This window comes from Melospiza melodia, chromosome 6, assembly GCF_035770615.1.
Source record: "Melospiza melodia melodia isolate bMelMel2 chromosome 6, bMelMel2.pri, whole genome shotgun sequence".
Classification (NCBI taxonomy): domain Eukaryota; kingdom Metazoa; phylum Chordata; class Aves; order Passeriformes; family Passerellidae; genus Melospiza; species Melospiza melodia.
This window is the reverse complement of record NC_086199.1, coordinates 49259706-49402681: the sequence shown is the minus strand read 5'-3', so window position 1 is coordinate 49402681 and position 142976 is coordinate 49259706. Positions and strand designations below refer to the sequence as shown.

Genomic DNA, 142976 nt, shown 5'->3' with positions numbered 1-142976 from the left:
TGGTTTGAGTCCTTTCTGTAGCTGGTATTTATTACTAATACACATGGTTTCTGTGGGTATCCTCTGGCTGCACATCTTCCTTGAGACAGATTTTCTATATGCTAAACTTCAGGGCTGGGGACCTGTGTTCTGTAGATGAGAAATGAGCTCTCTTTTTCTTCCATTTGCTGTGAAATTTCATTGCATAGTTATCATATCTAATTTTACATTCAATTACTTATCCAGAAATGTCTGGCAGTAAATTTTGAAGATAGAGAAAATTGGGATCATGGGAATCGAGCAGAATTTTTTATATTGCAGTTCATAGAAAGATGCTACAGTGCAAAATAGTGAGGGCCATCTAAATTGAATGCTACCAAATTAAATATCTGGAGTTTTCACTGTCCTGTTTGTAGCAGTAGTTAGAATGTTGATGTTTATTCATGTTTGGGAGATTGCAAATGGACTAACATACAAATACAAGTTTTTCCTTTTCGAACCCTGCAGCCAAATCCATTAGTACATGAGTACCCTGAAATTTTTGCTACAGGTTCTAGTTTTTAGAATCTAATCTTATTTCATCATTTCATTAAACTGCCTGATTTCTGCACTTTTTTAAAACCTTTGCCTTTCTCATGCCTCAAATTTAAGGGTTGAGTAAGGCCATTTCAGAAAGCCAGTACCACACTGTGCATCCTTCGGCAGAAAGTCCTGTTGTCAGTGTAAAGCTCCTTGTCTTAAACCACGTTCAGAGATGAACTGACAGACATCACCTCCCCTAATTTATAATTAAAACTATTTAGAAACCTTAACAGTGGCAAACTTGGAACAGTCTAGGGCAGAGTTTTTTACCTGTTCCATCAAGGAGAGCAGATCAGCAGCTCAGCAGTTAGGGGTACCAGGGAACACAAGGTAACTCTGAGAGGGAAAGAATTCTCATAACCGTCACTAGTTCTTGTGTGTGTGCTTATTAATACACTTCAAATATTAGAGAAATGGCATGTAGAGTTCTGTAGTTCAAAACAAAAATAGCAACTGTGGATTTCTGGTAGAGGCTACAGCTGAAGAGGGTTGTATTTGAAAGAAATGTAAGAAGGTAGTTTTCAAAAATTTATCTTTTATCTTAACAGCCAAATTTTTAAAATCCCAGTTATGACTTAATTTTCAACTTTCCTGTTTACAGTGACATGTTCCAACTGACAGTGGCCAATTTCCAAACAAAGCAATATGCTTTTCTCTGGTTTTTTAAAGCATATGTGAGCATACATAGCTGTAAGTTGAAATAACTTATTTCCAAATTCCTCTCTAAAAACAGATATGCTCACACAATTGGGCACCATTGTCAGTGTTGTTTTCAGTTGCATATCATTTGTGCAGTCCATCTGGGTGAATTCAAATCAAAATGCTTTATCAAATGTTCTTTAAACCCAGTGGTTAAATTAAAGACTTCAGTTAATTTTTGAAGGCTGAGTGGAGGAATTCTGTTCAGGCTTCTTTTTATTGCAGCCTTAAGTTGTGCAAGGAATATGAGGAAAGTATTTTCAAAAGCTCTTTTCCTTGGCAATTTTAGTAGTCTCCTCCTGCTAGAAAACTTTTCTTGGGCTGTTTAGAAGTATATAACTTTCTAGCCATGACTTAGTAAAATAAACCCATGGTAGATCTCCAGCACTGCTTTCAATTTACTTTTGCTGCCTCATTATTGAAATCTGAAACTTGTAAAATCTTCAGTCATCTGTTACCTGCATTTCCTCTGATGTCAAAAAAGGATTTTACTCTTTAACATGAAAACGTTTTCTCTTTGCATCCCAGAAAGACAGAAAGGGGGAGGGAAGTGGGGGTTCTTTTCTGCCAGGTTGTCTTTCACTAGAGAATTTTGCCTTCTGCAAGACATAAATCAGAGCTGAAAAATGTTCCTTAGTTGTGATGTATTGCAAGATGAGCCAGGGTGAGGGTTATGAAAAGGGCCTTACAAAAAAGAAATTAGCCCTTAAACAGCTGTACTCTCAAAGTTGTTAGAAGGCTTTAAATTCCCCTTTGTCTGACTTAACAAATGTGTTCTCTTTAGTCACTTCCAGTCTTCAGTAGGAATTGTTGATAAACTATCTGCACAAAAAGTGCACGTGCCAGTTCTTTCTGTAATGTATAACTTGTAAGTGCAGACCTTGCTGCTGTGATTGCCTCTGGGTTTTATGGCTGTGTTTGTTCAGCTTGCTGACTGTTGTGCTTTCTGTGTGTGACTGTGTTCCCTGGTGGAATATAGTGGGGAGCAGTGCTCAGCACTCAGTGTTCATCCAGCTCACCACACCTGGTGCACAGAGCATGCTCAAGTAACCAAATACTTCACATTGAGCATTTTGTGTGCCAAGCACTGGTTTAGATGCTCTGCTCTCTGCATTGTGACTGGTTAGGTAGGCAGTAGAACATGGAGATTAGTTAGGAAGAGCATGCTTTGACAGTTTGTTAATGGGAATTACACTATTAAAGTTGAAATTGTTGAAACAAGTTTGGATTCTTGCACTGGTTCTTATTTCTTCTGACCTTCAAAGAAGAATTGCAGGACTTAGAAATGATATAAGTGGATGAAACAACTCCCAGTTCACAGCTGGTTTTGGGTCATAATATTTGAACATCTAAGTAGAGTTTTGGATTTGATAAGTGTTTAAACAAGCAAAATAGTTAACTTTATAAACTGCATCTCTTAAAATTTAGGAAGTGGAACAGTAGTGCTATTCTTCCCAAACTCTTATTTTCTCTAGCTACTTAAAGCACACTTTTCTTCTGATAACCTTTCTCATAAAAGCCTCCTCTCAGAAACTTGACTCTGTTGAATGGCAGTTGTATAAAGGAGTGCCTAAGTGTCAGCCCCACTGTGCCGTAACATTAAATCCATAGATCACACGCTCTGGACTCTAGCCTGCTCTGCTGATGTGCTGTGTCTCCCTGGGTAAGTTATTTAACCTGTTCTTTAACAGATACCTACCTACCTCACAGGGTTGTTGTGAGGCTGCTCTAGTGATTAAAGTGCTTTTGGCACCTGCCTAAAAGGTGCTACAGAAATGTGCAAATAAATCCAGTTTAATACCCTGTGATCCCATAGGCCCACCTGTCTGTTGCTGTTTCCTTTGTCACTTTGATTGAACCATCTTTTAGATACAGAAAGACCTGATAATGCTTTTCATGCTCGTGAAAGAACATTTACTTTACCAGTCTCCTAAATACTTCAGTAGTTCTGAAGCTTTTGAAGTTGCCTTTTTTTCCTCTGCTAGTTTCCTTTGAGAAATCACCAGGTTGAAAATCTTCTTAGGCACATTTATTAAACTGTATTCACATACTATCAACATTTTTTTTTTATGATTAAGGAATTTTTAGTTCTAGTTACTCTGAATGGAAACTTTCCTCTGTAATTGTCCTGAATGCTTCAGGCCAGTTCACACCACAGCCTTTACCTTTATATCCTGGTCACTTTGAACATTGTTAATAGGGGTCGAAAGGTTGCCATAATTAAAGACATAAAAATCAGATCCAGAAAACAGTTGTGACAAGTAGCCCAAGTCTAGAAACAATAAATACAAAGCTGGTAACATACATGTAAAAGGTTTGGCTGTTAATATGTATTTTTTTGTCTTGAGAATTTTGCAAGACTCCTGTGTTATTGCTTGTCCTAAAGAAATGCAACCAGATACATTTGTTTAGATAACTTCTATTTCATATGGACATTTTGAATTTTAAATGTCTTGGTAACAAACAGATGCTGTTTGAGGCATCTCACATGCAGGGGGTGGGACCACAGCTTAGGGTTGATTGTTTTGCATTTCATCATATGCAATACATCAGTAGCTTTAATCCATGTAATTAATTCACACTGGTGTGGATACTAGTCAGAATGTATCATTTAACATACCTGTATATGAAAAATGTAAATAAAACCATTTAGAAAAATGATTGTTTTTGTTTAAAATGTCTGTGTTTTTTCAAAGCATTTTCTTCCCCTGTTTTACTTTAGTCTGGTTATGAAAGGAGAATGTTGTACCTATCACCAAAATTACTCTGCTTGGGGAAAAATGGGAACTGCCTTCTGTCAGGATGAAGTTGGAGTGATCAGAAGTCAAAGTAGAATAGGTTTCTTGCCTGAGATTCTGTTTAGTGGTACTTTCAACTGAATATATTGTGTGTATCACCTGCTGATCTTAGTGAATTTCTTAATGGAAGGCATCCCCATGATAATCCAAGCCCACCCCACTAGCCAGCCACATTTCTCATGGTAATCTCCTGCTTTGAGAAACTGCTGTACAGGTGCTCTGTACAAATACCCACACTGCACAGTCTTGACTGCCTCAGTCTGAGATTTTCAATCTTTTTTACAACTGTATTATTTATGATCTTTTCTTATTCATGTGTGGACTTGTTCCATTCCTGTTAATAAATGTTGTTCTGTCTGTGTGATTATTGTAGACTTGCGCTAGAAGGTGAATGCACTTTTTTCCTGTCTCTTCTGCTCCAAGTGTCAATACAGGTGTGTCTACATCTTGCATAGTTCCCCTGCTCCTACAAGCTGTGTAATATCAGAAAATTGCCCACATACTGACATTTGTAGTTGGGGAAGATGCATGCAGTACAACACTAGTGGGTTTTTTCATAATTCTATTTGCTGTATTTGATCATTAAAAATACTATGGGGAAGCTTTAGGACATTTTTGAAGTGGAAGTGCTGCCTAATGAAGAGATTACTCTGAACCCTCTTCTGTAGTGTGTTGCTATTTACACGTGAATAAACACAAACTACTTCCTGTTCTGTTGTATTCTTTCCATGTGGGGCAACAGAAATATCTCCCTGTTAGCTGTGCTAGCTGTGTGCTCTTGTTCACAACACTTCTGAAGTCTCACTTCAGGTGTGTGTTTTCTTCTGTTGAAGTCGTTTGTTGATTCTTTGATATTTTGAGGGGGGAATCTGAGTGTCAGGTCAGGCATGAACTTGGGCTTCTTATGTCAGAACCTGAAAGAACCAGAAGTAAAACCAGGTTTCTTGTGTATGCTGTATTTGCTATGGATTGGTTCTCCATCTGCCTGGGAGAGGGAAACTGGAATTGTAATCTTTTGATTCTTTTCTACATCTCTTCCAGCTGCCAGCTGGTTGAGTTTCCTGATCTTTATTCAGATTTTGAGAAACATGATGATTAAGAGAACACTTTCTGTTAAACCTTCTCTGCTAGTGCTACTACATAAAATATTGTGTGCTGCAGAATGTCTTTACAGACTGTGGGAAGGCTTTGAGTCATAGCTGGGATGAAATCCAGTGGCTTTTCTTAGCTGGAAGCTCTGTGGAAGCAAGTCCTTCCTCATGGCATTCTTGTGTCCTCCTTGCACCAGTGATCTTCATTTACAAGAGTGCATTGGGTTTCCTCCTTGTTTTATTCTTGATTTTTCTCACCAGTGGCCTCAGAATGATAGGTGCTCCATATCCAGTGACAGTTTTGGATTTCTGCAATGGCATGTGTACCTAACATCCTGTGATATTTTTTTTCTTGTTTCTTACATAAAGCAGTTCAAAAGTGAGAAGAAATATCCGCTGGTCCATAACTGTGTAACATTGCACAGGTAGCATTTGCTTTGTGCACATTATGTACATGTAGTTAACTACACATGAGGAAATTTTAATTTGTAATTAAATAATTATTAGAAATTATTCTATTATTTCTATAGAATTTTTCTTATTCTGTTATTTCTAATAAGCTGAGTAATTTCAATCTGATCTCTAGTGGTTTGGTAATGACAAATATAGTACAAAAGCATGGGAGCATTTCTGGGTTCATTGGAACATCATAAATGTAACATTTTGAGGATAGACAGATAAGTAGAAAGATGTTCTTTTTTAGTTGAGTTTGTGCACAGTTTTCAGTAATAACTTCTTTAGAGTGGGGTCCTGTTGCATCTTGAGACAAGACCTCACTGTTAATCTGAAGTGTGAACAGCTGGGCTGTCCCTGTTCCCTTAAAAGCAGATTGGACAAGCCCCGTGCCAGGGGCTGTGCATTAATCTTAAATTGCCCCATTTCATTGAGCACACAGGGCTGATCTGTTGGCAGGTGCTGCACCCAGTGCTCTTGTAGATTGCTGGGCTCAAGGCTTTCAGAGCTGTAACATCTCTGACATCCTCCAAAAGGAGAAGAGTTAGTGTGCTGAGGATGTGTGCTAATTTTACTTGTGCTTTCACCCTGGCTCTGAGTATCAGCAAAGCAGCTTGTACATATGTTTAAATTACCTAGTTTTTTATCCTTAATTCAAACTATTCCTCTCAATCAGCTAATTTGGGAAGTTTAATATTGTGATGGAGGATCAAGTGTGTTACCTCCTTCGATTCCTATAATATATCTGGATGAAACTTTGAGATTCTAATGAGGACAAGATACTCAGTCCAGTTCTTTATGCTTTGCATTAGTGCTTGAAATAGAGTCAGAAATAACCAGTGTGTGAAACTAGAACAAGAGATGACTGTACATTCTTGCTATAAACAACTGATGTTTCTGTACTGGTTTTTGTGAGAATGAATACATTGCTTAAAATACATTTCAGGTCTTACATTTGGACTAAAATAATGCCTAGTTCAATTTATATTATTTTCTATGTCCAGACTGCAACAAAGTTAATTTCCTTTAGCTGTTGTTCACCCTTGATGTTCACCCTCGAAGTATGGGTTTTCAAACACAGGTTTTACTGTTTAAACAAAATAAAAATGAACTCTCATTTTGAAATTTAGATTTGCAGAAATGGGGTGGCAGATGTGTAGTTGTATATTTGCTGTTCTGCAGATAAAACAGATATGAAGTTCGCCTGTTAGCTAACTTCATTGTGTTCAGTGGAGCTGCATTTAAACATCAAACTCTTAATTTAGGATTTTGATTATTTAAATTTTTATGGTTAAATGCAGACTTACTGTAGGTTCTATGCCTGTGGATTCCTGAGGAATCTGGATTCCTGAGGAATCTCTCAGACTATGCATATGCATCCTTGTTTGTGTGTGTTTGTGTATGTTTAGATTATAAGGTCACACAGCATAATGTTCTTTTTAAATCATAGAGTAGGATAGGAGTGGGTGAGCTTATCAGTGCAAATTGTCTACAGGTAATTTACTCACGCTACCTAAAAGTGTATAGGTACTTAGAAAAATAATGTATGTAGAATATATTTCGCATTTCAGTGAAAAGGATTTTATTATCTGCAGCTTCAGCCCGGGTGCAAACACATGCCTTGGTGCTGTGTGTGGAGGAGTGGGAAGATAGAGCTGGATTTCCTCTTCATTTTTGTTGTCTTCATCCCAGTATTGGCCTGCCTTTTCTCCATTCTTACCTACCCCTCACAGTCCTGTGCTTGTGTGTTTTTATGGGCAGATGCAGGAGTGTAAGAATTGTCACTCAGTGTAAGAATTGTCAATCTCAGCTCTTGCTGGATGCTGGATCTTGCAATGTGGGCTTGCAGTTCATCTTTCAGATGCTGAGGAGGCCCAGGAGGCCTTGGCAAGAAGCTGTCACTGCACAGCTCAGACGTGTTCTTGCAGTGCCACAATTGTGCTGACCATTTCAGATGGGGCAGCAAGGGCACTGGGGGGGGAGATTCCCTAGTATTGAAATGGAACTGATTTGATCAAAAAGATCTCAAATTAATCCCCTACACACTATTTAACATTGCAGTTACTGCAGAAAAAAATCTGGTATTCTTGCTATCTCTAAATTATGCTTATGCAGTTGCGTAGCTGCTGGTTAGTAATGGTATTGCATTTGTAAAGTGTGCAAGTACATTTAACAGCCTGTGATGAGCACAGTATTGTAGGAACAGTTCTGAATTAATTTCTTTTAAACTCCCTGAGACATGGTTTAGTTAGTCTCTGTAGGTTACTCTTTCATGTTGGATCACAGAAAATTGTATTACAGCATGCAGGAGCTTGAGGTCCAAGCAGCCTTGCTATTGATGTTAATGCAGCAGGGGCTAGAATGATGGGAATTTAATATATATATAGGCTTGCTGCTACTTAGAGGTGTTAAGCATTTCTAATATACAATTCATACAAGCTGAAGATGAGTGACAGTGAATAAGTTCACAAAAAATTGCTTTTGTAATACATTTGCTTTTGGAAGCTTAGCTTGCAGTTTTCCTTCCACCGGCTTTGTCAACTGAGCCCTTCTCAAGATTTTCCCATGGCACTGCAGTAATGAACAGTTTTAGTTCCCAGCAGTGGGCTTTGGAAGTGTCCCTGCACAGCCTGCCAGTGCAGCCAGGTTCCTCCATGAGGAAACATTTCCTTCCTACCACATCAGAGCAGCAGGCCCTACACTGAGAGCCTTAGTCTGGCAGGGTTCATTTCACTGGGGGAATTTTGTCATTCTGGTCCTGACTGACTGTGCCTTGGGGGTTTGAGGTTCTGTCTAGTTGAAGGATTGTGCTCAATATTCTTACTCCTTGTGATGATGGCCAATGGTTAGATAAAAAGTGACTAGGAGAAAGTGCAGTCCATTTATAATGAAAAACATAAAGTTCAAATGGACTGGTTCTAAATAGACAGGGATAAATGTTTAAAAGCACACATAGATGCCCTGGAAAACCCTACTAGCTATTTAAGGATTTATTTTTTGTAAAAATGCACTCTTAAAATAGTCTCAAATGCATGACTTGTTGGTCCAAGTCACCCAAAGAAGTGCAGTGGGTGCAAGCTAAATGCAGAGCAGGGTCCCCATCCCTACTGCACCCACTAAGAAAGAAATTGCTGCCCTGGTGCCTTACTTGCCCATGATTGTATCCACCAGTTACCATTCCCCAGGGCAATATTATCAATAATTGCAGCTCAAGTGAAATTCTGCACAGAAATCCTTGAGCAGGGTGGGCAGGCACCCCAGTATCTCCTACTGATAAAATATCAGTGCTTGTAAGCCTGAGCAGGAAACAGACTGTATGATTTTTTGTTACAGCATAAAAATTTAAGTTCTCCCACACAAGGTGTGACTAAATTCAGGCCTCACTTTTTTTTTTGGGTGGGGGGGAGGGAGGGGGGAATTCAATTTCAGATTGATACACAAAAGCACATGCTTTTTTGTATGTGTACAGGATGGGTGTTAGAAATACTGTAGAACTTTAAAATTAGCTGGCTTGAATTCAGGAATATTTTTTCTGGCACTAAGTAAATGGAGGTAAGTTTCGTGCTAGTGGGTCTTAGCTGTTAAAAAAATCACTGTTGCATTATCAGCTATTTACAAAAGAAAAAAGGCACAAAGTTAGAGATGACATACTTATTTGTCATTGGACTGATGCTCCCAAGGTTTGGGTTTACCCCTAGAAAAGTTGTGAATAAGGTCAGCTGTGGTTTTTTTTTTTTGTAATTTGTCAGTGAGAAAAGCACTGGTGTTTTCAAATAATTAAGTTTGATAATTCTGGTTGATCTTCTCTCTGACTCAATTGAAGACCCAGCACTGAGGAGGTGTCCTTAGACTTCCAGCAGTCTGGCATTTCTGCACAAGCTTCACAGTCAAACATTTTTCACTGCTCCTGGAGTGTGCCTTTGTGCCTGCAGTGCCCCCAAATGTTGAGCACCTGCTGAGTTGCTGCAGCTGCTTGAACCCTGTGCTGGTGGCTGTGTTTGCCTCCCAGGCTGGCAGAGTTGCTGTAACTGTCTAGAAAATGCTGGTTTTCACCTGTGAGCAGAGATTTCTGCTGCAGTCAGTACTGGAAGTCAGTTCTCAGGTGCTGCCTGACTCAGTCCATCCCAGAGCTTTTGTGTTGCTGAGCCTTCAGAATGGATTTTTAAGGCTGCTGCATCACCATGATGACACGTGCCCAGAGTGCTGTGGTATTGACGTGTGCTTGGTGTTTTTATATCCAACCTGCTCTTGGCATCCTAGCTTAAAGCAGCAAAATAGAAGAAAAAAGAGCTGTCTTGGGATTTCTGAGATCCCTTATGTGCTTCCATGCAAATTAAATTAGCTAGGAGCTTACATACCATTTTTAACACTAGGCTTTAATTTTCTCTTTACAGGCATTTGCAGCATTCTATAATGCAAGTGCTCTCTGAAAGTATTCTGTATTTACATAAAAATGCACCTAACCTAGGAGTCAAAGTCAAGTCCTGAATCAAATAATTGCCTGCTGTTCATCTACCAAAGAGGCTCTTCTCTGTAGAAGGTTTTAGAACACTTTACCATGGGCTTCTGAATGATCAGCAGAAAAGCCCCAGTAATGCTTGGTTAGAGGGGTAGGGGAGAGAAGTATCATACTGAACAGATGTTCTGCTCTCTCAAAACAGCAGTTCCCTGCTATGTGCCTCATTCTGAATGGCCAGCACTTGGTGCTGATGGGGTGCAGAAGTAAATACACTTTTCTCTGTGAAAAGCAACAAAAAAAGAGATTATTAGTACCAAACAGGGCTTCACTGCAAAGAAGCTGTAATTGTTCTGAGTGTTCTTTCGTGGGGAAGCAGAACCGCCAGCAGTATTTGTTTGTTGTGCACTGGTGTCTGTAAAAGTGGCACATTCTGGTCAGGAAGCTGGTGTTCTTTCTAGCATGTGGGTAAAGGCTGACCTTTGGCAAGGCTGGGGATTTACCTATGCCAGTTTCTCTTCATGACCCCAAAATCAGAAGCTGTAGCTTAAATACATGACCCTAACTCCTGGTATTTCTTCTCCGTATAATGACAGGGGGATAGGTGGGAGGAAGGTGGGAGGTCAGTGGTGTTCCACCTCTCTTGTTTAGGCTACAAGTGAGTTTCTGTACTGCTTTTTTGATGGGTTTCTGCATTTCATCTTCCTCCTAAGAGGTGAAATAAGCTGCAAATGCACCTACCTAGGCTGCATGGGAAATGAGTGTTAGCACCACTGTGATACTGAAATCTGCCATCAGAGCAGCTCTTCTCTCTGCTAACCCAACACCAGTGAGTTTCAGATAGCAGCAACATAATGAATTGTCTTTGCAAGTCTTTTGTCTTCTAATGCAGCTGGCTTAAATGGGTTTGAATCCTATAATTCTGATAGCACAGAGTGTATAGGAAAAGGCCCATAAGCAGACAGGAACCTCACATAAAGTGTCAGTCATTTGGAGTTGACCTGTAAAATTAAAAGACTTTCAGTGTAGAGCTATCCCCTCTCACATTTCAGTGGCAATGTCACCTAAGCATGGGCATGTGTGATCTGTGGTTTTATTTTCCAACTTCAGTGCATCTCTGCATAGCCAGTTATTCAAGTGTGAAGTCACTTACTAAGTTATCTAAGCACTAACATAAATTCATAGATTTAAAATAGCTATACAAATATTTTTGTCTTGATCCTGGTTCTTGAATAAGTTCCCATGAAGGAAGTTGAGCAGGCTTAGCTTTAACCTTTGAGGGCATGAAGCTGAAATTTAGGGAAGGAGAAGGGAAACCCACTTCAAAACTCAACTTGTACAGTGTTTAAGGGGAAAAGCAGTATAGCATTTAAATATTTTAGAAACTTGAGGGGTTTGTAATGCAGTCTCATCAGCTAGGACAGTAATTACACTCAAATTCAACTATTCTGGAAAGAGGATCCAGAATAGTTGTGCAGAGCCTATCCATGGAAAGTTTTGGATCAAGTTTTTACCAAAAAGATTTGCATTGTTCATGTAATTATGGATGAGGTTGTTGGTGATCAGTCCAGATTTGGTTGCTCGATATTGAGACCCTGCAGTAAAACTCCTGTCTTGGAGGAAACTGTTTTACCACTGAATGCTGTTTTTATAGTGAAGTCTGTTTTCTCTTCATGGCCAAAAGACAGAAAGCTGGATGTTTATTCTGTGATTGACTCTTCAGATAGAGTCTTTCCTTTTCCAGTATAAATCGTAGATGAGATTTCCCAGTAATTATGATTAGGAATATGCATTTTCAAAAAAGACATGGGGGAATTTCCTTGATTTCTGACAGACATGGGAAAGATTTTTGATGAGGGCAGCTGCCTATATTAGAAAAATAACTTCCCTGAACTTCAGCAGGAAGAAATTCATTAATGGAATACTTCATTCATGTAAACCAAAGCAGCTCAGTCATCATCTGAGGCAGGTTATTATCCTGCTTTAGTAAACGATTGACCTAATCCTGTTAATGATTTCATAGGAAATCCATGGCAAAGCCAGGACCACATCCCTTCCTTTAGAGATTCATTTCATGGCACTGCAGTTGAGTGTGCTTGCTTTGGGATTGGTGGGTTACCTTTGCTGGGGTTTATTTTGTAATGCAATGTACAACATACAACATCTTGTCAGCTGCAAATGGATGCTGGGATGCAGTTGCAGAGAATTGCTTGTGCCTGAGCATTATTCTGCACTATTAACTTGAACATTTCTGATTGATGGTTTCCTGTGATGAGACAGTGGCTCCTGTGGTCAGACATGAGAGCCCTTAGGCACTTTTGGAGGCTGAGGGTCAGTCTAATGGTTTTGAGAACCATTCTCTGGGCCATTTCTGCTACAAATTATTGGAAAATTGCTCTTTATGTTCTAAGAACAGAGGCAAAACATTAAGAACAATTTGTTCTCTGCTAACAGGCCAAGCTGGTCTTGTGCTAATATTATAAGAGTAAGATTATGCTGCATGACATAATTACATCATCTGTTTTTTAACCTATTTTTAACTCCTTGAATAACCTGTATTCCTTTTCCTCAGGAGAATTGCTTGTTTGGCTGGATTTACTGGGGAGAGCCTTTCTGAGACCAGTTCCATGCTAGAAAATGTGAGCCATGAATGCATGGCCACTGAATGAATTTGACCACTCCAAAGAGCAGCAGTTCTTTCTGGTCTTAAGATATCTTCATTTGGGTTAGCAGCCATGTTTGCTAAGTCCCTGTGGAGGCTGCCTTACAGATGAGTAGCTGTTATAAAATTTTATATTCTAAGATCTCTTAAAGAAGTAAGATCTCTTTGAAATTGTAAATTGCTCAGGTGTACTTTTAACATATGATTGGTGAATGAACAGAGATTTCTTCCATTAAAATTATTATTTGATAGCCATATTTTACTAAAAAAATTGTCTGAAATACTATAATTGACAGTTTGCTTATCAGACTTACTCTTTTCTGCCCTTTTATGCAAACCCTTTTCATCTGAAAAGAATGTGTCAAAACTGTAGGCACGTGATGAGTATAGGGAGAAATTATAAAACTATAAACCTAATGGGGAACTCTGTGCCCCCTAAAACACCTCATTTTCTCCAGCTATAACCTCAAATGACATAGTAAACTGCCACTTTCTTAAAGAATTTGAGGATAGCAAAATGAAAGCAGGAATGATTTTTTAAAATAGCTGTACATTACTGTAATGGACACTGATTTCTGATAGACATGAGAAAACACAATGATTTCAAATTAAGAGTCTTAATAAATTACATTTTAGGTCACAGCCTTGTAAGGTGTGAGAGGAACAACTGGCCTTTTTCCCCTAGGTAGTGATGCCTCACATACCCTTTATTCCATGTAATCTGTTGCAGTGCTCTGATCCCTGCCTTGATTTTAGGTCTGAGTGTAGCAAGGAATTTCCAGCTTGGATTATTATCCAGCTTGGATTATATTATTATGAAAATTGACTTTTTGTTAAAATGAGATTGAGGATCTGGGTATGAAGTAGAATCTGACTAGAATGTAGTGGGTGCTTATCATTATTATTATTCTATCTCTGTTGGGGTAGGGCCTGTGGTGGCACTGGCAGACTCAGTGGGTCTGTGCTCCTCAGATAATAGGCACTGGTGCCTATAATCTTATTAAATCAGCTGGAAAAAGCATTAGAGGAGTGCCTGTGTTCAATTGCAATGGGCCCTGCTGAGGGACTGTTCTCTTTTGAGAAGCAATTGAAGTAGACAAATGGTGTAATTTTCTGATTTTACAAATTAGGGATCTCTAGCCCAATGAGATGGGCCAAATACCTTGGCTTTAGTCTTCCCTCTTAATGAAACTTTAAAACTTCAGTGATCTGGCCAACAGCTAAGACTGCAAATCTTTAATTTATCTCATTGCATTTTGTCATGTTAGATAGAGATTATCATGCAATCCATGGGTGCTAGATGTGCTTTTGATCCTATAATTTGAGAGTTAAATGATAAAAAGTAAATTCTAGGAGGAAAATCACTGCTGCTTTGCATACTTCCTAAGAACTGCAAAGGATCCCAGTAGATCTGGGGGTATTAGCTATCCAAAAACACATCCTAGAACATCCCACTGCTTCTGTAAGGTACAAGGGACATTGAGAAAGGGATGAGCAGCAGAAGTGAACTAAAGCACACAGGAAAAACCGAAATGCCTAAGTTGGGAAGGAAGCAAGTTTGCAGGGCTGTGAATGTGGGATGGTGTTTTCTGCTGTGCCTTAAAGGGAGTGTGAAATTGAAGAGGAAATTACAAGCCAGGGGGCATGTCGAAAATTGACTTTTCATTAAAATGAGATTGAGAATCTGGATATGAAGTAGAATCTGGCTAGAACGTAGTGGGTGCTTAGCATTTGTGAATTACTTCATACAGCTAATATTACATTCCATTTCATAATGGGCAGATTGCCCAAATAAAAAAAGATAATGGTTTTCCTAAGTTGGAGAATATATTAAAGAGTGGGTAAAAACAGAGCAAGGGAAAAAAGCTGGCAGTGCTGATGTGATCTGTGTATCTGGGAGCTTCATCAAAGAACAGCCAGTGCAGTAGACTCACAGGAAAAGAAAACTTAGATAGACATGGAGCAGTTCTCTTCTTCACCCCCAGTTTCTGGGCAGAAATGCCAGAGCTGTCAGGTGCTAAAGTAAAAGAGAAGTGACACTGTGTTTGTTTTGAAGAACATAGAGTGTGCTTTTCATCATGATTTAACAGGGCTGGTTTTGCAGCTTCACTTCACTCCTAATGTGTGAGAGATGTTTGCAGTACTGGGGCCCAATTAGTCAGGAAGAACATCAATGCAAGTAATAACGGATGGGTTTGGTGTTTAACATAACTCCCAATTGTGGTGGGGGGTGTGTTGGGTTTTTTTAAATGAAAGTGTGTTCTGGAAACAAAGTAAAACTCCAAAATGAGAAGAGAGAACAGTAGGATGCTGTAGATAGGAAGAAAGAGAAATGACACATGAGAAATTGCTTATTTTTTATAATCAGATGAAAAACAAAATAGATGTATTTGATGTCTGAAATAAATGAAGTAGGGAGTGAATCAGTGATTGCAATTCAGAATCATTCTCCAACCAGAAAAAATCACTGAAGAATTTTGTCACTGCAGGTTTGGTTTTTTTAAGGCAGCCTGGAAATAAATATTTCTCTGTACACCTTTTATCTAGTCTCTTGAGAGTGGTGCCTGAAAATTGTGCATTCTTTTCAAAATACTAACATGAAGGAAGGCCTTCTCTGCAGGACCAAGAGCCAGCAGTTTTTGTAAGGGGGTAGGGGCAGATGCTGCTCCTGCAGATTTCTCTATTTCATAGAAGTAGACAAATTTCTATTTCTAATGTTCTGTTTAATAGGAAATTAATCAAATTGCACTAAGGTGTAAACCAAAGCACAATTGCTGGTTTTAGTAGCTCTGTCTCTGAGCTCTTACTTGTTAGCAAAGTATTTGCCCTTGACACTAGAGTAGGTATTTAGGAATTAGATAGATAGGTAGTTCTTTTATATTCCAAACTATTTAATTAGTAGCAAAGTTTATTTACTGTGGTGCATTAATCCTTCATCACTTCTAGATCAATGTTTGCTGTAAGTAACAAACAGGCTGTCAACATCCTCAGGCCTTGTATTCCTGCACTTCTGCAATGCAGTTTGCTCATCCCTCAGCACTTTCTATTCAAGTATTTGTATGGATTGATTCCTTTCCTGATACCTCTGAAAATGAAAGGTACTGGGTCTTTCAGTCTAATAGATTAAACTAAAAGACATCTTCCACTTGCAGTTTTTTCAATTGGTAATTATTTGCTTTCATAGGTTTTCTAATTAAGAATGACTCTTAACACTTTAACTGGGGAATGTTACTCTGTCTGCAGAGGGGCATTTCACAAGTTCTTCTTTTGCACCCTTTTCCAAAGCCTTCTGCTCTGAGCTGCTCCCTCCTCACCCTCAGGCCCCCTGTGTTCCTTTCTTTCCCAGACTTCCAGATAAATCTAGATTTATGTTTGCAGTTTCAGAAATAGCCTTTTCAAGTCCTCAGTGTAATTTCTGTAGTTAGTCAGTGAGGGAGATGCTCAGGCAGAGATTCTCCAGGCTGCTGCCCCTCAGAGGAGAGATGTTGGTAGAGTGTGTTACCTTGATATGCTGTGGTTAATTGTTTCTCAAGGCTGTTGCAGGTTTTATTAAAGGCTTGGGGTGATGAAGCTGTAATGAGAATTTTCAAGAAGTTAAGAGAACGAGGAGCAGTTTTGCATATTGCTGCCCATTCATGCAGTGGCTCTGTCTTTGCCACTGCCTTGTCCCCATTTCCTGCTGCCACTTAGCTCCCCATGAAAATTACTGCCCTTCATTTCCTAATTATCATTTTTCCTGTAGACATGACCACTTTTTTTTCTGTTGAAAATGGTAATGTGGCTCAGAATTTTGCTATTAAAAGTCAGCTTTCTCACTATCTGTTCAGTAAGTGCCTGTTCAACTATTTTTGGGTGCAGGATATGAACTGGTAATTGGATTTACAGAACTGCAGCTTTGCTTCATTAACAGAGCAAATATTCTCAGTTAGTGTAAAGCTTTTTATTCTTAAATACTGTGAGCAAATAGAAAGTGTACCTAGCTATAAATACAGTGTATACACCTCAAGGATGATGGGGATCAGGAAGCGGGTGGAACACGGGGACAGGCTTCCCAGAGAGGTGGCCCAGAGCCTACTGGGCTTTAAGTGTCATTTGGACATGTAAATTACATTTAAGTGTCATTTAGCCCTTAAGAACATCCTTGAGCCTCTTGTCAGCCCTGTAGTTGGACTGGGTGACCAGCCTAGGTTCCTTCCCACTGAAATATTCTGTTCTTAGGTTTTTCAGAAGCAGATTGCAAAATAGTGGGGATTTTCCCCTCTGCATTACAGATGGGGTTGTTTGGCAGCTGTGTGTGAATCCTTTTTTTCATGTGATATATCTAGTGGAAACAACATGGCTTTTAAATTTTGATGCCATGGTTCTGGAAGCTCTAGAAATAGTCCTTCTAAATAGTAGTTGGAGGCATTTAATTTGGAATAATTTTAAGGAACTTTTATGGCAGTCTTTGAAATTGAAACATATAAGCAGGTGAATGTGAAAAATTACAGTTCTGAATGAAAATATGTAGAATCTCATCTTGCTGTCTTTTGAGAAAATGAGTTTTCCCATGGTCAGTGTACTCTATCTCTTCCTTGCAGGCTTTACTAATAGCAAGATAAAAGCTGTATTTTCACAGGGAATATTAAAACTCTGAATGAAGACAGCAGAAATACCTGATAATTCAAGCTTTATCTGGTACAAATTTTAGCAAAACAATACATTACAGAAATTGTATCTGCAATCACATACTAATGCTTTTGAAGAAAGGATTCGGAATATCTGGCCCAAATGAAATATATGCTTTGTTCAGCATACATAAAAGAAGTTTTGCATCCAGTTCTTTAGACAGTGATAGTCCAGCCTCCTTGGGTTAATGAGCACAGGGAAGTGCAGTGCTAGCCCTGCCTTTTTGCTGCATTTCATGTGTCTGGGCAGAGCTTGGGCTGCTGTTTGCAAAGGCCATTGCTGCTCCCTGAGCTGGAGCCAAAGGAGTTTGCCACATTTCATTGTCTGGGAGCCTCAGCAAGCAGCAAAAGGCTGAATGTGCTGAAGATAGAACAGAGAATTGGCATCTCCATCCTTTCCAATGCCACTCCTATGAGGTGCTCTGAGCTGCTCTGGTCCCTAGCCTGTACTTTGGAAACAGAGAAATGTGAATGGATTTTGTTACCCACAGTTCTGGAGACCCAAACTGCACTGTGCTTGACAGTGGGGAGTTGATTATTCCACCCTAACAATCAAGATGTAAAAAAAAAAAAAAAAAAAAAAAGGCAAATGGTCAACACAAATGGATTCAGTGGTGATAAATTTTGTGTAGTCGGATATTATTTTTTAAATGTTAATATTATTTATTTATTTAACACCCAGTCGTGTAACTGAATTAATTCAGTCAGTGAATATAGGTCTTTCACAATGAGTTCCCTTCAGTTAACAAACAAAAGCAATATTTATACTTATATTTAGACTCTAGTTGTAATTTTGCATATTATGAAACAGATTTTGTGTCCTTTTTTTATAAAAACCCCAAACAATAAGGATGGTGTGCGCCTTTTAGTGTTTGTAACAAAACCAGATTTTAGGAAAATCCTCAAAAACGTAACACCTGTGTAGCTGTGGTGTTTCTTCTCTCCCAATTTGTCTCTCATCAGCTGCTGCAGTCTCAGGGGTGCAGAGTCCAAAAAGAACTCTAAAAAACCTTGGAGAGTAGTGCAGGGGCAGTGGGAGCAATAAAGAAAGCAAGAGGACCTGCCTGACCAAGGAGGAGCTGCAGGGAGTGAATAAGGGAGCATCAAATTTTCTGCTGGAGAAAATATTTTTTCCCCTGGAAAGTAACAATTGCTAGAAAGAAAATGGAGTTGGGATATAGAAATAAATGAAACCATGCTGGTCCTTAATTATCATATACTAACTGTGCTTCCTTGGGAGCTTGATGGAAAGCTGAAGAGGTTAAAATAAAACAGGGATGCTTTTTAGGCTGGTGATGCATGTTGCCAGACAACTAGAACTAGTATTAAGTCTCTAGATTAGTAAAATCACTTGCCTTGCATAATCAGAAATGATTCATGTGGCTTGTAAAAGTCTGTTTAAAAGGATGAAGTGCTGTGTAATTTATGGATTAAGATTTGCCCTTCAATGCTTGTGAAGCTCATTATAGGGAATTACATTGTGTATTCTGGGAAGAAATTTCACTTATATTGCAAATTAATCTTGTACAAACGTGATACAGTAGTGACTTAAATTTCTTATTGGAGCATCAAATCTAAAGTTACTCTTCTAGCAAAGCAGGTGGAATTTCTCCTTGTCATGGGCACAGGAGGGCAGGTTCAGGTGTGTTTTGCTACAGGAATGTCCAAGCAGAGCTAGTCAGACTGGGTGGTGTTGTGTAGTCCTCAAGGATGGAGGGGAGACATTCATTACATGGATTTTACCTTGGAATGAGGATATCCTCATCTCATTGAGACAGGAGATGGATTTGTGGTGGAGCCACTCCTTGGTGTCAGCTTGTGAGGGTTAGACCTGCCCCTTGAATTAAAGCAGTCAGAATAGGACTCCTGGCAGCCTTAGAAACTGGAGGATAAGCTGCTGTAAGTATCTTTACAGTTGACTTTATGTTTGTCTTTTAAGGACAAAATTACAGTATTAATGTCAGTTCTTTAATGCTTTCCCACATCTCATCAGTGCCTGTTGCAGTGTCTGTCGTAGGAAAACCAAGAAATGTGTGCTGGGACCCTGCTGGGGGTGGTGCTGGGCTTTCCCTGAGCCAGGGCTGCAGGGCTGTTGGCATGGGAGTGGTGAGCCAAGAAATGCAGATTCCTGCAGGAGAGATGCTTTTCTCTCGTAGTTGAGACAGTCATAGTACAAAGCAACCCACTCCATTTTCAGAAGGCTTCAAACCTGGTTTTATTGTAGCATGAATGCTTTTTACACATTCTTACAGAACCCCTGAGTTTACACTTTACTCATAGGTCAGGAAAGACAAACAAAATGCTCGTTGGAATAGGCAGTTGTAGATTTCTCTTCTTTATCCTTCTTTTTTTCTTGGTTTCTATGTCAATGACCTTGGTAGGAAGTTCTTTCAGGGGTAGACATGGATCCTCTTATCAAACTTCTCTCTGGCTCACAGCAGTCACTGTAAAACCTCCTCCACACTTTTCCATTGAGAAATCCAGTAAGCTTTGGCCAATATTGCTTTGCTTTTCTTCTTAAATCCTGCTTGCCAGCCTCCTAACTTCACTGGTACCATGGTTTCTGAATTTTTAGATACCAAACCACTTGTGTGCGTTTAACAAATATAGAACACTGACTTGAAGTCCAGATGTGGTCAGCAGCTTTTCATATATATGATAATCACATAGCAGATATTTTGCTTTGAGTCATAACCCATGCAAATGAAGAATATACCTCCTTTTCTTAGCAAAGTAGTTTTCTTTTCGTGCAAGCAGTCTAATTGATGTGTATTCCTTGTGCTCCATCCTTTGATGCTGCCTGGTGACAGTGCTGCCAGGAGCTACTAAACTTGCTGACACTGTTTTCCTGGCTGCACCTGGCAGGCAAACTCATTTTTTTGCCCTGTCTGCCTACAGCTTTTCCTTCTGAGCTCTTAAAAATTATTTTTCATCTTGTTACTGAATAATCGGAGGGTGATGGCATTTGTCAGTGGCAGAGCCATGAATTAATTATTTGATTTTCACAAAAGAATTCGTACTATCTCCTATCTCACTCTCTTTAAAAAAAGGTAATTTATCCTGCATATCTTGTTGAATGTTTAACTTAATACAAGGGAAAGAAGGTGCAGGCAGCTGTCCTGTGTGCTAAGGCATAGAACCCAGGATTCATTTGTTCTTTTTCACTCAGGAGATTTTAGGGAGTGGGAGAAGAAGGATGAAGTAAAAATGTCTTTTTTTAAAATTTTTTTGGGACTTTTTGCAATACACAATGAGGTTTACCTTTCTGCCATCCTGGATTGTGTGGAATTCTTTCAGCCTGGGTGGGATACTGCTCCAGTTCAAGTATGGTACACACACAAGGGTCCAGTCTGCCTTGTGTGTGCCAATAAAGTTTTTTTTCAATATTTTTTCAGTTCCCTCATTTTTTATTGATCTTTTTTTGAGAGTGAGAGAGATGGGGATGGCTCTTTGAAGCCTCTCAGTGCTGGGGTGTTGCAGCAGTAGAGACGCTCAGGGGAGAGGAGGCGTGGTGTTCTTATTTTAGGTGCATCCATTAGAAATGCTGCTGTGCTCTGGAGTGGGAATGCTCTAAACTGAAATCCTGAATAATCCCTGGTGCAGAGGGTGCTGCTGTTTGCTACACTGTGCTCCTCAGGGAGATGGAGAGGTGCTTGTGCTTCACACCACAATAAAGCTGGGAATCCTCCAAGTGAACAAAGAGCAGTGAGATCTTAAAGGGGAGTTTGATGCTTTACAAAAATGCAACACAGCATAAAAAATCTTCTTTCTTTTTTTTTTTTTTTTTATTTTTTTTTTTTTTTTTTTTTATTTCAAGGCCTCTTTTAAGGGTGTTGTTGATTTTCCATATGTCACCAGGGTGTGTCTGTAGAGGTTGCCTAGCCTGCTACCATGGCTGGAGCTAACAAATCCATGCAGGATGCCAGAAAATCTCGTGCTTTCCTTTGTCCTGTCTGAAAGGCAAACTGTGAGCTGGAGTCTGAACTTCACCCCTGCCCTTGTGGCGTGTGTGTGTGGATGAATGAAAGTGCTGCTGCCATGTGAGAGTGTTTGCTCCCTCCTCCCAGGGAGCACCGGGGCTGGGACAAACAGGTTCTCCGTGGGTGTTATTCCCTTATTCAGCATCAGCAGATTGGAGCAAAGTGCACTTTGAGACATGAATATTCAAGGAGAATACATTTATTAGCCTAGTAGTTTTGTAAATAAGAGTTTTACCCTTTACTAAATCTTGGTCTAGAAGCTCTACATCTGTATCTGCTCTGAATGCATCAGGTTCCTTGAAATAAAAGGCTAAGTCTGGGGGTTCAAACCAGAAAGCAAATTTGCCTACTGGTACCTACATTTTGGAATTGAAGAATTAAAAATAAAAATAAAAAATCTGCTAATTTTACATGGCTTCTGTATGTTTAATTATATTTTTGCAACGTTATGGGGTGTTTTGGTGTAATTGGTTTAGGCAGACAAAGTACAAACTGGAATGCTATAGTATTGTATGAAGAATATATTCCTACTATTCTAAAATAGTTTCTTAAGTGATTTGTTTTTTTTCTGCTTCCCTGTAGATTAAAGCAAAAAATTATGACAAGGTGGAAAAGGTGAGTCATATTAATATATGTAATGTATCTCTATAGCAAGAGCAAGTACCTTGTGATTGGGCTAAATCAGATTGAAAAAACTCTGTAGCTGTCATTGAATGTGAAACACAGATAAAAAGTGGCACTAAAGTTGACTTGTTGCTGCCAAGCTCTAATCAGTGAAATGTGCAGGGGGATTTCTCTGCTTAATTCTCTCCAGTTCCCTTGCACAGGAACAAAAGAATGAGTAGTTTAACTTCTTCTTCCTCATAAATCTGAATCATAATTAGAAGGGCTATTTAAATTCATTTTGTATAGCTTTAAAAGTAGAAACCTAATTTCTGTGTCTGGAATCCTGATCAATCTTCTTGCTGTATTGCACAGTTATTTCAGCGCTGCCTTATGAAGGTTTTACACATTGATTTATGGAAATGTTACCTTTCCTATGTACGAGAAACCAAGGGGAAGCTACCTAGTTACAAGTAAGTTCCCAGAGTTGCTCTGAATTATTCTAGTTTTATGGTGGATCTCTTCTTGATTTTTTGACCAGGGGATGGGGAAGAACCTGGGTGACAAATCTGTCTGGGGATTTTCTGGTGGGGGGGTTAATATATAATCTGCATTTAGAAAACATTCAAGTCTCTCTAGTTGGGCTTGCTGGGTAAAACTGGTTCCTGAGTCTGGATTCCTCTAACAGGATGGGGTAAGAGGAATCCTTAGCAGGGGCTGGTGTATCAATGCCAGTTCCCTGCAGATGGGATTGGTGCTTAAGCCAAAAGCCTGAAACTCCTGAAACACATTTCTTCTTCTTTGTCCTTGCCCTCCATGTCCTGTTTAGTCTCCACAAAAGTTAGCACTGGTTCCAGCTGAGACCAGTTGTAGTAAAGAGTTCAGGAATTGGAGGAAGTTTTGCATAAAAAAAGTCATAAAATTCAGAATTTTGGGGTATGCTAATCTTCATCCCTTTTCAGTTATTACATTTTGCTTGTTTATATTCCTGTGGGTTGAGTTTCAAAAATTACCAGTGACTTCCAGCATCTATAAACTGTTTCTTCCCCAGCCCACCATGATTTCTTTGCTCTATAATTAGCAAAATGAGTAATGCATTAACAAAGAAAGTAAGCAAGGGGTTTTAATTTATTTTTACATGACTGTTTTGAAACAGTTTTAGGAGATTCAGTTTGCCTTTCCTCTGTTTCTCCTGTAAATGTGATCAAGGAGACAATCAGGTACTGAAGTATGTTTGAGTAAAGGAAGCTAGGACAAAAGTTAGGGAGAGAAAAAAAAAGAGCTTTCACTGAAACTTAACCAAGGAAATTCTGTAAACATTTTAAATTTGAGGAAAAATACTTGGAATTTGGGGGAAATAAATAGTGTGAAGTATTCTGGGCAGTTTCCACACAAGGGAGCTACTCCTAATTGTCCCAGCCTTTTGGGGCTCCTGGAGAATTACAAAAAGGTTTGGGGAGCTCTGAGGGGGAAAAAATAAGAAACCATGGGTGCTTCTGTCAGCTGAGAAGATGTGGAGAGCAGTTGGTTTCTTCTCAGCTTCATGGCATATTTGTGGATTTCCACTGACTTGGGGTGGGCCAGGAACTATTAAAATGCTGGATTGCCACCAATGAATTTATAATTCTTGAATAAAACAAACAACCAAAACCCCGACAGAATCTGAATAAGGAATTTAAAGCTATCTCAATACCAATTTTTTCTCTCACCTGTTGAATATTTCTGATTCCTTGATGTTTGGTTAGAACTTGCTGCACAAAAGAATACACTAAAAAATAAAGAATTTTTTAAATACTAAACACTTGCTTTATGGTCTTTGTGGTTCTTTCCCTCAGAGAAAAAATGGCTCAGGCATATGATTTTGCTCTGGATAAGATTGGCATGGAAATCATGTCATACCAGGTATGTTTTCTTAATCAAAACCCATTTTATTTCTAACTTTGTGACAACTACAGCTAACCATTGGTTTCACCATATGTAATATTTTTTCTCACCTAGATCTGGGTGGATTACATCAATTTTTTGAAAGGCGTGTAAGTACCTGAAAATTCACTTTTTTTAAGCTCAGTTGATGCAATGCTGATGTTGCTGCCAGTTGTGACCTGTCATAGCTGACCTTGCTCTCTCTCCCCACTGTTTAGAGAAGCAGTAGGATCTTATGCAGAAAACCAGAGGATCACAGCTGTCCGTAGGGTTTACCAGCGTGGTTGTGTCAACCCCATGATAAACATAGAGCAGCTCTGGAGAGATTATAACAAATATGAAGAGGTAACCAATAACTGATTCTTTGTGACATTCAGAAAGAAGTAATTATCCTGTAATCAAACATGGTGCCCAAGCCATATCCTCTAAACACATATGTATAAAAAAGATGACCAGCAGTATAAACACATTTTTGTGTGCAGTATGTACCAACTCCTGTGGCAAAAAATCACTCCTGAGTGATTTTAAAATTTCTTTCAAAGACCCTCCATGAGATTCATTTGACTGTCCCATTTCTCAGCTGGTAAATGCTAGTGAGTGAGTGAGTGAGTGAGTGAGTGAGTGAGTGAGTGAGTGAGTGAGTGAGTGAGTGAGTGAGTGAGTGAGTGAGTGAGTGAGTGAGTGAGTGAGTGAGTGAGTGAGTGAGTGAGTGAGTGAGTGAGTGAGTGAGTGAGTGAGGCATCAGTGGAGCAGCTGAGCTGGCAGTGAGGACTTGTGTCCCCAAGGAGGCACTCCCCTCCTTCCACTCAGACTCAAATGGCATTCAGCTGGGATGGTTTGGGCTTCCTGCACAGCATCAAGTTACATGCTCTCAGCGCTTAAAAATGCTCCTCACCATCCTCCACCTGAAGCCGTCCCAGCACCCCTTCAGGTGAGTCTGCTCCCACACTGCCTCCAGCTCAGCTCTCTGCCCTTTCAGGCCAGTTTGGAGCTGCACCCTCAGAGTGTGTTTTTAAACACACCTGCTGGCCAAGCAGCCCCAGCCAGCAGCAGCGTGAGTGCAGAGCTGATGTGGGTGCCCTGGTGCTCAGCCCTGCCCTGCAGGGATGCTCATACAGCTCCTGCTGGCTGTGCACAGGCATGCTTGCTGTGGCTCCCTGTGCCCTGAGCAGCAGAGAAGGGCCAGTTCCTCTTTCCTTTAGCCAATTTGTTGCTAATTAGGCCAGTTGTGAGCTTGGTGCCCTCTCGTGTTAATAAGGCCGTGGTGCTTAGCTGCTGGGAGAGCCTCTGGGTGGGAGAACCCCTCTGGGTGGGAGAGCTCCAGGCATCCCCAGCCACGAGTGTGTACCATGACAGCTCATTGCCCCACAGGTGTTTGGGGACACCACTGCTGTCCCCAGAGAGGATGCCCAGGACACACCTTCTCCAGTGTAGGAAAATCCCCACCACAACTTCCCCACAAAGCACCCCTTCCCCTCCCACACAGCCAGCAAAGGCTCTCGCTGCTGGTTGCTCCTGCTCTCATTGTACATGGGGAGGCTGCAGAGCCATGGCTCAGAGCTGTCCCACCTGAGGCAGCTCCAGCAGCCCCTCAGACTGTTTGAGCAGCTGGGAGCTGAGGGCCAGAGCTCTGCTGGGCCACAGGGATCTGTCTGTCCTGTTGTGGCTACTCTGACCTCAGGGGCAGGGCTGCTGCTCACCGGTGTCCTGGCACAGGGAAAGCAATGCTCCTCACCAGAAGGGCTCTTTGAGGGGGAGGTGATTGCCCAGCTACCCAACAGCACAGAGACTTCATGCAGGTCTCAGCATGGAAAGGTGATGGCCATTTGCTGTAATCTGAGCTTTCCTTCAGCTCAGCTGTAGCCACCAGGTAACAATACCAGCCTGTCAGTCACCAGTCTTTAATTAACTAAATGGTAAAACTTTTAGGGAGACGTGGCTCAGCGACAAAGTGACAATCTGGCTCACAAACCTGCATGGCTGCTGAGCTGGGGGTGCATCCTGGGAGAGTGCTGCTGTACCCTCAGCCTGGTCCTGTGGGTTTGTGTGCCACATGGCCCAGTTTGCCATCCCAGACAGTGCCTTGGCTTCTGCAGTGAGGGCAAAGCTCCCTTTGCTTCCCAGCTCAGGGGCCTCTTTGCACTTGGGCTGAAAGCTGTGCACATCTTCTGCAGAGTCTTGGCAAACACAGCAGCAAAATCCACCCAGACACAGGCATAGCCAAGGGGGGGCTGCTTTTCCTGCCCAAGGTTTTGTTCTTGCCAGGACCCTGTGCCCAGGGCCTGGCTGCCCCCAGCCCCTGCTGCTCTTGCAGAGCAGCACAGCAGAGCCCTCTGCACGAGTGTGACATGTGAGCAGGCCTGGAGGGTGTCAGGCAGTGCTGACACATCTCAGCTCCAGCTGACAAAGGCAGGTGCTCTGCAGGGAGCCACGTTCCATGTGCTGCATGGAACCTCTTCTAAGAGCTGTCAGTTCCTTCAGGAACAGAGGAGAAGGCAGAGCTCTGAGCCTGGAGGTCAATCCCTACTCCTTGTACCAGAAAATCAAATTGCTCATGTGCTCTCAGTCACTGACCATCATTTTAGAGCAAAATTGTAAATCACAAATTTTCCCCCTTTCACCCACAACAGTTTATGTGGAGCTCATTTTATGTTTGAAAGGGATTAAACATAAGCTGAGGTGCTTCAGGGCACTTGAATTTTAGTACTGAGTTCATCCTCCGGTATAAGTTCTTGCCCATATATTTATTAGGCGAAATAAATATTTTGAGATTGGTATCTTTAAATAACTTTGTCTTTGGTCACTTTTGCATCCCCTTTCAAGCTCTTTCCTGCATAAATTAGGATTCAGTATGTCCGAAGGGAAATTGTACATTGCCAGTGCCTTTTTTCACCCTTCTCCAGGGCATCAATATTCACTTAGCCAAGAAGATGATCGAGGACAGGAGTAGAGATTACATGAATGCACGACGTGTGGCAAAGGTACAACCTTCTGTTGAATTTTCTTTGTCCTATTTAACACCACAAGCCAGCATTAAGCTTGGTTCTTACACCAAATAGAAGTGTGCACAGACTAGTAAGGCTGGCATGCTAAAATATTTCCATTTCTTTTAGGAAGCATAACCTGAAGGAAGTGTTCAATGTGTTTAAATTCAAAGCCTTGCTTGTGTTTCAGGAATATGAGACGGTGATGAAGGGCCTGGACCGCAACGCTCCCTCCGTGCCCCCACAAAACACCCCCCAGGAGGCTCAGCAGGTGGACATGTGGAAGAAGTACATCCAGTGGGAAAAGAGCAACCCTCTACGAACAGAAGATCAAACTCTGATAACAAAAAGAGGTAATGAGATGTCTCTAGGGCATGGAGAATTGTTTTTCTCAGCTCCAGCAGAAGCCACGATGTGATTCGGTGTTCAGGGATCGTGCTGGAGTAGGTGTTGGTGGAGTTTCTTGAATTGTGTGGGTGGTTTTTTTATAAAAAACAATCTAGATTTTGCTAAAGGCAAGCTGGAAGTAAGAAATGCATTTTGGCAGACAGTTTTGTGCCACTGAACCTCTGGTGCAGGTCAGGGAACAGTAGATTGCAGCCTGATTTTATGGCTGATTTTGAGTGATCTGTGCTTGTTCCTCTGTGGACAAGGCAGGTTTTAGCTGCTGGTTGTGGTTTGTGACGTTCCTGGCAGTATAAAAGAACTGCAGCAGTGACCATTGTATTCAAAGCCAATTAGTGTTGATGTTGTCTGATTTATTTGATGAATTTTGCATTCCACACTTGGGTTGTACCATGGTGGCACCATTTCCAAGGAGTGTTCCTCTCATGTTTTGCCCACAGTGATGTTTGCTTATGAGCAGTGTCTCCTGGTGCTGGGCCATCACCCAGACATCTGGTATGAAGCAGCTCAGTACCTTGAGCAGTCCAGCAAGCTGCTGGCTGAGAAAGGGGTAAGCAGCTTGCCACTGGCTTTCTCCTATTTCCTTGCTCTGACATGCTGTACTCTCACTTTTTCCTCAGAATCAGGGAGGGGGGGTGTGAAAACACAGTTGCGACATGTTCAGAATTTTCAAATGGGGAAACTAAGAATTTTAAGAAATAAAAATGTCTGCATTTTAGACAAGAATTGTGAAAAATTGTTTCAATCTTGGCCAGCTTTAGGCTTGGGGGATTTTTTGTGCCTGATTCTGTGATTCCTTAAGTACTGGGGAGATGATTTTCTCTTTGTTGGAGCACTGAATGGAAATTCACTGGGGCTTGTCACACGCAGAAGATATTCCATAAATTGGCCTTCATTGTCACAGATGCTGAACAATTGTATTATTATACTTATTTTATAACAGGACATGAACAATGCTAAACTTTTCAGTGATGAGGCTGCTAATATTTATGAAAGAGCGATCAGCACTTTATTAAAGAAGAATATGCTTCTTTATTTTGCATATGCAGATTATGAAGAGGTGAGCAAAAATAGTGATGTACTGATGTAAAATCCAAATAACATCTCCCATTAATTCTGTAATTTATTTGAAACATCCTGAGTGCACAAAATTCTGTAGAATTAATTTACTGATTCTTCTAGCCTTATTCTCGTTCAGTGTTTCTGAGAGGAAGCTGACAAAATGGAGAGGAAAATCTATGAAAATCCACTCTCTTTCCATTCCAATATTGACTATATTTCTGAAATTATCATAAGGGTGAAATGCTTAAAAATTTCCATTTCCCAGAGCATCAGCTTCTTCACTTTTAAAGTGGGCATCAAGGGCAGCTTTCCTGTCTGATTCTTGGGAAAGTGATGTTTTTGTTGGCACAGCTGTGACAGAAGATGGAGCCACCTTTGCTGCAGCTCTCTGGAGAAATCTCTTTCCCCAGACCACAGCGAGCCTCCACAAGGAGCAGTGCCCCAGTGGTGTTTATTCCACCAGGAATAAATGCTGTTTCCCACTGGGCACATGAGGACTGTGGAGTCTTCTGTGGGGCATAATTTGCCCACTTATTTTATTGTGAAAGAATCTTTCCAGGGAGAACTTCAGGACAACAGAGCGGGGAAAAAAAGCCTTTGCCTTTAAAAGAAAAATCCTTCCTTGGTTTTCAGTGCTGTGTCCTGGTTTTTCAAGGCTGCACAATACAGCCTGGAGGGCTGCAGCTGGCAGGGAACAGAATGGGCTATTGGAAATGTGTAGGTTGGAAAGTTAAAGAGATGGTGTTCCCACCTATCTGCACATTGCTTTTAGACAGAGGTAAAGGATAGTCTTTGTGTGCCAAACACCTCCAATGGCAGTTCTGCTGCAGCATTACTGCATTAGAAAAAGACTTCAAGGGCTCCTGAAAAGCATGTAGTGGGAAATGAGTGTGGGAAGTAAAAAATGTCTGCACAAGACAGAATATGCATCTGGGTAAAGGGGCTGACATATACAGTGTTCAGCCAGGGAAAAACGGGACCAGGAGAATTCTAGTTTTGTCTTCAGCTTGAGTTTTGCCTTCTGGGAGGTGATCTGAAGGGGGTGAATGAGCAGTGTGTGCTTGCCTTCCCCCAGAGCCGGATGAAGTACGAGAAGGTGCACAGCATCTACAACCGGCTCCTGGCCATCGAGGACATCGACCCCACGCTGGTAAGATCATCCTCAGTGCCTCCACATCCCCATGGATTGGCACCCAGTGCATGCACAGAGTGGGGAAGCTCTTCCAGGACTCCTTGGGTCACAGGCATGGAGTACTGAGGTGGCAGAATTACAATCTTTAATCCATTGAAATACCCTAAGACGTGTGCACTTTCCTCCTGTGTCTCTTTTACAACGAGTAATGAAGATAAAAGATGTAAAATATTTCACAAGCATCCTGTGGCCGTGTAGTTTGCAAATAAATCTGCAATGCATCATGTAGGTAGCAGAGTGTTGTTGTACCTGTGCTGCAGTGACACAGTGAACACTGTCCGTGTGCCAGCTGTGGTGGTGCTGAACAAGTGGTGTCAGCAGGAACCTGCCCTCATTATAACCTGCCCTTATTATAACACAACAACCTGAAATGGTTGTTCAGTTTATTATAACACAACAACCTCAAAAGGTTGTTTAGTTTATTATAACACAACAACCTGAAATGGTTGTTCAGTTTATTATAACACAACAACCTCAAAAGGTTGTTTAGTTTATTATAACACAACAACCTCAAAAAGTTGTTTAGTTTATTATAAACAGACACAACAAAGCATGAGGGGGCAAAAGAAGGTGTGAAGCCTAACACTAAACATCACGTCAGTGTCAGAGGAGAGGTATCCATTCACTGACACTTGCCATCCTTTTGAGACACATCCTAATGCTTCCCAAAGGCACATTGTATGGGAAACCATGTGCCAGTTCCTCCTGCTAAGGAATGCTGCTATTCATGATCTAATTCAGAGTGAAGGAGAGTTGAACCCCAAAGAAATGCAAATCACAAATTGGCTGCTGAATTAAGTAGCACATTCATTATTTCCTTGATCAGGTATAAATACTTGCAGGCAGGAGGATTTGTATCTTGGATTGTATCATGTACAGTAAAATGCTTCATCAGGCCTTTTGGCTGTTCCTTGGCTTTATGGATATTTTAACTTTACTGGAAAGTTATCATTTTTACAACAAGCCTTGAGTTCTCTGAAGGCACCGGCTAATGTCAATGACATTCATCTCCTTACCTCCCCTTCCTTGAAAAATCTCTGTATTCACTACTGTCTTTTCATGAGATCAGTCTTAGGTGTATCCCATTTTTTATTTTTAAAAAAATCTATAAAAAGGTTTTCCTCAGTATTATAAAGCAAAACAACACAGAGGCACAAGACAGCCTTGTTTCTATTAGGATTCATCTGCTGTATATTGTGAGTCATGATTACTTTAGAGAGAGTAAAAACCTTAATGATAGCCTGGTGTTCTTTGTTAGCACTGATGCTATTTAAATATTAATGTGCACCTTAGGTTTATATCCAGTACATGAAATTTGCAAGGCGAGCAGAAGGCATTAAATCCGGAAGGACGATATTTAAGAAAGCGAGAGAGGATGCCCGGACCCGCCACCATGTCTATGTTACTGCAGCTTTAATGGAGTATTATTGTAGTAAGGTAACCACAGGTGCTCACCCTGAACCTAAACAAGTGCCAGGAGCCTGCACAGCTCACTGAAGCTAATAACTTTTTTTTTTCCCCCCTAATGTTTGCAGGATAAGTCTGTGGCCTTTAAGATTTTTGAGCTAGGGCTGAAAAAATATGGGGACATTCCAGAATATGTACTGGCATATATCGACTACCTTTCCCACCTTAATGGTAAGCTTTGAGCTTTGAGAGGTCTAATGAAGCATTACTCAGACCAGGTTCTTGGTGTTTAAATTCTTCATGAAGCTCAGCAGTTAATCTGAACACAAAACCTGCTGCTGGTTTGTCTGAACCGAAGCTCCAGAAGTCTGGTGACATTAAATCTGGATTCTGCTGAAGAGAGTGAACTTTCCAAATTGTAACTCACTGGCAGTGCAGGAGTTTTACAGCATCTGCTGTGAACAGTGGGAAGTGCACTGAGGAATTTAAATCCTGAAGAAAAAGATTTAAAGGAGTTTACAGTCAGCATGAGAGGAGTGAGGGATTAGCTGGTCCTGATCAGGATGAATTTAAACTCATTCTCCCCAAGCAGATGAGATGAGCAAGATGTAAAATCAATACTGAGCATGTCAGTCATGCTTGGAAGGTGCTGGGGAGCTGCAATGGAAAGAGCAGGGACAGGGGCTGGAGGTAGAGGTGGTGGTGGAAGGGCTCTGGGTGGGATTTCCTGGGGCTGAATGGCCTCCTTAAAAAGGAAACCCAAGCTGATGTGTGGGTTCTGCAGCACCAGGCACCATTCGTTCATCTGTCAGGCTGCAGTTCCTGGGGTTTTCAGGCACTGGGAGTTTAAAGATTTTTGAGGGTTTTTTTCTCCTGTGAGCTGTAAAATGAGAGATTTTATCTAAGATAAAGTATATTTAATTTTGCTCTAAGTTATTGAGAGTCTACATAAATACTGACAATACTTTTCTGTAAGATGCCATGAGAAAAAATTCTCCTGGAACTCCCTAGTTTATTGGTCTATTTTAATAACCCAGCAGAACTCCTGAAAGCCAGGAGAACTGATCTCTGAGCTGTAAGTGCAGGAGGTGGTGCAGTGCACAGGGCAGGAGTTGGCAGCTTTAGGAACAAACCCACCAACCTCTCCATCCCCCCAGCTGGCAATGTGCAAAGACTGACTGCTTGCTGGGAGCCAGCTCTAATAATTTTGGGAGGATTCTGATAATACAAGCATATTAATATTGCCCTGATTTAAAAGGGAAATAATGAATCGAAAGGCCAAATTTACATTTGCCAACATATGCTAGTGAGATAATTCAAGAAAATTGATAAAACCCCCAGAAATCCTGAAGAGATGCTAAGTAATAGCTGTGGTCTTGTAAAAGAACCTGTAGTAGGATAAGTTTGTCACTATCAATAAAACAGACTCCCAAAGAACAAATTCACATGAGAATTTAACATCAGGGAAGTTTTATGTGGGCACTCAGATCTCTTTATACTTACTGAAATTCAAATCCATGAAAGTCAGCCTTATGCTTAATTCAATGTACACATCTCTTTGAATGGACATATTTTAACTTGTCTTTAATATGTTATACTCAGTGTGATTTTTTTTCTTTCTATTTTTAAAGAGGACAACAATACAAGAGTTTTGTTTGAACGTGTTTTAACTTCAGGGAGCCTTCCACCTGAGAAATCTGGGTATGTTGCAAAAGCAGTTTCACTGCTCTGGAAAAGACACATAACCCCTTTCAACCGTAAATATCCCAAAGAAATTAGAAACATGAACAGCAGGACAAAAGTAGGTACAGATGTTCCTTCCCCTCTTCATGCTGTCCAAAATAGCAACAGCTATGACAGATCTGGGAAAGTCCCTATCCCACCTCTAGTGAAATTCATTAATTTATTGACTTTAATAATAAATTAAAGTCTCACTGATGCAGGATTGTTGAGGATAGAGTGCAAAATCCTCCTGTACAGTAAGGATTCAGTGGTCTGAGCTGAGAAGGTGAGTCAGGAATTTGTTGAGGAGGGTGCTGAGCATCTCCCAGCCATGAAAATAAAATAGGAAAAGAACCAGAAAGGACTTGGATTAACCACTCACTGCCATATTTGCATTACTGCTTTTTAAGTTTCCTTCTCAAAAAAAATGCTCACCAAAGCCTTGCAGTCTGAGGGTTCACTTCACCATTATTACAAAAGCATCAAAAGTAAGGAATCAAATATGGCACTGCTGTGCATATTTGTTCTGTACTTCAGTTCTGATCTTTCGTGAGAAATATTTTTATACCCAATTTAAAAGTGACAAAACACAAGAGCTTAAAAGCTGAACCTTCTTCAAAGGTGAACTCCAAAGCTAAAATATAAGTTGAATCAAGTCCAGAAATATGGTCAGATGTTGCTTAAGTTATATATGAGATTTTCCATGGAGAAATCAGCAGTAACTCTATATATTTTGGACTGTATACAATTCTGAAGTGCTGCCTGTTGTGGTCTTGCCAGTTAGAATGTGCTGCTCTGTGATCACAATGCATGGTAAAAATACCTTCCCATGTCAGCATCAGAGTGAAGCTGTGTGTACAGGATGAGCAGAGTGTTTGATGAAAGCTCACCTCAAATGCTGCAGTCCTTGACACCAGAATTCCTTTCCCTTCTGTAACAAATTCCTTTGCAGTCCACCAGGCTGAGGGCTCTTACAGAAATACAGCAGGCACTGGGAGGGCAGTGCCTGTTTTAGATGCACCTAAAGCAAAAAACAGAAATGGCCATGCCCTCCTAGATGGGCTCCTCTGGCTCTGTCCTCCTGTGGGTTTGTAACTGGGTTGTGCTCAGTGTTCCTTCCTCCTTCAGTAACTCTCAGTGTCCTGCTCTGTTCCAGGGAGATCTGGGCTCGGTTTTTAGCCTTTGAAAGTAACATTGGGGATCTGGCCAGCATCCTGAAGGTGGAGAAACGCAGGTTTACAGCCTTCAAGGAAGAGTATGAGGGCAAAGAAACAGCTCTGCTGGTGGACAGGTACAAGTTCATGGATCTGTACCCTTGCTCTGCCAGCGAGCTGAAGGCCCTTGGTTATAAGGTGAGTGGCTAAGAACACTTCAGTTCTCTGGTGTTCTTCTCAATCCTAGCAATCTTGGGCAATTCCTTGTTTAGGACTAGCCTTGTAGTCCTTCCCCTTGCTAGAAAAGCAGGTAAAATAGGCCTGTTCCTCCTCCTCCTCCTGGTCTCCTTGGGCAGTAAAGGAGCTGGGACCATCAGTACCAGCTGCAGTTTTGGGTGTTCCTGGTTACCTCCCATCTTCCCATGGAGAGGTCAGTGTGTTAATGCCATCCCCTTGCAGCTACAGGCCTCCACTCCACATCTGGGCTCCTTCAAAAACCAGAGTTCTGTGGGAAATTTGTAGGATCAGGTCACCTGTATGAAATATGGCTGGCTGTCGTTCTGCTCTGGGGTGGCAGAGCTCCCCTGACTTCAGTGGGAACTGCCTCAAAGCCCACATGCTACAGTGCCAATGTTTGTTGGGAATGGCTGAGGAAAGCTCTTGGCAGGGAGCACTGGTGCCTCTTTTTTCAGTTTTTGCTGCCATGTGGAGTTCAAAGTCTAGGCCAGACCCCTGTATCTGGTGGTCTCCTTGGTTTCTAACCACATGCATTTTTACTATTTCTGTCATTTAACACTTTGGGGAATCATTAGAACAGAACAGGATGTTGGTTTACAATTTTTAAAGGCTGCCAGAGAACAGAAACAGCTGATTGCCATTTGCATGGACAGGAAGAAACGCTCAATCCATGGTTCTAAAGCAATGCCTCAGCTTCCACTTACTTCTTACACAGAAAAATAATGTATGAAAAATACAGATGCCATCAAAGTTAACAAAGCAGCTGCATAAAATAATCTGATAGGTGGAAATCAGAGTCACATTGAGCCATTGAATACTTTTCTTTGAATGCAGTGGGGGCAAAGTTATTTTGAGGTTAGATGTGAGCTTACCAACAAGTACATTTTGCTAAGTGCATGCAGGGCAGTGTGTACCTAAGATGGTGCAGTCCTGCTGCTTGGAACATGCCAAAACATAATCCTGTTTGAACTGATGCTTTGCATGCCTGCTGACTGCCTTATGCTCTACTTCTTTTCCAGCTAAAGCAATCTAGGAATGAAATGAGGGAGAAATGATAGTTGTGAAGGCCTAGTGGTCTGCACCTGTTCACCTAAATCCTGTTAACCTAAAAAAGGAGGCACTCCAAAATGACAAACGCACGTTCAGGAACAGAAACAAGTGTTTCCATTCCATCCCATTGGGTCGCTGTAGGATTCAAATCTTTAACGAAACCATGCAAGTTTTGCCCAGATGGCCTTGTGAGAGGCCATCTGAAATGATAATGAAGACAAAGTGAGAAAAAGCAACTGGTGCAGAGCAAGGTTTTGTTCTGTAATTGAAGCTAGCAGTGTGATCCTGCCAAGTTCACACTCTCTAATTGGCTTTCACAGGATGTCTCCCGTGCCAAGCTAGCAGCAATAATTCCAGACCCTGTGGTTGCACCTTCCATCGTGCCTGTTCTCAAGGATGAAGTAGACAGGAAACCTGAATATCCCAAACCAGACACCCAGCAGATGATTCCATTCCAGCCAAGACACTTAGCACGTAAGTCAGGCTTTGGGGAGTGGTTGTGTTTCACCTGTGGTGAGTTGGGAACCTGGCTGTTCAGCCTCATCAGAGGCTTTCCTGCTCCTCAGCCATCTAAACCTGTACTTAACTCTCAGGCTGTCATTTCACTGGCTTGCTAAAGGCACATGTGTTTTAATTAATGCCAAGGTCACATGGAAATAAGTACAAGGAGTTTGGGGTCTGGTAAATGGTAATAAGCTGTTACACACATCACAGAGCAGATGGCTGAGTGGACAGTGTGGAATTAGTAGAGGCAAAAGGGACAAGGTACTAATTATTTGTATCAAATAACAATGCAGTGCAAAAGCAGCTCTGGCCCAGCTGTCCTGCACTGGCTTCACCCAGCTTTTCTCCCCACAGCTCCAGGTTTACATCCTGTCCCCGGCGGGGTATTTCCTGTTCCACCAGCAGCTGTAGTTCTCATGAAGCTCCTGCCACCTCCTATTTGTTTTCAGGTTTGTTTTAAAGAGCTCTGAACATTTCAGAAAGCTGTGGAAGACATTCTGTCATGACAGAACCACAGTGTGTATCACTCTATTGAAAATAACCTTCTAAACTCTTTTTTTCCCTTTGGTAACAAATCAGGGTCCCTTTGTTCAAGTGGATGAGCTCATGGAGATATTCAGAAGATGCAAACTGCCAGACAGTAAGTTACTTGTCCTCTCTGGAGGCTGTGCTAGTGCTGCATGAGACTTGCTTTTACATATGGATATTTGTGTCTAAAACCCAGACCTCATTTACGAATTGTAATTAGTGTTTGAGAGCAGAGGAGATTGCACTGGAATCTGCATAGAGGTGTTTGCACTTTTACCTGCAGGGAGGCAACAAAAAGTCAAAAATCTGCACATCACCAGCTGCTCTTTAATATGTTGGTGGTATCAAGTGAAAGAAAGAAATTAAGACTTTGAGAATACCCTTTAAAGGCAGCGTTTCCAGCAGCATTGCAGCTGCAACATGAAATTCCAAATCTGCAGCATGGTGAGGGATAACTCTGAGTGCATGTTGTTGAGCCCCTGCAAAGAGGGGAAGGAGGGTTCTGGAACAGAGAAAAAGCACAGATCCTACAGCAGATGATAATATTCCACTCCTCATGCTCCTTGTTTGAGGAAAAAAAATTATCATAGAGAAAGAAATGTAGGATTTAATTTCTTCGAGTGAAACTAAAATATCTATTTAAATTATACAGGGTATTTTTGAGGCTTCCTCTGTTGAGAAGCAGAAACTGACTTGCTGTGCAGCCTCTCTGGTGAATCATGAACTAGTTACCCTGATTCCCAAAAGGCCTTCCTGTTTTATTGCAGCTCTCAAATGACCTCAATTCCTGTGTAAAGGGAGGGGAGGGCTCCAGCTGGAGAAGCAGCATTTCCTCTCTAACTGGTGCTCAGAGTTTCAGACAGCCAAGGCTTAATATTTGTACAAGAGGGCAGGAGAAGTGTCTGATGCTGCAGAAGTGTCCCCAGGGTGTGTGGGGGTGTCCCTGCTGGGTGCTGGGCAGGCTCTGAGCTCCCCCTGAGTGGCTCTGTGTGTGTCTCTCCCTGAAGCTGTTGACGAAGCCGTACGGATAATCACGGGCGGCCTGCCTGAGATAGCTGTGGAAGGCAATGGACCTGTGGAAAACAACACCATTCTCAACAAGGCTGTGAAGAGATCACATGAGGATTCTGATGATGATGAGGAGAAAGGATCTGTAGTTCCCCCCGTACATGACATTTACAGAGCACGACAGCAAAAGAGAATCCGGTGAAACAAGTTTGGAGTTCTGCTGTGACAGACAAAGACTTGCATTGAATCAGTCTCTTAAAAGTCAAGCATTTAAAAGGGACAGCTGCAAACAAAAAAATCCTTGAACATGGTTTTGTTACTGTGGTGCCTCTTCCCCCATATGGTTCTTGATCTGAAAACAGCCCGAACAACCTTAGAATGTGCTCTGAACAAAACTCGGTTTTCAAAACCAAAAGTGCAAAATGTCAAAACTGTATTTTGTTCTTCGAGGGTGTACACATCTACCACTTGAACTCTTGTGGGTTTTCAACAGTTTTATTTTAAAAACTGGATGGCTTATACTTGTGAAGCATTTTTAACTCACATTTTCTGGAAAACAGTTGTTCTCAGTTTGTTCATGTAGTGTCCTGCCTTATTGTTCGTTTTTATTTATGGCAGAATGTAAGGAATCTGTTTTGTAGTTGAAAATTTAAAAACAAAATGACAACAAAAGACCATTCCTTTAAAATAAAAGGATATCCATAACATCATGCCTCATTCTGGTTTTATTCAAACACAACAAGGTACTTCTTAAATATTACTCAGCCACTTCAAAAGCAATGCTAATTATACCGTCACAGGAAATTGATCAGAGCATACATATTAGAATGGAGCTTGCTTTCCATTTTCTAGAGGATACAGCACACTTTGGCTTGTAATTCCAGGACTGTTTGAAGAAGACAGCATTGTAAGACTAACTCAGTTGAGTGTGGGTAATCCAGGAGCACTGGCTCACACAGCCTGGTCCTGGATACCTGCACTGCTCTTCCACATAATGCACAAAGCTAAATGTTAATAATCGGCTACATCCTTGCACTTATCTTCAAACAAGCTAAAGAAACACTATGTGAGCTTTCCAAGCAGTTTCTACGCCTACTTCAGCTTTTAACTTGGAATTGGCTGTGATAAGATTGACTCTGATAAGATCCTAAGAAGCCCTTGGACTAGAGGGCAGTCAGAGCCTGGGGCAGATGGAGCCATTCCCAGCCCAGCACAGCTGCCCCTGGAGATGAGGCTGGCCTTGGCCATCCTGGAATGTCCTCCTTGCTTTGCCACTCAATTGCAGCTCCCTGTTTCTTTGGAGAGGATGTAGAGATGTTTGTCAAACACTCTCCTTAAATAGAACAACCTGGGAGAATCATTACCTTGCACTTGTGGGAAGTTATTGCAGTTCCTTTAGGTCCTTCCTGTTGAAAGGCCCCCAGCACCTGTGCCAGGGGCATTTGTTCCTTTGTGTGGGCCCTGGAGGTGAGAGTGGAGCCAGGAGAGTACTGCACTCTGTTCCCTCTTTCTAGGATCTTCCTGCTACACAAAGGCTTAGGACCAAACCCATCCTGTGAGGAGAGCTGGGATTCCCTGTGTGGGCCTGACCCCTGAATCCCAGCCCTGGGAGCAGCCATCTCCTCAGTCAGGGTTTTATCCATTGCTAGAGCAGTGCCCTGCACCCTGCCATCAGCCACAGACCTTTCAAGGGCTTCTCTTTGTCCTCCCCACACCCTCGAGCTCCTCCTGTGCCACTAAAGGCAGCTCCTAGGCAGGACTAATGATAAAACAACAGCAGCAACTCCTAACCTGTGCAGCTCTCACTCAGGAAAATGGAAATAGCTGTGCCTGGTTATCTGTCCTGGTGCCATCACCTCCAGCAGTGAGGGCTCTGGTAGCTCACTGAGCACAGGCTGAGGGAGTTGGTGCAGCTGCAGAGCTTTAGGCTGTGATGGGAGCAGAGCCTGCTCTAATAGCAAAGCCCAGCAAGCTGAGGCAGCAGCCTTGAAGGCCTCTGTAGAATCCTTTGCTGATCCAAACAGTGAAATAGATCCTACTCAGAACCCTTTTTTTTTCTGGCTAACCAACCTCATTTTTGAGTTCTCAAAGGAGGATTCAAAGACAGGCATTCATTTGGCCAAGAGAAAAATTCCTTGTCTGAGCTGATGAACTCTCACAGGGTTTTTCCCTTGGGGAAGGGGCTTTGTAATGCATGAGAAAAGATTTGGTTTAGAGTTGCATAGGCTAATATAGAAAAAAAGGTCTTATTTCTCCCATCCCCCTCCAAACACAAAGTTGGTGCAGCTTTATCCACACTGACATTCAAAGGAAACTGGAAAGGGAAGCATCAACAGTGGATCATAATCAAGTGCTTCTGCAAGTTCTGTTTGGCTGATTCCTAAATTAACCTGCCTGCTGGCAATACAAGGGCCCTTCATTCATTTATTTCACCTACCTTGTTGTTTTTTTTAAAGACAGCACGTTCTGGTTTGGACAACCTCATACCTGGGCCACTTACTGTGAGTAACTACAAACTTTGCTCTCACAAAACCATCAAATATTGATTACTGAAATACACAGCTGTGCTCAACCAGAGGAAAATTTCACTTACCTTCCAGCTGAGCCTGAGATTGCAATGTATGATCACTGGGCTCTTCTCCTCTCTACAACATGTAGCTTATTAAATTCGAGACCTACAAATATTCTAAGTTTCAAGAACACATCTAGAAAGTGAAATAATCTACTAAAATATTCCCTATATATTCAAACTAACATCAAACCATTCACCTCTCACAGTACATTAAAATCACTGATACTGCCCACAGTGCCCTGCACATAACATTTTTGAAGACATGATTGAATATGCAACCATCCCCTGCTGTAGTTTCTAAAAAAGCCCAAAATTTTCAACCTAAAGTTTCACACACTTTAAATCCACCTTCTGCAAATGACAATTTACTTTAAAATTAGTATTTCACCTAAAAAGGAGTAAATTACTAGCAAAAGAAAAGAAGGTAAGAAATGCCACTTTTATCAAAATGTTTTAGCTCTGCCCTTTCTGAAATCTTTACAAGATATAAATACAGCTGCAATCTATAAGATTGCCACCTCTGGGAGTACTGTACACAGCAGAGGACAGTTACCCAATAACCAGAAAATTTGCTACAAAAATATATTATGTTTTGTAACATCTGCAGGTAAACAGCAAAAAAATGCTATTAAAAATGCAGTAAAATACAGAAAAAAACTAGTAAGCCTACCATACTCACCATAATGTTACAGTAAAGTGCTGTTTGGCTTGGTGTTTTGTCTGCTAAAGTTCATCTTTAGGATTTAAACTTAATTAATTCTTTAAAGTAAGATTTTTTTAAAAAAAAACCAAATCACCCCTTCTGGGAAGAACCATTGCTAATCAGCTCTGGATAAATTAAGTTCACTGTAAATTAAGAGTTAAATGCCCTGAAATGAGCCACTTAAATACAAAGTTTGGTTGTTAAACTTGCCCTACCTATCACCAGCTCAAAAATCTAAAAATTGCAGCCAGAAAACTCCTATGATATCCCCTTCCCCAGGTTGCATAATTATATTAGAAATGCATCTCTCATCTTTTAGCTCAGAACCCTTTTGGCATCTCCTCTGTTTCCCTCACCAGTCAGCACTCGTGGGTTAAAGGAACCAGTATTTACACGGAAAGCTCTTTTCCTAGACAAATATTGGTACAAGTTTTATTTAATAGCTGACAATACTGTAGTGGTAGCACACAGACTGGTTTTATGATTCTTCTGACTTCCCTACAATTTGGGATTCTTCCTTAGTCAGTATTTTGCCAAGGACTGCATCATAGTAAGGGCTGAAGACCATTCTGTTGTAGTTGACAAGACGAATGTACTTGGCAGCAATCTCCTCCAGCTCCCTCTGAATGGGGCCTAATCCTCCAGGAATGGCAGGCAATGATTTCTGGTGACTGGATGCAAGATAATTCTCCAGAAACTTTTGAATTCGAGAATCTGGAAAAAAAAGGGGGTTGGTTTGTTTGCAGAAGAGATGGTGAATTAGAAACAGCATCACCTCATGTGAAATGCAACAAGCCTGAAGGTGGCCAGCAACTGGAAAGACAACATGGAAACAACGTGGAAACAGCAGGGAGAGAGGAGCCCTGCACATCCCCCAGCCCCAGGTCCACAGACAGGCAGAGCAGAGCACTCTCCAGACCCACCTATGAGCTTGGAGATGGAGTTATCTGGGCTGCCCACTGCCTGGATCTGCCCCTTCAGCACAGCCTCCCTCTCAGCTGAGAACGGGGTAAAGCCATGCTGGGAAAGGCAGCTGTTCACCTCAGCACACACCTTCTCACCCACGGTGGCCAGGGATTCCTTCAGGTTAAAGGAGCTACAAAACATGAGGTACAGCACAACTGTATTAGTTACTCACTGATTTCCCACTTTTTAAAAATAAATCATTCAATTAGAGTTGCCTTACTTAGCAAATGTAGCGGGAAAAGCACAATGCAGATCAAGGCAATTATAAAGATTAATCCAATTATATACACATGAAAAATAAAGCTGAGATCTAAAGCAAGGAAGTAGGAAATCATTCAAGACTTAAAACCTGAACAATCCATACACATAAGAGCTGACTTTCTGCCTGAGCACAGCTCTGACTAGAGCAAAACCTGGAGGTGTAATCACTGACTCTGCAGGCAGCTCACTTTGCCTCTTCCAAGTGGGAAACAAACATTGCTCTCCTATAAAAAAGCTTCCATGGAATGAACTTCACTAGCTCCATATTTTTATATCCCAGGTTTTTGGGGAGCCTGGCCCAAACTCTGAGCAGGGGCAGCTGCTGGCACTCTCCTGTGCCAGCCTGGCACCATGAAAAACAGAAAGTTTGTACAAACCATGAAAGAGCAGATTAAGGAAAGACGGCTCTGTGTAAGTTAGCTGAAGAAAAGCTGGACTCATAAAAAGATTGCATTTCCTGCAGTCCCCAGCCAGAAAGTGCCTTAAGCAGATCATTTCCCAGGGTGCCAGGAGAGCTCCTGCAGCTGCCCTGAGAGCAGGAGTGCTGTACTCACGGGAGATGCATCCCTGTCAGCAGCACCTTGACGATGGTTTTGATCCTCTCTGCAAAGCCAGGCACGTCGATGAGAGCTGGGCCTGCTGCACTGAAGGTGACCAGCAGCACTGTCCCCACCAGCAGCAGCTGCTCCAGCTCCAGCTGCATCTCCAGGAAGCGTGTCTGGTCCATCAGCAGCGTCTGCAGGGAGCCAGCAGAGCAGGGAGTCAGCCTGCAGGGCTGGGAAGGGTCAGCAAAGCGCCAGGGAACAGCAGGCCAGCATCAGGAGCACAGTGAGAGCACTGGCTCCTCTCCCCCAGCTAAGCAGCTCTCAGCACTGAGACAAGTTAGAGCTGCCCCATCTCCCAGTCACACATCAATGGTTTAGCACTGTACGTGTTGCCAGGCTACAAATCCCAACAGCTTCTGCTGTGTGCTGGGAATAGAGGAGTGGAAGAAGCACAGAACCAATTTTTCTGTTAAATACCTACTTCTGGAAAAGGCCTGTTCACGTGATCCCACTTCAGAAGCTTCAGATAGGCCTGATTTTGTACAGCAGTGAAGCACAAGGCAGAAGCTCCACCAGTGGCACCATCATTACAGTGGGGAGGCAACGTTTCATGTCCCAGCTTTGCAAGATCATCTGCTGCTTCTTGCAACCACTTTGTGACAAGGTCTAAAGAATCTGGAAGAGCAGGGGAAAAAACTCTTGTTGAGAAAATTCATTTTCACAGTCAGATTCTTCCAGCAATAATTTCCAAACAATCCCATTAGTTACTATGACTAATGCCCATGATTTCAGGTATGACATGCATTTCATTTATTGCATCAAGCAGAACATCTAAAACAAAACCACACAGCTACAGGAAATCAGAGGTGAGATGATGCTGGGTAATCATGCCCTACACTGTACTGAAATTAAACTGAATGTAGCAAGGGCACAACTATTGCTCTGGCAGACTTTTTCCAACCAGTTTTGGGGCACAAGCCCCAAAATGTCATTTACCATATGAATTCTAGAACTTATAAAAATATCTGAGTTCTTTTCATGATCTACAAGCAAAGACACGCAGTTTACTGGGAGGTCAGGGGGGAAGAAAGAAAGGAACAAAGTCATACTTGGCTGTTTCTCAAGAAACTCCTGAAACTTCTTTCTTTCATATTCAGCAGACTGCTGCATTAATTTTGGCCTAATACTACTGACAGCGAAGTTTGCCATATCCATTTTCATTAGGTCTAATACAGAGAAAATTGCTCTAAACAAACAAACAGAAAAAGTTATTCAAGGCTGCAGATGCTTCAGAGGTGCTGTTTACAAGATTTATTACAGGTTGTCTAAAGAAAGAGCAAAAACATGCATGGGAAACAGTAACAGCTTAACAACTTCAGAGCATGAGACAGAGAAAGCTGGAGCAAGCATGTACATGCATGCATGTGACTCTTCCAAGTGGGAAACAAATCTTGCTCTCCTGTAAAAAAGCTTCCATGGAATGAAGTTCACTAGCTCCACAGATTTTATCTCCCAGGATGTGCAGTATTGTATATGAAAAGATATCTGGGTTTCCTTGCATGCCATGGCTCTTGGCAGCCTGGAAAGCCAACCTCAGTGGGAAGTGAATAATCAGACCCAAGGGGCAAAAAAGAAAAAACAAACAAACAAACACACACCAAAGAAAAACACCTTCATTTCAAAGCAACCTAATTCCTGCTGGCAATATTTCTGCCAAGTCAATCTTGAACTCCTGGAAGCTTTTCAAATTAGAAAACAGCAAGGTTAATGAAGCCCCTCCCAACTACTGAGACCTTGAGCTGCTCCATGAGAACGTGGTGGCAAAGCAGAAGCCTGGATGCTCCAGATGTGGAACACACACTGCCTTTGGAACTGACAGGGAATTCCACAGGGACTGGGGTAAAGAGAGTTCCAACTGGGAGGAAAGGACAAATTGGCTGGAAACCAGTAATGCTTTTCCCCTAAGCCCCTGTGTGCTTTTTTCACCTTCTGCTGCTGACATTCAATTCTGATACAAACTGATTATTCATCTGCTACCTTACAGCTTATTTGCATTTGACATTTAAGCAAATGTCCTTCAGTGCCATGCAGGAGCCAGACAAATCCTCCAAGTCACCAGATCAGAGATGGCCCTTGTTAATGACTCCTGGAGCATCTCTCCCCTTCACACCCACAGCTATCTCTTTTTTCCTATTACTCTTCACTTTCTAGGAGTTTCAAGTTGCCCCCTCCACTTCTAAAATTATTTAAGGGGCTCTGAACATGACTAATAAATACATTTCAGTACCTGAAAAGAGGAACTATTTCATTAATATCTTTCAGTTTCTTAATGTCTTCATCTCGAGCTGGAGCACAAAGAGTCCCCATCATGCCAATAACAAATTTGACCAACTTAGAAATGTCAAGGGCCCCATTCTCTGCCTCCTGTTTTATCAAATCCAGGTCAAGAACTTCTGTAATCTGGCTTCTCAGTCTAGTGTGACCAGGCAACAAGAATGACAGAAGACTCTGAAATGGCAAGTTAACAGTGCATTAGTTCTACATCAAAGACTACAAGGATCCAAACAGTTACTGAACCACCTCTCACAGAATTGCAGAATCATAAAATAGTTTGGGTCAGGAGAGACCTTAAAGACCACCTAGTTCCAAAAGCCTGCCAGGGGCAGGGTCACTCCCCACCCAACCAGTTTGCTTAATGCCCCATCCAACCTGGGGGCATTCTCATCTAAACAACAAATAATTGATTTTTTTATTTTTACACCAACCACTCACCAAGTCCAAGTGTTTCACCTGACACTGTGTGACGCTGAAGTTACTGAGTGGCAAACCCTCTGTGGCACAGAATAAACTTCAGACTGTTGTGCTTGGTTTTATCAGCCCGGGGTTGGAGCATCTCACTGATTCCATGACTAATACCAGTGCCATAACATGAAGGAAGCTTGCAATTATGGAACTGGTATTGTTTACCTGTTAATCACCTTTCATGGTTTTACATTTGGTTTTATATTCAAATTTCTCCTCTAGGATTATACAGCTTGTATATGTTCACAGTGATACAGTAATGAAAAAGAACAAGAGGATTTTTTATGAAAAGCCAAACTCCAGCCACTTTTGCTCATTCATATCAGTGCAGCTACTCAAATTCAATCATTTCCCTTCATATCACATCATCTTACCTCTTTAATTTCTCCCAATAACTTAATTGCATGATCATATGTTGGGGGATCTTCCTTCAGCTGAGCTTCCAGACAATCCCAGAAAGCTTTATGCACAATATCTCTGACTTTCTTCTCTAAGCTGTGAAAAAACATGTTCCAAAGAATGATATTGGTCTCTTCACCACCTTACAAAGATAACCTGCAGCTCCTGAAGCCCAGCATGTAATAAAATCAATATAATGTAGTAGTAATGATGTGATGATTAACAGAGATCCATCATTTAAAGTTACTCAGAAAAGCAGGAAAAACTGGACACAGGATTTGGAATGGTTTATGTCTTAATACAAGGTTAAACACCAGCAAAGGTGGCTACAAAGTAAAACCTTTCAAAGTATTTATCACATGCTACATCTAGAAAACTGGACCAAAACAAAAAGAGCAAAAATTACATTTTGTCTTCAAAAGACCAGTATTCATGTTCCTTTTAAAGGCCCCACTAAGTAAAATCAATTCCACTACACAAAATCCAGTAGTAAACCTAACAGAAATTAAGTGACTTCCCTGACACAAAATCTTGGGTTTCACTACATAAGTATTGCACCTACTCTGAGATAAGGGCCCAGATCAGTCTGTATACAAAAAATAAATGAATTCCACTGCTTCAGTACCAATTCTTAATTCAAAATAGTGACAGTTCCTGTTCCCACCAGGTGTAACTTCAACACTGGCCCCAGTGGAGAGCAAGTTCCCCCCATGAAATATGCACCCCCTGTCCCAAATCAAGGCAGGAGGCTGTCAGTCACACCTCACCGTGTGTGAGAGAGGGAAAAACAGAAGATGAAGCTTCCTCTGCTCTCCCTCTCCCCTCTCAGCAGGGCACACAATTACTGCAGACTCACACAGACAAGGAAAGGCTTCCAACTTGAAAGGAGCAACCTAATAAAACACAGGAATCTCTGTCTAAAATATGACTGAAGAAACAGACAGGAAAAGCTAAAATAACCAGTTTCCTCTTACTCCCACAGGCAATGAAAGCTCAAAAATTGCTAAAAGCACCACCTACATCTGCAGCCAGCCTGGGGTTCTGGGGAGGCTGCAGCCTCTGGGTGCTGGGACAAGGGGAAACAACAGAAACCACAGCACTCTGGGGTTTGCACCACACATCTCCAATTAATCCAGGAGGTTCTCCTTTCACACACACATCTGGGGAAGCAGAACTGCACGCTTACCACCTTCTTATATTCTTTCCTACTTCCTCCACCAACCAGAGCCTTTACCTGAACCCCCAGAGCTGCTCTGCAGTTTCTACAAACACAATTTTATTAGTATTTGGTACCAACCTTACCTGTGTTCTGGCAGTTCAGCTGGCTTTATCTGGAAGTCTCCATTCACCACAATTTCATGTGCCAGTGCCATGTTGGTGACTCCCTTGGCTGTCTCCATGAGCTCTTCTATGGACACAGGCCGAGAGGGACTGGCTGCAACACCAATGACACTGTCAGACAGCTCTCGGCAAAAGCTGCAGAAAGAGTCTTTTGGACCCTTCCCACCTTACTGACAGCACACAGGGTCAAATGACAGCATCAGCTGAAGATTTTCCTCCTTTCCTTCCCTTCCTTTCCCATCTGGTGGATGGCACAAGTTTGGAGTATTTCAAAAACCCAAGGAGTGGATCCCAGTTGATATTCTGGGCTCAATATGTCAATTGCTTCTATCAAGCTCTTTTAAAAACCACCTCCAAACAAAACCCCCCACACAAACCAATACTTCTTTAGGATGGCTTTAATAGCACCTTGGAATCTTTCTCCATGTTGCAGCAAGAAATAATTACAAACAGCACCATTTTCACCATACTAATTCCACAAGCATTGTGCAGATATTGCCATTTCAGTTTTACATTTTTCAAGGAAGTGATTTCATCATTAAAGCAGTCAACAAACAATCACCATCACTGTTAAGCAGCAGCCCACCAGTAGCTAATTATTCTCACTACTTCCAATGCAAATGGCACTCCTCCAAACTCTTTTTTTTTTCCCCCAGAGGCCATTACTCAAACAACAGAGATCAGCAGCAGTGGCAGCACCAGTGCTGAAGAGCTGTTCCCCTGGCAGGCATTTGGGAGTGAGCAGGATGGGCCAGCAGCCTCAGACTGGCTGACAGCGCTGGTGCCCTGGTGGATCCATTCCATTCTGCACTTCATTCACTTCAGCTACAGGCATGGGAGCAACACATTAATCCCAAAAGTGAAAGAAACCAAGCAGGCATCTCCACTTCTCCCTGAGAAATGTTTCAGGCAAACTATGACCATCTCATTTGATAATCCATGTTGATTTGACTTAAGTGATTCCACAGAAAAGTCTTTCAAAAGGAAGTGTCCATCACTTGTCTGCCATGCAGAGCTTTTCTGAGTTCATACAGCTGGGTTCCAATGTGCTTGTTTTTCATCAATGTCTTGCTCTTTTCATGCAGCCCTCCTAAATCCTTATTTCCTTCTGCTTGGAGCTGAACCTTGCACAGTGACTCTGGGAACACAGCAAGGATTGATAGTCTGAGAAGAACCAGCAGACAGCAAAGTTCACAGTGCTCTTGTCCAAGCACCAGATGACTTCACTCCAGCACTGGGGGCTCTGAGAGCAAAGGCTCTTTCATTGGCCAAAGATTGCTCCTAAATCACATCACTTCTTTCTCATACCTGCTCCCTTGCAGGAGGGAAGGGCTTGAGATCAAACCACCTCTTTGTGGTACAGGGCACTGCTAGACTGTGCCATGCCTTTTCCTTCCACGTGTTCAGGGCCTCTCTCCACACAAACACCCCATTCCCCACCAGGCAACCAGCAAGGCATGGGAACAGAAACTCCCTCAGAACATCTCCTCTGACTATATACACCACACTGAACACAACCAAAAAATAAAAAGAATGCAACAAACAAAATGTTACTCCCTACAGAAATACAGAAGCCTGAGCACTTCTGCTTCTTTGAATTGAATCCCTGGAGCCAAAAAACTTCCCCTTGGTTTTATCTACAGATCTGCCAGAAATATTGGCTCCCATATTGCATCCAAGACCTTCACGTTAAAAGCAGAATGGCAAAGAAAATATGCCTTAGGAAAAACATGCAGTCCTGCTTATATGGAAGTAGCACTAGGATTAAATATACAACTTTCCATCTATCCTGTGAGGGGGCTGACAGGACATCCCTTTGTTGATAACAGCCTTTTCTGCCCTGCACTGGGAACAGGGGCTGCAGCAATGCAGAAGGTTCAGCTGATGAGGCAAACAGCAGAGTAGGTTTAGCTGGAACACACTGGGGTGGTGTTCATCCATTCCAAGAGCACAAACTCACCTGGATATTTAGGATATATCACCAGGATATTTAGGACACATGTGGCTCAGAGCAATGTGGTCATTGTGTACAATAAAGAAAATGTACACACTGTGTGTACAATTAGGGAGATGAAAAGAAAACGGGGAGAAAAGTGTTACAGTTTCAAGGCATAACATCAAGAGTCCCACTGTATTTAATTGCAAGCACAGAATGCTATCAAACACTAGGATTGCCCCCACCAACAATTAGAGAATTTAGGGTTTTTTGGTGTATTTCATAAAGCAGTTTTGCTTACACTTGGGTGTATCATCTCTGTGGGACCCTGGAGCACTCTGTCGTATCCTTTTTCGGTCAGACTGATCCGAGTTGTCCAAGCTCTCCTCCTCATCCTCCTCCAAAGCATTCAGCTTCTCTTCACTTGAATTTAGCTTGTCAGGATTCTGAGACATTTTCAGTTGGTTCTTTACAAAAAGAAAACGTAGGAAAAAGGGAATGAATAAGCATTTTCTGACATGGCTGAGAGGGTAAACATTACCAAGAGTCGTCTTGATTAAGAAAAAAAATTAAGAATGAAAGAATTCTTATGAGAAGTTATATGATGTCATCCCCATAATGGCAGGGGACCTGGACTCAGTGACTCACTTCCCATCTCCCACAAAATGGGATGTTTTCATTTTTATTTAATCTGCAGTCCTAGTCAGTTCTCAAAAATCTCAAACTGTTCCCTTGCCATAATGATAGACAAGAGAAAAATATAGTTTTCTTTCCTAGCACTGCTTTTGAGAGAACAATAAAAAACACCTTCAGAACAACGCCACAAACACGTTTTACAAAAGATGATGAGGCAACATTTCCTTATTACACAGCAATAAATCTTCCTGAACATAACATATCCCTGAACTATGGTCTGTCCCAACTGCTCACACCTTAAAAACTTCCCTCTGAGCCATCCAAAAGCATTAAGAAGCAGCAAAAGAACTAGAAAGAAATTATTATAAAATTCTATTCCCATATTTTCATTACATTCAAGAGTCCTGATTTATGCATAAAATATCACAGTTGTTTAGGTTTTTTAATTAAGACAGTAAAGAATAGCTTTTGTAATTAAAATCTTGGTTTATGAGACATTACATATTAAAGGATATTTATATCACATTGCAGACACCTGCAAGGTACCCAAAGTTACACTGAAAAAATGACCATAGAAAACCATGTCTCACTTGGTTCCTTATCTTCACTTATTTCATTCTCAGATTTCCCTATCAAGAATGTCATTTCTACATCCACCATTGAAAGCTATCACACAGGAAGCTGCTGCTCAGGCTTTAATTTCATAGAAATCTCTCAGAGAGCATATAATGTCTCTAAATTAAATAACTTAGATGTTCTGTGAAGTGGGAGTCTGGAAGAGCCTGCTTTCAAAATAAAAGAAAGCTCCTGGAAAAATAACAACTTCCTTTTTCTGCTAGTACATCACCATCTCCACTTTCACATTTTGAAATAAACCAAGTTCTTAGCAAGAGAAAGTCTCCAGAGGCACCTCACAGCCACTGAGAGAAAACACAGCATCAAAAACTACCCTGGAGAGGATGCAGCAGGAAGCAAGCAACAGTGCAGAAATATAAAATGCAGCACTGAGATTTATTTTCATACAACAGCTGTAATAACCAACCCTGCTCCACCAGGGCTTAGATTGATTGCACAATGTGATTCCAGGACAGCTGGAAAGCTCAGGGCACGTAAGGAACAGCTTTGCTCTACAGCAATGACTCAGGATCATCATCTTGCTCGGTGCCTGAGAGACAACAGCATGCAACACATTGCCCACAGCACTGTGTCATTGCTATTTTGGAAGAGAAAACAGCATGAGGAGCTTGGGACGAATAACACAGGAGAGTTATTGGCACACAGGCATCAGCACAGGTACTGTCAGACTCACTCCAGCTCCAGATGGAGGATGAGGAGCTCTGGTAATAAAAGGGCTGCTCACAGAAAAGAGCATAGCAACCACTGCAATATAAAAAATAACATATAACATATAACATAGCACTGGTTAAAGGGAGAGAGAGAGACCTGTTGTTGAATTTGGCTAGGATAAAAGCATTATCATAAAGGTTTCCACACTCATTCCAGACTGGATGGTCGTTCTTCCCATCCATTCTCTTCCACAAAGCATCCCCTGAAGTCAAATCTTAACCACAAAGATGACTCAACCAAGCCCCACTACAGTCTTTAATGCACACAACAACCCCTAGTGCCTTGCAATCTCTCACTGCACTTTATCCGCACTACCCTGAGAAAAGCAGAGAAAAACAATAAATCTCACAGAGGGGAAACTGAGGTTTGAGTTCAGCTGCTTGAGGACTCACAGAAGATAAACGACAGGGACAAGATCATCAGTGTGATGATTCCTGGCCCCAGCTTTGCCCAGCAGGCCATCATTCCTACCACGCAGACTACACCCTAAAGTGTTACCTTCCAGAAAATGGCAGCTCAAGAGCCACGGTTTCCAACCCAGCCCAAATTTCATTTAATTACCATTTGTTTTCAAAAAATCCTATTTCAGCTATGGAGGGCAGGTATTAGAACTCCTGGGCCATTCTCCCAAATGACTGCTCAGCAGATGATGTAAACAGGCACACTTGTTGGTTTAGTTGTTTAGTTTGCAATAGTCTGCTCTTTCCTGATGGATTACTGCTATTATTGCCAGAACACATCTAGAACATATCCTCTTTCCACGGGGTAAATAAGCTTGACAATACCTCTTCCAGAAGCATGACTGTCATCCCTCCTTTCACAGAAACAATTCCAACTCTTAACAGAGCAAACTCTACTTCTTGCCACTTCCCTCGCGTTTATTTGTAATGAGAACAGAAACGTGAGGAGAAAAACGCAACAAATTAAAATCTAAACGAAACATTTTCCACAGCTTCATTTCATCCTCAAACCATGTGATGGGCACCTGCACGAAACAACCTGCCTAAAAGCACACACAGGGTGGGCACTAAATAAAATGAACTTCACTGTGCTGCCCTGGAGCACACACAGGGTGGGCACTAAATAAAATAAACTTCACTGTGCTGCCCTGGAGCACACACACAGGGTTGGAGCAGCAGCTCCCGGCTCCCAGCGCTGTCCCCACCGTCTGAGGCTGCGCTGAGCCCGGCCCAGCACTCCCGGCTCTTCCCCCAGGCGCTGAACTCTTCCCTTCCTCTGTTCCCCTGCCACACCACAGCTGATTTCCCTCATAACCCGCTAGCAGGCAAGCCTCAGCCTGTCCGCCGTCCCACTTGAAGGAAAGCTGCGGAATCCCGCTGTTTCCTCCGCCGCCGGTTCCGTGTGAGGCCCAGCCCGTCCATCCCTACCGGCAGCTCACACGGCACCGTCCCCATCCCCACCGGCCCTGCAGCAGCGCTGCTGCTCCCGCCACGTTTTCCCTTCGCAAGGCCCGGGAGCCCCGGGCTTCATCAACGGGCGAAGGGGGAGAACGAGCCCGGGGGGCCGTGGGTTGGCAGGCCGAACGGGGAAGAGGCGGCGCTGGGGCCGAGCCCGCCCGGGGCCCCGGCGCTGCGCTGCCCGCCCGGGCCCGGAGCCTCCGCGCCGCCCGCTCGGCGCTGCCGGGCCCGGGCACCGCCGCCGCCCCCCTCAGCCCTGGGCCGCCCTCCGCCCCGGGCCGCCCCGCCTTACCGCCCTCGGAGCAGCCGCCGCGGCCGCCGGCTCGGACGGGCCCGGCCCCTCCTGCGGCCGCGGAGCGGGGCTGGGCCGGCGCCGCAGCCCCAGCGCTGGGCGGGCCGCGGCGGCTGCGGGGCGGAGCGAGGGCCCCGCGGCGGAGCGGCTGAGGGGCCGCTGCCCGGTGCCGGGGCTGCCGTGTGGGGAGCGGGGCCCGAGCCCAGCAGAGCCCCGCGCTGCCCGACAGCGATGGGTGGGTGGATAGATCGGGGTCTGCCCAGGTCAAACCCCCAACAGCCCGCGAACGCGGTCCTGGACTGTCCTTGCTGTCCTTACACAGGTCACGGAGTGACCGCCAGTTCCTCCACAGAGGAGTCTGAGGCACTCAGATTCCCTAAATCAGCCCGAAAAGAGCAAGGGGCGTGCTGACCCTGCCCTGTGCCCACCTCTGAGTGCCCCGGGGCTGCTTTTCCGTAGCCCGAGCCAGCCTGGCACCGGGGCCAGCCCAGTGAACCGGGACTGCAGCAGGCGGTGCCCACCGGCAGCAGCTCAGTTTCCAGATAGGAATCTCATCCTCCTGACCGAGATGTTACAGCAGGCAGCAAGTGGAAAGGGGAAAATACTTCTGCCGAAGAACAAACCAATCCAACACCACCACTAAGTTAGGATTTCCACTCCAGCATTTTAAAGACAATTTTTCTGAGGAAGTGCATTCATAATAAAACCCTTTCAGTTAAAACTAAGAGCTATAACTATAAAGGCTTGTGCTTCCCTGCTAGGTTTCAGGAACAGATTATTTTTAGAAATCCTTTGTAATTAACCAGAAGAAGCTTTTGACATTTTTGCCTTCCATCCCCCATCAGGACACAGTAAAACATTGTCCTGTTGCACACCAAGTCCTTCAGCTCCATTTCAGAGAAACCCTCTGGCCCCTGGCAGCAGACACCAGTAATCACTGAAGCATTAGTTAGTGAGACATGAAAGTCTGACACAAGATGATGCTTTTTAAGAACAGCTCACCACATATGACTGTAACAGTTATTACTACTTTGTTATTATAATTAAATTAGTTTTTGCTCCTAAATAAAAGAACAGAGCTCAACACTTAAAACTTGGTTGGTATTTTTTTCCCAACAGCAGCTGTAATGAAGTTTTGGTGATATCATTCCAAAGTTAACTGCACAAAAGTCAAAATTAGATAACTGATCATGTTATATATATATATATATGCATGTGATTGCAGTTGCCCAAGTTGCAAATCTTGGTATTTCCACTGCAGACCAGCCATGAAGAAAAAAAATGCCACAGGCCCTTCATTTGCTCCAGCACTTTTCTAATTACAGCTGGTGCCATCAGTAAGAGTTACAGACAGAGCAAAACCCTGCAAGGATGAAGATAACCAGCCACTGACAGCACATCCTGTGGCAACCAAAGCCAGGCTGACTTAAAAATCCAGGCTGCATTCACCACCCCAGGAAAGCCAGTTCCTCACTGTGGTGCCATTTGAGCTTAAAACAGCACAGTAATTCAGCACACACATGGGTTAGTTGGCTGGCAAGCCTGAAGAAAAGCTGTGCAGTATTCAAGCAGAACATGTTTTTTAGCTCTCTTTTCAGCACACAGCAAGTCAAAGATCAATGTTATGTAATACATAATCTAAGGCAAATTAGGGAAAAAAAAACCATAAAACTCAGTGCTGGGGCAAAAGGTGGCAGAGAGATTTCATTCATGGTGTCTTCCATCTCAGTGATTTTGATACTTGAATAGAGTATATTGAATACTTGGCTTTTGGGGAGAAAAAGGAATTATTTTGGTCCTATAGCAATTACCAATGAGAAAAGCTAAACTATAAATAAAGGTCAAACCCAGTTACTGTTGGCATTGGTAATAATTGCATAAATTCCATCAATTTCCACAAAATAACTTTATTAGGCAGATACATGAATATAAAAGATTTACAAATATATTAGTGTTTTCACTGCTGGAGTATACAAAGTAATCAATATTTACACACATTAGTAACTCTGTCTCCAAAATACTGCATAAAAATACTTGGATTACTACTATGAAACTGATCTAGCAGCCTCTTTCTCTCTTTGTCAGAGAGCTTTGAATCTTCATCAATAGCTTTCAATAGAGAGAACAGCTCATCTTTTGTGGTCTTCTCTGTGTTGGAGCGATACTCTCTCTCATCCAGCTTTTGGCAAAAGGTATAACCTGAAAGGAAAGGTGAGATATTCAGAGGATTATCACCACACTCCACCCACTCTCGAGATTCCAGAGACCCACCCTCCTTTAGATCACATCAGCCATTGTTACAAACTTTTTTTGCATTTGGGGGCATGACAAGATGACAAAGCTCAGTGGGAAGGGTTACCTGGTATCTTGCTGGGATCCTGGCCTTTCTGCAGGGCCAGCAGTTTATCGCTGACCATTTTGTGCAGTGCCCCTGGGACCTGGAACAGAAAAAGAGGACAAGGCAACAGCAGCTTTTCCATCAAAGTTCTCCATCAAGTTTCAGACAAACAAAACCTGGCCATTTTCCAGCTCCTACCTTCAACACATCCCTCTGGTTGTCCACAAGGAACAAGATCAGGAGGTCAGTTTTCCCTCTGGACAGGTTTTTATTGTTGATAATAGCTTTAGAGAATGTTCTTTTCACAACCATCCTGTTGTCACTCTACAGAACAAAGGGAAATAATGACCAGAAGAGGAGAGTTAGTGTCCACCTTTGTTCTTCTGAGACATGGCTTTTCCTGTAGTCACAAATTTAAACTACAAAGGTGGTTTCTGACCAGTACCTGGGCAATCTGGATTTCAGAAAGAGCAAAACAACTGTCAAGAATGCAGATTTACCTCCTTCTGTAGCTTGAGCTCAGAACTATGTGCTGCAACAGCCATGAAGTACAGCAGTCTCCTGAACTCCTCCCTGACTTGGCTGTCTAGGAGCTTCAAATAGAGCTGAACAGCTTCTAAAGACTGCTCCATCTTCCCATTCACTGGGGAGAGAGAAAGGGATCCATTGCCATATTCATTTAAATAAATGTTACCATAAAACACGTGAATTAGCCACTAAAGAGATGCCCTTCTCTCTAAACAGAACCTGCCAAACACAGCAATCCATTCTCCCAAAAACCTCTCCCAGGCTGAGGAGAGCTGCTTGCAGAGCCTCTGACAACACCCCACACACAGACCTTCAGCCTGGCATTAAAGCTCCCTTGTAATTAAGTTCAATTACAGTTCAGCCATCTTAAAGGGGGTGAGAAATACTGAAAAAGGAAAATGGTTCTATTAAAAACAAAACAAAACAAAAGAATGACCTCTGGTTGTGGTAATAAAGACCTCAGAAAACCTGAGGAATATGTCCTAGATACATGGGCTAGTTTGATGAGTTAATTGCAAATTACTTTGTAGAACTTTGCTAAGTTGTAATTTGCCTTACTATGCAGAATAGTAATTTTAGAGTTGTGAATTGTTTAAATGAAGTAGGCTGTGCTAATATCCTTTATCGTGTAGAGAAGAAGAATGGGATATAAAGGCTAAGTATTCCAGTTAACATGAAAAAAGGAGAATAATCAAGGCAGAGAACTTATGAAAAATAAGAAGATCTGGGATAAAATGTTGAGAACTAAAACATCATAAGCTTTCTAAAATGGTGTCCAAACAAAATTTAAAAACAAGTAAAGAAGAAAAATTAAAAGTTGCCAATGGGATACAAAGTATGTACAGCTTTCAGTTTAGCTCTTACAGCCTAAATACTTACTATTAGGCTATATTTATATTTCATTTCCCTTGGATATCTGACTTCCATGGATACCAGCTAGTACCAAATAGTAACACTCTGGTTTCACAGCCATTCTACATACACCTGAACAATGATTACAGAGCTGCATGCAGTAAGAACCAAAATGTCAAAGAACAGTCTTTATGACTAGAAATTAAAAAAAAAAAAAACCCAACCATACATAAAATCCTCAAACAAACAAACCCAAACCAAAACAAAAAGCCACTTGTAGAAGTCAGCTTTTATTCTCAGCTCCTGAGGTAAACACTCAGTTTCTTAGTACATATCTCACATAAGCATTGGAACACAGGTCTATCTTACTTACCTAACAGTTCTGCAATTCCTAAGTGAATTTCAGATGCATGGCTTAAGAGTGGCTCCTTTTTTTGGCTGTAGTATCTCCCAATGTTTTCAAACAGCAGCAGCTTCCAGGAATCTGCTTTGTCTGGCTGATCAGGCAGGTTCCTGCTAATATCCACCACCATATGATCAGGAAGATATTCCAAGCAATCAATTGCTGCAGAGAGCCACTCGTCTGTCCTGGAAGACAAAGAGGTTTGGGGTTGTACCTTTAATTGTGGGTGCCCTTCAGAGCTGGCTGCAATGCTTTCCACAGAGAGCAGGCAGACTGGTTCCTTCATCACACTGAAAACTGAGCGTGCAGGCACTAAAACCCATTGGAAATTCACACACAAGACACTTCACCTGACACACTGGGGCAGATCACAGCCATAAGCCTCTTTGTTATGTATTTAATCAAGATGAAAAATTAGTAACCCACAAGTAAACAGGCCCAAGCAGTAAAACCCAAAGTCAATCATGTCCTCTACTGTTAGATAAGGACGCAATTATCGCTGGATAAACAGAAACATGAACCTTGATCTGATTCAGACTGGTACAAGTTTTTCTGAGAATGTTTTCACCTCTATGCACAGTTTCAAGCTCAACATTCTTAGCTCTTTGAATACAGTAGGAGAAACTAAACTAGTTCCTCACAAGCAATGTCTCCAGGAAAAACTTTCATGATGATTACAAACCCTCTATCCTTCCCTCAACGCAACAAAGATTTTCCCCTCTGGACACCATCAGCTACTGTCATTGCATTCAAAACCCATCCCAGTGCTCAGCAGACATTCTCACCAAGCAACTGATATTTACCAGTTATTCCAGTCAAGTCCAACAGGGAAAAAAAGCTCACATCCTTTCTGCACCACTGAGACTGCTACATTTGCTACATCCCCCCAAAGCCCAACTGTGCTTTACACTCCCCTGAAAGCAGAAAGTTTTTCAGAGCTGAAGAGGAGAGCAAGGATTGCTTACTGAGAGTCACTGAAAGCCTTGAGGATCTCTCTGTCCAGGTAGTTGCTGGTGATGACATAGCCAGGTGCCTTCCTGGGCTCTGGCAGCTGAGCTCTGATCTCCTGGTGCTCCAGCAGAGACTCCAGCAGAGGGAGGTCCACCAGCTGCAGCAGGCGAGCAATTGTTTGTTCTTGCCACACTTCATTAATAACTGGGGAAGGTGCATACACAAAGCACAGGGAGACTCAGCAATGTGCAAAAACTGATCCCAAGGAAGATAACTCCCTTCCTCCCATCGGGCCTAACCTAACAGATTGACTTTACCAAAGCAGAAACTTGCAGTAGCAAAGCATGTGGCTCTTATCAGCTTGAAGTGCCTTTTATCACCACAAAAAGGCAAGAATTACCCATTTGTTTAGTTAGCTACAAGTGTGGGAGAACTGCTTTTCGAATAAATCTGAAGTGCCTTACACTCTTTGTGCTGTAATTTGCAAACAATCTTTGTTCTAGACAAGGGATAAAAAATAAAGCACAACAGTGACACACTCCTTATCACAGCTTCCTTGAATATTTCCCTATGATGAAACCACAGTTTCTAGGATGCATTAGCACTTTTAACCAAAGGGAAAAACACATCGGATCATAGTTTGGTCTGAAAGACAAGCAGTGAATTGTCAAGAAGAGTTTCACACAACACTGAAGGAGTGCTGGACATGCAGATACACAATTCACTTCCAGCTAACAGCAGACTATTTGCCCTGGCTAAAACCAGCACAATCAGCACAGGTCACTGAGTATTAGGAATATTTCTAACTCGAATCAAGCTCATAATACTCAATACCAGCACAAGAAGTGCAGGTAACTGAGTATTACGAATATTTCTAACTCAAATCAAGCTCCACACATTGGGTATTCTTCTCCACAAAAGTCAACGCTGATTTATTTCAATCAAGAGATAATGCCTCCTGTCTGATGAAATAAAAAGGCAAAAGGCAAGCCTGCAACAAATATAATTTGCCTTTTCATGACATGGTGGTTAAACCAGAATACTGTGAGTGTCAGTTTGCCTCCCTCTCCAACCTGAGGGGCACAAGTCCTGCAGAGGGATTTTCCTTCTCCCACAGACAATGACTGGGACATTATTTGGCTTACCTCGCCGGGACAAGCTGTCTGAGATGTTTACTTGAGGGCTGCTTGCAGGATTTAGACTCAGGTTTTCCCAAAGATCCTCCAAGCTTTCTGGTTTGAATGGGGTATTGTAGAGCAACGTGCTGTTCTCGTATCTGAGATTAAAACCAGTTTATACATGTATATGTATAACCAAGTATATGGATAACCAAATATATCATGCAACATACAGATATGGGTAACTGTCTCAAGATCAAAAATTTTCTCCTGTATAGATGTTTACATAATCCCCCTCATCTCGCCTGCCTGACATTTCCTCTGTCCAAGTCACCCAAGAGAATCTATCATACCTGCAAAAATTATTTGCATGTAACAGAACCACTCCAGCCACAAAATTACTGTTTCTCCAAGCAGAGCTGTATGATTTCAATTGCCAGCTCTTTGTTTTAGGGCACTGCAATATCTTTTTGATGTCCACTACCTTTGACATGGATATGCACGTATTGACAGAGCTGCTTCTTTGACTAAATGAAGAAATGTAACCCGATGGATCTGTGCCCTGCCCAGAAGAAAAACACCTTCATTCTACACTAATAAAACAGGAATAATCCTGTTTAATGACTGTTTGTTAAATATATTCTAAGTCTCACTTTAACAGCTCTTATGATGGAAGTATTTTTAAATACCACATATAATTAAAGTGATTTTAATTTCTCATGAATTCTCTTTTTAAATAAAGACTTGGGACAGTATGCTTCAGGAAAGAACAAGAGCCAGTGGGAGAAAGGGGAGAAGCAGGACAAAGGAAATATTTTAATCTCTGTTCCTCTACTTTTTTCATCGGGGTTGATGCACTCAAGTTCACATTTGCTACTCACATGAATACGTCAGTCAAATAAGGAATTTTGGGTCAATACCATTTACAATCTCCAAAAGTGCACATTGCTAAAACTGCTGCATTAAATACATCCACGGAGTTTCTTGTAAGAATATGTCAGAATAGGTGAAGAGACGAACACTTCACAAAAACTGTTGAAGGGAAGTTATGTGGCAAAGTGGCATCTACACATTGTGCTTTGTGTGGGGTTAGTTAGCACCAGGGATGTCTTTGCCCACTCCTAAAGGGACAGGGAAACAAAAAAACCTCACCATTGCACTTGCCTCTGGTTCTAGGATGGAGTGCAATAGCAGAACAGCAGAACAGCCTGCTACCCTGCCTGGGAACAAGTCATACATGCATAAAGAAACAGCTAAAAAGAGTAAAGTTGGAAGTGTAGCAAAGCGAAGATGGTGAAAGGAGAAAACCTTTTCTTAGAAGGTGCATGGATTACTGGTTTATGCCAGAGCTAGATGTGCAGTGACTAGATTGCCCTGTTGCATTAGCCTGCTTGATGCATTCCAGCTGGTTATATTGATTTAGATCAGTATGTAAATGCACTTAATTTCTACCCTCTCACCTCCCTCCCCCAAGGCGAGGTGATAACAGAGAAAACAAGCAGCCATGTAGGCTGTGTGGTTTACCCTCTTCAAATTGCTCTTTCCTACCTGTCTTCCACCCACATCTTCACAAACATCTATGCAGTGTCTATTTTTACCCCTTAAACGAACAAATTCGCTTTTCTCTCCCCCAGAACACATAATATTTTCCTCTTGTAAATAATTTCTCTTCACCTCCCCGTACTAACCTCTGCGGGGTACACTGCTGGTAATCCTTCTCAAGCTCCGGCTGGCTGGGGGCGTTTGTGAATCTGTAGAGGCTGCAGCTGCTGTCCTCAAACACGGAGCGCTTGTCTTTGCCAAAGACCCTGGTGGAGACGGCCTCGAACACTTTGCAGTCCATCAGCGCCTGGCACACCCGCACCACCTTAGCCCGGGAGATATCCACGTCCCCAAAATACTTGTTCTGCAGGAGGTGGGCAAAGACAACATCCACTGCATCCGAGCCGATGAAGCAGTCGTGGTAACTCTTGAGGTTCTGGCGGCGCTTCTTCACTTCCACTTGAGTCTGGAGGGCGCTGATGATGCTGCTCCAGACGAAGGTGGCTCCGAACGGCTTCTGCGCCAGGCTGAAGCCTGAGAACACACACAAAGCCTGAATTCATGCTGCAGCCTCAGAGAACAGCCCCCTCTCTGGCTTCCAGCTTTCCTCAACCTCGTAAGGGTTTAAAAATCTGTCAGACTTCCACTTTGGCTCGGGTTGCTCAGGCTTTAACACTGTGTTACTTCCTCAGCAAGTCTGCCTGCTCTGCGCCCCTGTCCCTCTCCCTCTTTGGTGCTTCCCCTCGCTACACCAGCCTAAAGCTTTGCGACCAGGAGTTCCTGTTTTGTCAGCCTCTCACTTTGTCCTTTTGTGTCCCTTGGTCACCTAATGGTCACCCTTGCAGAGCCACTGCTAAGTCCCACAACCACAAACCAGCTGCGTGCACTCCTAACACCCCGGCTCCTCCACAACACAGCTGGGCAGGGAACAGGGATGAAGAGACCCCTCAGAACCCTGCTTGCTCCAGGATTGTGCACACAACACACACAAGCTACCTAACACAGTGCTCAGCACACCACTAACAAGTGCATGGATCCTCTGGAGATGGCACTGACTCCACACCGATGCCACCAGAGAGCCCTTTGCCAGCACGGCTCCCTCTGTCACCCAGCGCCACTCCCGTGAGCCAGCCCGTCTGCCCTCCCTCCCTCAGTGAAACCACTGAACTATTACTCATTTACCAGTCTGATTAGAACAAAATGCCAGCAGCCAACATTTTGACCTGAGGCTACACTCAGCCTCCACAAGGACTCAAAAACACACGAAAGTTTGTTTTTGAGCAGGTGGCACCCAACTGGGGAGAGCTGCGGCCACCAGGGAGGCTAGAATTAGAACGTGTTTTTCACTAAGTCAGATGAATAATTTACTAAGAGTGAAAGCAGAGGAAGAAGAGGGAAATCAAAAGCTGAAGGACAAAATATGGAAGGAGGAGTTGGCAGCAATCCTACAGAAAGCCAGCTGGGATTGTGACAGACCTCAAACCAAATGAATTAACAGTGCAAGGCAGTGTTTGAAAAAAACAACAACATGCAACTCCTTCTGGAACATATTACCACGAGCGTTTTCCACAGGGATGCAGAAGGAGGTTGTTTCTGCTCTGTTTAGTCTGAAGTGGCTTTAGCTAGAGAGGTGTATTCCAGTTTGAGGCACCAAATCACCAATCAGTTTTCAGCTGATCCCCAGCTGCAGGAAAGCCCACACTGGCAAATAAGCAAGGGGAAAAGGAAAGGTATAGGGGCAGTGAAGACTGGGAAGAGGGAGAGAAAGCAAGGAACACACCACCACCCGAACACAGCAACTCTTCAGAAAGACAGCATCTTTTGTTTCTGAAAAGATTCAAGCCAGAAAAAAAAAAAAAAAAGAAAGAAAAAAAAAAAAAAAGAGAGAAAAGTAAAGCAAAGCAGCTAACACACAGCATTGAACCAGCCAAGGGAGAAATCTCCCAGAACCTCCAGTTTCCAAAGCTTTAAAAGTACAAGACGGACAAGGTACAGAACTGCTGACACTTTAACTCGATGACACCTTCAGGAAGGCAGAACAAACACAGCGAACACGGAATTCGCTTCCTGCCCTACATTCCAACAGCCAGCTATGCTCTTTGGGAGGGAAGAACCCCAAACCCGACACCACCAAACACACAACCGCGCTGGTTTCCAGCGCTAGAATAAACACAAGCACCTGCAATGCTCTAACTACCACTCACAGCCTTACCAGCGCTTCGGATCTTTTCTGAGGGAAGCGGTATGAAGTGTACCATTAGGACAATAACTTTCCACAAAGTTAAGGTGGGGAAAGAAAAAGGGCAAAACCGCTTTCCAGCGAGCGCGCCCTGTCACCGCTTAGGCTGCGCCACCGAGGCACCTGCTCCTAAACCGAGCTGGGGCCGCGGAGCTGCCCGAGCCTCCCTGGCAGCGACTCCGGCGGCAGCTCCGCGGGCAGGGCAGGGCAGGGAAGGGAAGGGCAGGGCACGGTCCCGCGGGTCCCGGCGCTGCCGCCCGGCCCGGAGCGGACACAGCCGGGACGGGATCCCCACGGAAGCGGCTCCCGGAGCGCGGCCAAGTTTTGAACCTCCCGGAGCCGGGAAAGGCGCCGAGCGCAGCAGCCGCCACCGCCGGGAGCCGCATCCCACTCCACGCCGCTCCCGCTCCCATTCCCTGCCCCGCTCCCCGGTATCCCCGGTGCTGGGCCGTACCCGGGGGCCTGGCGGCGGGGCTGCAGACCGCGCTGAGGCTCAGAGCCGCCGCCTTCTCCCGCACCGTGGCCATGGCGAGCGCCGGCTGCTCCGCGCATCTGCCGCTCCAAGGCGGCTCTCGGGGCCCGCGGGGGCGGAGCTGCCGCGCCCCCGCCCCGGGGCGGCGCCCGGGACCGGGCGGGAAGGGCAGAGACCGGCCCGGCACCGCCCGAGCGGCCGCGGCGTGAGCGGCGTGGGTGGAAGGGACCCATGCGGACCATCGGGTGTAATCCCCCGGCGAGGCATTTCAAATGTCTCTCTTACATCTCAAGCACGTCAGAAGGCTCTCTCTTCTATACCAAACTTTATTCTTTAGATTTCAAGTGTCTTCCCACAACAGGAACGCGCTCGGGGGGCTCTGGAGTGTCTGTGCCAGTGCGCTGCCACCTTCGGTGCAAGGAAGCTCCTCCTCGTGCAGTGAGCACAGCCCTGGCACCCCAGTTTTGACGGGGCAGGCAGCAGATACTGGCTGGTCAGACAGGATTTGAGAAATGCCATCTTTTGCTATTTCTTAAAATAATATTACTGTAAAATGCTTTCCTAAAGCACAGTTAAACTTAATATCAATATAATAATTCGTTTATAGATTTATTTAGTCACTCTAAATAGTGCAGCCTCATGCGGCCAGGATGGTTTTGGCTGGGGGAATTCCTCAGACCATAGTGGAAAGAGCTCAGGATAAAAGTACAACCCCCTGTGTCTGGTTTCCCCTTCCACAGCAGATTCCCCCCAATTAACCTCCATAAACCTGAACATGGGATGCACAAGAGAATGCCAATTACAAAGACACTAAATTATGTTAATTTATTCATAAAATTGTTTGAGACCAATGTATTTTTAACAGAAGTCCTAGTCCTAACAAAAGCCACAGTTGTGTCAAATTATTTTCAACTGTTGCAAAGGACTTTTATACCAAGGAACAGCAGAATAAAAATCTATTTTCATTTATTTCCAGGTCATGTAGAAATACTCCTACCTACTCCTACCAGGATCAAGAGAGTGGTTATGTTTTGAAGAACTTAAAAACTTCAGTTTTCAAGAATTTCTGAGTCTCATGTAAGACCTGTAGGGTTTAATTAGAAGCATAAAGCAGAAACAGTATTTAAATTCAACAGCCACAATTTCAGACATGTCTGTTGATTAACTTCCTCATGTCAATTAAGTGTTTGCTCAAGGATAAAGATGGTAAAGGATAAAGAGCCACGTTCAGGTCTTGTCTGATCATGGAGGGAGAGAAGGCAAAATGGAAACCTGCAGCTCACAAAGGGAGCAATGATGCACACCTGCATGCAAAATGCAAAAAGCTTTTCCCATAATGAACCTGGAATCTGGGCTGCCAACCAGGATGGGGAAGTGACAGCACCTGGAATTTCCAGATATTCTGAGCACTGTTCTTCCAGATAACAAAGGAGATCTAATTGGATATAAGACCTTACACAAAGTAAAAACATGAGAGGCGTATCAATAGAAAATATTCTATTTTATAGGGGTGCTGTTCTATTCTATAGGGGTGCTGCTGTTTTATCTGCAACAGATGAATGTTTGGTTAAGTGACTGGGAAATGTTATGTGTTCATGAAAAAAAACACAGGAGAAAGTTTTAACTTCATAACTTAAAAAAAAAATGGAAGGACACCAAAGCTGGAACATAAGCTATTCTAAAACCCAGAATTGTTCAGAGTTCCAATTAGTATTCAAATTTTAAACACCAAAACAGACAGTGACTTATCACTGAAAATTGACTAGGAAATAAAGAGGGATTTTTGCAGAACAGTACCATCCAATTTCTTATTTTCAAATGAATTCAGATTCCACTTTCTTGAATGGTTAACATAGAACTCTGCATTTCACGTGCCTCTCTTACATCTCAACAACGTCAGAAGGCTCTCTCTTCTATACCAAACTTCATTCTTTAGATTTCAAATGCCTTCCCACAACAATAAAGCTTTAAAGATTAAGTGTATATCAACATAGCTTAAATGTATATGTACATAAAATTTATTGCCATTGTCATCAGGATCTGTTGAAGCCAATAGTTTTCTGTTTCTGAAAACGCAAAGCAATAATTACCATAAAAATTCAGAAAAATATTCCAGTTATTTAGAACAGTTACACTTCTGTTTTTTCCCCACTTAAATATCAACAATGCCTGTATTCACTACAGTGGTGAAGTTGATGAAAGGAGTACATTATAAAGAGTAACGCTTAAAATGTTGCTCCATTCCATTGACAAATGTCGAGACAAATTAAAGTTCAGCATTTGGTTCACTGTCGCACAGAGATCCTCATGGAAGGGAAAATCAACAGCTTCTGGTACAGAAATTGATACAATTATCAGGGCATTGTCAAATCTGCTCTACTTCAATGCCTGAGGATACAAAGGCCAGTGCAAAAGGTTTTCAGTAATGAAAGGGACCTATAAAAATGGGAAAACTCTTCTCTAGCGTGAAAAACGCCAGTCTCTTGTTTTTAAAATTTTTAAAGTTTAATAGTAATCAAATGGTTATAAAAATAGTAATACAATTAGAGTAATAATAATTTGGACAATTTGAATTAGGACAATATGAGACAATAGAGATGAAGAGTTACGGACATCCAGGTACCTTTTTCTGGACAGCACGAGCCTGAAAAAGGACTCACGTTAACCCTTAAAAACAATAACCTGTTGCATATTCATACACCTCATACATGATGCATAAATTCCATTCAAATACAGGATTCTGTCTGGTCATCGTCAACTTCTTCCTCTTAATCTTTACAGTGCCTTCGAGGTGGGAAGAAGTTAATTTCTTCTGATAAGAGGGCAATAAATTCTTTTTCTGTGAAAGATTCAGGTGTCCTGTGGCTGCTGTCTTGCTGCGAGTCCTTTCTTTAAAAAAATTATCCTAGATAGCATAGTTTCTATTTTAACATTTTTTTATAACCTAAAACTATATTTAACACAGTACTTAATTAATACAGCATTACTTTCTAACACAACACATATAATATTCATTTTAATATTTGCAAAAAGCCAATCATAAAATACGCAATTTTCACATCTGGTAATCTCAAATTCAATAACATGAACAGCTATTCACACAAAATAGCAGATTGCAAAGGGCTGTTTGACAAGCTGGACAGATCTGAGGGTGGATTAGAGGGCTGGCACAGGGGATCTCCCTTAGTACTGACAAACAGGTTCTGCCATTTGCAGCTCAGAGCAGGAGCATTGCTTGGGGCTGAGCTCCACAGGCTGCAGAGCACAGACACTCTCCCTTAGGATGCAGAGTAGGTTACTCACAAACTCACTGCTTGGTCCCATTTCCCATCCTCATAGGAATTACAAAAGAGGATGGCGTAGTGTCACAGCTCTTGTCACAGAGAGCAGCAGGGAGAAGTTCCCAGGGATTTCTCCTAGGGAAAGGCAGTGAGAAGCTCAGAGAAGAGAAAACAATTGTTATCTCTACTTGCTGCTCCTGTTGTTTGGCACATGTGGAATGTGTTATGGAGCATGTTTCCCCAAAGTGATTTGTTAATTGGATTCTGCTGAGGGTTGTTTGGACTGATTGGCCAGTTGGATCCATGTGTGTGTCTTGACTGTTTGGAGACAGCCACAGGTTTTTCTTTAGTATTCTTTAGTATAGCATCTCTTTAGTATGTAATTTTGTTTCGCATTAGTGTAATATAGTATAACTTATAGCTATATACTTCTAGTTTATATACTTATGAGCTATATACTTATAGCTCTATAGTATATAGCTCATAGTATGGCATTTGTTGAGCTTTCTGAACCATGGAGTCAGAGCACATCATTCCCGACATTGGGGTCGCCCTGCATGGATAGGTGTTCCAGATTGCAATGCAAGATGTATTCCATTACCATCTGTATGGCAGATTATCTTTTGTCAAGTGGGCAGTTTGCCTTATCTCTCTGAGTGACTACATTCACACCTCCCTGCTGATAACAGACTATTGAATGTCACTGCATGGCTGATAAGAACTATAACATCCCATTGGGAGATGTGAGCCCAGAGGGAGGAGCCAAGCATTCCTACCCAGATATAATCCAGAGGTTTTTGAGACACCAGCACGGCTTCTCCACGGGGTTCCCCAGAGGAACAGCAGCTGCCTCTCCTTCCACTGGATCTTCAGAGGAAGAATACATCCTTCTCTACAGGATCCCTGCTCCAGCAGAACTGCCCCTGACACTGCAGGAGGGCTGAGCCACATTTCCAATGGGACTGCCACCAACACCCTGACCCACAGGGTGTCAGGTTGGGTTCTGACTCTGGCAGTGTTGTTCTAGTTCACTGCATTGTTTATTTTATCCTTTTATTTTTCTTCCCTATTAAAGAACTGTTATTTCTTGTTCCCATATTTTTACCTGAGAGCCCCTTAATTTAAAATTTATAGCAATTGGGAGGGGTGGGGGGGGGGGTTATATTCTCCATTTCAGGGGAGGCTCCTGCCTTCTTTAGCAGACTCCTGTCTTTCCAAACCAAGATGGCACGTGCAGGTTCTGAGGGATACAATGATTCCATCTAGTGACTGCAGAGCACACTTGGCCTGGGTGAGGGCACCACTCACTCCTGAAGGGTGGCTCTGGAATGTCACGGTGAAGTGAAATCTGTAAGGATTCCACCCTAAGTGAAGTGAAATCTGTAAGGATTCCACCCTGGCCTTTCTGAAGGGCCTAGAACAATGAACAAGCTGCCAGGACAGAAGGTTCTGGCGACAAAGGGAGCATTGTCCAGGAGCTCCATGCTTGCAGTGGCGGGCTAGACTAGCGATGCGTCTGTGGGAGCACAGCGGGCAGGGCAGGCTGAGCTGTGCTGCTGCACACCGACCCCCACTGGAACACGGAGTGCACTCGTACAGAGCTTCTAGAAAGTTCACACTTTTGTATGTCAACTTGGAGATAAGAAATGCTGACCTTAGAAATGTTACGGAATTAGGATAGATGTTGTTGAGACAGAAATGGAGTTAGAAAAGAGTTTCAAAGGATGGTTTTACAAATAAGACTAGACACTTCAGAGAAATAGAACTGTAAGAGATGTATTGTAGTAGTAAGACTCACGAGGAGTTGTTTTAGATGACTAGTTTTAAGGCATATACAGCATAGTGTAGTAAAAAACTGATATAAACACTTGTAAATGTATTGTAATTAGAAAATAGCTTCTAATTGTGATAGCGTGAATGACAACATCTGTATGTTGTCTCACTGTACTCACTTTACAACATCTGTATGTATTGTCTCACTTTACTCATAAGACTAAAAATAGAATAAAAGTCTTTAAAACACATCTCAGTTGCCCCATCTCTAGGTGAAGAAACGAGTATTGTCACTTTTTTTGGACAATACTATTTTCTTGACCTAGATCTCTCTACAAATCCATTTCCCACGCTCCAGGAGGAGCCACAGTAGCTGGCATACACTGATCCTCCAGGTGCCTCAGGGCAAAGAAGTGGGAATGAAGCAACCTCACCACACTTGTGAGGTCACAAGCCCCCATTTCTCAGTCCTAATATAGAGAAAAGATTTTGTCTGAAGTGGATTTTCCTACTTTTCCCTCTAGTGGAGGTTTCCTGGGACTTCAAGCATGATTAGATGCTGTGACCAGAGACTGACTTCACTGTCCCTAAATGAGTCCTGGCACTGTAGTCTGAATTACAGTTCCTAAGAAGACATTACACTTCTGTCTCAGGTATGGGCTACTGTGTATTAAAGAGATCCTGGAATGTATGTTAATAAGTTTTCTCTTAATATTTCTACTTGCAATACATCTAGAACGACCTAGAAAATTCAAAGAATATAATCATCCAAACATTCTAGGTCCAAAGTATACATGGAACATGAATTTACTAATATCGAAAGCAAATTTCAGCTGCAAAGTCTTTTAACTAAGAATTTGCACCTGTCAGCATTTTAAAAACCTACAAGACACCTACTAAAATCAGTAACAAATTTCTAACTTCTAAGAAAAGGATATTGCTTACACTGATACCATATTGTCAAACTATGACACATATTAACTAGAAAATTTAAATATTGGTATTTCTTTAATTATTCATAAGTTTTTCATGTTCAAAAAAATTTTTGCACTATACAGCAAACCTCTCCCAACCAATTTTATAGCCCTGATCATGCCATGAACCTGGCTGGTAAAGAAAACTATTTAGTATGCAAAGACTCCTCTCAGAACAGTGACGGCTCAGTGTCCTCTGCAGGCCAGAAAGCTGCTCAGCCAGAAGTGCAATGAGACACTGTGAATAATTGATGCTCTCATGAAAATATATTTTCTTTAGTGTCTGCTCTGAGATGTGACCAGGAATAGAGCAAAGCAGGGTTTAACTTAGGAATAAAGGAAAAAGACTTTATTAACTTACAACTATATGTAAAAAGAAACACACACAGAACTCAGAATGAAAACATTCCTCCTCCCCCCCACCAAATTTTTAACACATCACAGTAAAACAAAACACTGGATTCTCAATTCAGTTACTACTCCTCAGATAACTCTCAGTCTATCAACACTCTTCAGATAATCAATTCTCAGTTCATCAAGAAGAGAGGAGTCTCTCTTGTACCACAGGCTCCTCTAGGAAACACAGTTGAAACTTCTTGTGTTTCTATGTCTATTGTTTAAATTTTATTATTTAATAAACAGTTTTTTTCCACTTTTCTCCAAATATTTTCTCCCAGACTAGTTGGGGAGAAAAGCCAATTAAATCTACTTTCTTAAAAAAAAAACCGTTAAAAAGTTCTCTCCGAAATTTGCTCTAAACCAAAATAAATACAGGTGGTAACTTCACTGTGGGACAAGTTCCATGTTCCTCCTCCCCAGTGAGCACTCGTAAGAAATTGTAGAGAATTCCTTAAAGTTTGACAGAAGGTTTACATAGTATGTACTGTATGTAAAGTTTGAGATAAAAAATGTTGACTTAGAAACGTTATAGAATAGAATAGACATTGTTGAGAGAGAAATGGAACCAGAAACAAGTTTTAAAGAAGGGTTTTATAAATAAGATTAGATATTTTAGAGAAATAGAACTATAAAAGATGTAGTGGGACTTAAGAGGGATAATTTTAGATGATTGGTTTTAAGGTATTTATAGCATGTTGTAGTAAAAGTTGATATGTAAAGAAACACTTATGATGTATTTTAATTAGGAAATAGTTCATTTCTGATTGTGATGGTGTGAATTATAACATTTGTACTGTTTCACCCTTCACATGAGACTGAAAATGGAATAAAAGTTTTTAAAACAGCTCTCAGTTGCCCCATGTCTGGGTCAGAAAAGGGCATAATCCCACAAGCACTCACTAGTGGCACCAGCTTAATGGGATAGCAGGAGCTAGTGGGTGAGGGGGGAGAAAAGTGAGAACTCTAAATGGATTTGCTGAGCAAAAGCAAATTCCTGATTTTGACCCTTTGTTTTGATTTTCTTAGAAAACAGCTGCATATCCTATATGCTCTGGGGCAGAGAATCAGGCTTATTGTTTCTGTTAGAAGCAGGAATCTATAATTTACATTTTATATTACTGTACAATGTGCTGAGGCCACCTAACTCAATTATGCCATATTTGCCAGGCCCATGGTTTACGATAGGAAAATGTCCTGAGAAGAATCCTGCAGAATTTTATTACCCACTAAACTCAAAGGCAACTTGTACAGTTCATGTCAAAGAGAAAGTGACAGTCCCTGGCTGAGCATTCCTTTTACCTGGTTTGTGGGATTTATTTAAGGCAGCTGGTCCCAGAATTGCAATACTTGGATTCTCACAGAACCTGTGAGCACTCTCTTCAACTCCTTCAGTGCAAAGTCCATTGGCTGTGGTCAAATTACCTCTAAACAAAGTTGCTGGAGGCTGCGCTGAAACAAGTAAGTGTTCCCTTACTGTTGTTTGCTAGGAAAGCTGTAGGGACAGCAATTTCTGCATTCTGACCAACAACAAAAATCTGGGAGGTTTCAGCAGCCATCAAAGCTACTTTACTTAGGGAAGAGCTCTAAATCCTCATTCTCCCAGAGCTTTGAGCAAGATGCCCATTTGACCTAAACACATAATAAAACATTGATGCTCCAGCTTTTATTCAATTATCATATCACTTACCTTCTGTTGCCACAGCAACAATATCTGATACATAAATAATGCACAGACAAATCACTCTAGCAGCCAGCAGAGTTAGAAAGGAAAGGATGATGCAAGCCAATATAATTTTACTTAAAAGATCTTTCAATCACATGTTCTGGGAGTTTGAGAAGGCTACATGTATTCCCAATTATATAGTTTACAATTTCAAATAACACATGTAAATAAAAACCTCATTTATTCATAAAAGGTAAAATGAAGGACCTTAGCTGCTCCTTCAGTCCTGCTCATGGGCTCTGCTGCTTCCCTCTACCCTTTGGGCATCAGGTAGCTAAAAAAACCCAAACAAAACCAACCAAAATTAAGCACACACAAAGAAAAGAAAATGCCCACTGGAACTTTTAAAAGCAAGAACCCAAGACATACTCAGGACAAATGAGAGAATACAGCCCTGAAATGTTTGTTGCTGTTTTCCCTGACTCACCATTTATTTTGCTTCTTTATAAAAAGCTTGTTCTCTGTATTTGTCCTGTATTCTTTTAAGAAATCAAATGAAAAGAATTTTAATATGGTTTTCTCTTCGTCTGTTTCTAGAAACGAAACAAAGATTTGTTAGGTTATCTATGGAAAAGGCATATAGCTAATGCAGAGCACGTAATTTTGATTGCCTAAGATACTTACCCACAAACTGCTGATAGTAGGAGCTGCTTTCCTTTCTTAAAAAGCTGTGTGCATTCAGCTTCTTCCTTATTCTTTTTGAAAAAAAAAAAAAATCTTCAGAAATTAAAAGCTGTATCAGAAACACAGCATTGAAATCTTCAGGATTGCAGCCGGACATTCTCTGCCTACCTGCTTCCCAAAGTATTTTTTGGAGAAAACAACAATCAATTTCATGGGAAAATGACTCATTTTATATTCACCTTGGTTTGGGAAGAAGCTTATACAGAGAGCCATGAAAAAAAAAAAAAAAAATCCAGCCTCCAGAAGCTCCTTTTTCTGCAAACAAGCTGCCCAGAGAAGGGCTGCTGTGGATCTTATGGCCAATATCCACAGCATGGGATGGGGGTTCAGCCCTCTGTGTGAGGGAAAAGCAGTGCTAAGAATATCCAGGGTAATTCCTTGTGGCTGGGGGCAAAATCCCACAACTCTGTGAGCACCTTTTCTTCTAAGGCACACAGAGATGACATCCTAGTCCAGCAAGAAAGAGAACAAATGAGAAGAGTGAAGTTCAGGTAAACCCCACCTGAATCACAGCAGCAGATTCTCTCTTGCCCCAACAGCGAGGCTCCTCACTCACCACAGCAGTGGAAGATCTGGCAGATGTATTGTACAAATTCATTCAGAATTAAGAATTAATTCAGAATTAAGAATTAATTCAGAACCCAGAATTAAAAAATCCAGATCAACCAGACATGCTCACTTCAGTCAACATAATGGAAAAAAAAAAAAAAAAAACCAAACCCAACCGTAGAATTGTATTTCTTCATGTTGCAAGCAGAAAATATAGGAAAAATTCCAAATTGCCAATTTGTTTCCAACAATCTTGACTTTTCAAGACTTGTGGTTTAATAACAAATGACTAAGCATTATAAGGTTTTTGTTTAAAAAGTGTTTTCACTTTAATGGGTTTAGTTAATAACATCATGAATGGTACAAAACTGTCCTTTTTCACATTTCCATACATTGTATTATGGACCACCTGAAAATCTGGACTAAGAATGCATAGTGTCTCTTAATTAGCCCTAGCTTCATTTTTGCCATACGTAGAACAGATATGCAGAAAAACATGCATTTATTACCAATGACATGTTAATATTAGCTTAAATAATAAAATATGGCAGAATGTGCACTGTGGAATGCACAGGTTCATAATAGGGTAAAGAGAGACCAAATGTCAAGTGCTGGCAACAAAATAAGAAATGGTTGGTGACACACTGACATTTTGTGACCATAGTATTAGCTTTCCTGCTTTAAAATTGTTTTAAATAGTAGTAAATATTTAAATAATATTTAAAATATATTTCCTATGGGAATCATTTACTTGGAAGACAGCCTGTAAGATCTGACATTCTAAAAAGCAGTATTTCATTTTGACAATATATGAATACATTACATGCCACAGAACCTCCAAGACCCTAAAGTCCTTAGCTGTTTTCAGAAGTAATTTCTCAATCCAATTTGTGTCTGTTTTTTTGCTAGCAAAACTTTGGGAGTAGCATCTCAAAGCAAACCTGCCTTTAAGGGCAATGATGTATTTGAATAAAACCAAACCCAGTGTAAATTGGGATGCCACACTAAAGGATAGAATAGAGGAATTAAAAGCCAAATAACTGATTATGCAATTTGTTTCATTCCTGTTCTGCTGATTCATAGTCTAAGGAGGGCTTTGTTCCTTCCCAGTGCATCTTCTCTTGCAGTCAAATCAGTGCTCAATTTCCACTGTCATATTAAGGGATGAAGACCTCACTGTTACTCCAAGGGGAAAAAATCTGAGGTGTGGGTGCAGACTTCATTATCTAAAATGTAACAAAACAAAGGATTTGTGCAAAAAAAAGTAATTTGTACATTGACTTTTTCATTAAGTTTGCTTCAGTATAAAAAAAACCTGTTCAATCCTACTAACAAAGCTTTGCTTTGATTTATGACCCTTCAACACACTCAAGAGTTTCTGGTTTTACTTATTCTGGTTTGGTAAATTAACAATCTAGCCACCATTTCTGCACCCCAAGACAAAGATGGAAGCTCCATTATATTAATCTTTAATAGTCTGGGGTAGTTAATTTTTTTCAAGACAAGTTTTTCCTGTCTTCTACAGGCACAGTGCTTGTTTAACTGGCCTTGGGAACAAAACAGCCAAAAATAAGCCAGGTCACTTTCTATGGCAGTGCAGAGCATCCTGGCCCCCCACCTCCCTTTTATTTTAAATGGTTGTTGCTAAAATTACTTCCTTTTTAAACAGGGACAAGCTACTCCAAAAGCCTCTCATTTATTTTTTTTTTTTTAGCTTCTAAGGACTGAAAGCAGCTTTCTAAAGCTACTTCTAGATTAGAAAATCCAGAGTAAGTACACAGTAGTGGTAATCTTCTAGAAAGCACAGAGAACCCTCTCAACTCTCTGCTGCATTAGGAAGGGGTGTGAGAGAGACAAAGCCTGACCAGCTCTTTACTACACCATCAAGGAGCTGATTCCATTCTTCCCTCAGTCTGTATCCTCATGATTTTTAAAACCACAGACTAGGAATTCCCAAACTGTAACGTGACCACAGAACTCTGCCTGGGCAAGTAACTCCCTGTCATCAACCTGCAGGCATTGCCAGCCATCCCAGTAAGGGATGGAAATTTGGGAATGCCCACTGGTGATTGAGGAGTGTACCAGGCACGTTTCTACTCCAGTGTGCACATTTACATTAAAATCATTTTGTCTGATTGCTGCCAAGGCTGCTAACTCTGCTGGTTGGGTTTCACTCTCTAAACTCACAGGACTGAAACTACAGAAATTCCTTAATCCCACAGCTACCCCTCTCTGCACCGTGGGAATTAATTAGCTCCATGATTGCTCTAACAATCTGCACATTCTGCCTAACCCCAAACCCACCTCCTCTCCTTGATAACTGCAGACACAGCAGTAGCACAATGTGTCATTAACACGACAGTGACCTCCCTTTTTAAAGCAAAACCACCAGGAAGGGGCTTGAAAAAAGGCAAGGGCACGTACCCATTTCTGTTCATAGCAGTCTGCACACAAATTGTAAAGGAGAATTATTGCTTTGTAAAGATGAAAAGCTTTGGAAATACGGTAAACATCCTACAAGGTTCTAAATCTAACCAGCTAAAATTCTGTACATACTTTAATATTCAAACCTCTATTTGCTTACCCAAGATCAAATAATTTCATTTTCACATCTATTCATTAAACTCTTTATAGTTCTACGGTCTAATGAATATTTAACAACTAAATAGGATCAAAACATGGGGGAAAGGTCACATGGCAATGAACATTACTTCATTTGGCCAATGAATAGTGAACCCTGCTCTCTTGGCTGAAATTAAGGCACTAAGTGGCAGTAAAAGGATAAAGGAATGAAGGGTTTTTTTGACATTTTCTGAAAAAAGACCAACATGACTTTTTTTTTAGGATGCCAGTAGAGTACATCTCCATTCTGAATGACTCAGTAAGGCATTCTATTGGCAAATTCAAAGAAAATGTTCTCCTGATCAGAGCCCATTACATTCATTGTCTGAGTGTGACTAGTGGCACTACGAAGTGTTAACAACCTGGAGGGGGGAGAAAAGCTACAAAGATGTCTGAAGACTTGAAAGGCACCAAAAAGAGAACAGCTCTGCAACTGCCAGTTCTACAAACAATTATGTAAGCTGTGTTTAACACTGCATATAGTCTATTTTCAATCAACAATCTTTGTTGACCAAGATAAAGTGTAGTAGCTCTTCATTTAAACTCTCAGTTAATCAAGTGCTAGTTTAGTAAGAAATTTATTTTCACATACCAGGAAATAATTGCAGTGTCTAACACAACTACACTTAAAGCAAAACTAGTCTAGTATGCATTATGCATTATTCTGGTTAACACTGAAGCAAACCTGTATAAACAAAAGGGTTACCTCGAGATACATAGTTTACAATATAAAATCAACATATAAATGAATAGGATTTACTGAAAACAATGGGAAGTGTATTACAAAGATACATGTAACAATTTTAACCACAATATTTCCTCTGTGAAAAATACAACTATTAGTGAGATAAAATGTACAATTGATTTTTTTTTTCCAAAAGAAAAAAAAAACCACAGTATAAAGGAAAATATTTTTTTCTTCAAAACAGGGAAAATAGTTAAGGTCATTGTCTTTCATTACAATATAATTTGACACAAAAGCAGTCATAGGATTGCACCAACTCCATGTTTGGTCTCCCAAACATGACAATAGTAAAAGGAGTCCATAAAGCATAATGAAATTTCTGGATTTTATGATGGCAATATACGTATGCAGAAACTGATGTCACTCCAGCTCTGTTCACAAAATGTACAAAACTCTAAATTTGGTGGCCAGACATGTATAAATTAGTTCGCCCCAACGCTGATTTTTCTCTCACTTAGTCAGGGATGGAAAAATCTGTAGTATTTTAAGTGTTGTTATCTGTTGAGCAATAAAAAAGAAAAAAAAAGTATATGTAGTGCATGCTTCATCACTTGTCAAAAACATTTCTGAAAATAAAACTAAGTTATCCAATAGTTTACAAAATCGAAAATAACTCTTCAGGTTAAAAATGTGGTTAGGTTTATGTTTAGTTCCATCTCCAAAGGACTGATTTCCTTGGCAGCATCACTTTTCCTTAGCACGAGCCAAGGCACAGAGTTCCATAAAGAGAAATAAAAATGGCTACGAACAAGAATGCAGTCTGGCATTGTGAAAGAAATCAGAGCCTCTCTCTGAGCTTTCTGTTCCATCAGGTTAGTGCCATAGAAAAATGTGGGATTTCGGACACATTTCTGTTAGGAGCATTTCTGCTGGACACGATTCAAGAGTTCACCAAACTTTTCAAAAAGATCCTCCACCCATTTTATGTTTTTCATGCACAGCTGCACGATCTCCTCCTGGCCTAGATCTGCACTCGTCTTCTGAACAGAAGAAATCTATTCAAAAAAGATAAGGAAGGGGAGAGAGATGCACACACACATTAGGCTGCCAGAATTGGAGAATTTTCATTTTTATAAAATTCTGCAGTTAAATATAAACCTTCTCTGCCAGAAAATCTTTGAGTTTTAAAAACAAGAGTAATGCCCCCCAAAATGCATTTCTTAACAACTAAGACAGAGCTCAACTCTTGTACTTCTGCTACCTGAAATATTTCCAGCAAGGATTTGCAGAAGAAATAAAGGCACAGCATTCTAAGACCAAAAAATCCCTTTTAGATCCAAGGAGTTAAATACACTGTCAACATTTGTTTTGTTTATTGTGGATAACACTGAAGAACACTTCAGGGAATCCCACAAACCTTGCAAGCCTCACATCTGAGTGTTCTAAGCAGCAGCTCCCATTAGAGGCAACCCATGTGGTCAGTGAAGCCTTTGCTTGCCATAAAAAATAATTAAAATAGGAGAGAACAAAATAGTTGTTTTCTCATTTACCAAGAATGACAGAACAACCTCTCAAGTTGGACTCAATTCCCTCAGTGAATGCAAAGAATGAGAGCAATACCTACCTCTTCTTTACATGTTAGATATATGTGATATTTGTAATGATGGAGTGAGTGATACAAAGAATACAACTGTATTTTTTCTGGATCTACTGTAAACTCCTGCAAAAAGAACAATTATTTTAGGCAAATTCATGTTATTTACCAGGAGACATGACAGATATTTTCTTCTGTAAACATTTTTTTTCAGCAATTCAGAAATTGAGTGCTTCATTCAAATCATGATTGTGACATACCTGGCAAACTGATTCCCTTTATATCTTAATTATCTCCTATCTCCACTTCCCATGTTGTTTTATCAAAACCAGATGTGAGAATGCTTTCAGTCATCCTGAATGCACTGCAAACTCAAAATGGGTAAGACATACCCTTCTCAAGAAGTACTCCAAGAACTACCAAAGTTTAACCATTATTCTACCAGATTGATGGCTATCATTGCAAAAGACATAGACTTTGTGCTTGAGAAAGCTGATTTGTGCTTACCTAAAAATTAGGTTAATTTGGCCAGAAATATGAGTGTGAGCTATATGTACAGGTCATTTGTCAAGCCACTATTTACTGCAGGGAGATGAAGCTAAGAAAGCCAAATCTAGTTAGAGTGTTCCCCAGGAATTCTATGAAAATAAACAATATGTGCTTCTCAAATTTTTTCCATGGTTTTTTTTTTTTTTTTTTTTTTTTTTTTTTTTTTTAATTTAAGACACACAGCTTCATTCCACCATTGAAAATGAGGACTGGAACAAGATAGAGCTCAATTTTTAAGAAGTGTTATCTGATCTCAAATTTTACAGGGTTAACACTATTTTTACTAAATTTTTGATCTAGAAGTCATTGTGTCATTTACTTTGCAGCAAGTGTAAGAAACTATTATTATGATTATTATATATGTTACTATTATAATATGATTTATTATTATGATCTACAGCAGCAATGGTGAAGGCAAATTGTTGCTGCTCCAGCAACAGCCCAGGAAGCCGACAAACCATGTTTCACATATGAGTTATAATAATGATTTAATGTACTTCTTTAAATGTTGGTTTTTAACATTCCCTTGCTACAGAAAAAGTACCTCTCTCAAAGATTTTACATTTTGATCAACCAAACAAAGCAGCTAACACGTGAAGCAGTGTTTTATATCAACATGGTTATCACAGCACAAGTCAGATGGTGGCAGCAACAAACTCTGTGAGCACTCACCTGTGCTGATTTAGTGGTTGATTTAGAAGCCCTCAGTGTTTTCTTGTTGTAAGCTTTACCATTCATTTTGATCTTGGACACAGATGTCCCTCCACACTTTGTCTTGGAATCCCGAGTGACCACTGTCAGTTCAGGAAAGTTTTCCAAAGCGTTCTTCAACAGAGCACAGAAAGACAAAGGATTAGGAAAAAATCAAGAATGGCCACATTGGTGATAAATTGGCCTTCTTTGAAAAGATTAGAGTGCAGCCTATTAGGAAAAAATTTATTCTTCCACAAAGACCTGATAAAGTCTTTATCAGATTATACAACCAAATCTGGTTTGGAAAGCATGACCACCTGCTCCTGACTACTGTAATTTTTCAAGACCAACAGATCCTTTCACTGTACATCAGATTAACATCTGTGATTCTCTCACTAGAAAAAGAGGGGGGAAAAAAGCTCCACAGGGCAATTTTTAACTTCTAAATTGCTTTCCATTCCATTTCTACCCAAGAATTCCTAAGGCTAAGTTACTTGAAGATCTCTAAGTATTTCATGCATAGTCAGGCATGCGGGGATAGGATGCCTAAATATCTTCATAGGTTTTGTCCCAGATTTTGCAAATTACAAACTAATTGCATATCATCAGATCTGTAAGGCAGAAATGGTTTGCACAGTGAAGTAGAAGGCTCGTTCAAAAAAGTACAAGTTGAAGACATTTTAACTTATGAGCGTGAACTGCATTTCTGTCAGCTTCAATTCTATATTATTTGCATGAGTAAATTTGAATCTAATTTTGTTGAACAAATACAGCACTATGTTAGCAGCTGCTTTGAAACAGTCCTGCTATGCTACATAATCTGGCCCTGAACAATATGTTTCACATTAAATAAACATACATCTTTGTATTACATTCCACCATGAGGCAGAAAACTACACATATGGAAAAATGAATCACTGCAGCTTAAGGACCTTACTGGGACTATTGGGTTAAAATATGAAGTTGACTCCATTTTTATACTTTCTTTTAATAAACAGTACCTGACTACAACAACCTCCCCTGCCTATAATTTATTAGCTCTTTATCTATATCAGCCATTTTTTACTTTATTAAGCAAACCTCTCAGTAAACAGCTGCACAGTGGTAGCAGGAACCTTGACCAGCCAATCTGTGCATATCCAGTCTTCCTTGCAGTACTTCCAAAGTGGAACAACTTACACAGGTTTGAATTATTTAGTTTTGCGATCCACTAAAATAGCCTTTCTCAAGGCTGATTTGGAGTGTCAAGGGGCTCTGGCCACTTCTGGAGAATTCCTAAGAACCAGAACAGTTCTGTGGCCACACCACTGACTTACACCAGACAAAAGTGAACTGGAATGAAGAAGTAAATACTAGTGATTACTGCATCTTTCGGATGATCATCCCAAAATGTTCCCTAAATGCCACATCATTGTTTCCAAATGAAGTTTACACATTTCAGCTGAGATGCTTCACTTACTGATCTTCAACTAAAGCAACAATAATATTTCATAATTTTGTTTGTAACAACTATTACCCAAATGATGCAATGAACTGTCAGAACTACAAAAATGTTACAGGCAAAACTACCAAACAACTGACTGCTAACTTCAGTGTCTGCTTTGGTTTGTAATACAATGCTAACATATTCCATATTAACTGTATCCAGTATTAAATTAATCCTTGTCTATCAATGCAAACCAGTAAAAACATTCAAACTGAATGGTATCAGTGAATGACAAATTATACTTTTAACCTATTGCTTTCTTCAGTGTCTCATTCAACTCCAATATCTGAACTGATTATTTCATTAAAGGTGGAACAGAAACCTTCTGTATCTTAAAGAGCATCAAACACATTTTCCTAACCAACACAAGCACTTATGATGACAAGTAGGCATTTCATTTTTATCCAAGACATCAACCCAAGGATGGCACCAGTTGGCATTGTCACATCAGAAGAAAAACAGAAAAGGTTTTCTGTCTTGCAGATGACATCACAAGCAGATCCTTTCCTGACATCCATGAACTCCATTAACATCTTGCAGATGATAGGATGGAATACAGTCTAAAGTTAACTTCAGAGATATGATACATAATCTGCTGCTAAGTGAACACAAAGCAAAGCTATTGTATTCACTATGAACTCCAGCTTAATTACATGTCGGAATTCATGTTGGTATTACATAGAATTATAGTAGCTTTTCCCCCTTAAACTGGGAAAAAAATCAAGTGTGACTACCTCTCACTTTTTGTGTACTGTACATGTAACTGAAATTCTACAAATTTGTATCTTCTCTGCACAGGCAGGTCGAAAAGAGGTATCTATATTAATAACTATTAACACTAAATTCTTACCATGACAAAAAAACCCCAAGAAATGGAGGGTTAATACATGCCACCTCTTTGAGGCTCTGTGCATTTGAAATGACACAGCCCTCCCCAGGCCTTTTTACTGTAAGGAAGAAACCACAAGTAATTCTGTTCAAGGAGGTACAAATCGTTCAGCTGCTGGGAAAACACCATAACTAACATTAAAAAAGTTCAAGAATCATGTGAATTGTAGCTGTTTCTCTGGTTGATGGTGGTCTCCTCCCTGAAACAAAGCCCCCTTATGTCCCACAGAATTTACCAGACATGGAATGGGGAAAAAGGTTTCATGATGGAAAAGAGCAGAACTTTCAAGTCTGTTATTATCTCCCTCCTCACCTAGTTGTCAGATATGAGCTCACAGCAGCACAAAGAACAGCACTCACTCTCCAAGTGTCTCTGTGCTGTGGGACAGTTCAGAGGAAAGGGGGACAGGGAAAGTCAGGCAAAAACAAGTTTGGTGGTGGTGTTCATAGCCAGGCCTGCTTTCCTGTTGTTGGCCTCAGAGCTGTTACAAGAACAAATCATCAGTCTGATTACAGACACTGACAAAAGGATGTTTTATTCCCAAGCAGCAGGACAAGAGTAAATGGGATATTTAGAGTGGATATTACAAAAACTTCCTCACCAGGAAGGTTATGAAGTACCAGAACAGGCTGCCCAGGGAAGTGGTGGAGTCCCCATCCCTGGAGGGCTCTGAAACACGTGCAGCAGATGCGGTGGCACTTTGGGGCAGGGTTTAGTGGTGGGCTTGGCAGTGCTGGTTTAACAGCTGGAATTGATCTTTTCTAACCTACACGAGTGAAAATCACCTTGCTGCACTTGCAAGCTCTGCATTGCTGCTTGGAGGGTGGGTGGGAACAGTGGGAAGCACAGAGATTATCCTCCTGTTTACCTTCTCTCTACTGAGATGGTACGGCTTCTCTCTTCCCTGGCCACATCCAGACCTGATTTTTTATTACCACGCCAAAGCTGCTGTAATATGGGCTTGTTATCCACACTTTTCTCAACCTTCCATGCTGAAGATACATGAAAGAGCACACAAATGAGTTGTTCTTGCATCCCTCTGTCCTGGTTTTAAACTCCTCTGATCATGTTCTCTACTTCAAAGAGGTTCAGACATCTGCTCCACAGCATAGCTATTTCACGTAAAAGTTTATTTTTAGGCAATACAGTCACTTAACCAAAAGTTCTAGAAGGACAGGAAACAGATTTTGTTTGGCAAACTGGAAAAGCTTAATGGAAAAAAATGCTTGAGAACGAAGCAGAAAGCATGGGGAGCAAAACTAGAACTTCACCTTTGGAGTATGAACTCCTCCATCCCAAAATGTTCTCCAAATGCCACGTACAAGCACTAAATTTATAACTGCTGTTCCAAATGAGTTTTAAGCTGTTCCTGCATGGTATGAATTCACTGATTTACCCAAACCACCACTTTTAAAAGTCTAGAATTTGAAAGAGAGTACCTTGAAAGCGTGATCCAAGCGCAATTTGGACAGCAGCCTTTTCCTGTTGTCATTCAGCATTCCATCAATCTTTCTCATGTGAGGCAAAAGCAGTTCATCTAAAAGACACATCAAAAATCCACAGTAGCTGATTATTAAGAGATGCACAATAATGAGATTCATATTAATTCTAAACTTTGACCCATTAACATACAATGTGGAGAGTAAAAAATAAAGCAATTGTCACATAATCTAATTTCAAATGTGAGAGAAAAATCTTTTTTTTCTTTTTGATCAGCCCACTAAGATGGTGTTGATAGTATGAAGTTTAATTGCTGAGTGCAATCCTGCTCCTTCTTGGAGTTTCCTTTGCTGCAAGGATAAATTCAGATAGAGCAATACAGAGTAGAAATTTTAGAGACAATTTTACACCAATTCCTAGATAATCCTCTTCTGTGCAATACAGCTGTCAGTTTTATGAAGACAAGTAGGTGGTTTTGACATTTGGTATTCCATTTTACAAAAAATGGTCCTGCTGGCATTTATAATAAAAAAAAAAAAAATTGAGGGAAGTGCTTACTGCTAAAAGTTATCTGATAAACCACTGTGAATTGAACAATATACAGCTGAACATAGGCATGTGGCCAGGAATGAAAATTTACAGCTCAGTATGGAGCATTTTATAAATAAACTCAATTACTTTGATTTTAGTGGGACTACTGACATAATGCATGGGTCTGAAATCTTGAGATAAGTGTGCACTGATGCACATTCAAATCAGGAGAGGCAGGAGAGGAGAGGCTAGAAAAGATTTTTTAAAACACAGTCAAACAGAATATAGTACAAAACAACAGCTCGCAACTAAACACATGAAAGGATTTATCTTTTGGAACCTTTATCTTTGAATGTGTTTTACTAAATTTTGAGAAATAGGAGTTTTGACTTGTACCCTGGAGTCTACTAAGATAAACAAATCCAAATATTTTGTCTTCAAAGAAAAAGTGTGCATTAATATCATTGTCTTTGATCAGGATTTCAAGATTTCAGAGTTTAAAAAGCTGAATTTTTAATAGTAGAAGGAATCATATCTACTTATAGTTATATGCCTATTTCTTCATAAGAAAGCAAACAGACTTGAAACTCTAAATTTAAATAAATCTTTGCTAAGGTTTGAAGTACAGTAACTGTAGGAACAAATAGCTCAATTCTGACATTCACAGCAAAGTTCTAATGCAGCAAAGAAGATAAAACAATATTTCCAAGTTACTTTGACTGTTCAAAGAGATAATGCAAAAATATATATACACACATAACGTGCAGATTCTTCAGCTGAGGTTGTGTAACTCGAATTTTGTTACGTTTGTTTTTAAAAGAACAAAAACGGTGTTTTTAAAAAGAACACTTACTTTACTGATTAATAACCTTAAAATCTAGTAAGAACACACAAGTGTTAAACATACTGTACCATTGCTCTTTTCCAAGGCTTGCATTGTGTCTGGATCCAAGGCAATGCTCACAAGCAACTCCATGTAGCTCTTGAAAGTCTCTTTCATAGCTCTTGTATTCAAAAAACGAGTAACAAGTGGAGCTGGAGGTACAACCTCTGAAAAGTCAACAGCATAGAATGAGTTTTTCCCCTTCGATATCCTAAAAACACTTGTGTTTTTCAAAACTGAAGGTATCTCTCTTAAAACAAAAGTGACCCCTACTGGTATCCCAAGAGATGAAAATTCAGTGCATTCTACTGCAATAAACTACTTACAAGTCAAAAACAGGGGCAGACACAAAATATGGCACAAATAGCTCAATTTTTAACTATCAGTATTTAGATTATATTTTAAGGAATTAAAACATTTTCCTATTAGTGTAGATGAAAGTTCACAGAAACAGGATAATTTTTAACTTCAGTCAAGTGAAGTACCCTAAGTGCCCTAACTTTCACCTCAAGGCAAGGACCTCCCAAAACTGCAAAATTTGAAGTCATCCAACGGGAAAAAGAATTTCTGAGTACTAATGTCATCTAGGAGCCTACATACCATTGAATCAATCACACCTAATTTTAAACTCACAAAAAAGGTAAAAAAAAGTAAAAAAAAAAGTAAAAAAAAAAAAAGGTAAAAAAAAAGGTAAAAAAAAAGGTTAAAAAAAAGGTAAAAAAAAAAAGGTAAAAAAAAAAAGGTAAAAAAAAAAGGTAAAAAAAAAAGGTAAAAAAAAAGAGGTAAAAAAAAGGTAAAAAAAAGGTAAAAAAAAAGGTAAAAAAAAGTAAAAAAAAAGGTAAAAAAAAAAAAGGTAAAAAAAAAAGGTGAAGAGATACAGGCATACTTATGCTTACTCTGAGGAAGCTTTTATTTTTTCATAGACAGCAATTATTTTAACATGCACATCAGAACTATGAAGCATTCTGCAGCTTTTTATAGGCTCTATGTCTGACACCAGGGTTTTGCAGTGATTCAGCCAGCCAGGCTATTCAACTCCCTCAGGGATGACCATAATCACACCAGGTTACTTGAGCTCTTAAATATGGAGACAGTTATTTGGGCAAGTTTGCTTGAAAATTATTTTAAAGGTGTTGTCCTCACAGAGGCAGTGTGCTAGTACATCAGTCATGGTGTATCTATATTTAAAAGTCACCAGGATGCTTTAGAAATGCAGCAATAATAAAGTATGAGCAATACACAGCTTTGTTTCAAACACACAGGAAATAGAAGCTTGCAAAATGCACTGTACATCTGCCAGCAAAGGTAACCCCTATAAACACTGTAAACTTCAGAAATCCCTTTTTCTTATGGAGAGCTCCTGCAAACATTGAATCTCAATGTTGTACCAATGTCTTAATAGCAAATCTGCTCAGCAGGCTACATTTGAACAGCTGGCATTCAGACAAGCAATGGAGCAGCCAAAACCTGTTTCTTCCCCTTGGTTCTGAAAAAAGAACAGCAGCATCTGAATTCTCCCCACATCTGCATGCAGGCAAACAATTCAGGAATGTTATTTTAGACATGACATTCAGTTGCAATGGAAAACTAATGAAGAATCTCACCCTTAAGATTTATTCAAAAAGCAAATTGGTTTCTCCTCCTACAATCATACCCAACACAGACAGCAAGGGGTAAAATACATACTCATGTAGATAAACTACATTTGAAATAAATTCAGTTGTAAACATTTGCCTAAACACCAAACAGCAACTGAAAAGTTTTAAGAAACTCATTTTGCACGGCATTGTTGGATTTTATATTTTCTTTCTGAGGCTTGTACAGAAAAATGTGCAAGATCAAACAATTTAATTTTATAATACTCTTCTCAGTTCAGTTCAAAAGGGCCTGGGTGCCAGCAATGGTATCTCACTCACCATCTTCTTCACTCTGGGCCTCAGGTGAAGAATCAGACTGGGAAGATGAAAATTCTTCTTTCCACTTTTTCCTTTTCTTTGGTGGTGGTTCAGCCTTTACCTTTGGCTGTTTAGCTTTGGGTTTCACAGAAGAGACTTTTGTTGCTGCTGGTTTTGGTGTTGGTGGATCAGGGGGTTTGATGTTGCTATTACTAGGTTTGCAGTGAATAGTTCTGCAATATTATGAGGAGAATATTAATGAATATAATTACCACCCAGGTTTTAGCAGTAATAAAATATAGCTATAATCTTATTTAACCAGAATATACTCCCCACTGATGATATCCACTTATTTCACTGTAACTGGGTATTAGGTTGTACCCATTTTATATACTACTATATTTTTGAAATAATACTTGACCAAACAACGCCATTCTCTTCCCACCCCTCAGAACAGGAAACAAACATGAATGTTAATATCAGAAACACAAAGTTCTGTACTTTAGGAGTGATAACACAATACAGTTTTGAGAGCATGGCAGGGAATGCAATCTTAGAGTTTTGTCAGGATGGGAAAGCAGTGATATGTACAGCAGAAACATTGCCAGTATCTTCTGGAACACTGAAAATAATTCTAGACATCTGTCAGAAATGGAGATTTCAAACCAAAATGCATGGAGACAACAGACAGTAGAAGGATGAGAGCAATGGAAGCTGAAAGACCTCACTTAATGAGCTCAGTGAAACACACACAGAGGTGGGATGTGACTGATTTGTCCAGAAGTACAACACGCAGTGCAAACAAAGAAAAGCCAAAAGCTGTGTTGAGAGAACAGCAGAAGCATAACAAGCTCATCACAACCATGTTTTGTTAAAAGAGAGGGTTGCCTCAGAGCACTGCAAGAACAGGTACTGGAACAGCCTTCCACAGCCCAAGAAAAAAGGAGCATCAAAGTCCCAGCTACTTTTACTAAAACAGGATTATTTCACCAAATTGATCATCTGATGGCACTGCTTTCTTTGAGAGCAAACTAGACTTAAAACTCCAGTGTTTTCCTGAATAAAGAGCACTGTCATGAACATCTGACAGGACTGTGAAGAAAGCATGGTACTTCCAGTATACCAGGACAGAATGGTCATTAAAGGAACCCAGAAAAAACTACCTAACTAGCAAAGTCCACAGGATATGAGAAAACAACACACAGAAAATTAAAATCATCACTCTAGCAGGCTTGTAGGGCAAAGGATGACATAGAAACAGCATGTAGAACCCTAACACCTCCCAAATAACTGATTATGGAACAGAATAGAGTAAGGAAAACAAGGCAGTAATTTATATTTAATTTCTTAAAGCAAACCAGACAGTTCTCAGTTTCCATATTAAAGCACAATTAATACACTTGAAAGTTATAACTCTTGTTTATTTCAACAGATGTGTTCTTAATACAAAAACAGTATGGCAAAATGAAAAACAAATTGAAATAAAATACCTTGCTGACTGCACAGGCTTGATTCGTGGCTTTTTTGAGCATACTCTGACATATTCCTTTTTGTTTGCATTTTCAACAAACTTCACATAAACTCGTTTGTATTTTGTCTTTGCATCCCCAAAGTACCCAAGATACTAAAAAGAAAAAAACCCAAACCACAAGTGTTTATGTTAAGCAAAATTTGTCAGTTTTAACAAGTAAAAATTTCATTAGTAAAGAAAAAAATCAGTTTAGACTTCCCCACGTTTATACAACAAGCCACTCTACAGCATTTATAATTTGAACAAAATTCTCCATCAGATTTCCAGATAATAATTAAAACTGAAGACAATAAGGTAAGGGGAGGTACTCTGGGCTTCTTTTTTTTATTTTTTCCTTTATTTTATTCTCCACATGTGTTATCCCAAAAGCATTATCTGCCTGGCAAAAGGCTGCCTGTTAAAATTGTATCCCCTCTTGTATCCTTCACAAGCTTTTTTCCACTGATTTTATTCTGGTCAGGAAAACTTGTTCCTTTACAAAAGATATCAAAGTGATATCAAAATGATACCAAAGACCCCATGCTAGAAAGCAGAAAATCAGTCCATGGATGTCTTTAGGGAGAGTCTGAGCTGGAGGAGGTTTTCCCCCCTAGGATGATTGCTAAGAATGTATGCCAGAATCACATTCAATTTATTCTCCTAGCCTTGCATGAAGGAAAGCAGCTCCCATGAGGCTTCCCAAGGAATTCTAAGGACTCACACTGTTAGTAGCAGCAAACTCTCTGTGGCCGTCACGCACTTCAGGAACAAACTTCTGCAATAAAGCCTTCTGTACTTTCCAAATAGCTGGAGGCTCTTTTCCTGTCTGCAAAGCAACCTGGAAGAACATAAAAAAATTGTTTGCTAAAAGCAGTGCTTATTTTTCTTCCAGGAATGTGCTTGTGCATCACGTTTTTGAGGAAGTAACCCAAGGATAAAATGTAAAGAAGTCATTTAAAATTCCAACACCATCGTTATTAAGTTCTGTTTGCATCAAGGCAAGTTTGTAATTATTAGCTTGAATGAGAATTTTCTGTAGATCCTACAAACAAACCACTAACTCAAATAAACCTTTTGGAAAATGTAGTCAAACACTCATTACTTTTTCATGACTCCTGAACTAACAAACTTAAAATTCAAAACATCTCCTAACGTACCTTAATCCCTTTGATAAGTGAGAAGGGAATATTTCAAACTGATAACACTTGTCTTGTGTGACAAAGCAGCATTACTTAATTTAAAACTGCACCCTAAGAGGACAAGCACAGAGACAAGTAATCAAAAATATTAGAAATTTTCTAACAGTAAGAACATTGCTGGCTATGATAGCAACAAAAAGAAAGGTCAACATGTAGAATAATAAATATGGTGAAGCAACAAAACCAAACAATCAAAGACAACAAGGAAATTCACATAAACTCATGTGAAGAGTTGTACTGGTTGCTTATGGCAATAATTTCTTGTTGAAATACAAAGCAGAACCTCTTACAAAGAACCAGAAGCCAATTCCATTCAAGTTCTTTTGCAAAGTTTCATTTGAAAGTCTACTCCTATCTTAAAAAAAAAAAAAAAAAAGTAGTCAAGAGACTCTGAAAAATTTATGCTGTTTAATATTAAAATAGGTAATTCCAAGTTCTAACAGAGGTTACCAGCACACAGATTTACTTTATTATGTATGTAGCATAAAAGGGGTCATGTACATTCAAAACATGTTTGTAACCTGCACTAGAAAGACACCTTTAAGGCTTTTTGGCAGCAATCAGGGAATATTAGAATGGAAAGAGAAAACTAATCTGCAGCCTTTCCTCTTCTGGTAGTTCCTTGAGGCTAAATTCATATGCAGGGGTTTTGTGCTGTGTTTCCCCCCCAGCAAATATTCAGATTACCTTTAGTGTCTCTATATCTTCAATCTTCACTACAAATTCATCACGTTCTCTGTACATCCCCTCTCCTTCACTGTCCATATTCTCCTCATCAGTACATCCTTCTATTGCAACAGTCTCCTGCATTTTTGCCAATTGTTCTGAAGTCACAGCATCCTGTTGAGCTACTTTTAAGGGGTCAGCTGGATTCATTTTCTCCTGCACATTGCCTACAGGAGCAGCTGTCTGTGGAGATTCCTGCTTTACTACAGCACTGGTGGTGGTGGCAGCAGCAGTAACAACTGTCACTTTTTCAGTTTCTGAAGAAAAAAATCCAAATTTCAGTTAAATTATCAAGGATTAGCAATGTAATATGGAGCTAGGTTTATCTTCTTTTCTATTACAATTTATAATAAAAGCAACTATTCTAGGAAAAACACCTGTTCTAGGAGTTAAAATAGAAGCAGTATTTGACCACAACTAAATCTTAAACAAAACCAGAATACTGTAGCTAATATACCTCTGTTTGTATTAAACTGCTACATCTGTTAGCATCTGGAATTAACAAAACTGAATGCTTTGGAAAACAATTTGATAGTTACAGACACGATCACCAGGTAATACTGCTGTACTTTGTGACGATAAGCAAATACAACAGTAAAGGTTGCAACACTGAATCTTGTTATCTGCTGAGAAATATTTTGAAATTGGATTGCAGAAAGAGAAATACACATGAAATATGAAAATATTTTCTGTGTGACTTTTGGACATTTATAATTTTTATGTGATTATTTGTGTGATTATTATTTGTGATAATGTAACTGGAAGTTCCAGATTAAAACTTTAGCCATAGTCTAATGATTTTTAATATTAACAGAGGTGAGCAATGAGAACTGATGGTACAAAACAAAGAAGGGAAAAGAACATTCCTTTCCTCCTCTATTCCAAAGAGCCAAAGAGAAGTCCCACCTTTCAAAATTATTTTTTCCCACCTGAAAAAAATTAGAATCCTTTTTAGATATTACTTTACAATCTTCTATGCGTGTTAGTTTTAACATTGACTTGCTGATCTAAAAGAAATCAAGTTATATTAACAATAATACAATTACTAATATCATTCAGGAAACTTAAACCACTTCACAATTTTGTTACAATCACTGCTAATTGTTGACTTTTTCACTTGAAAAATTATACAAAAGATAATGTAACATATTTTAACAAAAGTGACTCCAAACAAATGAGTTAAATGTCAAATTAATGTGTCAATACAAAAGCTATATATCTAACTAAGTGAAGATTCTCTAAATCCATTCAATAAAATTGTTAATTTGGAATGTGAAATGTGTTCTTCCAGATACATCACCTCACATTATTGAAATATGTTCAATTTCTTCAGTGAGAGAGAGCTCTGACAGCTTTAATTAGCCACAACATTATGAGTTGCTCAGGTATATTTACATATTTGTCAGAACAGCAGATAAAGGTACATGTATACTTAATACCATCAACAAAAGACCATGTTTTAATATTTGTCTGTCTATACTTATTTGCAAAAACAGATAGAAAAGGGTATTACCAGAAAACCTGCAAAACACCAGCAAGAAAGGAAGAAAGATGTCATCGTTAAGCATCTTGTACAAACAATTTTGCATGTCACAAAACAGGAAGGTGAATTCAAGAAATTGATGACATAAATTTTACATCCTTATGGATAACAAAGAAGATACAATCATAGTGTAAAAGAAATAATTGCAAATAAAACAGTAATGGAAATGCTCACTAATGGAAATGTTCACCCAACAAAAAAAAAATAAAAATTGAAATACTTCTTTGGACATTGTACACAGAAATGGCTTAACTAAAATTAACAAACTTCAGAAAGAGGCTCATGCCTTGGCACTGTCCAGATTTCAGCTTTCTGGTAAGAAAAACAATCAGTGCTTTCTTGTTTGAAATATATATTCAAGTGAAAAACGCAGAAGGAACTTCATCCTCTGTAAAAGCCTTTTTGAAATGCATGCACTTAACATAATTGCATAGAAATAGCCAAAGAAAAAAACAGAATAGTAATTAGGATAAAGCATTGTTCAGCATCTCAATGTATTCTGCAATGATTTCCCAGTATCTTAGATGTGATTATTACAATTCAAGTTTAATTTTGCCACGTATTTTTCATGTCACACCTAGAGAAAAAAAATTCTCCCTTTCTCCTTTAATCTAAAAAGGGAAACCATTACTTCATTCTCTCTTGTTGAGAATCAGCTTACAGGTCACGGGTTCTGAATCCTGAGAAGAGTTAAAGAAATGTTTGATTTCTCCCTGTGATTATTTTGGAAGACAATGGTAAGTCTCTGGAATTAGTACAATTATGTGATTGCCTGGATAGTTTCTAATTGCTTACCAGAGGGGGAAAAAAAATATAAATCTTTACTGAAGAGACCTGTCCAGGCAAAAACATTCTGTATGCTGAAAATACTTCAAAACAAAGCACCCTCAGTTAAAAGCTCTGAACATGGATGTACAGCATGGATGTAACACAACTGAAACTGCAAAGTGTGGGAAAAACTAATTACTGCTGTGATCAGTGGTTGCTGCCTGCCCCTCCCTGCCCAAACCAGTCCTTCCCAGGTTTTGTTCTTTTGTTAGTAACCTATCAACATTGAACTACAACACCCTTGATCAATATGGCTCAAACAACTCCTACCTTGCACCATGAGTAGCAGTTTACAAATAAATGAGTGCAGTTTACAAGAGCCAAAGTTGTACCACACATCTATCCAGTGCAACTTCATTGTCACAGAAAATGGGGTGTTTACCTAGCAAGAGCTTATCACCTGCTGATGGCAATTATGAATATATTCCCTTGCTAGAATTTTTTAAAAATAGGTTTAGAACCTCTGACATGTTTTGTTGATGTTCCCAGATGAAAATCATATTTAGTGCTTCAAGCCAGAATCGAAGAGAACACACACATTATTCCAACTCCAGGCTAAAATAACTTTTTGGCATTAGTCCTATTTAAGTAGCATGAAAAAGTTTATTTACATATTTTCTAATTGTGGAAAACACTATTTTAGTCCATAGTCAATACATCTTTTGAAGAAAACTCTTAATTGTGGCCAAAACCAAATCAAATTAAAACCTTTACCTGAAGAGAGATAAAATTATTCTTTTTTTTTGTCCCATCAGCTACCAAAATCTCCTTCAACATATGGACATGTAGTAACCCTTTTACCTGATTTGATCTTTTTCTCAGATGTTTCATCCAGGGCTGACAATGCAGTAGAGATGCTCTTTTGAAGATCATGATTACCACCCACAGAATCATCTTCATCAGAAGAAAATGAAGGCAGCGTTTCTAAATTTTTCTTAAGTTCCTCATCAGCTTTTTTGGTTGGACTTTCTCCACTGACCTCAGCAGCCACAGGTGCTGCTGCTGCTGGCTGAGGCTTTGCAGAGGGCTGCAGGCAAGGGGCACGAACTATTTGTGCGACTGGTCTCCTAGTCCTGTTTGGCATTCGTACAGCTGGAGTGGAAAACTGTTGCCTAGGCCCAGACTTCAGAAAGTCTAAAAAAGATGCAATAAATCCTGTTCTGACTTCAGGCTGTTTTTCTTCAACTTCTTTAATTTTTTGCCTCATTCTTTCCTGATGTTGGTAAGTATCATAACAACCTTCAGAAACAGGAGAAGAGTATGTGAAACATGCATCATTTCCTCTTGAATTTTGACGTTTACACTGTCCACTTCTTTTTACCTGTTTCTGAGTTGCACTGTCATCTTCTGCAGCATTTTTGTTTTGGCTTTTTCCTTTGCTTTTTTTCTTCTGAAGGTTCCCTTGAGTTAAATCTTGGCATTCTTCTTCAGTTCTATTAATGGCTCCATCTGAACTTTGGGGCACAGACAGAGGCTGCAATGGAACCTTTGACTGGTTACCTGACACTGTACCATCATCACCACCCACACTGAAATCATTCTCTGAAGCAGCACTTTCCTCACTTAAGCTCCTACCACTTGAAACAAAATCTGTCTCCCTTGCATTCAGTGCACCATCAACAGAAGCTTCATTATCTTCTTCAGACTCATGACTGATGCTGGATTGTTTCTTCACTCGCACAGCCTCCTGCTCCTCCTGACCAGGACCAAGGGTGGGAGAGGTCATTCTTATTGGTACAGTCTGATCAGAAGTTTCAAGGTGCTGCTGATCCAGGTTCACAGCTTTTGTCTGTATTGTTGACACTGGGGTAAGATTTAGAGTAATTTGGCCTCCATTCAGAGAAATATTATTTCTGCTTGCTGGCTTTCCAACTACAGTAGGTGAGGCACTGAAAACAGAAGACACGTGTCTGGAATCCAACGATCGGAACTGCGTTTTAGACTCCTCACTATTTTCAACAGTTTGGATTTCCTCTTCATTAGAGGATGATTTGGCAAAGTCAGATGGTGTCACTCCACAGGCTGCTGCTGTTGCTGCTAAGATGTCATCCACGTTGGATAATATATTCCTCTCATCGCTGAGAAGCATAGATTCTGGGAAGCATATTGAACTAAGAGAAACAAATTGATTTTTTGCATCATGTTGATTTGTCTGAGTAAAATGATCTTTTGCTGTCAAATGCTGCTGTAGTGGTTTTGAAGACTCAGAAATGTCCATTTTCATTACTTCTGAATTCTGACTATGAAGTTGCTGCTGAGAATGACCCCCATTACTTTGAACAACGTGACCATCCATCTGAAGGAACGCATGTGCCACCTGCTGAGGACTCTGTATTCTTTGCACTTGTGGTGATGCCTTTGCTTGTCCTAAACCCGACTGCAGGATTGACTGGTGAAGGATCTGCAAGTCACAGGTTGACTCCAGCAGTACCTGTGCACTGGGCAAGCACAGCTGATGACCATGTCTTAAAGCATGAGGCTGCACCTGTGGTGGCGTGCTAATGACTTGGCCCTGCTGCTCTTGAGCTTTACTGTCATGTACCTTATGCATAAGGGAATGCTGCTGGTTTAGTTCCTTGGCACTCACAGCTCCCTGTGTTGTTCTCATTAAATTCGTTGTCTTTTTGATATCATGGCTTAGGCTGCTGATATGGCCAATGTGTTGGGAAAGCTGTTCCACAGAACTGACCATTCTTTCATCTTTTTTTGTTCCTTGAAGAGTAAGTCCAACAACCTGATCTTCAAGACGAGAGTTGCTTCTGATTACACTTTGAGAGTATCTGTCATTTGCTTTTGAGACCCTGTAGGACGCATCCTGAGCATTGATCTCCTCCTCTGTTAGGCTTTGAGTGGAAGATTCGAGAGCAGCTTGCTGTTGCAATGCCTGCATGTCCTGCATTGATAATTCCTCCTCCTGTTTCGATGAGGCATATAAGTTAGAGTCAGACTTCCTTTTAACATAGGACTTTGTTTCTGAGGAAGGTCTGTTGTTCTGCAGCGTCTGGGAGTGAGCTGGGGATGCAAAAGGAGACTGGACAGATGGCAAAAACTTTTGAGACTGTGGAGAGGAGGATTCTTGGGACTGAGAGTTCTGAGAAGAATGTAAAGAAATATAGCTCTGATTAGGGCTGGAGGCTGGAAGAGTTTGTACCCGAGGAGAGGCATTAAAGGAAAGAGAAGGCGACGTTAATGTTAAAGACTGCCCTGAAGAATAGCTTTCTGAAGGACTAACAGCTGCTAAAACTTGTGACTGAGATGAAAAATTAACTTGGGACTGGGTAACTGGAGATAAACCCTGAGAGTGACTAGAAGAGTAGTTCTGAGCTTGGCTGACTGAAGAGAGTTCCCTCATTTGCCCAGAGTAGTTCTCATTTGGAACTGAGGTCAATACCTGTTCCTCTGAGGAGTAACTTAAAGTCTGACTGTCAGAAGTAATAGCTTGTGATTGCCCAGAAAAAGTCAATGTTTTATACAGTGAGGGCAGCTTCTCAACCTTACTGGATGAGAAATCCTGTGAGTGGCTGACAGGTGGCACATTCTGAGCCTGGCATGAAACGTAGTTTTGGGACTGACTGACGGACAAGAGGCTGGGGAGCTGTGCTGTAGAATAGATCTGTGCTTGGCCTGTAATAACAGAACTCTGGTTTTGTGCAGTTTTGGCATAGCTTTGTGTCTGCACAGCGGGAGCTACACTCTGAGGTTTGGGGGTCTTTGTTGACCTCGGAGGCTGCTTCATGGAACAGTTTTTCACTTTTGCAGTGGAAGCAGAGGGAAAACCAGGCGATGGAATTGCAGATGTGTACGATTGAGCGAGTTCCACTGTGACTTGAGAAGTCTTCTGCTGTGGTCCTCCATTGCTCACCTGAGTAACATCTCCAACTGGACTGCAGGATAACGCCGAGTGCCTAGACGTATCCTGAAAGTTAACTCCACTTGTACTTGTTAAATAGCTGTGTAAGGAATGCTGTGAAACAGTCAGTTGAGGCTGGACAGACTGAGTACTCGAAGGCCGCTGGTGGTGTTTGATAACACTACATTCTCGCTGAAGTGCTCTGTCCATGGAAGCAGTGGAACCAGTGAACACAGATGTGCTGTAGGCCTGAGACACCTGCTGGGCTCCTCCAAGGGTTGAAGGCAACAAACTGAACTGAGGCTGCAAAAGATGGGGTGCAGATTCTTGAGCAGAACGATATGTTGATGACTGGGGGGGCACACTGGTACTCAGAACGGAGCTGCCCAGGCGCTCGAATGTCAAAGCGGTTGGAACGGTGCCTTGGGATGTTTTAATCTGCAATAAAGGATCGTGGGCACTTAAGAGACCGTTGGATGTAGCACTGAAAGTGGCATCTTGAAGGGTAAGAGAAGGGGTAGTAGCAAAGTTTCTGCTGCTGAAGGTGTTGGGATGCTGATACGCTGACAAAGCAGAGGTTGGTGGAAATGTTCCAGAGGTTGGCAAAGCTCCAGTAACAAATAGTTCTGTGGCTGTCGAGGAATGCATACCTGGAAAAAACAAAAAAAAACAAGGAGGAAAAAGGAGCATAAGAGAGCTTTAAAAATAACAACATTGCATTTCTTCTTGCAAGCTCTTACAGCATTTACAAATATAACATTCTTTAGAATCACCACCCTTTTAAAAAACCCAAACATACATAGGGAGGCACTTATCATGGGTAGTTTTCAAAATGGAAATGCGGGGTTTTTTTAGAATGCCAAACTCTATACCTGCAGTGAATTGCTGAAACCTCATATCCTTAAGATGCAAATTGTTGATTAAAAAAATTGTACAAGATTAATTCTGCTTTGAAATGGAAGGCTCTTTACTAGTTTTTATTTCAGTTTAAAAAGAAGATCATACTAAACTGATCAAAAGCCCCAGCCACCTTTAATAAACAGTAAAAAGGCAAAATTACACCTTAGCAGGTGTAATACATACACAGTTTAAGAAGCAATCCCATCTCCTGGAGTTACCCTCACCAATAATTTTATAACTCACTTTATGGGAAACATTTCAGAGCATACAGTGAGACAGCTAATGGTCTATACACTCTGCAATTCATTTTCTTAAAGGAGGGGTTTGACTTTCAGTACAAGCAGTAAATATAATTTGTATGCTTTCTGAAGTGAGAGTCCCAAATATCCTCAGACAGCAATTATCTGCATGGTGCAGTAACAACTATCCAAATGAAAAGCATATTTCTTATTTGCATCCAGCCATGGGTATGACACCCTGGCTTAAACAAGATTTCTCAACAGAATACACTACTCCAGCTGAAACAGGAGTATAAAACTCCCTTGCAAGCTTTGAGGCTTAGAGCAGTGATCCATATCATTCACCCTGTAACCCTGTAATCATTCACCTTGCTTTTCACCCTGTAACTTGCAGACAGTGGTGAAGTTTGTGTACTGTTTCCAAAGTCTACCAAGAAAAGCAAAGAAGACAAGTTTGTTCCCAGAGAAACTTAAAATTTTTGCAAAGGATTCAGTTTCCTCTGGGAAATTTACCAGGGTATGCAAATCAGAAAAAAACTTAAAATCAGTGGAATGACTTGACCTTTTTAGATTCTTCTTGCACTCTTAAAACACTTTTTAGCTTAGCATCATTCAAGAACAAATAAAAACTCTCAGTAAATCAAGCTTGTTTTGAAACAAATACTTCAGTTAAAAAAATATTTAATTTTACAATACAGTAAGTCTTCTTAAGCTGATTGCAACTTAATCATACAATTGCTTTTGAAGTTTCAGGTGAAGCTGAGAAATAAATTCTTTGTTTCTCCCTTTCAGCCCAAGACAAACTGATATGAAGAGATGTGATAGTGAAGGAATGCCAAGGTATTTTTCCTTAGTCAACAATAAGGTCTTTCTGAGTGAGAAAGCATAATCAGTGTTTTAATGCACTTTTCCCCCCATTCTAAAAAACTGCAACATCATGTTCAACTGGGTTCTCTTTTACTGCTACCTACTGCTAACACAAAGGAAGGGCCATCTGGAAGCCCCTTAGAAAGGGTAAAATTTAAACCTGTTTTAACTGCAGATGTTCATTTCTCATCTAACCTGTATTTTACCTTTTCTTCCATAAATCAAAACCATTCCAAATACCTCTAACTTCTCAAACCAGACAAGAGCCTGTCACAGGAGCACTACCATGGCAGAACTGCTGGGCTTTATATTCTAATATTTGTTCAGGAGCAGACAAAAGGCATGGCAAAGGTACTAAGTTGCATGCACAGACACACCCTCACAACCCTAAGAAATCAGAACCCTGATAACACAGATCAAAGGAACACTTGGAAGGACAAACATAACAATGTTCTTCTTTTTTCCCCCCAAAATCAGCAGTGGGGGGTTTGGAGAAAACCCCAAAGTAAGAAACCCTTCTGAAAACAGGTCGCTTTGCAGAGTGAAGAGCTCTTGCTTTCCCTCAAAGAAGTTTGTGAAGATAAAGCTCTCAATAGACACTTGGGAGGATCGAGGGTCACAGAAAAGCAGCAAAAGTATTAAAGGACAACAGAAAGCTCAGAGAACTGGCAATAGTGAAAAATTGGCTTACTAATGAGCTCTTAGTAATGAGCACAGAGAAGTCTCCCAGTCATAGGTACCAACATCAAACCTGACCCACAGCATGTCTCCCCCTTCTTCACAATTCACTGTTAGGCAGGCTGCAATGGAGAAATGCTAGGACAAAGAGAAAATTATTTCTTCCCAGCTGACATTCTGATGGGCCATCATAACTCTAAACTCACAACTGATTTATACTAAGGTTGTTTGCCAGATTACCAGTGGGCATCTTCATCTGTGCTCCTACATATATGCTTTTGCCAATGATGAGTTAAAAGCCACAGTCTCTAGTCTCAGCTTTTTAGCAGCTCTTCACAGAATGAGTGCAAACTGTCAACAAAAGGACTGCTCCACTCTGGCTACCTTGTGCCTCCTCCCCAAATCAGAACAGCAATCATACAGCTGCACTGAGACACAGATCAGCCTGCTGATACAGAGGAAATCCATCCCACCAAAGGAAAAAAGCCACTCAAACATTTTCTGCTAGATCAGTGAATAGATCCAATTCACTGCACAGCTGCACAATCACTCCAGAAGATTAACCAGAACTTGAAGCTACCCACAGATGCAGCAGCAACACTTATCTTGGTGTGACTGTCTAGAGCAAGCTCAAAATCTGCAGTTTCCTGCCCTGCACAGAAGGCTTGACAGATGGGGGAGGTTTGTGGAAGGCAGCCAGTCTGCCAAAAGAGATGGCACATTTGTTCAGTTGTAAATTAGATCCCTTATTTCTATCTGACATGCACCTCAGACCTTCTTTTTGAGAACACCTTGCTCATTACTTCTGTGTACAAAGGGGCCAAAGCTACCCATGGATTTTAGTACTAATAGCACAGAAAAACTGTCATAGGGAACAGAGTTTGAGAGTGAAAGATTTGCTAGAAGGAATAGGTAGTGTGCCTGAAAATGCCTAAAGTGTTAGTGAGACTAATTCCAAACAAAACTGGGGATATAAATTTGACTCTTCAGACAGAATAATATCCTATGTATCTAAATTCCTTCTAAACAACCAGAACTTCTGCTCATTTAAATTCTTTGCTAAGATAATTTCATTGATTTTGAAATTGTTAAATATGGAGATGTAAAAGAAGTAGAAAACATGCAGCCTTTTCAGTTAGTCAGAATATTTTTGTTTCAAATTCTCCCAAACATCCAATATAACAATGACAAAATTTATTTAAAGAGAAAATGTTCACCTGTCTGCCAGGAAGGAGCCCTGAATTGTGGTAAAAGGGTAGATCCTGAAGAGACTGCCTGAGCAGTACGAGACTCAATAGCAGAGAGAAAATTCATAACTGAAGAAGTTTCCTTAGTGTTACCTCCAGCACTGGGCATACTGGTATCAAATATTCCTGAAAGACCTGGATGACAGCAGAGAGAAATGAAACAAAACAGAGAATTCAGATGAACTTCAAAGAAGCAAAATCAAATAACAGATATAATAATTCATAATTCATAATTCACTAAAAACCCCCAAAACCCCCACCTTATAAAACATTAGAAAGTCAAGAACATTGATTTTTCTGTGTTTAGCTGTTATGCAGTGTTACAACTGTAAATTGAAACTTCAGTACACATTTTAAGACCTATTATTAAATGTATGTCAAATATGATGCTTATAACAGTACTTAGGTACACCCTTAGCTGAAGATTCACTCTTCTGTTTTCACTTGGTTAAACATTCAGAACTCCTCCTGAAACATGTCCAACTTTTCTATATCCAGTTTCTCCCTTTTGGGCAGCTTATGGAAGTCTGGATTTGCATTCCCTGTTTCAGCAAACACCTCCATGTGTTTCCCATTGCTCAGACCTTTCCACAGCAGGGGGCTCAATGGGAAGCCCTGGTGAGATCCAGAGCTATGAGTAACTGAGATTACGTCCAGACTGCAATTCCAGCCCTCCATCACCCTGATCAAGGACCTGGCCAGGAGATACAGACTCAGTCAGTGCATGAGCTCAAACACCTTCCTTTGGAAGCTGTGTTGCAAAGTGAGCATGAAGAGGTCAAGCCCCATCTTCTGGGGGATCCAGAGATATCATCAGGATCAAAGACAGACCCCAATGCAGCTGTAACGCAGCCTAAGCCACTGCTACATTTTCAATGAATTTTAACTTTTCCCCAGCAGGCTCTCAGTGTGCACATGGCAGTACAGCAGCAGAATGCTCCAGCTCCCATCAGTTCTGCTGTTTGCTTTTTTGTTTTGCATTTCTGCCACTGGCTCGAAGGCACACGACGTTTGCCCTCATACATAGGCCAAATCCTGAAAAGCTGTATTCTAACAAATAAGTACAGCTGTTTCAAAAAACAAGATGCCAAGCATAACCTCCCTTTATATTTTCCTTTCTATTTACAACATTTTGATAAAAAGCTAACAACTGTTAACTTCCTGCTACACACTCAGCTTTTCTAATACCAGTTGCCACCACTTACGTGACAAACTCCCTTTGATTATATAAAAATTCATTGACTTTAATCTAAATCACATTACAGTTGGTTTGTTTTTCCTTTTTCCTCTGTAGCTATTTTAGCAGTATTCTCATGATCAGGACAGTTACCAGCAGGATGTTGGGTAGTTGAGTATCCAGGAAGCTGATGAGAAGCTGTGTATGTCTGTCTGTGAAGGTCTGTTTCTGAATGTGATGAATGTCCTCCTCCATAGCTTAAACTAAGGAAGAAATTAAACATTATTAACAAAATGTACACCTATAGAAATAAAGAACAGTTATGAAGTATCAATCACAAGCCAAAAAGTTACAGAAATACAGGGAAACAAAAGCCCAAGATCAGACAGATCTAGTTCTGCTAGAATATCACAAAAAATGTTAAGCAGATTAAAAATGTACAATTGAAACCTAAAAAGCCAAAGGGTTTAGGATGGGGAAAAATCTTACAAAAATCAAAGCTGACCACATAAAAGTTTATAAAGGACTAGGTCAGAAAGACAGACTTCAGCTGTAAGAAACACTCACTGGGCACTTTTGTAATGATTTACTGATAGCAAGTCTGCAAAGCAGATAACTATGAATACATGCCCACTTTAACATTTCCATTTTTAATTCCATTGAAACTTACAGGACCTCATTTAATTAAAAGGCTGAAATGACTGGGAAGCTGTAGGACCAAAAGGTTTTAAAAAGGTTTTGGTACTTTTGCTACAATTTAATAGAATTGACAGTGAAAGCACTACCAAGTGACAAATCCATCTTCAGACCTCCTAGCATTAAATGCAAGTTAATGATTCCCAGCTTTTATTTAACATTTTTAAGCGAGTCACCTAAATTAACATGATGTTTCAATCAGGCTTAATGGAAGCACACATAAAATATAGATTGTCTGGGTCCATGCAAAACCAATAATGCAGAAAAGAAATAAATGCAATCTAAACACCAAGCAACCTTAGGAACTTGCCAAAAGCTGTAATGATTTCCAGTTTAAAAAGCAGAAAACAGAGCGAGAAGCAAAACAAACCCCCAAACTTTCAAGCTTCCCCAGACTCAGCTCTGCATACCACCTGTCAAATGGAAGAAAATGAAAGCCAGCATGACCAAGTAACCATCTACCTGTTTCTTTTCTTGCTTTTGGACACCAGGCTTATGGGTAGCTGCTACTTACTCCAATGCACATGTGAGACTGCTTCAAATTGAAAATTCAACTGTAAACAAATGCCAAAAGAACCCAAACAAGGAAAGCCACAGCCCTCCCTGCTGCCTGCTCCAAGGGAGACTTCCCTTATCTTTCATCCCTGGGGATGAGGGGCAGGCACTCTGCACCAGGAAAAATTAAACTCTCAATGCCAGGAATCATGACATCATGGGAAGCTTTTATAGAAGACACCAAATAATATAAAAATTGGCAACACTGCTGGCTTTGCTTCATTTTCAGTAAGAGGCAGATGAGCCTCTTAGAGCATTGTGACCTGCACACATCATGAGCAGCAAGTCCTGTCTGTGCAGGACTTTCCTGCCTGAGATGCACTATCAGGGGATGGATTTTCCACTTCAGCAATGCTCTATAGTCAGCATGCCAGGCTTCAGCACAAGCCTAAAGAATGAACCAAAATCCTTTGAAAAAACAAAGAACCTCAGCTACTGCTTTTCTCAGTTGTGCTCATTGTCTAGCACTTTAACACCTTTCACAGCAGTAATTGCAATTTAGAGAATTGCCAAACCTAAATTCAGAGTCAGCAGATCCCTGTGCTTATGCTGTAGAGGACAGATCTTTGTGCAGTTCAACTCTATGCATCAGCAACTGATTTCTATTATATGCTGACTGAAATCTAACTATTTGCATCACTGCTATGGACAACTGGCAGACATGATTGCATGACACCGTAGATTATTTTTTTATTTACAGCATTAAACAATTTCTATTATTTCCAGACAAAAAAAAAAATAAAAAAAAATTGCAACAGTGTTCTGCACACAAAACATTATGCAAGTAAGAAAGCCAACTGAAGTGCAAGTATTTTCACAAGAAAAATTTTAAAGTAGTTTGGAGTTTTAGAACAAACTTGCATAGCTGGGGAAAAAAAACCCCAAACATAGAACTTCAGGGACATGAAGCTTTCTTCAGGTCTTTTTAAGAAATAAAAAAGCACTACATGAGAAAACAGGTTTCTAAACTGAAGCATGGCAGATTGCTCACAAAAATTACCTTCACTTACAAAAATGCTGAGCTTGTGGAAACTTTCCTGCAACACCAATAGGTTGCATTTAGGTTTTCTTGCAAGTTTACCTAATGCTTTTACCTATATAAAAGTGTGCAGTGCTGACTTCTCTTTCATAGACGTTTTAAAGGCAAACTCTAAAGTCCTGCAGCAGCACAGCTTCCTTTTCCCATTCTGTATTTCCAGGTGAGAGACACTTTGGTGGTGTCCAGGCAACTGGGGCTATGCTTGGCACCAAAAGCTCCTCCAGATGAGGCAAGACCCAAACCCAGTGCAGTATATCAAGCAATTTCACCTCATTCCTCCTCTTTAATTGTAAAAGCAGAAAGTCATCAGCAAAAAGTGGATGAACTTTAATTAATCACCTGATATTTTAAAAAATTGTTGTGAGGGTTTTTTTGTTTGGGTTTTTGTTGTTTGTTTATTTTAAATTTCTATTTATTCTGATTGTTCAAGACTGTGATCAATTTCTCCCTTCTTCACTCCTGTACAATAAACACCTTTTTTTGTAAAGGGCAGGCACAGCACACACAAATACCACGAGACACCATAACACGAGCCTGCAGACCAGAGGCAGAATCCTCTGGAAGATAAAAGTAACTTGTAAAACAAACTTGTACAAAGACTTGTAACAAGGAGGGTGCTAGAATTAGCACTGGGATACAAAATAACCTCTAGACATCAGCACTCAGAAACATTGTTAATTACTAGAACCTCAAAATTCTAGTAATGCTGGGCATCTTAGAACACTCTAAGTATATGATGGTGCTTTTTTTTTAAATACAAATTCCCAGCTCATAGTTAATGCAACCGCAACCTCAAAAATGAATCTGTCTTTCAATAAAAAACATTGTATTTATTTGAACAGTTAATTGTTTATTGTATAATTACTGCTTGCTGGAATGTAGATTCTTATCTCAAAAAGCCTTGCATATATGCCTTCAGTTTACATAAGCTTATCCTAAACAAGCACTGCAATCTGAGAGATTACTGCCTTAAGGTTTCTTTTAATAAAATTGAACTTCTAAACAGATGAATTTACACAGCATGTAATTCACATATCAAAAATACATCCAGCATGGCAAACACCCTCATGGCTAGCAAGCTCTGCATGCTCTTGTTTGGAAGTTTGTTACAGTTGTGCAAGTTGTTACTTGTCCTGAAATGTCAGATAAGTTACTGAAGGAACATTCCCATTACTCGGTACTTTGTTATGCTCTGCTCCAAAAGCACTTGGCCCTTATCTCTGATTATCACAGTCATTTCCCACTCCCACTGTCATAGGGAATGGCACAATGGAGTGATTACTGCTAGGAAATAATATTAATTTGACACACAAATTTGGAAAAGAGTTCCCTCAAAGTATTTTTCATTGAAAAGATAAATATTACTCTAAAATAAAATGTAAGAGATATCCTTGTTGTTATTTGTCATTGCTGTAATAATGCAATCAAAAAGTGTGTATGACAATAGAAGTTAAATGATTCAAGTATTAATCTGATTTTTTTTCAACTGCATCAGCTGGGCTAATAAAAGATTTTTACTTCTCCAGTAAAATTTCTGGAAGAAAACTGTACAGTCATTGCACCTCATTGTTACTAAAATACCTCAACCTTGATTTACAACTCCTTTTTGTTAGCCCAGATTAAACCTGTCAGGAATGGACCCCTTCCCATGTCTGTTTGCATTGCTATTCTCACAATAATTTCTTTTCAAAAGCATTCTTCAATCCAATAGTTCCATACAAATTCAGGTCTCCATCTGCAAAAGGTTATCCAGTCCCACTGCACTCACCACCCTCCTCAGGTGCCAAGGCAATTATCAGGTTTAAGCTTCACACAAGTGAGGGATGCATTTCCCAACTTCACACTCACATTGAAGTATCATTTTTACATGGAAGCAAAATTTAGCTGCAATAAACACTGGACATACAAGTAAGTACTTTTATTTCTTGTACTTTCTTCAAATAACCATGCTCTCCTAGGCATCCACACAGAATAAAATACAGAAACAGAAAAGAAACACTTTGCATAAATATTTTTTCCCCTTTCCATGTAATGATACTCCTTTTACTTTTAGGTATTGAGCAAATTTTTTCATTTTTCTACTTTATTTTCTGGGTAAATCCTCATTACAGCTCATCAATTTTTAAGGCTGATTGACTGATTATTTTGATTTGGTGCTTTCTGGGGGGTTTTTTGGGTTATGTTTAGTTTAGTAACAGCGATCATTCAAGTCCCAGGGAAACACAACGCTTCCATGGAAAGCAGACCAGAGGGTGCAATCCCTTGTCCTTAGGCACTTGTACCTCCTGCTTCTCACAGAAAGGAAAACTGCCACAGAAACCCCCAGATGAAATCCCAGAGCACTTCCAGAGCTGTGCTCAAAGTGAACCTGGACACCTACAAGACAAGAGGGTGCACAGGGAACTCAGTGCCCCAGCACAAGCCTGACACCAAAACAACCAAGCCCAAACAACAAAAGCCACCAAGCCAGCATGCACACGAGGCATCAGATCTGAGGCAGAGCAGAAATTTAATCTCATTTTTGCCTCACTGAAAACAAGAGCTCCTGTGAGAAGATGACTCGGCACAGCCCCCTTCTAATGAAATCACCAAAAAGGAGATTAAAAAGAACAGTGATAGCTTCATACTGGCAAGAAAATACCTTTAAAATCACACTTTGCATTTTATCTTACTTGAGATACATGTGAAATAAGGGAAATCTCAAACTTCCTTCACTATCCCAAAGCAAAGACACTTAGCAAAGGAGGCTCTCTCCAACCAGCTATTCAGCTGTGCTGCAGCAAATTCCACTCAGAGACAGAAAGCAAAGCCACAAAACGGACAAATGCACTCCTAAATATCAAAAATGTCATCCAAGATATAAGATACAGAAACTGACACACAGCTTACATCTCTTTTTGTCCACTGTATTTGACTTTAGATGTGTAAAATGCAGTTCCAGGTTGTATTACCTGCTGGCAAGTACATAGTTAGGATTAATATTTAATAGCTTGAATATCAGATATTAGAATATACAGTATATATCGAATAGATATTATAATATATAATGAGAATAATAGCTTTAATATTAGATACAATGTTTATTACTTTCCTTAAATACTTCTCTTTGTTATTTTGCCTTTACTCAAACATCTCCTGGAGAAAGAATGGAAGAGCATTATTTGAAAATTTCACTTGAATTTAATACAGATGAAAAGGAGGGTAGATGGCCCTTCAGCTGTTCATTGTAACAGCAAGAATTCCCTGTTTGCTACAGTCAAGCTAGAATGTAATTCAGCACCCAGGGGTTATCTGCAGCTCAGAATAAAATTAAAATTTAAAAGCAATGTTACAGGTAGATTACTTCAATCCAGAAATAGGTTTAATCTTGTATTTTAAAAAAGCCATGACCCTAAGAAGCAGAGGAGGGAGTTGCCCAGGAAGAAAGTTCAATACCATTAGTAACAGCAAGTCACTCCTGTCCAACACACTTATGGAAGTTTAAAAGCACAGAAAGCCCTTAAAAACAACAGAAAACAGAAATGGAGAATGTCTCAATAATTAATTCCAATGGAAAACAAATGCCTTCTCAGCCCAGAAACTCATTTCAGTGCAAAATATTTCTTAAATGTGTACAATATGTGATTTTTCACTTCTATTTCCCAGCCACAGACATACTGGAGGGAGGGGGAAGACAGTGCAAACACAAATTTGGGCTGAAGCCTGAAAATGTTGGCAGGTTCAAGAAAAATAGGAAACCAGCCTACTCCCTGCATCTAATTCCCTTGATCCTCTCTTTAGATTATACAAGACAAACCTTAACATCATATTAGCAAAAAGAGAAAGAATATTTAACAATCCAGTGTCCATGTGTCCTGGGGTGACTCTATGATGCTGAATTGATCCCCATTCATCTGTTCAGCCCAGAAATCAGTTTTGTGCCTTTAAACCTAGATCTGAGACTGAAGAAGGGGGAGAAGGAAAAGGAGTGGAATTTTTTTTGTAACTGTATTTAAAAACACAGAGATTGTCTGCACACAGATATGTTTGTCCCACACTACAAGAAACAAAAAGAAAAAAAAATTGCTACTTGAAAAATAAAGTCCACTGCTGAAAAATCAAAAGAAAACCATCTCAAACTAAGACCTCAAGGTAGATAATGCATTCTTTTAAGAACAGCATACATCTTTAGCATTTGCCTGGCCTGTTCTTCTATTACAGCAAGAAAAAAATAGATATTGATATTTTAAAGTGTTATTAACATTATTCTTCAAGGCTGATACTTTTGTAAAGATGGGAAATACAGAATGAGACTGCAGCACTGAGGGAAGTCAGTAAAGCACAGAGGAGCAGCATTTTACTGACAAGCTCCAGTGTCTGTTGGTTATGGCACATTCTCCCTTTTAATGCAATTACACACTACATACCCAGTATAGAATATTTCCCATCCTACCACACCAAAGGCAATCACCCTCCACTCTTTCATTAAAAATGAAGCTATAATGTTAATTTTCCCCTTCAACTCAAAGGCAGAGCCACCAAGAGCGTGGCTGAGACTGCCACAATGTGGGCCAAGGATTGCCTGGAGGTACTTGGGAGAGGAAACTCTCATTACTTCCTCGCTTTCTAGGAGCAGAGATAAGGAGCTTCTAAGAAATAGATTTTGAGGTAGAAAATTACATGCAGGGAGCTGCCTCAATAAGCAAAATTCACACTGTTCCTGTGATTCTTCACCTGAATATATATCACCTCTTAAGGAAATAAAGAGATTTTATGGCACAAAAGGGCCATCTCCCTTTTATTCCCATGTTAATGTGTCTGAACTCCTTATGCCTGATCCTTTTAAAAATGAGAAACAGGAAAGCCAAAATAGTCTTACTGGGACTTCAATACCTGAGTGCAAGTGCTGGCTTGTCTGATTAAGTAACCTGCAGAGTTCTTAACAACAAAGACAATATAATTCTGTTAAAAAAAAAAAAATCAGTTAAACTCTGTCTTGAAAATATGTATGTGAAAACTAATATTCAGATAAAAACAAGCTATTTTTAAACTTCAACTCCAATTACTACTAAGTGACTGGACAAACTACTTTATGTCATTTTTTAATGCATGCAACCTAAACCAGCTTTCTTTATGAGGTTATTTATGGCTGAAATGCAGTATATATAACAAAATAATTAATTTTTTAAAATCAGAACTGGTAAATTCGGAACCGCTTCTCTTGGCTTTGACAAAAAAAAAAAACAAAAAAAAAAAACAAAACTTTGTAACTTAACCAAAACAGAAACTAAAATTAAACTACTCTACAATGTCAGTCTGAAGCTCCTGATGCATGTTTGAAGATTTCAAGGTCTGGAAAGGAGCTTTCAGTGCTTTCCTACTCTGAATATTCAAGACTAACTTTGATGTCCTTATTAAGACAGTATCATTTAAACAGACACTGTAACACATTCCTCCCAATTTGCATTATAATGCATTGTCAGAAATAATTTTAAGACATTTGTTTGCCAAGCAGTGCTTTGGGGATTCATACATCTTCCCTGACAGCTTCCACTCAATCAGTGCCTTCAGAAACAGAAGTCCCATTATGGTCTGTGTAGCTTCCACCACTCTAAGATCTGCAATCTTATTTTCTTGCCTTTTGAGACACTGGATTATTTTGTCACTACATTTATTTCTCTTCTCTTATCTTCCTTCTTTGAAAGAACTTTTGCGTTACCCAGCATAAAGAGAATAGCTGTGATTTTAAAAATTAAATTTAAAAACAACTTCTCTCCTAGAGTTTTACTTACAATTTCAAAAGATTTGTGTAACAGACAGTAAATGGAAATCTAACACTTTTTCTCTGATATGTGATGCTATGCTGTTGCCAAAAGTGTACTTGGGGCATATTCAAAACTCTTCTCTAGATCATTCCCGTACTAGTGGTTGAACACACAGCATAATCCTCTATTACAGCTGAGATATACACAAAAAGATTCCATTACTTTTAATAACAAAATCTTATTTCAATATATAAAAATCAGCAGAGCATTATCTCAAGATGTGGGTTAGCCACATCAGAGCCTTAATAAAATCACAACTCATTTTACCTATTGAAATGCTTTTCAACCCTCATCCTCCCAGTTATCACAGCATTGCATTTTGTGGCAAGCTTTAGTACCTTTAGGGTACTACAGGAATACTTGATACTCCATTTCTTACTAAGCCCTTTATTTCCCATTTCTATGGAAAGGATGATGCTGAAGCTGAGCTTTTTGTCACAAAAATAGGTAAGAATTGCAGATACATGTGTGCTGTACACTGACAGAGCCATCTTATGCTGTCAGTGGGTTCCCTTCATCACCAAACCTTGAAGCACTTTGCAGTTCCATCACCCATGGAATACTTTGTGCTTCAGTCTAGGGAAAGCCAGGCACAAGGAATAACCATTCTGATTTACAGCCCTCACCACTGAGTCCCCAGTACTGAAATAAGGCAGTTTCTCCAGGTTTGGTGAAGTTCAAACGCACCCCTGTGAAGAGCAGGGGGCTCATGGCCCACAGCCACTGGCACAGAACGGGGCAACTGCTCAGTGACCACATCTGAGATCACACATCCTGCCACCCTACAGCCAAAAATCCAGGGCCATTAGATGGGCTCCAAGCCTCCCAGCACACCCACGTGGCCAGCACAGATTTTTTTCCACATCCCACAACACACCACAAGAGCTAAGCAGCTCACATGAGCTCCTTCAGACTCATAACAAGAAGTTTCCCTATGACTAACACCACTTCCATCCCAATTTAGGAGGTGTGCCTAGGAAAGATCTAACATGTTAACAACACAGTTCATCATAAAACACAGCAGCAAGAGTCCTTTACATTAAAGGAAGCACCACAGGGTGTTATTAACCAAGTTTATAAGAAAAATTAGCATAGCTCTTGAATTTAGTGCTTATACCTCTTCACAAGTGCTCTCCTCATCCTAGAACAGGTTTAAATCTACATTTTTAACCTTACAAAGGGTACCCTGGCTATCATTTCATTTGCCACAAGTCACTATTTAGCTGAAAATACCAGATGAACTCAGTTGCTTGTGAATGTTTCAACCATTGTTCCAAACTGTAGAAAGACAGTTACAGCCACATGGCATTTACTTTGAGATAGGAAAAATTACACTATATTAAGCAAATGCATTGAATATGCCCTTGATAGTGATTTGAGCTTTCATGATGATCATGTCTAAACAAAACCAAGTATTAATCCAGATCAAAACAGCATACACACATGAACTAAAAAAATATCCTTTAATTGGTGAAAAAACTTAAAAACAATAACAAAAGGGAGTTTTTTAAAGGGGAAAAGATGAAAATCCCATCTCTTTCCAGCGGTGCTGACTATCAGCAAACTCCAGCTCACCAGTGCCAGCAGCTGAAGGTGGTTAGCACATGGCTGTGTTCAGAGCAGGGAGGAGTTGGCTTTCTACAATCACTCTTTGCACAGCAAATGAACAAATGTTCAGATTCAAGAAAAACTTATTGGAAATCCTGTTCTTGGCAGACTCAGCAGAACATCCTGAAATGGGCCGAACATGGGGATTGAAGGATTATTCACTGTCTAGCACTGGAATTTTTGACACGAAGACCAGAGAAAGTAAACAGGATGTGGTGTGAAACACCAAGCTGCCATATTTTTGAGAGGGATTTCCTGGGCAGGAAAAAGGGCAGCATGGAAGGTGCAGCACAGCCTGGCACACTCAGCCTGGCCCAGGCTCTGACCCTTTGTCTGGCACGTTCTGGGTGACCAAAAGCTCTCAGAACAGCTTGCCAGACATCTGGAATGCTACACGAAGGACTGGAGCCCTCCAACTCTTCTCCAGCTGAAAAAGGAGGGATATCTCCAATGAAATCTAGCTGTGTGACTGCCCTAAGTAGAACTCCTGCAGGATTATTAAGGAATAAATGCTCCTTAGTATCCTGCTGTGTAAACACTATTACTCCAAGATAAGGATGCCTAAGGGTGCCTTCTTCCTGCTGAGCATAATTGGATGCACTTTTCCAAGTCCTAAGCAAGCAACACAGGTAGGCATGTAGAAGGAAGATGAAAAACAAGAAAAGCAATATGGGAAAGTAAAAGCTTGTCTAAACATATGTAGGTTCTTGCTGAATTGTTTTGGAATAAGAAACTTTCAAGTGTGCAGAAATCCAGGAATAAGAGCTCCCTGCCTTGTTTTGTAGCATCATCAGAGAGGTGCTGAGGAGGCTCTAAAGAATTTAAGTGTCCACTTGGCCCCAGGTCTGTCCAGGGCAATGAAACAAAAGAAGTCATGTAAAAATGACAGAATAGCAAGCAGAAGTAAACCTAAAACCTAAGAAATCTGCCCAGTGAGACAAATAAATCTAGTACTCAATAACCATGCACTCTGTCCTCTCAGAAAGTATTTCTCTTTGCTTAAAAATTCAAAGAATTTTCTTTTCTCTGCCACTTGCATGGTACAGCAAGAAATGCTGTGCTGGAAAGGCTGAACTCTGCATGCTGCTCAAAGTTATTTTTGTCACAGTTAAGGCTGCTAAGGAAAGTCTGAAGTAAGACTCTTAATGTACTGCCTTTTGACTGGTTTTTGTTTTGGTTTGTCTTTTCTTTGTTTGTTTAATGTATGGAATAGGCACTCACCATGCAAAGCAACTTCTTGACATGCAAATTTGTGAAAGCTTTGACAAAATATAACAAAGACATCCATGCAAAATACACCCACTCTATAAGAGCCCAAGTATTGTTTAGAATTACTATAGTTCAGGCATAGGTGCTTTTTTCCTGACAGGAACAAGGATTTTTCTAAAAACAGCCTCCTTCCTATGACAGCTTTATGCCAGAATCAGCAGCAACTCCAAGAAAAAAATAAAAGGTGGAGAAAAGTGCAGAAGAAACAAGGCGAAAAGGTTGCTCTCTGTTGGGGTCAGGTAAACACACCTATGATTAAAGTTAACAGGATGAAAGGCAAAATACACACATGGGACTGAAACAGTTTTTGCATAGGTGGTGGGATACAAGTCGCCTTCTTGCAGAACAATGTATTCTGTATCCTGCGTGGAGGATGTTGGCTCCATGGGACAGGGCTCCCATCTGAAATGTCACTGTAGGTGATCTGAGGACAGATGTGGCACCCAGCTAACAGACACCAAGTGCTCCTTCCTGCCAGGGAAGCAGGCAGCACAATTTCTGTGGGATGTTCATCAAAGACAGTGACATGGCAAGAATGAGCCCGTCCAAACCCTGTCCAGAACCACTGGCAAGAATCCCTGCCAAGGCCACACAGCTCTGCTCCCTGCTTGTCCCCAGGTGCCACCTCTGGCTCCCAGCCCTCCAGCACAGATATCCAGCTCAAGCCATTCACTGTTTCAGCCAGGAGAGTTTTCTCATGGACTGACAAACAGGACCAGCTCCCTGTGCAGTTGCACAAACACCAAAGACAAGGGAAGAGGAAGGGAGCCCCTTCCAGCAGCAGTGAGCCTGAGCAGCCAGTTCAGCCTTCTCAGGTAACTGCACCCTCACACTCAGTCTCAGCTCACTCCTTCTGCAGATAATTCTTTATCACCATTTCTCACTGCAGCAGAATGACACACACTGTTTGAAATCTTCCACGTAAAGCTGGCATGAAATCTCACACAGGTAAGCAGCATCTAAATCCAAACAAGCCTGGCTGGCTCATTTTGAAACTTTAGTCGAGATTTTGCAAGATGACCACACATCTGCACCAGGGAAAAGCTGTGGGACACAGAGCAAGAATGCATTCAGCTTCTGTTCAGCCAATCTTTGACCTTCTCACAGCTGTGATTTCAGTGTGTGCTGAATGCAGGTGAAAAAAAACCAAAAAGAAAGGAAGCCAAACAAAAGCCAGCAAGTCCCTGTAAGCTATCTGCACTATGCCATGGACTACCTCTGTTTATTTTGCATGTATAAATGTTTCAGATATAAACTATGACAGAAAATTTGGTAAGATTTTAAAAGTGACCTACCTTTTTTTATGTTTTTAAAATTTATTTAATGTTTCTGGGCCTTTTAATACAAAATTTCTAAGTATATTCCCAGATTATGAGCACGCACTTGAAATACTACGCCATAGGGAAATTTCTGTAGAATGTATTTAACAACAAACATTGGTTTCACCTTTCAGAACAATTTCATTTGATGAAAGAAAGGGTTCTCATCTTTTCTAAAATATTCTGCACTTACAGAGTTCCTATAGCTATGCAAAAACCCATTAGAATTTAAAATTGAGCCTTAACTAAAACACAATTATCACACAGCTGTTACAATAAGCATTAGTTTGACAGCTATGCAAAAATGAGTTTAAAAACCCATCATAACCATTTATCATAAAAGTGTAAGCCTCCCGTTTATGCAAGTTTGCAAATGAACTATCACAGGAACTAACTCTTTATCTTAGATTAGCTGTTACAGGCCACACTAACAATGCCAGAGCTATCTGTTGTAAAGAACCATATTGAATTAAATGACATAAAATCCCATATATTGGGTAGCACAGAGATGGATGGAGACATAAAGGAACATCAGAGACCATGGCAATCACCATAAAATTTAAATCAACAACAAAATAATTGTGACTGACTTTTAATCACACGTAGCAGATTTGAGTCTTGGAGCTGTGGTAAAAACAGAACAAGAACAGTGAGATCTTTCCACTAGTAAAAATCTTTTTTTAAATGAGTACCCCCAAGTCAGAGAAACTCAACCAGAAACCTCATCCATTATCAGGTGTCTCCACATCTCTTTCCAAGCAATTACAACAGTTTCTCACACTATTATACATCAGCTGGTTTCTGAATACTCAATAATTCCTGAGCAAGCAGCAAGTAAGCATGGCACACCTTATCTGCTGTTCAAGAGCTTTTGGCCAAAAGAGGGTTTAAGCACAGAGGTGGGGTTTTCTGACACTATAGTAAAAGGCCAAAAGTGGCAGGGCACTCCTAGAACCACCAGCAATTCCTTCTGATGCTGACAGGCTGTGTAAGGGGTCTGGGGGTCAGGAGCATCCCCTCAGCCCCTCCTACCAGGCTGCAGTATCCCAGTGTGTCCCTGCTTAGGTACCAGAGGGATGCCAGTGATTTCCATCAGCTTCCATCCCAATCCACCATCTCCTATTCTATGGCAAGAGTTATGTCACAGCAGGCCTGGTAGAAATGTCTTTGCAACACTTCACCACACATTTCCTTTGAGTTGATAAGAATAGAGGCATTGCACAGACAAAACAGTGCCTGCAAGAAATAAGAAGCAGGATAAAAACCAGATGGCTGAAGTGAAGCACAGGAAGACAGGAGCAATGCTTGTAGGGAGGAGAAATCATTTTGATGAGCTGAGACTGTGAACATGGCTCTCCACACAAAGGGAACAAAACCTGCCACAACACAGCCTGCAAGAGCGTAACTATGAGATTTGAATGAAATATTGTCATCTATATCACCTAAAGGCTGAATTCTTTTCAAGCAAGTACCAGATGAACATGACACACATTTTTTAATTTAACATCAGGCTAATGCAGCTTCAGCCGTTAAGATGACTACCTGTCAACCACAATCAGAAACACCACTGTGAAAAATGTGATGTGATCTGTAACACAAGTCGAGGGCATGGACAGCATGTTCCTTTACAGTACATCTATACCTCCACAATTTCCTTCCAGGCTGCTGCAAGCCTTGGCAGTGACAGGAATGACTCTTCCATCCCCATTCCTCAGCAACTCCATCCATACAAAGACAAGTGCTATCATCAGCAGTAGAGGAATCCACAAGCACCTAAAGCCCAGACTCTACTCATCTCTGTGTCCAACACGGTTCAAATCTTTAAATCTGGCCAAAGACAGGGTATGTTAATTCTTGTTAAAATGACATGAATCCAAAGAAGCTAGATCAGGAGAATTTCAAGCACAAAATAGGATTCATTATTCAGTATTTTCCCTGTTCTTGGTACAGTTAAAGAAAAAAGTTTAAATGTTTCAGCCAACAATTTTTAAATGCATCATTTGTCACCATGTATAGAACCTGGAGATGAAATTTCAAAGAACTAAAAGTTTTCTCCACATTGTTTCCTGAAGCATAGTATAAATACTGCCATATCATACAGGGATGCAATAATACTAATTTGATTGGTATAGGCAGCAGGCAGTGATCTAATGAGCTTCTGCATGGTACTTGTCTTGGGATTTTTGTCCATGCCATTGCTCCTAAAGAATTCCCAAAATGTACATTTAAGACTGCATTAACACAGTAGCGATTAAAAAAAATTGCAAGATGTGTTGTAAAACCAGGGGATTATTTTAAATATTAAAAAAGAAAATCCTGTAAAATCCAAGTTCTGCTTCTGCACTACCTATTCTTAAATGACCTGGGAAATCCAAATCACCTCCAAACAGCTGGCATGACCCTCAAGAGGTGATGGGAGCTGGCAAAAGCAATACAGAAAGGACAGGTCACTGACTTCCACAGAAATCAACATAGCAACAGCACCAAAAGCACTTCAGTGGTCAGGAAGAAAAATTGGGAAGAATTATATGGAGACCTTACTTTGCCATTCAGGCAGCTCCTCAGAGAAACTGGCTAAAGGGATTGATGGGGCAAGGGTTTGGCCGAAAAGCTGCAATTCTCTGTGAAACAGGGAATGTACCGCCTCACTCACTTCCCAGGGAGCTCCTGAGATCTTCTCACTGCATCTCAAATGCAATGTGCACAACTCAGGAAGGGAAATGGACAACTTGGAGGAAATCTGAAAGAAATCTGTGAGAATAACTAAAGTTATTCTCCCAGAAAAAAGAAAAAAGAAAAAAGAAAAAAAATCGCTGGCAATAAACTTCAAAAGATTATGTTATTTTTATTAAGAAAAATAAGTAAAGCAAGAAATTAATTAGAATTCATAAGAATTCATACTCGACATATTTTCAGCGTCGATGAAGCTATAAACAGGACTCGGTGGCCAAAAACTAAAGGCAGCCCTCTTCATATCAGAAATACAATATAAATCAGTCACTTGTATACTTTACCAAGAATTGCGCTGAATTTTGGCTCATGGGAAATTTTTAACTACACCTTCTAAAACGTAAACTCTATTTCCAAACACAGATTGAGGGGGAAAAGAAAAGTTCTATGGCCTGCATTATGAAGAGGTCAGACTAAATGATTGCAACAGTCCTTCTGACCTGATAATCTATTAATCTCATCAGACATGTCTGACCACTTTCAGAACCAAGTGCAAAGTCATCTATCAGCGCACCTATTCTGACGGGATATTTTTAGCCCGAGATTCTCTTTTACCTTTAAACGCCGTCGAGATGGGAACTGCAGATAAAACAAGCGAGAGACATAAAAGGCAGGCGATAACGAAAATCTCATCGCCTAGAGAATACTCCTTTTAGTTGGCAAAGTTACACAATCAAAAAGCAACCCGAAGCCAATAAGATATCCCGTATTTTCCCCGCACTTCCCGGAACTTTGCAGAACTCTCCGCGGGACTGAATCGCTCCAGACAAGTTTTGCTGAGAGGAGGAGGCTCCGCACGCCCCGGAGCAGCGCTTTAGAGCGAAGAGCTTCGCCGGGCTCAGCGGAGCGCACACCGGCGGAGAAACGGACGGGCGCGGGGGATGCTGGCGCGGCGCGGCCGGCCCGGTGCCCCGGCGGGCAGCATTGTTCGGCCGGGCAGCGCCGGTGCCCGCGGCCCCGCTTCGCTCCGGGAGCCGGCCAGGGACGCGTGAACTCTTGAACCCGCGCCGCAGCCCGACGCGAGCCTCCGGGGCGGAGAGACCGCCCGCCCCGCCGCCAGCGCCGCGGGCCGCCGGGGACAGCGGGGAGCCCGCGCCGCCGCCGCCCCCCGCCCGCCCGCTCGCTCGCCCGCCGGGACGCGGCCTCCGCCGCCCCGCCCGGCCCGGCCTCCCCGGGGCCGCCGGGCCCCGCTCGCCCCCCGCCCTGCCCTGCCCCGCCGCCGGGGCCCCCTCGGCCGCCCTCGGCCAGGCCCCGGCGCGGCCCCCGGCCTTTCGTGCCGCGGACCCTCCTCACCTGGGCTTGAGGCTGCCGGCGCCGCGCTCGTAGGCCCAGGAAGCGGCGGGCGGCGCGGTGCCCGGGGCCAGGGGCTCGGCGAAGCCGGGGGTCGCGGGGTAGTTCCTGTCCATCATCGGGGCCGCGGGGGCTCCGCGGGGGCCCTGCGCTTTTGAGGGCGGCGGGGACCGAGCGGGGCGGGGGGGGAGCGGCGCCTCATCCGGGGCGGGCAGCGCCGCGGCCCCGTGCGGCCCCCTGCGCTCCGCTCCCGCTCAGCGGCTGGCGGCGGGCGGAGCTGCGGGCGGCGGCGGGGGCTGCGCGGCCGCCGGACCCATGTCGGGCTGCGCGTTCCCAGGATGCTCCTCCCCCGCCAGCGCACTGGGGCTCACGGGCTCCGTGGCCGGGGGCAGGGAGGCCGCGCCGGAGGGGCCGCCGGGGCCGCCGCCAGCAGCGCCGGCGGGGGGAGCGGGAGCAGCAGGAGGAGGAAGAGGAGGAGGAAGGAGGTCTGTGACTCGCGGACGGGCGGCCGCGGCCCGAGGGGGAAGCGCGGCGGCGGGAGCGGAGCGTGGCGGGGGGCGGTAGCCGCCACCGGGGCGGGGTGGGGGGGCTGAAGGCGGGGACGGGCGGGGTGGCGGTGTCGGGTACGGGGGAGGCCGGTTCCTCGGTGGAGCGAAGCGCTGGCGCTTTGTTGGAGGAACCGGGGCGGGGCCATGTTGTTCCCGCGGAGGGGAAGCGCCGCCAGCCGCGGGCTCCGGGGCCGCCGCCGCCGCCAAGATGGAGCCCGGCAGCCGCCCCATTGTAGGGCGCTTTGTGGGCCGCCCTCCCGCCCTGGCACCGGCACCGGGCGCTGACGCCTCTCCCCGCGCCCGGCCGCCTCCCCCCGCGGCGGGGAGCGCCGAGCCACCGCCTCTTTATGTGTCTGTATGTCAGAGCTTCCCAAAGACCCGGGCATTCCCCATCGAGAAGTCACCGCAGGCCTGAATGGAATTGTATGATGGCATCGCAGAGTGCTTTGGATTGGAAGGGACCTCGATGATCATCCAGTCCGATCCCCCTGCCATGGGCACCTTCCACTAGATCAGGTTGCTCAAGGCCCCATCCAACCTGGCCTTGAACACTTCCAGGGATGGAGCAGCCACAATTTCTCTGGGTGTTCCAGTGTCTCACCCTCCTCACAGTAAATAATCTCATCTTAATATCTCATCTAAACATCCTTCCAGTTTAAAGCCGTTGCCCGTTGTCAGTTGCCCCTTGTATATTTCCCCTTGTCAATTGCCCCTTGTATATTGCCCCTTGTCCGTTACCATATGCCCTTGTGAAAAATCTCTTTCCAGCTTTCTCGTGTATGCCAAAAGTCAGCTAGCAAGAGAAGAGAGAGAATATCTATCTATTCTTTATTTTTATTTAGTCTAAATTTAAATGGTAAAACTTTCTACTTTAGCTAGGACTGGCTAAAGCAGTTTGTTTTTATTTAGAGCAGCCTAAGCTAGCTGGTTTGTAGATGGTAAATTCCTGTGTCTTTTGGGGAATGGTTGTTAAAACAAAGAATAAGGGAGACGGGCACCATCTGCACAGAGCAGGGTAGCAGCGAAGGAGACATCAGGATGATGAGTGAACTGCGGTGTCTTGCTTTCCCTGCAGATTGAAGATAGGCAGGCCGAGATGAGCAGGAGGAATGTGCCTCAGAGGTAAAGATGAGGAACATGCTCTTGGAAAGAGGGTGACTGCACCTGAAGGCACTGCTCAGAAGAGGAAGGTGTATGCTAATGAGCGAGTAAGTCTTTTGAAGATTCAGTTTGTAGCACTCCAGGCAATTCCGAACCACAGACTGAAATGAATTCTGTAGTGAAATGCATTTAGAAATTTGGCTACAGCCAATCAGATTAGATGTTAAAAAAAAAAGCTGCAAAAAACCTCAACATTGGAATGAAAAGACGGAGTGATCAGTATTAAATGAGAAAGAAGAAAAGCATGACACTTTAGGAGGAAAAGCTGAGGTTCTGCTTTTCTCATGCCTAATTTCAAGAAGCAGCAGGAAGAAATGCAGCCATGGATGGGGAGGGAAAGAAAGGTAAGTGTGAAAGTCATCAGCACTGAGGAGAGGAGCAAAGTCACCCAGAGGCCAGGGCAGAGGCTGGAGGGAGAAGCAGCAGCTCCCCAAAGCCAGAAACCAGCAGAGTGAGTTTTCCTCGTGTTTGCATAAGTTAACACCTGTGTTGCTTGCAGCTGGAGGAGCCGTGAGGGGGGTGGGAGACTTTCTCTCCCCGGGAAACGGGAGGGTTGCTGTTTTACATATGAACGAGGCCTGATGGCAGAAAATGACTCCAGTTGTATGCTAATAGTGCAGCGTTTGCGCTGCTGATGCTGCTGAAAGTGCCATTTCCAGTGGGGAAGGACCCACAGTTTTTTATTTCCCTGCAGGATCTCCACTAATCGCCATTATATTATTGCACTTAGAGCACATTGCTTCCCTCAAGTGGGGCTGAGAGCAGGGTGATACATGGAACTGATAGGAAGTGCCTTTTCCATCTACTTGTAGTGTCTGGTTTTCTAGAGTGAACATGTTGCTGTGGAGTTTCTTGTCCTAAATTTGGAAGGATGTGTTAATAAATTGTAAAACTGCTAGTGTCTTGTTTGTTTTTTTCTTCAAGTAATGGCAACATGAACTGTAAAGAATGCCATTATGTTGTTTATTTCCATTACAGAACTGCTCTAAAGTGAATGTGGGGGTGGGTACATGGCTGTAAAATCATGTTACACGAGAAATCACAAACAAGAACCCGTCCAGATTTGCAGGCAGGGAAATACAGACAGTGCCTTCATACCACTAAATGAACCACAGACACTGTGCTTCCCTGAGCATTGCTGGAGTAGATCCTTTTTACTGGCATTCAAATAGTGAAGTTGAGCGAAACAGAATTTGTGACGGCTGTTGTTAAGTTTAATTTCTTTTACATGGTTTTAATAAAGTTGTAGTAGACTAAAAGCTTAATCACTGATGTCCACAACCATCAGATAAAGTCAGTTTATCCAGTGATTTGCTTTTCCTGTGTATGAGGTCAATCTTGTCCTGAGATCAGCCAGGGAGACTTCCGCGGCTTTCTCATTAAACTGACCCCTGCTGCTCGTTGCTGTCCTCTGTCTAGGAAATCTTCCTCCAAGCTTGTGCATTTTATCTTTTTGTAACAAATGGTATTTTGTAACACTTTTCTCTAAGACAACAATAGAGTATGTTGAGAGTAAGTGCTTTTACAGTACCCTGGTACCCAGGAAACTTACAGGCAGCTTTTCTGAAGCATCTGTTCAGGGATAGAAAAAGTCCATTGATAGATCATGTTAATTAGACTTTTTTTAATGTTTAGATTAAAGTGTACATATTAAAATTTGTATTTAGTAGTCATGTTAGGTGTGTTAATGATTCTGAAACTTGGAATCTTGTCTTAATAAGGAATGGTTTTCTTTCAAATGCAGCTGTTACTTACTGTTTAGAAACTGAGCTTTAGTGGGCTAAAATGCCTTCTGAACTGTAGTGCATAACTTAGTGCCTGTGGCCAGTAGTGATATTGTATGTGCTTCTCTCTGAAGTCAAGAATTTAATATAATAAAAATATCTTGCTGAAACATAATACAATTTTTCTCTCTACTTAAGACCAAAATCTTAAGTTGAAGCACTGTAACACAATCTGTGCAGTGTACCAGCTTGGAGCACTACTGATTTTTTTTTTTGTTTCTCATTTCTTTCCCTAAACAATGAGTCTCCACTTGGAAAAAATAAATCCTTTATAGAATCAAAAATATAATTTGATAGCTAGGAGACAGATATAAGTACTTAAGGTTACACTTTAATGGGAATCATCTGCTTAAGGTCTGAGGAATGATCTCCATGTGCTGCTGCCTCCAGATGTGGCGTGGCAGCAGGGCTGGGCTGCCTCAGCTGCTTGCTGACAACTCAAAGAAGAAAGCCTGACTGTCCCTGCTTCCCTTCTTCACCCTCTCACTTCTAGTGATGGGCTCTAGCCACAGGGTGAGTAATGAATTCACTCCACTGGCTTCCCTTTTTCACCTTTACCTTTTTCTGCCAGAGGTGATTTTTCTGTAATGTTGCTGAGCTGAGTCAGCTGGCTCAGCTGTAGTGAGCAGCCAGGAGGAGATGACAGGGGAGTTTTACATCTCGTGGTGAGATGTTGTCTTGGCTGGTGGTGTATTCCACATGGGAATCTCTGGAGTCCAGGAGTGCACTCTGCAGACAGTGCTGGGCTCCTCTGCCTGTGTGACACTTCAGCCAGAATCAAGCCAGCTCTGTTGGAGAACTGTGTGAGCTCACACACACTGCCCCTTAAGGAAAATTTCCTGCTTATCTTTAAATCATTCACTGTTGCACAAGGCTGAATGGCAATATTGCTTTTTGAGGTCTGGTTACATGTTTAGAGTGAACATATACCAAATGAAATGCAGGATCAAGCTAAGGAATAGTTGGCACTTTTCTGTGATTTTATCATAATTAAAGCAATATAGCAATCACAGATCCAGGGCCAAAAATCATGCTCCAGTTCATGATTGGCATCAATGTATTTATTTGTAACTGTTATATTTATTTATTAGCTTCTTTGTTGCACAGTGTGCTAGAATTATTACATAAGTTACCAGAAGAAATGTAAGCCAGTGTTTGAGTGTGATTGTTTTTTATATTGTATAGCATAGAATCATGGAATGGCCTGGGTTGGAAGGGACCTTGAAGATCATCCAGTTCCAACTCCCTTGCCATGGGCAGGGGCTCATTCTGCTATCCCAGGCTGCTCAGAGCTCCATCCAACCTGGCTTTAGACATTTCCAGGGATGGGGCAGCCACAGCTGCTCTGGGCAGCCTGTGCCAGGGCCTCCCCACTCACACAGCAAGGAATCTCCCCCTAAATCTGATATAAAGCTGCTCTTTTTCATTGTAAAGCTCCCCCTTGTTCTGTCACTGCATGCCCTTGTAAAGTCCCTCTCCACTGCTCTGGCAGGCTCCTTGCAGGCACTGGAGGGCCACAGCTGGGTGACCCCAAAGCCTTCTCCTCTCCAGGCTGAGCAACCCCAATCCCCTCAGCCTGTCCTGCTGTGAGAGGTGCTCCATCCCTGTAATCCTGGTGCTGTGCTCTGGGCTCCCTGCAGCAGCTCCCTGTCCTTGCTGTGCTGCATGCAGAGCTCCAGGTGGGATACCCTGAGCAGAGCAGAGGGGCAGGATCCCCTCTAACCCTGGTGGGCTCCCTGCAGCAGCTCCCTGTCCTTGCTGTGCTGGGTGCAGAGCTCCAGGTGGGATACCCTGAGCAGAGCAGAGGGGCAGGATCCCCTCTAACCCTGGTGGGCTCCCTGCAGCAGCTCCCTGTCCTTGCTGTGCTGCATGCAGAGCTCCAGGTGGGATACTCTGAGCAGAGCAGAGGGGCAGGATCCCCTCCCCAGCTGCTCTCAGGTTGCTCTGGGTGCAGCCCAGGCTGGCATTGGCTTTCTGGGCTCCAGCTGCACACTGCTGGCCCCTGTCCAGCCTCTCACCCACCTGCACCCCAAGTCCTTCTCCCCAGGGCTGCTCTGGATCTGCTCATCCCCAGCCTGGACTGGTACCAGGGGCTGCCCTGGCCCAGGTGCAGCACCAGCCCTGGCCTTGTTAAACTACAGGAGATTTCCATGGGCCACCTCTTGAGCTTGCCCAGGTCCCTCTGGATGGCAGCCTGTCCTTGAGGAGTGTCATCTGGACCACTGAAGGATGGGATGTACAAGACTGTCTGTCACCATTAGGTCAGACGTGACACACACATGTGATCAAGGTCCAAGATAAAAAGTTTTTATTTGTGTTCTCCAGCTTATATACTCTTAACAAAACATGATCTTAAGTCGTTAACTATATCTCAATAACTTATTATATTCATTGGTGCAAAGCAATTAATGTCAATATAATTGGCAAAAGTTCTAGAGAAATTTAATAAGACATGTATAAACATCTACTTATGCATGTAGTCTAGCTTACAAAAATTTCCATGTTTTTTTTCTAATCTGTTTCCATGCTGACAGCCTTGTCTTCTTCCTTGCTGTGGATACACTGGAAAATCATCAATTGTTATTTCTTCCATTAACTCAGCTTTGCTTGCAGGCCAGCTGTCAAGCCCCTCCATACCTGGCTCTGCAGAAGAACATCGTGGTATGGTACAGCTTTAATGGTGTCATGAGTGTCAGAGCACCAGGCTGGCAGCACAAGGTGCCTGTGCTTTTGACTTCCTTTTCACTGCAGGTACAACAAACCTGACTCTGCTATTTTTCCAATGTCTCTCTATCCCCAGTGCCTCCTTTCACAGACAGCATTGCTCCTGTACTTTGCATTTCCATAACAGATGATGCCTGGTTTTGGTATTGTTCTGGCTCTTCCGTTGCGTTTCTGTGCCAAAATATTTTTTCTCTTCCTTTAAGAGGCTTTCAGCTAAACCTGTAAACTGGGCTTTGCAGCAAAATTCTTATTGTGCTTTAGGGCAATTTTTGGTGGACTGAAGAGAATCATGGAAGAATAGTCAGATGCACATGCTGGATCAGCAGCTTCACCTGTTGTTGATGGAAGAAATTAGTTAAGGGCAGAACGTGCAATTAATGGTGCAAGTCTGAGATTACAGCTTGGTTGTTGCAAGTGGACAAAAAGGATTGTATTTCAGCACATAATAGTATTTTATTTTAGAACTATCACAGTATCATAAATAGTTTGCTAACATACACAAACACCTTGGTGCTTAGCTTTCAGTGGCTAACGATGTGTCAACAAAAGATTTAGAAATAAATGTAATGAATAGCCTTGTGCTGAGAGAATGAATCTTCACAATTGTTTGGAAACAGTGTTTTGGAGACTTGAGGACATTCTTTTTCAAAAACTAATGTTTCAAAGATAAAACAATCAAGCGACTTGAATGTATCTAATCAGATGAAGTTTGAAGAAGTTCAGGCCAAAGCTGAATTGGGTCTGATGTATCAACACATTGTGAAAAGTGCCCAAAATGAGATTTCTGCAGCACATGTTTCTGTTGAGCACTGTTGGACAGCTACACATGCTGGATGCAGCACCTTTGTGCAGGCTGTGGCTGCTGCCAGCCTGTGGTATCCTACAGGAGCAGGAATGAATGAGTAGATCAGATAGGCAGTAATAACATGAGTTTTGGTTAGGCTTGTTATTAATCACTGGCTGCGTTGTTTGTTGTTGTAATTGGGATTCTGACCAAAGCAGAAAATTGCAGTTGCTTTAACAGATTAGATTTTGCATTTAATTTGGCATGTGGTCTCTTTAAACATGAAGCTAGGCATTAAGATATGTGTGAATAGGGAAGAGAGTGCTGCCTTTCAAAGATCACACTCTGTCTTGGAACCTCACAGCAAATGCCCTCCTTTGAATTTCTTCACTTACATTGCTCTGTGCATTTATTTGAAAACTTGAGTATGTGTACAAACAAATTAAGCAAAATCTTCAGAATTCATTTTATTGAGCTAAAGTTGGTCTATGAAAGCTTGACTTCTAACATGACAAAAGATGATGGAGAGCTGGTGCAAAGCTCATTGCAGCAATGAGGAGAAGATCTTATTTCCTTCTTTTTCCCAATCCTCCTCCTGGTCATGTGCTTCCACTCCTTCCAAGGTGTCACCACTGCACTTGTGTTGCCTCAAATCACCCAGTCCTGAGAAAGCTGTCTATGTTTTCACTGGATGATTTATGAAAGGATCCAGTAAGGACCAGAACAGGTATAAGGTAAGTGGGAGAAATGTGCAATGACATTGCACATAGGAAAAACAAAAAAACCTAAATAAAACCTTTGATCTTGAACAAACTCATATTTTTAATAGAAAGTGTTTTATTTTAACTCTTACTAGAAGACATTTTCCTTTGTATGATATCAATGGTGGGTGTTTAATGTGAAATGTTGGATGTTTATATATTCAATACTTGCTGATCTTCAGAGAAATTAAACTGAAGCTTGAGCCCTACTGAGCAATCAGAGGTGTTTCTTGTTTCTTAAATGAAGTAGGCACTGCTTCAGAAATTAAAATTTCAAAACTTATGTTTAACTGCACCACTTTCTAGATTGAAATATCTTTTCAGGTGCTTTGAAGTCTGTCTGCTCCCTTTAGAGTGTGGGGCTCCCAGAATGGGATGCCTGCCTGCATCTGATGGCCTTTAATGCTTCAGTGCTTCAGTAGTCTGGGTTCCATGGAAAAGCACCTAGTGTTACCAACTATAGCATGCAAGAAAGTGTTACCTACTCCATTTAAAAGAAATCAAAAGGGTTGTCAGAGGTTTTTTTTTATTTTTTAATCAGAGGCTAAATTAGTATTTTCTCTTTTGCCATGATTAATTTATATAAATGGAGTGAAAGACGGAATTGTTGTCCCAAGACACTTGATGAGAATGAAGCATCTATCCCATCAGCTGTATTTCAAATATCAGTTCAGTTATCTGGTTAAACAGCTTCATTGGATGTTCAAATATAGGAGATTTGGGTAGTCTCTGGGGAGCTCAGCTCCTCTTGTATGGTTGGAAGAAAAAACACAGCTCTGAATTATTTTCCAGAGGGTAAATCAAAAGTGGCTTAATTTAATGAAATTCACTGTGCTCCATATTTGCTCTGTCTAGCTGCCCTCCTGCCTCTCTGAGGAATTCCACACACACTGCATCATGTGTGCCTCCACTTCAGATTGAAATTGCCATTGCCACATGAGGAACTCCTGCTTCCAGCCTTGCTTTTGTTCTGCTCCTCACTGGGGGGATCTCACTTACTTCACTACCCCTAGGAAAGGGGTATTTTTTGGTGATACCATCGTGTTAAATCTGCTCACCCAAGGCCTGACAAAAGTCATGGAAGATGGAAGGGTTAACACCTGGTTAAGTCTTGAAGAGTTCATCTTCAGTGCCTGCAGTTCATGAACCTCAGATGCTCAGCTAAACTAGAGCAGTGGAGCAGGAAGATTTTGTCCAGAGCAGAAACTGCCAGTGTTAAAGAAAACAAACCATAGCCCTTTTTCTCTAGCAATAAGTTCTCTATGGCATGAGAAATCATCTAAGAACCATCTAAAATGGTTTGGGTTGGAAGGGAACTTCAAAGGTAATCTAATTCCAACCCCCTGCCATGGGCAGGAGCATCTTCATGGATGGAGCCCCATATAAACTGGGATGGATCCTAAACTTCTCTGGGCAACCTGTGCCAATGTTTCACCATCCTCATGGTAAAAAACCCTTCCTTATATGTAGTCTAAATTCCTTTCAGTTTAAAACCATTACCACTTAGCCTGTCACAACAGGCCCTGCTAATAAGTTTGTCTCCATTTTCCTCTAAGCCCCCTTTAGGTGCTTTCAGAAGAGTTGTTACCAACTCAATTTAAAAGAAATCAAAAGGGTTGTCAGAGTTTTTTTTCATTTTTTAATCATGGGCTAAATTAGCATTTTCTCTTTTGCTGTGCTTAGTTTATATAAACATTTATCTGGAAATTGTTTTACAAAATAATATAGAGACTAGCAGAGTTTAAAATATTGCTACCCATCACCCAAAATATGACAGCACTTGAAATCAAAGTTAGAATTAAATATAGCCAGTGACAAGTGCATTCAAAATGTTCTGACAGACAAGTAGAAGGAAACATGTTCATAAGATTAAGTAATTGTTTATACAGTTCAGAAATTACTGGAAATAGTCAAAAATAGCTAAATAAAGAGCAGGTTATTTGAGAAGATCTGCTTAAGATTTTTGAGAGGAAAACACGTACAAGTTCTTTGTTGTGGAAATGATAGTGATAAATTTGTAGTGACAGGAATTAATTGAAAGGTGTTTACAGTATGGAAAGGCCGTGCTTGAAGTGTTTGAAAATGGCTTTTAAACCCAGAATTTCCTTCCTGTTCTCTATACCACATGGAACAAGCAAGGATAGCAGCCGTAAAAGTTCTGTTGGCAGGAGAGACTGTGGATAGAAAAGTTTGGTTTGTTGCTTGTTTTTGGTTTTTTTTATTACTTTGATGGTTTATTTAAAGCTAGAAATAGTGTTGCTAAGCTGCAGGTAATAAATTAATCTTATTCACAGCTGATAATCTGAGGAATGATAAGGAATTTTGCTACGCTTTTCAGATTTCCAATATAACTTTCAAGGGCAGATCAGACTGAAACATTCCAGTTAATAGAAGTGGGCATCATTATAACAATAGAATACTCTGAACTGGGTTTGGCAACAGCATTGTGGTAAAGAATTTGGCAGAGCATTATACTTTTTATTACCTGAAGTGATCAGTTATCTCATTTTCTTGCTCTAATCCCAGTTCAGCTGCAGCCAATAAAAACCTTGAGAGGACCAGAATCAAATGTTTCAGAGCTCACTTTTTCATCAGCTGTGGTGAGGAAATGCACTTCTACGTTGTACTTTGGTTCTGCTGTTTCAATGAATTCACAAAAATCCCAACAACCCCCTGCCCTATAAATGCATAATTGATAGAACATAGAGCAGGCTTTATAATTGCAGCAGTAAACAGGTTCAGTGATTTATTTTTCAACTGACACAGCCAGAGATCACTTTCCTGACCCTTATAATTTGCCCTAATTAATGAACTGTCTTGTTTTCTAAAATGTTGCATGCTGTAATCTTCTGTGATGCTGAAAAGGTTGTTCTGGAAAATTGTTCAAGGCAATGGCTAACAGCACTTATAGTGACACGTTTAAAACAGAATATTTGTGTTTACCAGTGTTTTGTTTAGACAGTTCTGTTTCCAACAGTCATAGTAGATCTCTGTTAAATCACTTAAAATCCACTGTCTTTCCTAAAGGTCCTGGAAAGAAACACCAAAATCAAAACTCTGACAGTTTAAATCTCTATACAAGTTAACTTGCTGCTGCTTTGCTCCTCAAAAATCTTCCTCCTTCTCTTCCTACTTAATCACAAAATGCTTTGGATTGGGAAAGGCCTTAAAGATCATCGAGTTCCAGACAGCCTGCCATGGGCAGGGGCACCTTCCACAGGACCAGGTTGCTCCAAGCCCCATCCAACCTGGCCTGGAACTTTTCCAGGGATCCAGGGGCAGCCTGTGCAGCACCACCCTCACAGTAAAGGAATTTTTCCCAATATCCAATCTAAGCCTGGTCTCTGTCAGGGTCATTTGCTGCTTTATGTATTCTAATAGCAACTCCATTTTCAAAAGAAGCTACATGTAAAATTTGCAAGCGTGGCAAAATAAATGAATTTGAATTTTAATCTAAATTCATAACTCCCTATAGTCTGTCTCTTGTTGATTTTGCCTCTGTTAACCCTGTTGAATTATGATTTCTAAAGAGACACCAGATACAAGGTAAGAGGGGGCCACGAGTCAGTGCATGAAAGAAGGAAAACAAACTCAACCCAGACAAGTGGCATTCAAAGGAATTCTGTCCCTCTACAAGGAGAGGTAAGTTTACACTGTATTCAACTAAATTTTAAACTTTGTTCCTTCTTTGCAGAAGGCAGGATGTGTCTCCCAAATTATCATGCCGTGTGCAACCAGTGTTTGAATGTCAGTCCTGCACATTCCCGGGGTCTAAGGTGCAGACTCCTTGAGTAAATTTGAGTGTTTTACTCTACTGAAAGGGCATTTTACTGCCCAGAGCACTACACCATTGATGTTTAACAGTTACACCCTCTTAAGTTTTTTTTATTAATTATGAAGGATGAGATTTTTCTTGCATTTGATGGAATCAGCTGCAAATAATTTGTAGGAACAGTAGAAAAATCAAATGTCCAGTGATTTAATGGGATTCTGTATGATTTCTGTAGTGTGTTTAAAATTTGCCTTTGCCAGATGTCTGTAGCAACATTACAGAATCTCTGAATGGTCACAAGCCCTGTGAAATCCCTTTCCTTTGCAGTGCTCCTGTCAGTTCCGTAATTTAGTAATTTTTGAGTCCCAGGAAAAATTTAGGTAAAAGTGTGCCCTAGAGCTCAAAATGCACATTAAAAAAATTGAAAAATTGTTAGGTAATTGAAAGGGAAATATGGGAGAATGTTTTTGCAAGCTTATGATTGCATAGCTTGTCATCACCTTGTATTTTGATAATCAACAGTGACCTCACACAATTCATTTATTTCAGTCTTACAGAACTTCAAGAGCTTCCAAATGCTTTCACAAGCAGGGCAAAAGTGAATTGAAACATCCCAACATGGGGATTCCCCCATCTCTCAACAAAAAAATGGAGGTGGAGAGAGATTTGTGACTCACCAAAAGCCAAATTGGATGGTGAAGCTTTGTGAACAGGAACACCAATGGCACTGCTACCAACTGCATTGTACTTGTTTTTCCAAGGGCAAGACTTCATTGTGCAGCACTGTCAGTGTGCCCCCTTTACATCCCAAGATTTGAAGTGTTTCCATCATTACAAAGACATTTACAGATTGAAAATCTCAAATTTCTGCATCTCGCTCAACAACACAGTAGCTTCCAATATGTTAAAAAAATAAGATTCAGTGAAATATTTCATATTCATTTCAACCCTTAATCCTTTAACTTATAAAGTGGATTGTAGGCAGCAAATTGAAATAGAATTTGCTGTTGTCAGCATTGACTCAATGAGGGGGGAAAAAAGAAGATGTAAAATTCACAGTGGCTACAGCTGTAGATACAGAAAGTGTCTTGACACAGAGAACCAATAACTCCCAGGAGTTCTTGACTCTTGATTTTTGAGCTAATATGATGTTTCATTCTACTTAAAGGAATCATTTTGTCATCCCTTTAGTGGCAGACACATTTATTAAAGTGCTTCTGGGGGTAGATTGGGCTTTGGTTTGAAAGTTAAGTGTTTCTCTCTACATTTCAGCCTTTAAACCATGAAAGAAACATTAGCTGTGAAACCTGAGTATCTTTTCAAAAAGGGACAAATCTCTGGCTTTTTGCTCAACATTCACTGGCCCACAGTATTCTATTTCCTCTCTTTGACCTGTTCAACATCAAAACAATTTGATGGAAGTGTGCTTTGCCGGAATTGGCAGTGTGCTTCCTTTTGATGCAAAATTATCACACAAAAATACAACCAATTAAGTTGTGTGACCAGCAATGTCTAAACCAAACCAGCGTAATCCACTAGCAGTACTATAAATATATCTATATATATGTATATTTGACAGATCAAGCCATGAAATAATTTTTGCACTCAAGTCCATTACAAGAATGAATAGAAAATTCACCCAGCAAAGAAGTGAATATGTCAAACAACAAAGCAGACTTCCTATGGTGGTTTAAAATATTAAGTCACAAAAAATAGCTAGTGTCAATATGAGCAATTAAAATACTGTTCTTTCTGAAGAAAAAGAAGATGAAACTATTAATGAAGAATCATTAGTTTGATGAGATGGCTCATAAGGAAGAGGGCAGCAGTGCAAGACTTGCTCTTTCTGCATTCTCTCCTCTTGGCACATTGCCTTTGTGCAAAGAACAGTCCTGCAGCCTTTGTGCCAGGTGCCCTCTTTTCCCAAACGGGAACTTCACTGCTCCCTCGTCGTCCAGAAGATCTTTCACATTTCTGTAAATCATCTTGCAATATGCAAGGAAAGTGCGCACTTTTCTCAAAAGCATGTTATGTTCCAGCAACCTGCCCCGAGCCCAGCAGCAGGTGCGTGCCTAGGGGCCAGGGAGGGACATGGACTTTCTGAAGAGCCGGGGGTGCCTGGGGGGCCCTGGGTAAGGGGGTGGGGGCACGGCGTGCTGGCCATCAGAGGCCACTGCCTGCTCGTAGGTGGGCAGCTCCGGGTCCTCGGGAAGGGGGCTCAAGGAGAACTCCTCGTGCCTCCTGAAGATGTTGGCTGAATTCCTTCTTCTGCTCCTCGCATAACCCATGTACCTAAACAAAGGCAACAGCAGGTGAGTGGAAAGTCCTGCTTTAAAGGGAAGCAAGAAGATGAAGTATTGTGTTTGTGGGATGAAGGAAGGAATGATGAATGTGGCTCTGTGTTCTCAGAACATTAATTTATTATTTTAGGACACTGTGCTATATTAGAGAATGCTATACTAAACTATGCTAAAGAATACAGAGAGGATACTTACTGAATGCTAAAAAGATAATAATGAAAACTCCTGACTCTTTCCAGAGCCCCAACACAGCTTGGCCCTGATTGGCCAAAGAGTGAAAACAACTCCCAGCAGAACCCAATGAAACAATCACCTGTGGGTAAACAATCTCCAAACACATTCCACATGTGAGCACAACACAGGAGAAGCAGATGAGATAATTATTGTTTTCCTTTTTCTCTGAGGCTTCTCAACTTCCCAGGAGAGAAATCCTGGATGAAGGGATTTTTCAGGGAATGTGAATGCCACAATTAAGTCTTAAGCACAAAATAAACAAAACCCCAAACAACCCAAAAAAACCCCACAAGAGAAAAACCATGCTTTCAGTGATCACAAAGACCAGAATACTCTCTCCAAACCACAGGGTAAGAACAGCTCAATGATGTGACATTTATAGGGAAGAGGAAGCACAGAATCCTTTTATATTCCTTTCAAGATTAGGACAAAGGAGCATTCAGGAGTAGAGACTTGGTAAAAAAGCATTTCCTCCACACTGCTTCATCATCTACTACCACAACTACTTCACATCTGAGGCAGAGCACATGCCATGAGAGCATTCAGCTTATTTGAAAGCACCAACAGAACATGTTAGACTTCACATTGCAGGCCAATTATTCCATCATCTTAGTAAGAATATTTTGAAATGAAGAACACACATACACAAGTTAAAAAAAAAGGAAAACCCAAAGGTTTGGGAGTGCAATATTGTTTTATGTTTTTGTGTTATTAACTACTGCTGGTGCTCACTTAACTTTGCTTCTAGGCAAGTAAGAACTCGAACTTCCACTGGATTTTCTGAGAACACAATAGTTAGACCAACCCAAGATTTAAAAATCTTCAGTGATTTTTAAATGCCACTCTTAAGCAAGAGTTTGTTTTGTGCGTGTTTGGGTTTTTTAAGCAGTGAAATTCCTTACCCTGGTGGCTGCCTTGATTTGCATCTGCTCTTGCAGCAGTAGAAGACAATCAGTGCAATTATAACCAACAGCACTCCAGCAGCAACCAGGCTGATGAGCAGCCCTGTGACATTAATCTTCTGCAGTGCCTCATCACCTGGAGAGAAAACATGGGTGATTTTCATTCTGTTCCTTCCATCTACCCAGCCTGCAGCGTTCACTGTAAAATACTATTTTAGCACTGCTATTAGGCTGCTCCTTCCACAAATGTCTAACTTGCTGTAAGAAGCTTTAAATCTGAGCAACACAACCCAAGAGAATCATTCACAGTCAACTTAAAACAAAAGGGAGTCGGTGCCCCCTTTTCTCTACAGGAAACTGTTGAGATGCCTGTCTTCCAAAACCTTCCAAATATTCCTTCATGTACTTGTGTCCTTGATCAGATCCAACTGACCATTTTTTATTAAATAAAATTATTAAATTGATTAAAATTTATTAATTAATTATTAAATATATTAAAATTATCTGGCATCAGACTACTCTGAGCCTAAATCAGGCTGTTATATATTATTATTGAAGAAATAGGGAGGAGACAAAACCAAACCAAACCAAACCACAGGAGCAGCCACAGAATCACTGCCAAGTTTACCAATTGTGTAATAAAGGAATGGTCAAGGAAATTACCTACAGACCTATATTGGATCCCACTTTAAGATGCTTCAGGTTTATCATATCAGGAAATTAAATATATTTGTACAGTTCACAGTGATCTTCAGTAAAAAGATAATTTCTGATTTCCTTAACTGATGGCATGATCTATTAAGAATGTACTATTATAACAACCAGAAAATATGGCAATATAATAAAAAAGTAAAAAGATGACTTACCTAATTTTATGTTAGGGCCTTTAGTTGAATAGTCTTTCCAAAAATCCATCTATAAAACCCAAAAAGAATCAGATTTATATGAGATAAATAACTTACAGGTTATATTTAATATGGTACCTTGGGCAGAATTTAGCAGTGGCATAAACAGAAATAACTCCTGCTGAGGGATTTGTATTTACTCATCCCATGGTATTTTTCTTCTACAAATTTGCATTAAAATTTCTCAGATCCCAGCTGGTAAAAGAAAAAAGTGCATTTAACTATAGTGTTACCTCACATTTCTGCCAGAGGACAATAGAAATTAGGGTATATTCTGACACCAAAAAATGCTTACAATTATTTTTTTTCAAATCCCTACAAAACAGTATTTGAGGCAAAGTTAAATTCTTAAAATTCCAACATTTGAATTCACATCAGCTAGGAAAAATAGTGGGATCCATTTAAGAGAAGAACTTTAACGTTTTATGACCACCAGGCATTAAATGTGTTGAGTTATAATTTTCGCTTTTGCTACCAGGCAAAAGACTCAAGCAAAATTTCAATTTAGCCAATTTGACCTTTTTCTTAGGAAATTGTTAGTAATGGCAAGCTAACACTTCCACCTTTAGAACAGGGGTGAATTCCTCATTCTTTGTGCAGAGCACACCTAGAATCACAAAAAGATTCTTGCTGCTTGCGCAACAACCAGTCTTCAGACAATCCTCACATTCCTTTACTGAGCTGAAAGGTTTCTAATTGTTTCTTTTTATATTTATATATTTATATATATTTATATATATTTTTATATGTTTTTATATATTTAAATATATTTATATACCAGGTTTCTTGTTAGCCATGTCTAGGTGGGGAGGTAGAAAGTGGTGCTACAGGAATACCCAGCAATAACTGAACTGCAGTTTTGCCTCTTACAAAACACTTCTGAGCATGACACTAGCAGGCAATCAGTCAATTAATACATTTATAATTAATAAGGTGAAACATTTAAACTGGATGCTGACAAGTTACCAAAAAAATCCAGAAGTCTGAAAAATCTAGGAATAGCCACAAGTGGGACTTCCGAATCTTCATTTCTATTTGTTGGCAGAATTAAAGGCAACATCTAATGTCTTTAAGACAATTTTCATATATTAAGACAACACTGATATATTAAGGCATTATTCATATATTAAGACATTATTCAACATATTCAAGTGCATTCACTGTGTACCTAAAGCAAGAACCACATGTCATTGGGATATCTGCTTTTACAACAAAATAAGCAGCCATCTCTCAGTGATGTGTTAGAGGAGTTACAGTATTTGTGTACAATAATGTATGTTGCAATAACTTCTGTATAAAAATATGGTTATTTTGCCAATAACCTCCCTCATTAAATTAAAGTCAATTTGAACTGCTACCGTTTTATCAGGGTCTTCAAAAATTTCTCTTGCTTCTTCATAATTGCACAGTTCTTCATTGCATTCCCTTTCCAGGTTATCGGCTGTGAATGCTTCAAAATCAAATCTGTTGTTCAGAAGATGTCGTCCAATGAATAAATTGGCCTCCCTTGCAGATGTGAACACTAATGAAGAAAACAAAAAAAAAGTTGATTTAAAACAAGTTAGGAAGGCTAAATTTGGTATTTTTAAAGAATGGTAAAGAATTTAAAGGAGCACGTTGGGATAATTTCTTCCCCTACCATCTCTCAGCTACATACAAGGGAAAGATCAAAGTCTCCTCCTAAAATTTCTTCTTCACTACTATATTTTCTAACTATGTAACATGAAATAAATGTATTTGCCTTTCTCAAAAGCCATCTCAGCTATTCCTTATCCGGGCCAAGAGAATTTGATTGTCATGAGAACTGCTGGTCCAGTTTTGGTGTGACCCCTGGTGGGATGTCAACAGCAGTTTTTACTGGAGCTCTTAAGAACAAAGAAATTGTCACACAAAGCAAAATTCAGCCAGATGCAAAGTAAGCAACACCCTGACCTAGTGGGGGAAGGAGACAAGGGTGGGGGAAGGAAAAAACCAAATATACCTTTATCAATATTCTGGTATCTGTGAGTCACAGTTTTATTTACAGAATTTAGTTTTTAAATCACATCAGCAGACTCCTAGTCATTCTACAATTGTTCTTCTTTCACAATTGTGGCACCAAACTTTATGTAAAGGTGCCTTATTGCCAAGTTTATTTGTTTTAAATTTGTCCGTGATATGAGTTTTACTGACAACATGCATTTCTGAAGATTTCTGAAAAGAAGAGATTCTCTTCTTTTGTGTTCCATGAGGCCTCATGGATTAAGTGGCGAGGTAAGATTCCAGAACAGTGAGTGAAATTATAGAAGGCTTTGGAATACAGGAATGTATTTCCTCACTAGGCATTTTCCATAGTCAAGTTTTAGCCTGCTCTTGCTACAGTTTCTTATTAAAAAAAAAAAAAAAGGAAAAAAAAGGGCAAAACCAAATTTCTAGTGAAAGCCTAATCTACGTCCACGAAATTCAGGCTATTTGGTTGAGCAAAATGACTAGAGGATTATTTTTGCAAGTGTAATGCAGAAACAGCATTGTTACACACCAAGCTGGATGGCTGAAAAAGGAGATGAGATTCAGGATAAAGTTATTCAGCTACAAATTAGCTTTGTGTTCTTGTTAGCCTGTTTGGCAAGATTATCACATCGCTCTGGAATTTTCACCCCAAGAGTCACTGTTAGATCTTGCAGTGCTCTCTCATAACACTCTGCTCTCTGAAAACTGGGAAAAGTGCAGCATAACTTACGTATTGGCTGTTTATGGCTTTAATATGATAGAATATTTAAGGAATATGACAGCATATATTTATATCATTTGCACACTGTTACACTGTGTACTGAAGGAGCTACACATGTGTACGTGCATTTGGTTTTGTTATTTTAAAGCAATTGTGAGAAAATCTAAGCTTAAAATATTTATACTATACCTAGAGAGTAAGCAGAGAAAAGGACTTAAACAAAAACACCAAACAAACAGAAACAAAAGCCAAAATCAAAACTCCCTCAAACCCGCAAGTGGAAAGAGAAAATAATTACATGGGGCAAAAAAAAATATTATCAATATTCTTGGTTCAGTGCAAATTACAAAAGTAACTTCGTTCTTCTGAAGCAGAGATCTTCAGTTTTGCTCAGTAGTGTTTCACTCTTTACCATGCAAGTAGTATTAGCTGTCCTTTGAATTATCTTAGAGAACTGATGCATTTTGCTTAAAATGGAATGCATAATCAAACTGCCTGGAGCCTAGAACCCTCAATTCCCAGGGATACATGGCCCATTTTTTCTTTTTAAGAATTTTTATCCATTTATCTGCACTTTTTTCACTTTGTCACATATCTCCATCTCCAACTTACTTGCTACCTGGTGATTGAAACAGTGTTTGAAAAATGAAACAGATGGATTTGAATTGAGCACCAAATGTGAGGGTCCTGAATGCAGTTCTGCAGTCCTTGCTTTGAGAAAATGATCCAGGCAGTTTTAGGGTGCCCAGCATTTAATTATTTAATTAAAAATGCAACCACACAATACTCTCAGTGAAGCAGCTCTGCAGGTAAAAGATGCTCAGAAAATGCTGAAGGGCGACCTCTCAATGCAGGTACCCCATACCTTTGGCAACTGTTCTACTTTTTTTTTTGCTAAATTATCGGATTTTTAATATATATATATATATAATATATAAAAATTCAATATTTTATTGATATTACTATTATTGGATATTATAATATTAATATTATTGATATTAATTGGAAACTTCTCTTTCCAACTCTCTCTTTAAAGGAGGAATGGTCTGGGCCTATTGTGAGGTCTCACAGGAGCTCACAGGGAAGGGGCAACCTGATGTTTCATGCCCAGAGCAAGATGGATTTTAGCAAATCATCTGTCACAAGCACTTTTCTGCTAGCCATGGTTTCTGCTCCTCATACTGCCCTGAAGGAGCCTCCTGACTTTTTAAAAGTCTTTAAAATGATGACTTTTTAAAATCTGTTTTAAGGTTTCAGCACTCCTTGTCCACTGAGAAGACTGGACAGCTAAGGCAGGAATTTATTTTTGAAGCCCTTAAAATGCTAACCAGCCTTTGCTTTGTAGTGCTTGAGTCTCTGAGGGGAATTTATTTGTTTTTTACTTCTCTCCCTCTCTCCACGGGGAAGAACTGCAAAAGCAGCCCTATGCTTCTCTTTCCAGGTGTTGTAAGGGGGCCTGGCATTGAGAGCAAATAGCAATTTCAAAAAACAACCAAATCAACCATTTCAAACATAAAGCAGTTTCAGATATGCAGATACAACTGTGATGTGCTGAGACAGTACCAAAACAATGCTGTCTTAACACAGGCTTCAAACTTTTTTGAATTTTGATGTTACCTAAAGGATTCTGGCTGTATCAACCACAATAATGCCAGCGGGCTGGAAAAATTTCAATTGTCCCAATCTGCACTTACGACAAGCTCTGATAAATACTTGATATGAACACCAAAGTCAATTATCGCTCATTTCAGCAAGAGGTATTAAAATAATCTGAAATCAGGCATAAAGCAGCATAATTTTGTCATAAAGTAAAAACACCAAAAAAAAAACAACAACAAAAAACCCCAAAAACCAACTAAACCATAAAAAACCAAAACAACAACTACCAAAACAACAATAACCAAACAATTAAAGAAGCCAGCAAAGCAAACTTAGAAACAATTTTGGAAAGCACAAAGTCACGTTAAAACTGAGTTACCATCTTTCCATTCCGGTTGCTCCGAGTCCTTTGATCCGCCAGGGCAGTGAGGAAAGGCGAGCACCGTCACACGCAGCTGACACAGCAGCACCAACACGGCGAGCATGGCCGGGATCTGCCCGACAGAAAGGAACGTGAGTTAAGCAGCAGCGACGGCGCAATCCTCTGAAGTGTCAGCGCTGAGTGAACGCTGAGTGAATCCTGATCTGAAGTCATCCAGCGCAAGCACCTACACGCACGGGGGGCTGGCGGCTCCTGCGAGAGGCACCGACCCGAACAGGTCCTGCCTGTCTCTCGCGGAGCTCTGGTTGTGTAACACCGCTCATGTCACCGCTCCGGCCGCCTCCTGCTCTCCTGTCCCGGCCCAGCAGAGCGGCGGCCCCCGGGGAAGGGCCCCGCAGGGTGGGCTCTGACACCGGCAGTGCTGCCTTTTGTAGGAGGTAACAAAATCCCCCCGACGGGAACAGGTACAAAGCCCGTTTTGTCAGAGGGGTGAAATAAACCCGGAGCCACCCGACACGGGTAAAAACAGCATTGCCGCCCGGGGGATGGACGTGCCACAGGCACTGGGGCCACGGCAGGGCGGGGGACAGCCTTTCCTCTGGGGCCCGGGCAGAGCCGGGAGAGAAGGAGCAGCCAGCGCTGCCCTACCTGTCCCGGCGGGACAGCCTTCCCCCGGCCGTGCGGATGAGGGGTGGGACAGCCTTTTCCTGGCTGTACGGATCAGGTGAGGATCAGCCTCTTCCTGGCTGTGTGGATGAGGAGCTGGGACAGCCTTTTCCCTGGGCTGTGTAGATCAGATGTGGGACAGCCTCTCCCGGGCTGTGCGGATCAGGTGTGGATCAGCCTCTTCCTGGCTGTGTGAATCAGGTGTAGATCAACTCTTCTCTGACTCTTCTTCCCCTGGCGGTGTGGGTCAGGTGTGGATCAGTCTCTTCCTTACTGTGTAGATCAGCCTTCCCCCGGCAGTGCGGATCAGGTGAGGATCAGCCTCTTCCTTACTGTATGGATCAGCCTCTCCCTGGCGGTGTGGATCAGGTGTGGATCAGCCTCTTCCTTACTGTGTGGATCAGCCTTTCCCTGGCAATGTGGATCAGCCTCTCCCGGGAAGGGCGCGGCGCAGTCCCGGGGCCGCACCCGCCCGCGCTGCCCGAGCCCGGCCGGGGCCGCCCCGGGGCGGGGCAGGAACGCCCCTGGAGCGTGGGCACAGAGGGGTCACGGCGGGCGCCGCGATGGCTGCAGGAGGGGTTTGCCCTGGGCTTTGTTTCCAGACACCTGCCTGACCCCGCATAGGCAGCGGGTCCTTTCCGCTCCTGCAATCCCTGAGCCTTTGTGCCCGGGGTTCCCGGCGGTGCTGAGAAGCTGGCGGGGGTTTTTCCCCGGAGGAAGGCGCTGAGGGCGCAGCAGCGGCTGTGGCTGAGCCCGAGCGGGGCAGGGTGTGCCCCGTTAAGCAAGCTTGTACCTATCAGCAAGCATTTGGCCATCACAGAGCCTTGTCTCCACCAAACTCTCCGAGCCAGGCAGCTGGAAGGACCAGCAGTAGCTTTACACTTGTGAAAACAATGGTTTTGTTCCTTTTTCTGTTGGTTTTGGTTTGTTTGTCCGTTTTAGTGTTTGGGGTTTGTTTGTTTGTTTGTTTTGGGTCAGCGCCGCTAAACCTTAACCTTAGGGGCTTGAAAGGGGCAGAAGTGGCTCCCTGAAATGCAGGAGGCTGGTTTGCACCAGCACACACCCATTCAGGAGCTCCCATCACTCTCCTTCCCACAGCAATGGATCTGGGGCTCTTTTGCCTTCTCCTTCTCGGCTTCCCATGTGCTGGAAGGATTTGTTTAATACTGCGTGCTAGGAATATGAACTATGTGAAAAATTTTGGCATAGGCTGGGTTGCGTTAAAAGCTGTACACCAAAGAAACTCTGGGGATACGTGAGTGTTATGGTTTTGCTACCAGGAAATCCAGGGGCTGACAGTGATTTGTGTCTGTGCTTGCGTCTCCAGTAGTGACTTTGGATTGTGTTCTTTATTTAAGTGCTGGAGTGGCTTGTATATACAGAAACAGGAAAGAGTAGAGTGAGAGAGTATTGGATAACACTAGTGGAAGTGATCAGAAGCTCCCTGGAGAAAAAGAGAACCTTCTGATGTGTGAAATAAGGGGAACTGTTTGGAGGAATGATGACTGTAGTTAAATATTTACTTTATGACATCAACACGCTGCCGTTCAGAGGTACTTGACGAACATGTAACTTAGAAGCTGGGATGACTCTAATGCTTTTTAGCTGGTGGAAGTCTCAACAGAAAATTCTGTATTCTGATTGTGTAGGTGCTTATAACACAGTGGAGAACTAAGATAATATTTTAGAAGAAAACAGTATAGATTGTTTATTATCTAGGTAATACCAAGGAGATAAGAATACTTGCCTGCTACTTGTTGGAAGGCAGGAGAAACTAGCATTACTTTGTGAAGGGCCTTACAGCTTGATCCCATGTCCGTCTGCTCAACCCTCATGCTGAGTTCCTACCTGAGCGTCTCAGAGGGTGGAGCCAGCTGTGAAATAGCTGCTGACAGCTCCAGTGCAAGGGCATGAATGTACAAGGGCTCTGTGGTGCATTTGAGTGGAAGTAAAACACCTGCATGCCAGTGTGGGAACTTGTTTTGTGTGGCAACAACAGCTTTGTGTGAGGAAATCTGCTGTACAAGTAGCAGGTAATCTCCATTGTGTTATGGCGGCTTTGTCTATCGCTGTGAATAGAGGGGGGCATGAGCTTTTTGGAATTGCTCATGTATGCCTGCCGGGGAGTGGATGTGAATCCTTCCCTGGCCCTGCCCCTATCAGAGGAGAAGGCTCCAGGTGTTAAAGGACTGAGACTGATGGATCAGCCCCATGCAACCTCTCTGCTGGCTCTCACCCCTGCTCTGAAGGTGGAGGAGCAATGCAGCAGCAGAACTCTGCTGGGAGAGGCCCTCAGAGCTTTAACACTCACCAGTGGTTACCCAAATGCTTCTGACTGTGCAGCTTTTAGCAAAAAATTTGTGTCTTCTGCCTGTGTGTGCATGGCTGCTTGTGGAGGTTTTTGAAAACCAGGGTAGCTTATTTATTACTGAGATGTAACAAAAAAAATAAAAGTTGTTATACATTGGTTAAACAGGACAGTTCACATTGGTTAAACAGGACAGTGGAGTCTTTTGCCTTGGCAGAGATTGTAACTTTCTCCTGTGTGCCCCTCTGAGCTCAGACTGAGTTTCCAGCTCTGTGATTTTGGCAGTGAATCCTCACTCAGGGTGCAGGTAAATGGATGTGTGAGAACTTATGCAGTAGGTAATGACTAGAAGCGTGCCTGAGCTCTGGTTTGCTGTGAGATCATAGAAAAGGAAATGACAAGTAAAAAGCAGTGCTGAGGTTAAATAGAATATTTCCCGTGTATACGCAGTTTTTAGCATGGCAGAGCTGTAAGTTCCTTTTGCATATGACTTGCTATTTGTGAAGTATTTTTTCAGGTAAAATAGCTTTGATTAGCAAGCTGTGTAATGAAGATGCTCAAAAGGATGGAGCCATCAATTAAGATATTACTTTCATCAACATTTCCAGAAAATACTAGTATACAGTGTAATAGATGCATAATTAAAAATATTTGGAGAGGTGGAAAATAGGAAATTAATTTACATCACTTGCTTTTAACATTGGGTAAATATACAATTAATGTTTCTAAAATATTTGCCATACTAACTACTACATTTATTTACCTGTATTTTAGAACTTCGCTTGGTTGGTAAAATATTGTTGGAGAAATTAAATATGGTGCTGTTGATTTGAACCAGGACTGTGTATCCCTCACAAAAGGAAGATGGTACCAATCTATGTTGATGCACTGATCATTTGATTTTGAATATCCTGATTATTTTGCTGCAAATAAATAGTGGTGTGTTCATTTTTACTATTCAGGTATTCATTTCACCATAGCAAAGAATAATATGCTTTACTGATTTTTGATGAAGAGGACTTTGGATGTAAATATGTCCTATCATAATTCAAGTAATAAGTTTCTTACTGTTCAGTTTCTCATGCAGTTTTTATCAGTTGATCTGATAATGAAAAAACATAAATGCGTAATTAAGAATTACAAATCCTCTTATCAAGGATATGTGGAGTTGTATGTATCTGGTCTGTTCTTTCCAATGGTTTATTATTTGATATCCTGAATAATACAGTATAGATTTGTCCTTTACACAAAACTGTTCTAAGTTCTTAGTTTTGTTAACTAAATGTGTGTCTGGGCAGCTTGATTTTGGACTAATGACTTTTTTCTAAAGGTAATTGAATGTAACAGATTTTAACTATAAATTTCCTACAGTTAACATCAAAGGGCTTTGACTGTCATATTTAGGAATAAGCATGTCAAGAATCAAGTGAACCATATCAGTATCTTGGAGAAATCTGGTATCCCATTCCAACAGTACATGCAGGAGGGAAGGGTTTTCCTAGATCAGGCCATATTTGAAAAAACTTCTTTTTTGGGTACTCCCTGGTGTCCTTTACAACTTCCTGTAGAAATGCATTGTTTTTCAGTTAAATTGGTTGATCTAATAAAAGATAGAATAAGTATATATATATATAAAAACTTATACACAATAAGTTATTATATATTAACTTATTATGTATAGTAAAAGATATATAATTTATTCTATATATTATATATAATATATCCTGTATATAATATATAAAACAGTTATAAACTATATATAGTTTATTATATATAGCATATATAATAAAATATATAATAAGTAGTATATGAGTATCTCTAATAAAATATATAATAAGTTTTATATATATATATATATGGTCTTTGACAAATCTATCATCAAGTAAATCTTTATTGGAACCAACATTACTTTTTTAATGATGTTATAGTAGTATTTTTAAATATGCCTCAGATTCAGATACACAAATAATTTCATTTTTAGCTATTGCTTCATCCCCACAAGACATGATAGAATCCTTTTAAGTGTTCATCATGAGCTTCTTTACGATTAAAAATTGAATTTAGCTGATTAACTTCTGCTGAAGTTGTTGCTTTTCTCCTGCTAGTGGAGACAGAAGACTGCTAGTGATTTTCCAATTGAAAAAGTAATATTTTGGCACAAATATCCTATGGCAGTGTAGGGGGAAAAGCAACAACCATGGCAAAAAACAGGGTTTTAGTAGTAAAATTTATAGGATTTTAGGGGCAGGTTCATGTCAATGTCAGTTGTTAAGTTTCAGAATGAAACCTAAGTTTCATGCATGGTTTTTGAAAAATATTTTAGGATAGGAAAGCGTGCACATAATTTCAATATTTGTTTATTATCCACTAGGTTGTGAGATAATTTGTATTGGTCAGATATAATCATAAACACTTGTAATAACACATAAATAACAAAAGTAATTATACATTGAAATAATAAAGTTGGCTCCTGTCATAATATTCTAACCTTTATGGCAAAGTTTTTCAATTAGAAATGCTTACAGGGGGACAGAAAAACCTTTGTATTTATTTGAGAGGGAATAGAAATGTCAGCAGTGCTGAAGGGGACACAAATCCTCACTCTGATGTCAGTAATGGGCCCAGTGCTGGCAGCTCCCACTGCAGGCACTGAGAATGCTGCTCCTCTAAGAGGATTACAATTCTCCCATTAAAAATGGTCACTTGACCAAAATTTTTTTAGATGCAGCAAGTTTAATGAGACCAAACTTTTTTTTTTTTTTTTTTTTGTTTTGTTTTGTTTTGTTTTTGCCATGAGAAAGACTAATAGGTTGTGAGACTTCTACATAGATGTCCTGATGTGAGCATTCCACAAGATGGTTTCTGGAAAACTGTCACCATAAGGTTCCTTGGAAACTACGTGCTC

General features: G+C 41.1%; 5 protein-coding genes and 1 long non-coding RNA gene across 15 annotated transcripts in view; 2 read left to right on the top strand and 4 right to left on the bottom strand.

Moving 5' to 3' along the window:
• CSTF3 (cleavage stimulation factor subunit 3) overlaps positions 1-37856 on the top strand; it is a 46715-nt gene extending 8859 nt beyond the window's left edge. The window contains exons 4-21 of the mRNA XM_063160562.1: positions 21950-21982; positions 22346-22443; positions 23806-23872; positions 23969-24003; positions 24112-24238; positions 26797-26874; positions 27068-27230; positions 27723-27832; positions 28226-28342; positions 29420-29494; positions 30830-30973; positions 31072-31174; positions 32575-32644; positions 33822-34017; positions 35427-35580; positions 35965-36059; positions 36190-36250; positions 37146-37856. Of these exons, the coding sequence (XP_063016632.1) occupies positions 21950-21982; positions 22346-22443; positions 23806-23872; positions 23969-24003; positions 24112-24238; positions 26797-26874; positions 27068-27230; positions 27723-27832; positions 28226-28342; positions 29420-29494; positions 30830-30973; positions 31072-31174; positions 32575-32644; positions 33822-34017; positions 35427-35580; positions 35965-36059; positions 36190-36250; positions 37146-37348 (1929 nt within the window). The 3' untranslated portion in view covers positions 37349-37856. The remainder of the gene's footprint in view (positions 1-21949; positions 21983-22345; positions 22444-23805; positions 23873-23968; positions 24004-24111; positions 24239-26796; positions 26875-27067; positions 27231-27722; positions 27833-28225; positions 28343-29419; positions 29495-30829; positions 30974-31071; positions 31175-32574; positions 32645-33821; positions 34018-35426; positions 35581-35964; positions 36060-36189; positions 36251-37145) is intronic.
• Positions 37854-52437, bottom strand: TCP11L1 (t-complex 11 like 1). Of its 3 annotated transcripts, none has more exons than XM_063160566.1 (10): positions 52365-52437; positions 48973-49138; positions 46697-46829; positions 45370-45490; positions 44481-44701; positions 43303-43439; positions 42675-42868; positions 42203-42384; positions 41345-41517; positions 37854-41135 (listed from the first exon to the last, which is right to left on the bottom strand). In XM_063160566.1, exons 2-10 carry the CDS (start codon positions 49124-49126, stop codon positions 40900-40902), a joined length of 1551 nt encoding a protein of 516 aa, XP_063016636.1. In that variant the 5' UTR covers positions 49127-49138; positions 52365-52437; the 3' UTR covers positions 37854-40899. The 3 variants fall into 3 exon arrangements, with proteins under 3 accessions (XP_063016636.1, XP_063016635.1, XP_063016634.1); XM_063160565.1 differs by lacking the exon at positions 52365-52437 and adding an exon at positions 50617-50694; XM_063160564.1 differs by lacking the exon at positions 52365-52437 and adding an exon at positions 50350-50586.
• A 1818-nt stretch (positions 52438-54255) lies between these two features.
• On the bottom strand, positions 54256-62862 carry DEPDC7 (DEP domain containing 7). The gene is made up of 9 exons (XM_063160561.1): positions 62790-62862; positions 60243-60630; positions 58582-58712; positions 57451-57640; positions 56456-56670; positions 55203-55345; positions 54901-55026; positions 54724-54802; positions 54256-54563 (listed from the first exon to the last, which is right to left on the bottom strand). Exons 1-9 carry the CDS (start codon positions 62860-62862, stop codon positions 54346-54348), a joined length of 1563 nt encoding a protein of 520 aa, XP_063016631.1. The 3' UTR covers positions 54256-54345.
• A 9632-nt stretch (positions 62863-72494) lies between these two features.
• On the bottom strand, positions 72495-116665 carry QSER1 (glutamine and serine rich 1). 2 transcript variants are annotated; one of them, XM_063160557.1, is made up of 13 exons: positions 116535-116665; positions 100375-100484; positions 99015-99179; positions 92065-95763; positions 88854-89149; positions 87689-87805; positions 86948-87081; positions 85479-85690; positions 83592-83729; positions 82148-82245; positions 78313-78465; positions 77122-77217; positions 72495-76552 (listed from the first exon to the last, which is right to left on the bottom strand). In XM_063160557.1, exons 1-13 carry the CDS (start codon positions 116648-116650, stop codon positions 76412-76414), a joined length of 5475 nt encoding a protein of 1824 aa, XP_063016627.1. In that variant the 5' UTR covers positions 116651-116665; the 3' UTR covers positions 72495-76411. The 2 variants fall into 2 exon arrangements, with proteins under 2 accessions (XP_063016627.1, XP_063016626.1); XM_063160556.1 differs by lacking the exon at positions 116535-116665 and adding an exon at positions 115797-116032.
• Positions 116666-117407: 742 nt separating this feature from the next.
• On the top strand, positions 117408-133953 carry LOC134420407 (uncharacterized). 7 transcript variants are annotated; one of them, XR_010028336.1, is made up of 5 exons: positions 117408-118287; positions 120379-120537; positions 124156-124266; positions 125149-130129; positions 133840-133953. It is a non-coding gene; the product is annotated as an uncharacterized LOC134420407 (long non-coding RNA). The 7 variants fall into 7 exon arrangements; XR_010028333.1 differs by having other exon boundaries at positions 122638-124266; XR_010028332.1 differs by having other exon boundaries at positions 120379-122775.
• Positions 130123-138086, bottom strand: PRRG4 (proline rich and Gla domain 4). Its single transcript, XM_063160560.1, has 6 exons — positions 137746-138086; positions 137095-137209; positions 133765-133928; positions 132368-132416; positions 131502-131637; positions 130123-130357 (listed from the first exon to the last, which is right to left on the bottom strand). The coding sequence occupies exons 2-6, from the start codon at positions 137198-137200 to the stop codon at positions 130138-130140; spliced, it is 675 nt and encodes a 224-aa protein (XP_063016630.1). The 5' UTR covers positions 137201-137209; positions 137746-138086; the 3' UTR covers positions 130123-130137.
• Positions 138087-142976: the final 4890 nt, after the last annotated feature.

What these genes read in the sequence shown, in the direction of transcription:
- TCP11L1 (XM_063160564.1), bottom strand. Translation starts at nt 50,460, where the DNA reads ATGATGATCCTGAGTCATTGCTGTAGAGCAAAGCTGTTCCTTACGTGC. An exon ending in GCTGAACTGCCAGAACACAG is followed by an intron (nt 45,491 to 46,696) that starts GTAAGGTTGGTA and finishes GTTTTTTCACAG; the next exon opens with CTTAGAGAAGAAAGTCAGAG. An exon ending in GTTTCTTGAGAAACAGCCAA is followed by an intron (nt 42,869 to 43,302) that starts GTATGACTTTGT and finishes CTGCTCTTCCAG; the next exon opens with ATTCTTTAGACCTTGTCACA.
- DEPDC7 (XM_063160561.1), bottom strand. Translation starts at nt 62,862, where the DNA reads ATGGCCACGGTGCGGGAGAAGGCGGCGGCTCTGAGCCTCAGCGCGGTC. An exon ending in AGACAGCTTGTCCCGGCGAG is followed by an intron (nt 57,641 to 58,581) that starts GTAAGCCAAATA and finishes CACCTTCCCCAG; the next exon opens with TTATTAATGAAGTGTGGCAA. An exon ending in AGCTCAAGCTACAGAAGGAG is followed by an intron (nt 55,027 to 55,202) that starts GTAAATCTGCAT and finishes TTTGTTCTGTAG; the next exon opens with AGTGACAACAGGATGGTTGT.
- QSER1 (XM_063160557.1), bottom strand. Translation starts at nt 116,650, where the DNA reads ATGATGGACAGGAACTACCCCGCGACCCCCGGCTTCGCCGAGCCCCTG. An exon ending in GGCCCAGAGTGAAGAAGATG is followed by an intron (nt 83,730 to 85,478) that starts GTGAGTGAGATA and finishes TTGACTTTTCAG; the next exon opens with AGGTTGTACCTCCAGCTCCA. An exon ending in AGCCTTGGAAAAGAGCAATG is followed by an intron (nt 82,246 to 83,591) that starts GTACAGTATGTT and finishes TGTGTCTTTTAG; the next exon opens with ATGAACTGCTTTTGCCTCAC.
- PRRG4 (XM_063160560.1), bottom strand. Translation starts at nt 137,200, where the DNA reads ATGCTCGCCGTGTTGGTGCTGCTGTGTCAGCTGCGTGTGACGGTGCTC. An exon ending in GCAACCGGAATGGAAAGATG is followed by an intron (nt 133,929 to 137,094) that starts GTAACTCAGTTT and finishes TTTCTTCATTAG; the next exon opens with TGTTCACATCTGCAAGGGAG. An exon ending in AGGCCCTAACATAAAATTAG is followed by an intron (nt 131,638 to 132,367) that starts GTAAGTCATCTT and finishes TTTTCTCTCCAG; the next exon opens with GTGATGAGGCACTGCAGAAG.